Source organism: Ranitomeya variabilis, chromosome 3 (assembly GCF_051348905.1).
Source record: "Ranitomeya variabilis isolate aRanVar5 chromosome 3, aRanVar5.hap1, whole genome shotgun sequence".
In the NCBI taxonomy this organism is placed as follows: domain Eukaryota; kingdom Metazoa; phylum Chordata; class Amphibia; order Anura; family Dendrobatidae; genus Ranitomeya; species Ranitomeya variabilis.
Genome location: NC_135234.1, coordinates 378,020,931 through 378,165,109, shown reverse-complemented (window position 1 = coordinate 378,165,109; position 144,179 = coordinate 378,020,931). Strand labels below are relative to the sequence as shown.

Sequence of the window (144,179 nt, the reverse complement as noted above, 5' to 3'; positions counted from 1 at the left end):
TTTAGTTAGGTGTGGAGATTTTTGTATTCTCTGTGGTGGATTTTTGTAGTATTTTAATACTGACCGCACAGTACTCTGTCCTGTCTTTTCTTTCTAGGTAGCGTGGCCTCCTTTGCTAAATTCTGTTTTCAGTCTGCGTTTGTAATTTCCCTCTCCTCTCACAGTCAATATTTGTGGGGGGCTGTCTTTCCTTTGGGGATTTTCTCTGAGGCAAGATAGTTTTCCTGTATCTTTCTTTAGGGGTAATTAGTCCTCGGGCTGTGACGAGGTGTCGAGGGAGTGACAGGAACATCCCACGGCTACTTATAGTTTTATACATTACCAAAAGGTCCAGTAATCTACTTATAGTTGCGGTGTTAAGTTCAGGGTCTGCGGTCAGTATAGAGGCCACCTACTCCAGAGCTCGTCCATGCTGCTCCTAGGCCACCAGATCATAACAGTACAACTGGCCAACAATGAGTTAACCGCATCTCAAAAGAAGGGAAAGAAAGTGCTGAGCCATTTTTTTTTCTGTACTCTGTTGTGTTTTTTTTTTCCCACTTCACCTCCGGGTGGCTCAAGAGTTAGGCGCTGACATGGATGTTCAGGGACTTGCTTCTCGGGTGAATCAACTTGCTGCTAGAGTACAGGGTATTTCTGATTATATCGTGCAGACTCCTGTTTTAGAGCCTAGAATTCCTACCCCCGATCTGTTTTTTGGGGACAGGTCCAAATTTTTGACCTTTAAAAATAACTGTAAACTGTTTTTTGCTCTGAAGCCCCGTTCCTCTGGTGATCCCATCCAGCAGGTAAAAATTGTCATTTCTCTGTTGCGTGGCGACCCGCAGGATTGGGCATTTTCCCTGGAATCTGGGAATCCGGCCTTGCTTAATGTAGACACCTTTTTTCAGGCACTTGGGTTATTGTATGATGAACCTAATTCTGTGGATCATGCTGAGAAAACCTTGTTGGCCCTGTGTCAGGGTCAAGAAGCGGCAGAATCATATTGCCAGAAATTTAGAAAATGGTCTGTGCTTACTAAGTGGAATGAGGATGCTTTGGCGGCAATTTTCAGAAAGGGTCTTTCTGAATCTGTTAAAGATGTTATGGTGGGCTTCCCCACGCCTGCAGGTCTGAGTGCTTCTATGTCTCTGGCCATTCAAATTGATCGGCGCTTGCGTGAGCGCAGAGTTGTGCACACTATGGCATTGTCTTCCGAGCGGAGTCCTGAGCCAATGCAGTGTGATAGGATTGTGTCTAGAGCTGAACGCCAAGGATTCAGACATCAGAATAGGTTGTGATTTTACTGCGGCGATTCTGCTCATGTTATTTCTGATTGCCCTAAGCGTGCCAAGAGAATCGCTAATTCCGTTACCATCAGTACTGTACAACCTAAATTTCTGTTATCTGTGACCCTGATCTGCTCATTATCGTCATTCTCTGTCATGGCATTTGTGGATTCAGGCGCCGCTTTAAATTTGATGGACTTAGAATTTGCCAGACGTTGTGGTTTTCCCTTACAGCCTTTGCGGAGTCCTATCCCTTTGAGGGGTATTGATGCTACACCATTGGCTAAAAATAAACCTCAGTTTTGGACACAGTTAACCATGTGCATGGCGCCAGCCCATCAGGAAGATTGTCGTTTCCTGGTGTTGCATAATTTGCATGATGCTATTGTGCTGGGGTTTCCATGGTTACAGGTACATAATCCGGTGTTGGATTGGAAATCTATGTCTGTGACTAGTTGGGGTTGTCAGGGGGTTCATGATGACGTTCCTCTGATGTCAATTTCCTCCTCCCCCTCTTCTGAAATTCCTGAGTTTTTGTCAGATTTCCAGGATGTTTTCGATGAGCCCAAGTCCAGTTCCCTTCCACCGCATAGGGACTGTGATTGTGCTATTGACTTGATTCCAGGCTCTAAGTTTCCTAAGGGCCGACTTTTCAACCTGTCTGTGCCTGAACATGCCGCCATGCGGAGCTATGTAAAGGAGTCTTTGGAGAAGGGGCATATTTGGACATCTTCTTCTCCATTGGGAGCAGGTTTTATTTTTGCTGCCAAGAAGGATGGCTCCTTGAGACCCTGTATTGATTATCGCCTCTTGAATAAGATCACGGTCAAATTCCAACACCCTTTGCCTTTGCTTTCTGATTTGTTTGCCAGGATTAAGGGGGCTAGTTGGTTTACTAAGATTGACCTTCGAGGGGCATATAATCTTGTTCGTATTAAGCAGGGTGACCAATGGAAAACTGCGTTTAATACGCCCGAGGGCTATTTTGAATATCTTGTGGTGCCATTCGGACTCTCTAATGCCCCATCTGTGTTTCAGTCCTTCATGCATGATATTTTTCGGAATTATCTTGATAAATTCATGATTGTATATTTGGATGATATTTTGATTTTTTCAGATGATTGGGAGTCTCATGTGAAACAAGTCAGGATGGTATTTCAGGTCCTTCGTGATAATGCCTTGTTTGTGAAGGGGTCTAAGTGCCTCTTTGGAGTACAGAAGGTTTCTTTTTTGGGCTTCATTTTTTCTCCATCATCTATAGAAATGGATCCGGTTAAGGTTGAGGCCATTCATGATTGGATCCAGCCCACATCCGTGAAGAGCCTTCAGAAATTTTTGGGCTTTGCTAATTTTTATCGCCGTTTCATTGCCAACTTCTCCAGTGTGTTTAAACCCCTGACCGATTTGACGAGGAAGGGCGCTGATGTAGCTAATTGGTCCTCTGAGGCTGTTTCTGCCTTTCAGGAGCTTAAGCGCAGATTTACTTCTGCCCCTCTGTTGCGTCAGCCAGATGTTTCTCTTCCTTTTCAGGTTGAGGTTGACGCTTCTGAGATTGGGGCAGGGGCCGTTTTGTCTCAGAGGAATTCTGATGGTTCCTTGATGAAACCGTGTGCCTTCTTTTCTCGAAAGTTTTCGCCTGCGGAACGCAATTATGATGTCGGCAATCGTGAGTTGTTGGCTATGAAGTGGGCATTTGAGGAGTGGCGACATTGGCTTTAGGGGGCCAAGCACCGTATTGTGGTTTTGACCGATCATAAGAATCTGATTTACCTCGAGTCTGCCAAACGGCTGAATCCTAGACAGGCCCGATGGTCCCTGTTTTTCTCCCGTTTTGATTTTTTTGTCTCATATCTTCCGGGTTCTAAGAATGTTAAGGCTGATGCCCTCTCTAGGAGTTTTTTGCCTGATTCCCCTGGGATTCTTGAGCCGGTTGGTATTCTGAAGGAGGGGGTGATTCTTTCTGCCATCTCCCCTGATTTGCGATGGGTTCTTCAGGAGTTTCAGGCTGATAAACCTGATCGCTGTCCAGCGGGGAAACTGTTTGTTCCTGACAGATGGACTAGTAAAGTGTTTTCTGAGGTTCACTGTTCTGTGTTGGCTGGCCATCCTGGGATTTTTGGTACCAGAGATTTGGTTAATAGGTCCTTTTGGTGGCCTTCTTTGTCACGGGATGTGCGTTCTTTTGTGCAGTCCTGTGGGACTTGAGCGCGGGCCAAACCTTGCTGCTCCCGCGCCAGTGGGTTGCTTTTGCCTTTGCCGGTCCCTGAGAGGCCTTGGACGCATATTTCTATGGATTTTATTTCGGATCTTCCTGTTTCCCAGAGGATGTCTGTTATCTGGGTGGTCTGTGACCGGTTTTCTAAGATGGTTCATTTGATACCTTTGCCTAAATTGCCTTCCTCTTCTGAGTTGGTTCCGTTGTTTTTTCAGCATGTGGTTCGTTTGCATGGCATTCCGGAGAATATTGTGTCCGATAGAGGTTCCCAGTTTGTTTCTAGGTTTTGGCGGTCCTTTTGTGCTAAGCTGGGCATTGATTTGTCTTTTTCTTCCGCATTTCATCCTCAGACAAACGGCCAAACTGAGCGAACTAACCAGACTTTGGAAACTTATTTGAGATGCTTTGTGTCTGCCGATCAGGATGATTGGGTGGCTTTCTTGCCATTGGCCGAGTTTGCCCTTAATAATCGGGCTAGTTCTGCTACCTTGGTTTCACCATTCTTTTGTAATTCTGGGTTTCATCCTCGTTTTTCTTCAGGGCAGGTTGAGTCTTCTGATTGTCCTGGGGTGGACTCTGTGGTTGACAGGTTGCAGCAGATTTGGGCTCATGTTGTGGACAATTTGGTGTTGTCTCAGGAGGAGGCTCAGCGTTTTGCCAACCGTCGTCGGCGTGTGGGTTCCCGGCTTCGGGTTGGGGATTTGGTCTGGTTGTCTTCTCGTCATGTTCCTATGAAGGTTTCTTCCCCGAAGTTCAAGCCTCGGTTTATTGGTCCTTATAGGATTTCTGAGATTATCAATCCAGTGTCTTTTCGTTTGGCCCTTCCAGCCTCTTTTTCCATCCATAATGTTTTTCATAGATCTTTGTTGCGGAAATATGTGGTGCCCGTGGTTCCCTCTGTTGATCCTCCTGCCCCGGTGTTGATTGATGGGGAGTTGGAGTATGTTGTGGAGAAGATCTTGGATTCTCGTTTTTCAAGACGGAGGCTTCAGTATCTTGTCAAGTGGAAGGGTTATGGCCAGGAGGATAATTCTTGGGTTGTTGCCTCCGATGTTCATGCTGACGATTTGGTTTGTGCCTTCCATTTGGCTCGTCCAGATCGGCCTGGGGGCTCTGGTGAGGGTTCGGTGACCCCTCCTCAAGGGAGGGGTACTGTTGTGAATTCTGTTGTGGGTTCTGCTCTTGGGCTCCCTCCGGTGGTTATAAGTGGTAGTGCTGCTTTGTCCTTCACAGCAGTCATCAGGTGCTTCCACTTTGGACGGGGCTATTTAGTCGGGCTTCACCCTTTAGTGAGTGCCAGTTGTCCATTGTTTTCTTGAGGATTCACATCTCTGCTTGGTTTCTCCTGCTGGATTGTCCAAATCATCAAAGATAAGTCCTGGCTTTATTTTTGCAGTCCACATGCGGTGGACTTTATAGTTCAGTGAATTGCTATGTTTTTCTTGTCCAGCTTTGTCTGTGTAAGGATTTCTTCAGCCAAGCTGGAAGCTCTGGAGTCGCAGAGTTACCCTCCATGCCTTTAGTTAGGTGTGGAGATTTTTGTATTCTCTGTGGTGGATTTTTGTAGTATTTTAATACTGACCGCACAGTACTCTGTCCTGTCTTTTCTTTCTAGGTAGCGTGGCCTCCTTTGCTAAATTCTGTTTTCAGTCTGCGTTTGTAATTTCCCTCTCCTCTCACAGTCAATATTTGTGGGGGGCTGTCTTTCCTTTGGGGATTTTCTCTGAGGCAACATAGTTTTCCTGTATCTTTCTTTAGGGGTAATTAGTCCTCCGGCTGTGACGAGGTGTCGAGGGAGTGACAGGAACATCCCACGGCTACTTATAGTTGCGGTGTTAAGTTCAGGGTCTGCGGTCAGTATAGAGGCCACCTACTCCAGAGCTCGTCCATGCTGCTCCTAGGCCACCAGATCATAACACTAGACAGCCTGAATACATGTGGGGGTTGCCTGGTCCACAAAAACTAACAAATACTCGGAGACCACTCACATCGGCCACAACATCCATTACCAAGAGTGGGCAGTGATGCAAGAAACTAATGAGTACCTGCAACGCTGCCCCCTGATGACATTCTGTTCCAGGAGGGGTGATGGACGCTGCAGGGAGTGCGGCCCCAGCCTCCTGTGATGTCATGTTTGTGACTCCTTTCAATGAAACATCACAGAAAGTACAGTTAAAAAAACATATTTAGACATTAGGTAGATATTGAGACGTGTAGGGTGTTGTGTAATAAATCAAACTACAAAAGTGGTTAGGGTGTAAAGATAGTTGGAAAATTCATTTTATTGTCTGGGTCACCCCTTTAAGTTTTTGTTAAGGAGCCTTTCTGTGACAACTTGGTAAGGATGTCTGTCACGAGCTGAAAGGAGGTGATATACCTGCAGCTTCACATTAGATGGTCACAACTGGCAAATGCCAGATGAGCTGGTCTGGTCGTGGGCCACATCAATTGCTACTTTGTTAACGGTATCTGTATCCTCAGGACACTGGTACTGTTATAAGCTGTAGCAGAGCACAGATCTTCCGCTCCAAGCTCTGTCAATTACTTGGGATGCTTTCGAACCACGGCCTGCTGGAGACCGGCGCCACATTGGTGGCATGATGAAGTCCCTCCAAGGGGCCACCGGCCTTCACTGTAATACGTGATAGAACAGAAAGCAGCAGTTGCGGTGGACATAGAGGCTGGATTAGGTGATTATAAAGTTTTTTGTGAGCTGTGGTACCCATAATACTTTGAGGGGCTCATCATACAGAATTGGGCTCCGAGGGGACAGTCATGCTCTAAAGGGGGTTATCATACTATATGGGGGCTTTACTCGACCAAACTTTTTTGGGGATGTGAGGGTCCTCCTCATACTATTTGAGGCACTCTGAGGGACCAATATACTGCATTGGGGCTGTGAGAGGGACACTCGTACTATATATGGGGGACCATCATAATGTACAGTGGGTACGGAAAGTATTCATACCCCTTTAAATTTTTCACTCTTTGTTTCACTGCAGCCATTTGGTAAATTCAAAAAAGTTAATTTTTTTCTCATTAATGTACACTCTGCACCCCATCTTGACTGAAAAAAACAGAAATGTAGTAATTTTTGCAAATTTATTAAAAAAGAAAAACATGAAATATCACATGGTTATAAGTATTAAGACCCTTTGCTCAGTATTGAGTAGAAGCACCCTTTTGAGCTAGTACAGCCATGAGTCTTCTTGGGAATGATGCAACTAATTTTTGACACCTGGATTTGGGGATCCTCTGCCATTCTTCCTTCCAGATCCTCTCTAGTTCCGTCAGGTTGGATGTTGAACATTGGTGGACAGCCATTTTCAGGTCTCTCCAGAGATGCTCAATTGGGTTTAGGTCAGGGCTCTGGCTGGGCCAGTCAAAAATGGTCACATAGTTGTTCTGATGCCACTTTTTTGTTATTTTAGCTGTGTGCTTAGGGTCATTGTCTTGTTGGAAGGTAAACCTTTGGCTAAGTCTGAGGTCCAGAGCACTCTGGAAGAGGTTTTCATCCAGGATATCTCTGTACTTGGCCACATTCACGTTTCCTTCAATGACAACCAGTCATCTTGTCCCTGCAGTGGAAAAACACCCCCATAGCATCATTCTGCCACCACCATGTTTCACTGTTGGGATTGTATTGGGCAGGTGATGAACAGTGCCAGGTTTTCTCCACACTTTCTGCTTAAAATTATCGCCAAAAAGGTCTATTTTTGTCTCATCAGACCACAGAATCTTATTTCTGATAATCTGGGAGTCCTTCATGTGTTTTTAGTAAACTCTGTGCAGGCTTTCATATGTCTTGCACTGAGGAGAGGCTTCCGTCGGGCCACTCTCCCATAAATGCCCGACTGGTGGAGGGCTGCAGTGATAGTTGACTTTGTAGAACTTTCTCCCATCTCCCTACTGCATCTCTGGAGCTCAGCCATTTTGATCTTGGGGTTCCTCCTTACCTCTCTCACCAAGGCGCTTCTCCCACGATTGCTCAGTTTGGCTGATTGGCCAGGTCTTGGAAGATTTCTGGTGGTCCCAAACTTCTTCCATTTAAGGATTATGGAGGCCACTGTGCTCTTAGGAACCTTGAGTACTGCAGAAATTCTGTTGTAACCTTGGCCATATCTGTGCCTTGCCACAATTTTGTCTCTGAGCTCCTTGGCCAGTTCCTTTGACCTCATGATTCTCATTTGGTCTGACATGCACTGTGATGTCTTATATAGAGAGATGTGTGCCTTTCCAAATTATTATTATTATTATTATTTATTGTTATAGCGCCATTTATTCCATGGCGCTTTACAAGTGAGGAGGGGTATACATAATAAAAACAAGTACAATAATCTTAAACAATACAAGTCATAACTGGTACAGGAGGAGTGAGGACCCTGCCCGCGAAGGCTCACAATCTACAAGGGATGGGTGAGAATACAGTAGGTGAGGATAGTCCTATTAGTTTAATTAAACACAGCTGGACTCCAATGAAGGAGTTAAACCCAAAAGGATAAGACTAGACGCATTTCCCCTCCTCCGAAGTTCATCAGGAGTATAATCATGGAGTACTTAGCTTGTAGTTGTCCGTGTTCTGAGATGGTGCAATGGCCAGATAATGACAGATGTCTCGGGTGAATGCCCTCTGCTGTGATGCCAAATTACAGGGATAGGTACCTCCTTGTGGTATCTTCATCTAATTTTTTCAATGGTGATGTGTGTTTTCATGTTTTGTGTATATTTGAAATTTTATTGAGTAATAAAAGTTATATTTTAATCTTAAACAGTACAGAGTCTTTAGGTGAAATAGAATAATTAACAAAAAAACACCTGCAAAGGCTTCCTAAGCGTTTCAAAAGATCCCTAGTCTGTGTCAGTAGGCTTCACAATTATGGCGAAGACTGCTGACTTGACAGATGTCCAGAAGGCAGTCACTAACACTCTCCACAAGGAGGGTAAACCACAAAAGGTCATTGCTTAAGAAGCTAGCTGTTCACGGACTGTTGTATCCAAGCATATTAATGAACAATTGAGTGGAAGGAAAAAGTGTGGTAGAAAAAGGTGCACGAACAACTGGGACAACCGCAGCTTTGAAAGGATTATTAAGAAAAGGCCATTCAAAAATTTGGGGGAGATTGACAAGGAGTGGACTGCTGCTGGAGTCATTACTTCAAGAGCCATCACACACAGACGTATCCAGGACATGGGCTACAAGAGTCGCATTCCTTGTGTCAAGCCACTCGTGACCAATAGACAACGCCAGAAGTGTCTTACCTGGGTCAAGGACGAAAAGAACTGGACTGTTACTCAGTGATCCAAGGTGTTGTTTTCAGATGAAAGTATATTTTGCATTTCATTTGGAAATCAAGGTCCCAGAGTCGGGAGGAAGAGTGGAGAGGCACACAATCCAAGCTGCTTGAGGTCTAGTGTGAAGTTTCCACAATCAGTGATGATTTGGGGAGCCATGTCATCTGTTGGTATAGGTCCACTGTGTTTTATCAAGACCAATATCAGCACAGCCGTCTGCCAGGAAATTTTAGAGCACTTCATGCTTTCCTCTGCCAAAAAGCTGTTTGGAGACGGAAATGTAATTCTCCAGCAGGACTTGGCACCTGTCCACACTGTCAAAAGTACCAATACCTGGTTTAAAAACAACAGTATAGGCCCCGTCTCACATAGCGAGATCGCTAGCGATATCGCTGCTGAGTCACAAGTTTTGTGACGCAACAGCGACCTCCATAGCGATCTCGCTATGTGTGACACGTACCAGCGATCAGGCCCCTGCTGCGAGATCGCTGGTCGTGTCGGAATGGCCTGGACCTTTTTTTGGTCGTTGAGGCCCCGCTGACATCGCTGAATCGGTGTGTGTGACACCGATCCAGCGATGTCTTCACTGGTAACCAGGGTAAACATCGGGTTACTAAGCGCAGGGCCGCGCTTAGTAACCCGATGTTTACCCTGGTTACCAGCGTAAATGTAAAAAAAAACAAACAATACATACTCGCCTTCTGATGTCCGTCAGGTCCCTCGCCGTCTGCTTCCTGCTCTCACTGACTCCCGGCCGTACAGTGAGAAGTGAGAGCACAGCAGTGACGTCACCGCTGCGCTCTGCTCTCAGTGTACGGCGGCTCAGTCAGTCAGAGCAGGAAGCAGACGGCAAGGGACCTGGACACCGAAAGGCGAGTATGTACTGTTTGTTTTTTTTGGTAACCAGGGTAAACATCGGGTTACTAAGCGCGGCCCTGCGCTTAGTAACCCGATGTTTACCCTGGTTACCCGGGTGCTGCAGGGGGACTTCGGCATCGTTGAAGACAGTTTCAACGATGCCGAAGTCGTTCCCCTGATCGTTGGTCGCTGGGGAGAGCGGTCTGTGTGACAGCTCCCCAGCGACCACACAGCGACTTACCAACGATCACGGCCAGGTCATATCGCTGGTCGTGATCGTTGGTAAATCGCTAAGTGAGACGGGGCCTTATCACTGTGCTTGATTGGCTAGCAAACTCACCTGACCTTAACCCCATAAAAAATCTATGGGGTATTGTCAAGAGGAAGACACCAAACCCAACAATGCAGACGAGCTGAAGGCTGCTATCAAAGTAACCTGGGCTTCCATAACACCTCAGCAGTGACACAGGCTTATCGCCTCCATGCCACGCCGCATTGATGCAGTAATTGAGTGCATTTACTGAACATACATTTCAGGAGGCCAACATTTCGGATTTTAAAATCATTTTTCAAGCTGGTGTTATAAAGTATTCTAATTTACTGAGATAATTACATTTTGGGTTTTCATTGTCTGTCAACCATAATCATCAACATTAACAGAAATAAATACTTGAAATAGATTACTCTGTTTGTAATGACTCTATATAATATATGAGTTTCACTTGCTGTATTGAAGAACTGAAATAAATTAACTTTTTGATGATATTCTAATTTTGTGAGAAGAACCTGTACATAGAGGCAAAAATAGTATAAAACTAAAAGGATAAAATATAGATACATTTTACGAATTGGATACGTGAGCACTTGTGGTGGGAAATACAAACTCTGCAATGCTCATCGATTCTCCTGGGGTCTGACCCTGATATTCGGTAGATGAGAGGTTTTTCACAGCACATGTGAAAGAGACTTGGGTATACTAATAGATCAAAAACCACATACGATAAAGCAGAATCCTAGAACACAAAAAAACCTAAACAAACAAGGATCCCTAAAATATAACTTTTAATGGAAATAAGTTAAAAAGATCTATTTTCATTAGAGCAATATAATTAAGGAAAACAAGGTATGTACCTGTTACACCCTAGAGGGTCGCTATTCTTCGCCCTGCCTGGCAGTGGAGGTTGGCACCCTAATTTTGTACGGTAGGCGCCCCCACTCCTCGACGGCTTACCCTCAAAGTCCCTAGAAATCCCTGCGATACAGGAATCCTGGTTGAGCCTCAAAAAATCCCTATAGGAAAATCTGCCTGGCAGTGGAGGTAGGCACTCTAATTATAAGCGGTAGGCGCCCCCACTCAACGACGGCTTACCCTAGGGTCCCTCAAAATTCTCTACAATGGAGATAGAAAATATAGAAAATGTCCCAATACACCCTGGCTCCCGTAGAGATGAAAAACACACACGAAAACAATGAATAGTGCGCTAATCAGCAATCTCCCCAAACGATGCCCGACGCGTTTCCCCCCCATGGGAATGACGGGGTTTGGGGAGATTGCTGATTAGCGCCCTATTCATTGTTTAAATTCCTACATTTGTGTCTCCTGGGCAATAGGATGAAATACCGCAGTAAACAGATGAGTATCGATATTAGTGGTGCTACATTGTTTCTATGCTTGAAGAGACGGCTGTGTCTCTATACCAGTGATGGGCAACCTTTTGAGCTCGGTGTGTCAAAATTCGCCAAAAAACCGAGCATAACTTGGGTGGTGTGTCACCTTGATAAAAAAACATAATTTTGCGACATGTATAGTTTAAATAACAAATATGTATAATTAGAATTAACTTACCTGCTTAGTGACTTCTTTGTTCATCTGTCAGTTGGTTTCTTTTGTTGGTCTTGCTATTATTTAACTTGTGTGGGGTGCCGTGAACTAAGATAAGTGAGGGGGAGGGGGAATTCTTCCAGTGATGGCGAACCTGTGGCACTCCAGCTGTTGCAAAACTACAATTCCCATCATGTCTTTACAGCCAAAGCCTTTGCTTTGAATGGCCAGCCATGATGGGAATTGTAGTTTTGCAACAGCTGGACTGCCACAGGTTCGCCATCACTGATGCCTCCCTCTCACTTATCTCAGTAATGGCCAATGACACCCCACAGTTCACTGGATGATGGTTGCTGTAGTAGTCACAGGGCCTGAGTCCAGACAGCAATCACAGGGCCTGAGTCCAGACAGCAATCACAGGGCCTGAGTCCAGACAGCTATCACAGGGCCTGAGTCCAGACAGCAATCACAGGGCCTGAGTCCAGACAGCAATCACAGGGCCTGAATCCAGACAGCAATCACAGGGCCTGAGTCCAGACAGCAATCACAGGGCCTGAGTCCAGACAGCAATCACAGGGCCTGAGTCCAGACAGCAATCACAGGGCCTGAGTCCAGACAGCAATCACAGGGCCTGAGTCCAGACAGCAATCACAGGGCCTGAGTCCAGACAGCAATCACAGGGCCTGAGTCCAGACAGCTATCACAGGGCCTGAGTCCAGACAGCTATCACAGGGCCTGAGTCCAGACAGCTATCACAGGGCCTGAGTCCAGACAGCTATCACAGGGCCTGAGTCCAGACAGCAATCACAGGGCCTGAGTCCAGACAGCTATCACAGGGCCTGAGTCCAGACAGCAATCACAGGGCCTGAGTCCAGACAGCAATCACAGGGCCTCCAGACAGCTATCACAGGGCCTGAGTCCAGACAGCTATCACAGGGCCTGAGTCCAGACAGCTATCACAGGGCCTGAGTCCAGACAGCAATCACAGGGCCTGAGTCCAGACAGCAATCACAGGGCCTGAGTCCAGACAGCAATCACAGGGCCTGAGTCCAGACAGCAATCACAGGGCCTGAGTCCAGACAGCTATCACAGGGCCTGAGTCCAGACAGCTATCACAGGGCCTGAGTCCAGACAGCAATCACAGGGCCTGAGTCCAGACAGCTATCACAGGGCCTGAGTCCAGACAGCAATCACAGGGCCTGAGTCCAGACAGCAATCACAGGGCCTGAGTCCAGACAGCTATCACAGGGCCTGAGTCCAGACAGCTATCACAGGGCCTGAGTCCAGACAGCTATCACAGGGCCTGAGTCCAGACAGCTATCACAGGGCCTCCAGACAGCTATCACAGGGCCTGAGTCCAGACAGCTATCTCCTCAGGCCTCAGAAGTGCAGCCTGGGACTTCTGGTCGGTGCAGCCTGGGACTTCTGGTCGGCGCAGCAGGGAGCAGCGCAATGTCGCCCAAACAACACAGATCCGACGCAGAGGCCTGGGACTTCCGGGAGCTGCGCCTGGCCTACCGGAAGTCCCAGGCCTAGACGCTCTGCACCGGAGCTCTGTTGTTTGGACCCACAGACCCTCCTGCATGGCATCCGATCCGATAAAAAATCGGATCGGATGCCATTGTTTAGTATTCCGATACCGCAAGTATCGGGTATCGGCCGATATTTGCTGTATCGGAATTCCGATACCGAGATCCGATACTTTTGTGGTATCGGGTATCGGTATCGAAACAACATTAATGTGTGTAAAATAAAGAATTAAAATAAAAAATATTGCTATACTCACCTGTCCGACGCAGCCTGGACGTCCGCGAGGGAACCGGCAGCGTTGTTTGCTTAAAAATCGCGGTTTTCCTTCCTTACTTGAAGTCCCGGCTTGTGATTGGTTGCGTGCCGCCCATGTGACCGAGACGCGACCAATCACAGCAAGCCGTGACGTAATTTTAGGTCCTTCAGGATTTTAAAATTACGTTCCGGCGTTGTGATTGGTTGCGTGCGGTCACATGGGCGACGCAACCAATCACAACGCCGGAACGTAATTTTAAAATCCTGAAGGACCTAAAATTACGTCACGGCTTGCTGTGATTGGTCGCGTCTCGGTCACATGGGCGGCACGCAACCAATCACAAGCCGGGACTTCAAGGAAGGAAGGAAAACCGCGATTTTTAAGCAAACAACGCTGCCGGTTCCCTCGCGGACGTCCAGGCTGCGTCGGACAGGTGAGTATAGCAATATTTTTTATTTTAATTCTTTATTTTACATATTAATATGGTTCCCAGGGCCTGAAGGAGAGTTTCCTCTCCTTCAGACCCTGGGAAAGAAGCAATTTCTATGGGGCCGCGGCCGGCGTGTCACTGAAAATGACTACGCGTGTCAGCACTGACACGCGTGTCATAGGTTCGCCATCACTGCTCTATACTATGAGTACAGATATTTAAAGTGTTGCATTATTTTTGTTTGAGGAGACGACTCATATTGCACTATGCACTTTAATACTGTGGTATTATTTATCAAGTAATTTTTTGTGTCTGGGAAACCCTGTATGGTTATTAACGTTTGGACAATATCTGATTTATTGCACCCTGTCTACCTGTATATAATAATTTCTTTGGGGCATATTATGTTTGGTCTATGTATGCCTAGTGTGTCATCAGTTTATTGTGATGACAACTACTGATTAAGCAACATCTGACATTACTGAGACATTTTGTCTTTTTGATTTTTATGTCTTATATATTTGTTCAATTTTTTTCGTGTGCATTTTTCATCTCTACGAGTGCCAGGGTGTATTGGGACATTTTCTATATTTTCTATCTCCATTGTAGGGAATTTTGAGGGACCCTAGGGTCAGCCATCGTTGAGTGGGGGCGCCTACCGCTTAAAATTAGGGTGCCTACCTCCACTGCCAGGCAGATTTTCCTATAGGGATTTTTTGAGGCTCAACCAGGATTCCTGTTTCGCAGGGATTTCTAGGGACTTTGAGGGTGAGCCGTCGAGGAGTGGGGGTGCCTACCGTACAAAATTAGGGTGCCAACCTCCACTGCCAGGTAGGGCGAAGTATAGCGAACCTCTAGGGTCTAACAGGTACATAACGTGTTTTCCTTAATTATATCGCTCTAATGAAAATAGATCTTTTTAACTTATTTCCATTAAAAGTTATATTTTAGGGATCCTTGTTTGTTTAGTTTTTTTTTATACTAATAGATCACAGACTGAACATGAGTCAACAGTGTGATGCAGCAGCAAAAATAGGCAAATACAATTCTGGGATTTATTAACAGAAGCATACAGTCTAGATCATGTGAAGTCATTATTGACTCCACTTTAATCAGACCTCATTTGGAATACTGTGTCCAGTTTTGGGCACCACATTTTAAAAAAGACATCAACAAACTGGAGCAAGTTCAGAGAAAAGCGACCAGAATGCTGATTGGACTGCAAACCATGTCCTATGAGGAACGGTTACAGGATTTGGGAATGTTTAGCTTGCAAAAAAGAAGACTGGGAGGAGGCTTAATAGCTGTCTACAAATATCTCAAGGGCTGTCAACATTGTAGAAGGATGATCGGTAATAACGTTCGGCTTTGTTGTTTTTCTACGAGGTGTTTCTGGCTGGTAAATATTACAGACAGCAGAAAATGGCTTAAAACTAAATTAGACTGGAATGTAATCAGCCGTCCCCTTTTTACTTCAGCTGAGGGAGGAGTGAGGGATCTGGTAGACCCCTCTATCATAGAATCATAGAATGGTACAGTTAGAAAGGACCTCCTGGGTCATCTGGTCCAACCCCCTGCTCAAAGCAGGATTCACTAAATCATCCCAGACAGATCTCTGTCCAGCCTTTGTTTGAACGTTTCTCCTTATGGAGAGTGACATACCAGCTGGCTTGTCAAGGTAAGGAGGCTTATTTGCCGTACAATGCTCCTCAGGGAATTTAAATATGCAAATTGCCTCTTCTGAGAAAGAGGATTTAACTCTATAGCGCCACCTGTTGGAAGTAGCGATCCTACAAGTCACAATCAACCCTTTAACGAGTCGTGCAATATGACTTAGGATAAAAGCCAAATCAGTATCTCAATTCGCAGACACGGTGTTTCCCAGAGGAGCATTGCACTGCGAATAAGCCTCCTTACCTTGACAAGCCAGCTGGTATGTCACTCTCCATAAGGAGAAACGTTACCCCTTAGACCCTATGATATATGAATAATTCAGGGAGATATTTTGTTCCTGTGGGTTGTCAGCTACCAAAACTTTTGCAACTTTACCCACAGATGTGAATATGCTTTACGATCCTGGATATATATCCATGGATTATGTCAAACTCGGACTTTATAGATATGGCAAGGAAAATATTGCCATCTAAAGTCTCTGATATGGAACTGTACTGTCTGCCTTAGGGCAGGTATCTTCACCTTCCACTGATTAGCACATCTTTGGTAATAAGGATGCACAAAGTCAAAGTTTGCCCTTCCTTTGTTATTCTTGCAATATTTTATTAATAATAGATACAATAATGCATTGCAATTATCTGTACCTCATGTTGTAACTGATAATAACGAATGCAAATGTGTGTATTATATGATTTATTCTGAAATTAATAAACAATTTTTTTTTTTTTAAAGTTTGCCCTTCCAACCGCTGTCAGCTACTGGTTAATTACTCTGTATGCACACTCCATGTTTGCTCTCCATCAGATAACCTGCTTCAATTACAACTTCATAGTAGGGGCGAGGAGATGTTGCAGTCAGTGATCAAATGCCCTCAGTCTTTGATCTGTATAACTTAATTTATAACAAACATTTATATTTTCCAATAAAATAGGTTTGATAAAAAAGTCCAATCAGAACAACCTTTTTCCATATGCTTTTAAGGAGACACATCCCTTCACTCAACTAAAATAATGCAGTTATTATTATTATTTATTGTAATAGCGCCATTTATTCTATGGCGCTTTACATGTAAGGAGGGGTATACATAATAAAAACAAGTACAATAATCTTAAACAATACAAGTCATAACTGGTACAGGAGGAGAGAGGACCCTGCCCGCGAAGGCTCACAATCTACAAGGGATGGGTGAGAGTACAGTAGGCGAGGTTGAATAAGTGTGAACACCTTCTTATAATTTGGGATGTAGTCATGTTCAGAATTAGCCAGTCACAATTCGGGTTCGCTAACACTAGTGTATAAATTGGACAAGTGCAATGAGAGAAAAAAAAAATTGGATTGCACTCAGACCAATTTTATTCAATGAGGCAATGCAGATCTTCATATTTTTTCTCCGTTGCATTCTTCATGAGAAAAAAAATTCCAGCATGCTGTGATTTTCCTCCGAAATCAGACAGTGCGAGAAAAAAAAACAGCGCATGTCATATAAACCATCAGTGTGGCATCCGATTCTTACGGACGCATTACAATGTTTTAGTGTGAAGGAGAAAATGTCTAATGAAATCAATTATTAAACCTTATATAAGTCAGTTCAGATACGGTGTAGCAAGATGGAGTCTATTTCCTGATCAGCAGCACACTGGAAGGCACTTCTGGAATGTGAAGACGTTACTGAATATTGGACAAAGAAACTGAATACCATATATGGAAGTGAAGTTGAAAATGAAGCTTGGAATGAACCAATCAGAGTGACACTAACTATTCTGAAGTTGTGCGACCTCCCACATTTCCTGTATTTAGTATCTTCCTTTGTTCAGAATAAAGCAGTTGTGAGTGAGCCATCGCTGAGAGAGGCTGTGTGTGTATTGTCTCTGTGAATTTGATACATTCTGGGCTTCTAAGCTAGCACTCAGCTTATATTTGGTCAGGTACAAGCAATCATATTGATCTCACTTTAAGAGATCACCCTCACATTTTGGCGCTCAACGTGCGGCCCATTGAGGATGTACACTCCCCAGACATTGACACCCGGAATGGATCGAGGAAGAGCGTCCAGAGTGGTTCGACTAGGAGACTGATCACCTCCATAAAAACACGGTAAGTCTGCTGATTCCTTTATGAATCTGTAGTACTTGCCTGTGTTTCTCGAACCATTCTGTGTGTTCTGTACTCGTGTTTGCCGAGTATCTGTGCCGCCCTAACACAGTGGGTGTGGGATACGTACACCTGGTGGCCCTAAAAGAACCCACGGCTACTGGCTGTGAGGAACACAAACCGTGATTGATTGCTTCTAACCTGTTGCATGTTTTGTCTTGAATGTGCCAGCACTGTTCTGGGGTATTGAGTCTGCTGCCTGTGTGTAGCAGGCAGGGGGATAGGAGGTTGTCTATGATACGGTGAGCGCAAAGTTTCTCCTAGAAGTCTCGGGTGCGGAGCATGGTGTGATAGAATCACGGGTGGTCGAACCACGAAGTGCAAAAAACGGTAGAAACCTCTTTGAACCCTAACATTGTGCACAAGGTCTGAGATAGAAATCCCAGTTACAGAGGACGGTCAGTTTTTGTGTTTGTCCGTCCGTCTGGTTATGTGTGTGTCTGAGAGTGTTGTCCCTCTTCCAGAATTAGGCTGGTTTCACATTTGCGTTTTTTGCCGCTGCGTTTTAGCGCAAAAAAAGCATGCGTTTTTTTCCTATATTTAACATTAAAAACGCATGCTTCTTTTGTATGCGTTTTGCCGTGTTTGACGACGCATGCGTCATTTCTATGCTTGCGTTTGGTTGCAGAAATGCAACATGTAGTAATTTCTAGAGGCGTTTTTTTGCGGCAAAAAAATGCATGCGTTTTTTTGCCGCAAAAAAACGTATTGCTGTCTATGTAAACGCATGCGTTTTTAAGCACATGCATTTGGTTGCGTTTTAATAGAAAAAAACAAGAATACACACTGATAAGCCACCCCCAACCATCAAGGTGATAAATGGATCCAAACCCTAACTCTAACCCTAACCCTACCCCTAACCCTAACTTTAACCCTAACCCTGATAAGCCACCCCCCACCATCAAGGTGATAAAGGGATCCAAACCCTAACCCTACCCCTAACCCTGATAAGCCACCCCCCACCATCAAGGTGATAAAGGGATCCAAACCCTAACCCTAAGGGTACTGTCACACAGTGCCATTTTCATCGCTACGACGGTACGATTCGTGACGTTCTAGCGATATCGTTACGATATCGCAGTGTCTGACACGCAGCAGCGATCAGGGACCCTGCTGAGAATCGTACGTTGTAGCAGATCGTTTGGAACTTTCTTTCGTCGCTTGATCACCCGCTGACATCGCTGGATCGTTGTGTGTGACAGCGATCCAGCGATGTGTTCGCTTGTAACCAGGGTAAACATCGGGTAACTAAGCGCAGGGCCGCGCTTAGTAACCCGATGTTTACCCTGGTTACCAGCGTAAATGTAAAAAAAACAAACAGTACATACTCACATTCCGGTGTCTGTCCTCCGGCGTCTCAGCTTCTCTGCCGGGGGACAGACACCGGAATGTAAGTATGTACTGTTTGTTTTTTTTACGTTTACGCTGGTAACCAGGGTAAACATCGGGTTACTAAGCGCGGCCCTGCGCTTAGTAACCCGATGTTTACCCTGGTTACCCAGGGACTTCGGCATCGCTCCAGCGCCGTGATTGCAACGTGTGACCGCAGTCTATGACGCTGGAGCGATAATCATACGATGCTGCGACGTCACGGATCGTGCCGTCGTAGCGATCAAAATTGCACTGTGTGACAGTACCCTAACCCTACCCCTAACCCTGATAAGCCACCCCCCACCATCAAGGTGATAAAGGGATCCAAACCCTAACCCTAGGGATCCTAACCCTAACTCTAACCCTAACCCTACCCCTACCCCTAACCCTAGGGATCCTAACCCTAACCCTAACCCTAGGGATCCTGCCTGTAAGGCTCGAGGTCATATGAGGATATCCAGCAGAGGGCGCATCACCGCGAATGAAGGTAACTACAGGTCATTGACCTACATTACCTTCATTCCCCGGGGTTTTACAGGCACGAGCACAGCTGCATTATAGCAGAGCTCCTGCCTGTAAAATATTTTAACCCCTTCAGATGGATTTACATCGTGGGACGTTACAGATCTACGGAAGGTATGCATATTGTTGGTTTATTATTTTTAATTTGTTACAGAACATGGGTCTTCAGCTGGATTAAGAGAATAATAAAATATTACAACAACCTGTGTGTTTATTTCATTAAAATACTTTGCAATATTGTGTGTGTTTTTTATAACCATTTCATACAATTGGATTAATAATGGATAGGTGTCATAATTGATGCCTCTCCATTAATAATCTGGCTTATTGTCACCTTACAATAGCAAGGTGACATTAACCCTTCATTACCCCATATCCCACCGCTACATGGAAGTGGGAAGAGAGTGGCCAAGTGCCAGAATAGGCGCATCTTCCAGATGTGCCTTTTCTGGGGTGGCTGGGGGCAGATGTTTTTAGCCAGGGGGGGGTCAATTACCGTGGACCCTCTCCAGGCTATTAATATCTGCCCTCAGTCACTGGCTTTACCACTCTGGCAGAGAAAATTGCGCGGGAGCCCACGCAAATTTGTTCTGCGATTTAACCCTTAAATTTAATAGCTACAGCGCCGAAATTTTGCACATACACACTACTACATTAGTAGTGTGGAATATGCAAAAAAAAGGGGGATATGACATGGTACTGTATGTAAACCATGTCTCATATCATGTCGGGTTTAGGCAGGAGAAATGAAAAGCCGGCAATTGAATTACCGGCTTTTCTGCTATATCGCGCTGAAGTAAATATAAATATATTTATATATATATGTGTCTCAATGACATATATATATATATATATATATATATATATATACACGAAACCCGACTTTGGAGCGAAGATCGCCGACCGCTGACCCCATCCCGAGATCGGGTCGGGTTTCACGAAACCCGACTTTGCCAAAAATCGGCGACTTTTGAAATTGGCCGATCTGTTTTGCTCAACCCTAATCCTAACCCTAACCCTAGGGATCCTAACCCTACCCCTAACCCTAACCCTACCCCTAACCCAACCCCTAACCCTAGGGATCCTAACCCTACCCCTAACCCTAACCCCAACCCTAGCTATTTCTATTTATAGTGGGTTTTCTTGTTGATTTTGATGATTGGCAGCTGTCACACACTTCTCAGCATGCGTTTCAAAAACGCAAACGCAGGAAAAAACGCATGTAAACGCGTCAAAACGCCACGTTTTTTTACCACATGCGTCTAAAAAACGCAGCGTTTTGCCGCGCTTACATGAGTTTTTTTCACCACCTGCGTTTGCGTTTTAAATGCTGCATTTTTAAACGCAAATGTGAAACTAGCCTTAGCCATCCTGTCTCTGACCGCACGTGAGATACGGCGATATTTGTGTTGGTGCTGGGGTGTGCGCAAATTCTGTGTGGTACCAGGTAACTCGGCACGGTCCGAGGGGAGACACAGCGTACAGCAAACACGACTCATTCTCTGTGTGGTTCATAGATTTGGGCTGGGACTTCAGGTGACTGGATAACAACTCCGTCTTTTTGTTTGTCTAAAGCCAGCAGAAAATTGAGACATTTTTGCAGTTCCGTAAAAGAGGAGGGAATGTGATGATGGCAGATAAGACTGCTGTATGATAGTGTTTGCCAGAGGGGGGAAGAAGTGTATCTATAGAATATGAGGTGATTTGATGAAAATATGTGTATTCCCCGAGAAAGGCAGATTACAGTAGTTAGAATGGCAGGGAGTTATTAAAGGAAAGAAAGGAAGTTAGAAGATGAGGAATTGCTGCAAGTAAGTTTAGCATGGTGCAGAACAGAAAATCTGTCTGTCTAAGGAAAGTTGGGTGACTGACTTAATGAGGGTTTTCTGGAAATGTATTGAAGTAAAAAAGAGGATCTTTAAATGATGCTGGCTTGTTAGATCAGGCTGAGATATTATGGAAAAACCTGTGCAATTAGAGGTGATGTGCAGGAAGAAAAACATGGTGATAAGTTTTATTATAAGAAAGTATGAAACAAGATGGTGCTGAACGCCATGCTGCTCCCAGTTTGTCTCCACCCCTTACATTGTGTATTTAGGAACTAGAATTTAGTTTGGGTGGAGACCTGTCCTGTATGTGGTGCCCCCTGTTGACACATAGGAACTATTAAACCTATTTCTAAGCTAGGATTGTATCCCTTGTTATGCCCCCCACCATACATGTGCATAGTGTGCCTCTTGTCCAGTGCCCCAAATGCTACGCCCCCATAAGTTTTGGCCATGCCCTCAATGAGTATTATACCTGCACTGGATGGCACCAGCACCCCCTTCAGGCCCTGCCCTCTAGTTCTTTTCTTGATAAAATCCAAATGGATGCAGCAGTTACTAACATGTCTGTCTTTTGCTGCCATCTGAGACTCACTAGGACGATTACTCAGCCAGGGTGGGCAGCCCACCTCAACCCCCTTCTGTTCTTTTGCAGTGCTTATCTGGGTTCTAGCCACCAGACCTTACATCTCAGCCTAGGGGATCAGTTATGGTGGAGCCCCAGGAGAGTGTATGGCATCCCTGGGATCCTAGTGAAATGCTGGCCATAATGAGTAGAATGAAAGACCCTGGAATATTTCCCATGTCATTTGTTACAGAGGATAAAAAAAAAAGAGAGAAAAAAAAAATGGTAATGCTTTCTGCTGTTGCTGGTGAGATTTAGAGGAACAGATTACCTCCAGGATAGTCATCCTTCATGATATCCAACAGGATTCTACTGAATCAGGAGAAAATATTATACCCGGCTCTGGCAAAGTTAAAGGGAACCTGTCACCACGTTTTTGGAAGATGGGATAAAAATAGCGTTAAATAGGGGCAGAGGTGGGCGTTACATTAGAGTGTTTGTTATGCGTTTATTACCCACCTAAGTTGCCGAAATACCTTTGCAAAGTCTCCGTTTTCGCCTGTCAATCAGGCTAGTCTGGTCAGATGGGCGTTGTCTTCCCCCAGATCTTGTTTAGTTTTCTGTTGGTGGCGTAGTGGTGTGCGCATGCCCAAGGTCCCGAATCCTCTGCCAGGGGATTTCAAAGAGCGCGGTGTCCGTTATTGCATTGGTGATCGGTGGGCGCGGCCATCTTCCTTTGGCCGTGCGTGCGCAGAAGCGGCGCTCTGCTTGCCGCGGCGCTCTGCTGGCCGCGGCTTCAGGAAAATGGCCGCCGCGATATCCATCTGCGCACGCGCGGCATCCCGCGGCCATTTTCCTGATGCCGCGGCCAGCAGAGCGCCGCTTCTGCGCACGCGCGGCCAAAGGAAGATGGCCGCGCCCACCGATCACCAATGCAATAACGGACACCGCGCTCTTTGAAATCCCCTGGCAGAGGATTCGGGACCTTGGGCATGCGCACACCACTACGCCACCAACGGAAAACTACGCAAAATCTGGGGGAAGACAACGCCCATCTGACCAGACTAGCCTGATTGACAGGCGAAAACGGAGACTTTGCAAAGGTATTTCGGCAACTTAGGTGGGTAATAAACGCATAACAAACACTCTAATGTAACGCCCACCTCTGCCCCTATTTAACGCTATTTTTATCCCATCTTCCAAAAACGTGGTGACAGGTTCCCTTTAAAGGTTTAAAGTCTGTGAGTGTAGAGCCACTAATAGGCCGGAGACACACTGGTGCGAGATACGGCCGAGTCTCGCTGGTTAAAAGCAAGCTGTGGCGCCGGCACTCCGGAGCGGAGCTGTGCAGCTCCATGTATTGCTATGCAACTGCACGCTCCGCTCCGGAGTGCAGGTGCCACAGCTTGCTTTTAACCAGCGAGACTCGGCCGTATCTCGCACCAGTGTGTCTCCGGCCATAATGTCCCACTTAGAGTATTAAAGTCATATTCCCAGCTCTGATAATTAGTGTTGAGCATTCCGATACCGCAAGTATCGGGTATCGGCCGATACTTGCAGGTATCGGAATTCCGATACCGAGATCCGATACTTTTGTGGTATCGGTATCGAAACAACATTAATGTGTAAAAGAAAGAATTAAAATAAAAAATATTGCTATACTCACCTCTCCGACGCAGCCTGGACCTTACCGAGGGAACCGGCAGCGTTCTTTGCTTAAAATGCGCTTAAAAGTGCTTAAGAACGCTGCCGGTTCCCTCGGTAAGGTCCAGGCTGCGTCGGAGAGGTGAGTATAGCAATATTTTTTATTTTAATTCTTTCTTTTACACATTAATATGGATCCCAGGGCCTGAAGGAGAGTTTCCTCTCCTTCAGACCCTGGGAACCATCAGGGATACCGTCCGATACTTGAGTCCCATTGACTTGTATTGGTATCGGGTATCGGTATCGGATTAGATCCGATACTTTGCCGGTATCGGCCGATACTTTCCGATACCGATACTTTCAAGTATCGGACGGTATCGCTCAACACTACTGATAATGCAAAAACCTGGTCCAGAACCCTTCTTACATAGACCAGGCAAGGGCAAAGAAATTTAATGTGTAAAGTAGAAAAATATGTAGAACTGACAGTCCTCAGTGGTTGATATATATCTTTCCTATATGTGTAAAGTATGCACACAGACGCTGTGCAGGGGGATAGCCCCCTCCTTCTCCCCTCTTCAGTCTCTTAGGGTATGTGCACACGTCTGGATTTCTTGCAGAAATTTCCTGAAGAAAACCGGAAATTTTCTGCAAGAAATCCGCATTTTTTTTTTTGCGTTTTTTTTCCGTTTTTTTCGCGTTTTTTTTTAGCATTCTGCAAGCGTAATTAGCTTGCAGAATGCTAAAGTTTTCCAAGCGATCTGTAGCATCGCTTGGAAAACTGACTGACAGGTTGGTCACACTTGTCAAACATACTGTTTGACAAGTGTGACCAACTTTTTACTATAGATGCAGCCTATGCAGCATCAATAGTAAAAGATAAAATGTTTAAAAATAATAAAAAAAATAAAAAAAATGCTTATACTCACCTAGACGATCTCCTCAGCGGCGTCCGTTCCTCTTCCTATAGCTGGTGTGTGCGCGCAGGACCTTCCATGACGTCGCGGTCATGTGAGCGGTCACGTGAGCGGTCACATGACCGCTCACGACCAATCACAAGACAGTGACGTCATCACAGGTCCTTCACCGCACACCAGCTATGAGAACCGAAGCGGCAGCATGCAGCGGTGAGGCGGGAACACTGCGGGGGACATCGAAGGTGAGTATAGGACTATTTTTTATTTTAATTCTTTTATTTTTGGCCAATTATATGGTGCCCAGTGCGTGGAGGAGAGTCTCCTCTCCTGGAGGAGGAGAGTCTCCTCTCCTCCACCCTGGGTACCAACCGCACATAATCTGCTTATTTCCCGCATGGTGTGCACAGCCCCGTGCGGGAAGTAAGCAGATCAATGGACTCCTAGGTGTGCGGAATCCCCGCAATTCCGCATTTTTAATGAACATGTTGCTTTTTTTTCCGCGATGCGATATTTTTGCGGAAAAAATCGCAACATTTGCACAAAAAATGCGGAATACACTGTAAATAATAGGAGGCATATGTTAGCGTTTTTTTCGCGTTTTAATCACGTTTTTATAGCGAAAAAACGCTAAAAATCCTGAACGTGTGCACATGGCCTTAGGGTACTGTCACACAGTGGCACTTTGATCGCTCTGACGGCACGATCCGTGACGTTGCAGCGTCGCTTGATTATCGCTCCAGCGTCGTAGACTGCGGTCACACTTTGCAATGCACGGCGCTGGAGCGATAATTTCATGACGTATTTGCGATGTAGAAGTCATACGGGACATTGGGAATATCATGCACACCTTTGTTACACGCTGTGATCATGCCGCCACAGCGGGACACTTGACGACGAAATAAAGTTTCAAACGACCTGCTACGACGTACGATTCTCAGCGGGGTCCCTGATCGCAGTAGCGTGTCAGACACAGCGATATCGTAACTATATCGCTGGAACGTCACGGATCGTGCCGTTGTAGCGACCAAAGTGCCACTGTGTGACAGTACCCTTAGGGTACTGTCACACAGTGGCACTTTGGTCGCTACGACGGTACGATCCGTGACGTTCCAGCGATATCCATACGATATCGCTGTGTCTGACACGCAGCAGCGATCAGGGACCCTGCTGGGAATCGTACGTCGTAGCAGATCGTTTGGAACTTTCTTTCGTCGCTGGATCTCCCGCTGTCATCGCTGGATCGTTGTGTGTGACAGCGATCCAGCGATGCGTTCGCTTGTAACCAGGGTAAACATCGGGTTACTAAGCGCAGGGCCGCGCTTAGTAACCCGATGTTTACTGTGGTTACCAGCGTAAAAGTAAAAAAAACCAAACCGTACATACTCACATTCCGGTGTCCTTCAGGTCCCTTGCCGTCTGCTTCCCGCTCTGACTGACTGCCGGCCGGAGCAGAGCACAGCGGTGATGTCACCGCTGTGCTCTGCTTTCACTTTACGGCGGCACTCAGTCAGAGCGGGAAGCAGACGGCAAGGGACCTGAAGGACACCGGAATGTGAGTATGTACGGTTTGTTTTTTTTTACTTTTACACTGGTAACCACGGTAAACATCGGGTTACTAAGCGCGGCCCTGCGCTTAGTAACCCGATGTTTACCCTGGTTACCCGGGACCTCGGCATCGTTGGTCGCTGGAGAGCGGTCTGTGTGACAGCTCTCTTATGGGAAAGGTCGGGGTCATGAAGCTGTGCTGCTGGGATAGCCCCCTCCCTCTCTCCCCCTTCTCTCAGTGCTGCTGAGATCTCAAGTTTCACTGTGTCTGATAACATCAGCATTCATGGCACACTACTGATTTCAGCCATCCTGCTCCCTCTGGGGGAAGAGGAGGGAAGTGGGTGGTAGTGGAACCTGGCTGACCTGCTAGTTGAACTATAACAGGACCATGACTGTGTACAGATAATGTCCCACAGGGGGGGGTTCAGTCATGGTGCCGATGTCCCACTAGATTACCCAGTCCATGAGCTCTTTGTGGATGGATTGCAGTATTGTGTGGATGACCAGTTCTACACCGAATATGCTATTGGTCCATGAAACCATAAATGTGGAACCGTTGCCCCCACACGGCGGTCCAGGAAGAGTACTCTGACGTGACGCACTAACATGACTGCATAGATGAGTCAGGAAACAGTGGGTTTTACACATGTCCATGATAAACCTGTTCCTAATGCAGATTTTGAGTTTTTTTCTTGTAGATGGCTCCAGATACCACCAGGATGGGCGATTCTACATTGGATATGCAGTAGTATCCTCACATGAGGTAATCTGCGCTGAACCACTCCCTCCTCACATGTCGGTGCAGGAGGCAGAGTTGAAGGCACTCACTGAGACGTGTAGAGCCGCTGCAGGTAAAGTCGCTAATATTTACACAGATTCGAGTTATGGATGGGGAATATCCCATGATTATGGCCCTATCTGGAGAAGCAGAGTGTTTCTTACATCAGCCGGTAAGCCCATTAACAATGTAGAGCTGGTGGAACAATTAATGGAGGCATTGATGTTACCAGTCCAGGTTGGCATAATCAAGGTGAAAGCACACACAAACGGTGACTCCGTGAAGGTAGAGGGCAACAGAAGGGCGGACGAGGCTGCTAAAGTAGCAGCAAGGCGGCCTAGGGAGCAGTGGACGGTGGCGGGGAGTCAGCGTATTCCAGCCACACCGAGCCTAGATGTCCTGAAATCCCTCCAGCTGCCCAAACAGAGAAGGAACACGGGAGAGAATGGGAGCTGAGCTGAACTCAAATGAGTATGGGAGAATAAGGATAAATTGTATATACCAAGGTCCCTGTTCCTAATTATGGCGCAAGTAACATATGGCCCCACTCACACCTCAAAATGTCACATGTGTACCATGGTAAATGCCTTCTGGATCGCTCCTGGTTTCAGTTACGTAGCGGCGAAACTCGTACATTCATGCCTCATCTGTGCACAGCACAACCTAGGTAAAACTGTAAAAAATAAAAAAAATAAAAAAATCCCTAAGAAAGCGACACTCAGGCCTCTCTACCCGTTTCAGAGACTGCAGACTGACTACATACAGCTACCCAAGGTAGGAGTGTGTGAATATGTCCTAGTATGTGTAGATCTCTTCTCTGGTTGGCCGGAAGCCCATCCAGTAAAATGTGCTAATTAATGCTAAAATAACACTTAAACTAAAAAATTCAGAAGGCCATGACAGACACATGAAAGAATTAAAGAATTGGGTAGAGCATTTGTCTCTTGCACTCTCTTCAGTCAGACACAATCCAAATAGAAAGACAGGCTTATCTCCTTCTGAAGTCCTGCTTGGTAGAGCCCCAAAGACTGGTCTGTACTTCCCATAAGTACTACAGCCTATGTCCAGGCCTTGCAGAAAAAGACTTAATGTGGTGCATAAACCTGTATTGTCATCCATTCCAGATCCTAATGAAAGTGCAGACGTGCATCAGCTGAATCCATCCACCCTACTTCCTCTTTCCAGGGGGGATTCAGTGGACCTCGACCATCCATGGCCAGAAACCACCAACCCTCCAAATGACCTTTTACCAGATGAACTAGGTCCCTTCAATCATGACTGTCTGGAGCACATGCTATCAGAGACTCAACATTTACCTAGGGTATCGGAAACACCGCTACCAGGAGCCGACCTTGTGGTGTATACAGATGGGTCCAGATATGCTGATGATATTGCACGATTTCACACCGGATGGGCTGTAGTGATCCAAGAAGAACTTATTTCAGCTGGATCCTTGCTACCTTCAATGTCAGCACAGGAAGCCGAACTCAAAGCTGCAACTGAAGCCTTGCAGGATTGCAGAGGGGAAGGTGGTTAACATATACACAGACTCCAGATATGTTTTTGGAGTTGCCCATGATTTTGGACTGTGGGCCACTAGAGGGTTCCAAACCTCAGTTGGGACCCCTGTGAAGAATGCTGAAGCAATTCGCCAGTTAATGGAGGCTCTGACGCTCCCAAAGACAGTAGCAGTTGTTAAGACCAAGGCTCATGGCAAGTTGGGCTCTGCAGAAGCAAAAGGAAACTACTTTGCAGATCAGATGGCAAAACAGGCAGCCCTGTGGGAACCAGGGAAAGAGGAAGTAGGGGTGTATGTGGTTACAAGAAGTAAAAACAAAGCTATGAAAATGAAGAACCACAGCTACCTCCCGTGACCAAACTAAAGATACATCAGGACCAAATGGAGCCTGAGGAAATAGACCAATGGATCAGCAAGAAGGCACTGAAAGGTCAAGATGGATTATGGCAAATAGATCCTGACCAAGACGAGTCTACCCACAGTTTGCAACACGGGGACTTCGTCCTGGTTAAAAGGTTCACTAGAAAATCACCTCCTGAGACCAGATACGAGGGTCCGTACCAAGTTCTCCTGACAACGCCTACCTCAGTGAAACTCGAAGGGAGATCAACATGGATCCACGCTTCACATTGCAAAAAAAGTGGACCAACCACCCGAGTAATACATATCCTTGCCATCATCTACCTAATGTTGTTATGTATAGAAAATGGGTAACAGGTAGCTGTAACTAAAGAAAAGGGAATTATTACTTTCTGGTACAATTCCTCGAGTACAGTGGTGGCTACATATGGGTTTGATGCTTGTGACATAATACAGGGAAGTGGGTGTGGGGAGTCAGGAGCGTCAAGACTCTCGGGAAAGACAGAACAGTTTGTATTCTTTATTTGTGGTAATTGGGAATGAAGAAATAAAAACTGTGGTTCTTGGACATCTGTAGGATGGGATACAAGTGATAAAGGGTGGGGATATAAACCGACCCCTGCCTTCAAACAAAAGAGTAATAAAGGGAAGGCCTTACTTACGCGGAAGGCCATCATGCCTTTTCATTTTATCCCTGAAAGTTCGCTTTTGACTAATCAGAAACAGCCCCAACATATTAAAGGGTAATTGCCCCCAAAGAAAGCTTTGACCCTCATGTGTATATTGATGCTATGGGGGTACCAAGGGGGGTCCCTGATGAGTTTAAAGCAAGGGACCAGGTTTAAACAGGATTTCAGTCTATAATCCCTATTGTAACTGTCAATAAAAACGTAGATTGGATTAACTACATATATTATAACCAACAAAGATTCATAAATTATACTAAGAATGCATTAAAGGGGATAGCTGAACAGTTAGAAGCTACATCTGCTATGGCTTTCCAAAATCGGATGGCTTTGGATATGTTACTAGCAGAGAAAGGAGGGGTATGTAAAATGATTGGAGAAACTTGTTGTAACTTTATCCCCGATAACACAGGTCTGAATGGAAAGGTTACCTTAGCCTTAAAAGCTTGAATCCCTATCTGAGGAACTTAAGAAAAATTCAGGAATTGGTGATCTTTAGGATACTTGGTTTGGGTGGATGGCAGGATGGCAAAAATCGTTGACACAGATTGGTGCAATTATTATGGTAATCCTTATTTTCATGTCTGTGGTTTCTTGTTGTATATTTCCTTGTGTTAAACAGATGGTTACCAAGAGCATGGACAGCCAACCCCTATGCTGGTTTTCCAAGAAGATGGTGATGGCCATGATTCTACTATAAAACCCCTGAAGACCAATTCGATTTATTAAACAGGGATAAATATATATATATCTGATTTCCACATGAATAAAGACTGTATCAAGAGGGGTAAAAGCTTAACATTGTCGTCTAATGGACAGCTCAGATGTCATGATCCATGTACTGTTTTCTATTTGTTCTTTTTGTGTTTGTCACTGTCCCCTGTGTGTATTATTTGCAGTGGTGAGGCTATCGTCCCTTGCTGGCCAGTGCACTAGTCAGGTTAGAGTTAGGTAACAGTGAGGGACGAGGTTCCTGGCGGCGGTGGGGGGAAGGACCCACTTAGGGCGTTAGGGCAGTGCAGGGACAGGTTCAGATTAAATTCAGGTGGTGACCATTCCCCATTTCCCTATTGGTAAGGCCTTCCTTTCCCCATTTTCCATCTCTTTTTCTGTGTGTTGTGAATTCATTGACTGACCACCTATTGGATCATATTACATTGTGACATCAGGTTAACCCCTTCCCGACATCTGACGTAATAGTACGTCAGATGTCGGGTCCCCTGCTTTGATGTGCGCTCCGGCGGTGAGCGCACATCAAAGTCGCGACATGTCAGCTGTTTTTTACAGCTGACATGTGCGCGCAATAGCGGCGGGTGAAATCGCGATCACCCGCCGCTATTAACTAGTTAAATGCCGCTGTCAAACGCAGACAGCGGCATTTAACTACCGCATCCGGCCGTGCGGCCGGATATGAGCGCATCGCCGACCCCCGTCACATGATCGGGGGTCGGCGATGCTTGTACATTGTAACCATAGAGGTCCTGGAGACCTCTATGGTTACTGATCGCCGGTGGCTGTGAGCGCCACCCTGTGGTCGGCGCTCACAGCACACCTGATTTTCTGCTGCATAGCAGCGATCTGATGATCGCTGTTATGTAGCAGAGCCGATCGCGTTGTGCCTGCTTCTAGCCTCCCATGGAGGCTATAGAAGCATGGCAAAAGTAAAAAAAAAAAGTTAAAAAAAATGTGAAAAAAATAAAAAAAATATAAAAGTTTAAATCACCCCCCTTTCGCCCCAATCAAAATAAATCAATAAAAAAAAAACCCAACCTACACATATTTGGTATCGCCGCGTTCAGAATCGCCCGATCTATCAATAAAAAAAAAGCATTAACCTGATCGCTAAACGGCGTAATGAGAAAAAAAATCGAAACGCCAGATTTACGTTTTTTTGGTCGCCACGACATTGCATTCAAATGCAATAACGGGCGATCAAAAGAACGTATCTGCACCAAAATGCTATCATTAAAAATGCCAGCTCGGCACGCGAAAAATAAGCCCTCACCTGACCCCAGATCACGAAAAATGGAGACGCTACGAGTATCGGAAAATGGCGCAATTTTGTTTTGTTTTTTGCAAAGTTTGGAATTTTTTTTCACCACTTAGGTGAAAAATAACCTAGTCATGTTAGGTGTCTATGAACTCGTACTGACCTGGAGAATCATAATGGCAGGTCAGTTTTAGCATTTAGTGAACCTAGCAAAATAGGCAAGCAAAAAAACAAGTGTGGGATTGCACTTTTTTTGCAATTTCACTGCACTTGGAATTTTTTTCCCGTTTTCTAGTACACGACATGGTAAAACCAATGATGTCGTTCAAAAGTACAACTCGTCCCGCAAAAAATAAGCCCTCACATGGCCAAATTGACGGAAAAATAAAAAAGTTATGGCTCTGGGAAGGAGGGGAGCGAAAAACGAAAACGGAAAAAGCTCCGGGGGTGAAGGGGTTAATAATTCAGTCCCCCCTGACTGAAGGAGAAAATGTCTAATGAAATCAATTATTAAACCTTATATAAGTCAGTTCAGATACGGTGTAGCAAGATGGAGTCTATTTCCTGATCAGCAGCACACTGGAAGGAACTTCTGGAATGTGAAGACGTTACTGAATATTGGACAAAGAAACTGAATACCATATATGGAAGTGAAATTGAAAATGAAGCTTGGAATGAACCAATCAGAGTGACACTAACTATTCTGAAGTTGTGTGACCTCCCCCATTTCCTGTATTTAGTATCTTCCTTTGTTCAGAATAAAGCAGTTGTGAGTGAGCCATCCCTGAGAGAGGCTGTGTGTGTATCGTCTCTGTGAATCTGATACATTCTGGGCCTCTAAGCTAGCACTCAGCTTATATTTGGTCAGGTACAAGCAATCATATTGATCTCACTTTAAGAGATCACCCTCACATTCGCATAGGAAACTGTAAATGGCCTTGTAAAAAAGTTAATAGCTGCTTAGTAAAGAAATGGATTGCATGTAGACTGCACTGATGATGAGTGAGAAAAAAATCATCCCACTCTCCTGGATGAGAATGGAACTGCCCGGCGCTAGCGTCGATCGTGGGCCTTCAACCCCTCTGATGCCACTGTCAGTAGTGACAGCGACATAGAGCGGCATCGCGCAGGGATGGGGGCTCCCTGCGCTCTCCCACCGGAACAACGCAATGCGATCGCATTGTTCCGGAAGGAGTCCCCAGATCCAAAATGGCCGCGGGGCTCCTTCCGGGTCCTGAAGTGAGGTGGCTTCCCGGTGCCTGCTGAGAACAGGTGCCGGAAAGCCTCCTGCACTGTCATATCGCTGATCTGAGACAGTGCTATGCAAAGTGTCAGATCAGCAATCTGATGTAATATAGTGATGTCCCACCCTGGGACAATATTATAAAGTAAAAAAAAAAATCCCCAAATAAAGAAAAAAATAAATAAATATTTTCCAATAAATCCATTTATTTATGTAAATTAAAAAAAAAAAAAAAACAATAAAAGTACACATATTTGGTATCGCCGCGTCCGTAACGACCCGCTCTATAAAACTATCCCACTAGTTAACCCCTTCAGTGAACACCGGAAAAAAAAACAAAAAAACCGAGGCAAACAAAACAATGCTTTATCATCATACTGCCGAACAAAAAGTGCAATAAAATTTGATCAAAAAGACGGATATAAACAAGGTACCGCTGAAAACGTCATCTTGTCCTGCAAAAAAAAAGCCGCCATGCAGCGTCATCAGCAGAAAAATAAAAAAGTTATAGCTCTCAGAATAAAGCGATGCAAAAACAATTATTTTTTATATACCGTATTTTTTGGCATATAAGACGCACTTTTTCCCCCTAAAAAATTGTGAGGAAAATGGGGGGTGCGTCTTATATTCGGAACGCAGGCTTACCGGCATTGTGGCGGCGACAGAGGTGCGGGCATGATGTGACACGGTGAGCTGTATGGCGTGAGCAGGTCCCATCCATATTTGAGGTGAATCCGCGGCCCGGTATTGATGGAGAGCAGCAGCGCTGGTGAGTTACGGTATTTTCCGGTGGCGGCGGCCATCTTGCTGAGGCCGCGCGTGCGCAGATTCACTACTCTGCGTCCCAGGGCCCTGAAGCCGAGATCTCAATCTGCGAACTCGGCTTCAGGAAAATGGCCGCCGCGATCTCCATCTGCGCACGCGCGGCCTCCCGCGGCCATTTTCCTGAAGCCCTGCTCTTCTGCTCTCCATCAATACCGGGCCGCGGATTCACCTCAAATATGGATGGGACCTGCTCACGCCATACAGCTCACCGTGCCACATCATGCCCGCACCTCTGTCGCCGCCACAATGCCGGTAAGCCCGCGTTCCGAATATAAGACGCACCCCCCATTTTCCTCCGGGCCGGTAAGCCCGCCGCCACCAGGAAAACCACCCAGCTCTGCTGCTCTCCTTCACTACTGCTGTGGCGTCACCGCAAATGTGGAAGGGACCCTGGCCGCTGCCACCTGAGGAAGTGACCGCACGTCTGCCACCGCCACAGCAACCTCCCCATGGACACCAGGCCATGGCGTCGCCCACCTAAGCAGGATGGGACCCTGCTCAGGTGCACGCCGTTCCGCCCACCGCACCTCAGCATCACCTCACCTCTGCCACCATCATGCCTCCTGTGACCCTGCTCTGCCACTGCCTGCCCTCAGGTAAGAGATCTTAAATTCGGACAATAAGACGGACCCCCATCTTATAAAAAAATCTTTTTTTCTGCATTTTTCACCCCAAATTTGGGGTGCGTCTTATAGTACGGTGCGACTTATATGCCAAAAATACGGTAATAGTTTTTATTGTGTAAAACCGCCAAAACATGAAAAAAATATAAATGAGGTATCGCTGTAATCGCACTAACCCGAAGAATAAAGCTGCTTTATCAATTTCACCACACGCGGAACGGTATAAATGCCCCCCCCCCCCCCTAAGAGAAATTCAGGAATTGCTGGTTTTTGTTCATTCTGCCTCCCAAAAATCGGAATAAAAAGCGATCAAAAAATGTCATGTGCCCGAAAATGGTACCAATAAAAATGTCAACTCGTCCCGCAAGAAACAAGACCTCACATGACTCTGTGGGCCAAAATATGGATAAATTATAGCTTTCAAAATGTGGTGATGCAAAAACTTTTTTTTGCAATAAAAAGCGTCTCTTAGCGTGTGACAGCTGCCAAACAAAAAACCCGCTATAAATAGTAAATCAAACCCACCTTCATCACCCCCTTAGAGAAAAATAATAAAAATAAAAAAAATGTATTTATTTCCATTTTCCCATTAGGGTTAGAGTTGGGGTTAATGTTAGGGTAGGGGTTGGTGCTAAAGGTAGGGTTAGGTTTGGGACTAAAGTTAGGGTTTGGATTATGTTTATGGTTGGGGTTAGAGTTGGGATTAGGGGTGTGTCAGGGTTATGGTTGAGATTAGGGCTGGTATTAGGGTTAGGAATGTGTTGGGGTTAGGGGTGTGGTCAGGGTTATGGTTGGGATTAGGGTTAGGGGTGTGTTCAGGTTAGGGGTGTGGTTAGGGTCATGGTTGGGATTAGGTTTAAGGGTGCGTTGGGGTTGGAATTGGGGGGTTTCCACTGTTTAGGCACATCAGGGGCTTTCCAAAAGCAACATGGCGTCCGATCTCAATTCCAGCCAATTCTGCGTTGAAAAAGTAAAATGGTGCTCCTTCCCTTTTGAGCTCTGCCGTGCGCCCAAACAGTGGTTCCCCCCCCCACATATGTGGTATCAGCGTACTCAGGACAAATTGGACAACAACTTTTGCAGTCCAATTTCTCCTGTTATCCTTGTGAAAATAAAAATTTGGGGGCTAAAATATCATTTTCATGGAAAAAAATATATTTTTTATTTTCACGGCTCTGCGATATAAACTTTAGCGAAACACTTGGGGGTTCAAAGTTCTCACAACACATATAGACAAATTCCTTGGGGGGTCTAGTTTCCACTATGGGGTCACTTGTGGGGGTTTCTACTGCTTAGGTACATCATCTGCAAACACAACGTGACACCCGCAGACCATTCCATCAAAGTCTGCATTCCAAAACAGCGCTCCTTCCATTCCGAGCTCTGCCATGCACCCAAAGGGTGGTTCCCCCCCCACATATGGGGTGTCACCGTACTCAGGACAAATTGGACAACAACTTTTGGGGTCCAATTTCTCCTGTTACTCTTGGGAAAATAAAAAATTGTGGGCTAAAAGATAATTTTGTGGAAAAAAAATGATTTTTTAATTTTCACGGCTCTACATTCTAAACTTTAGTGAAACAATTGGGGGTTCAAAGTGCTCACCACACATCTAGATAAGTTCCTTAGGGGGTCTAATTTCCAAAATGGGGTCACTTGTGGGGGGGTCTCCACTGTTTAGACACATCAGGGGCTCTACAAACGCAACATGGTGTCCGATTTAAATTCCAGCCAATTTTGCATTGAAAAGTCAAATGGCGCTACTTTCCTTCCAAGCTCTGCCCTGTGCCCAAACAATGGTTTACCCCCACATATGGGGTATCGGCATACTCAGGACAAATTTTACAATGACTTTTGTGGTCCAATTTCTCCGGTTACCCTTGGTAAAATAAAACAAATTGGATCTGAAGTAAAAATTTTGTGAAAAAAAAGTTAAAATGTTCCATTTTTTTTAAACATTTCAAAAATTCCTGTGAAGCACCTGAAGGGTTAATAAACTTCTTGAATGTGGTTTTGAGTACCTTGAGGGGTGCAGTTTTTAGAATGGTGTCACTTTTGGGCATTTTCTGTCATATAGGCCCCTCAAAGTCACTTTAAGTGTGAGGTGGTCCCTAAATAAAATGGTTTTACAAATTTTGTTGTAAAAATGAGAAATCGCTGGTCAACTTTTAACCCTTATAACTTCCTGACAAAAAAAAATTATGTTTCCAAAATTGTGCTAATGTAAAGCAGACATGTGGGTAATGTTATTTATTAACTATTTTTGTATGATATGACTCTCTAATTTAAGGGCATAAAAACTAAAAGTTTAACCCCTTCCCGACCCATGACGCCACGTAGGCGTCATGAAAACCCGTGCCAATCCGACCCATGACGCCTATGTGGCGTCATGGAATGATCGCGTCCCTGCAGATCGGGTGAAGGGGTTAACTCCTATTTTACCCGATCTGCAGGGAGAGGGGGAGTGGTACTTCAGCCCAGGGGGGGTGGCTTCACCCCCCCGTGGCTACGATCGCTCTGATTGGCTGTTGAAAGTGAAACTGCCAATCAGAGCGATTTGTAATATTTCACCTAAAAAAATGGTGAAATATTACAATCCAGCCATGGCCGATGCTGCAATATCATCGGCCATGGCTGGAAATACTGAAGTACCCCCCCCCACGCCCACCGATCGCCCCCCCCGTCCTCTGTTATGGGGTCCGGTCCCCTCCGTCCGCCTGCCGGCTCCCCCGTCCTCCTGTCCGCTCCCTCCTTGCCCAGACCCACCCCCCCTGTGCTCCGTTCCCCCCCCCCGTGCTCCGATCCACCCCCCCACCACCCCTTCATACTTACCGATCCTCCCGGTGTCCGTCCGTCTCCTCGCTGGGCGCCGCCATGTTGGAAAATGGCGGGCGCATGCTCAGTGCGCCCGCCGAATCTGCCAGTCGGCAGATTCCTTACAGGTACATTTTGATCGCTGTGGTAGGTTCTATCACAGCGATCAAAATAAAAAAATAATAAATAACCCCCCCCCCCCTTTATCACCCCCATAGGGACAATAATAAAATAAAGAATTTTTTTTTTTTTTTTTTTTTTCCTCTAGGGTTAGGATTAGAACTAGGGTTAGAACTAGAGGTAGGGTTAGGGTTACGGGTAGGGTAATTAGGGGTAGGGTTATGGCATGTGCACACAGAGCGGATCGGCCGTGGATCCGCAGCGGATCGGCCGCGGATCGGCAGCGGATCGGACGCGGATCGGACGCGGATCCGCAGCGGATCGGCCGCGGATCCGCAGCGGATTGGCAGCGGATCCGCAGCGGATTGGCAGCGGATCCGCAGCGGATGGGCCGCGGATCGGCAGCGGATCCGCAGCGGATCCGCAGCGGATCGGCCGTGGATCGGCAGCGGATTGGCAGCGGATCCGCAGCGGATCGGCCGCGGATCCGCAGCGGATCGGCAGCGGATCGGCAGCGGATCCGCAGCGGATCGGCCGCGGATCCGCAGCGGATCGGCAGCGGATCCGCAGCGGATTGGCAGCGGATCCGCAGCGGATGGGCCGTGGATCGGCAGCGGATTGGCAGCGGATCCGCAGCGGATCGGCCGCGGATCCGCAGCGGATCGGCAGCGGATTGGCAGCGGATCCGCAGCGGATCGGCCGCGGATCCGCAGCGGATCGGCAGCGGATCCGCAGCGGATTGGCAGCGGATCCGCAGCGGATGGGCCGCGGATCGGCAGCGGATCCGCAGCGGATTGGCAGCGGATCCGCAGCGGATTGGCAGCGGATCCGCAGCGGATTGGCAGCGGATCCGCAGCGGATTGGCCGCGGATCCGCAGCGGATTGGCCGCGGATCCGCAGCGGATTGGCCGCTGCGAATTCGAAGCAGTTTTCCATCAGGTTTACAGTACCATGTACACCTAAGGAAAACCAAATCCGCTGTGCCCATGGTGCGGAAAATTCCGTGCAGAAACGCTGCGTTGTATTTTCCGCAGCATGTCAATTCTTTGTGCGGATTCCGCAACGTTTTACACCTGTTCCTCAATAGGAATCCGCAGGTGAAATCCGCACAAAAAAACACTGGAAATCTGCTGTAAATCCGCAGGTAAAACGCAGTGCCTTTTACCTGCAGATTTTTCAAAAATCGTGCGGAAAAATCTCACACGAATTCGCAACGTGGGCACATAGCCTTAGGGTTAGGGTTGGAATTAGAGTTAGGGTTGGAATTAGGGCTAGGGTTTGAAATAGGGTTAAGATTAGGCTTGTGGTTAGGGTTACGGATAGGGTTAGGGGTGTGTTGGGGTTACAGTTGTGGTTAGGGTTGGGATTAGGGCTACGGTTGGGATTAGGGTTAGGATTAGGGTTGGAATTAGGGTTACGGGTGTGTTGCGGTTAGGGTTGTGGTTAGGGGTGTGTTGGGGTTAGGTTTGTGATTAGGGTTATGGCTACAGTTGGGATTAGGATTAGGGGTGTGTTGGGGTTAGTGTTGAAGTTAGAATTGAGGGGTTTCCACTGTTTAGGCACATCAGGGGTCTCCAAACGCAACATGGCGCCACCATTGATTCCAGCCAATCTTGCATTCAAAAAGTCAAATGGTGCTCCCTCCCTTCCAAGCCCCGACGTGCGCCCAAACAGTGGTTTACCCCCACATTTGGGATACCAGCGTACTCAGGACAAACTGGGCAACAACTGTTGGGGTCCAATTTCTCCTGTTACCCTTGCAAAAATAAAAAATTACTTGCTAAAACATAATTTTTGAGGAAAGAACAATTATTTTTTATTTTCACGGCTCTGCGTTATAAACTTCTGTGAAGCACTTGGGGGTTGAAAGTGCTCACCACACATCTAGATAAGTTCCTTCGGGGGTCTAGTTTCCAAAATGGGGTCACTTGTGGGGTGTTTCTACTGTTTAGGCACATCAGGGGCTCTGCAAATGCAATGTGACGCCCGCAGACCATTCCATCAAAGTCTGCATTTCAAATGTCACTACTTCCCTTCCGAGCCCTGACGTGCGCCCAAACAGTGGTTTACCCCCACATATGGGGTATCAGCATACTCACAACAAACTGGGCAACAAATATTGGGGTCCAAATTCTCCTGTTACCCTTGTGAAAATAAAAAATTGCTTGCTAAAACATCTTTTTTGAGGAAAGAAAAATGATTTTTTATTTTCACGGCTCTGCGTTGTAAACTTCTGTGAAGCACTTGGGGGTTGAACGTGCTCACCACACATCTAGATAAGTTCCTTCGGGGGTCTAGTTTCCAAAATGGGGTCACTTGTGGGGTGTTTCTACTGTTTAGGCACATCAGGGGCTCTGCAAATGCAATGTGACGCCCGCAGACCATTCCATCAAAGTCTGCATTTCAAATGTCACTACTTCCCTTCCGAGCCCTGACGTGCGCCCAAACAGTGGTTTACCCCCACATATGGGGTATCAGCATACTCACAACAAACTGGGCAACAAATATTGGGGTCCAAATTCTCCTGTTACCCTTGTGAAAATAAAAAATTGCTTGCTAAAACATCTTTTTTGAGGAAAGAAAAATGATTTTTTATTTTCACGGCTCTGCGTTGTAAACTTCTGTGAAGCACTTGGGGGTTGAACGTGCTCACCACACATCTAGATAAGTTCCTTGGGGCGTCTAGTTTCCAAAATGGGGTCACTTGTGGGGGGTTTCTACTGTTTAGGCATATCAGGGGCTCTGCAAACGTAACATGATGCCCGCAGACCATTCCATCAAAGTCTGCATTCCAAAACGTCACTACTTCCCTTCCGAGCCCCGGCATGTGCCCAAACAGTGGTTTACCCCCACATATGGGGTATCAGCGTACTCAGGAGAAACTGGACAACAACTTTTGGGGTCCAATTTCTCCTGTTAGTCTTGCAAAAATAAAAAATTCTGGGCTAAAAAAATATTTTTGAGGAAAGGAAACACATTTATTATTTTCACGGCTCTGCGTTATAAACTTCTGTGAAGCATTTGGGGGTTCAAAGTGCTCACCACACATCTAGATAAGTTCCCTTGGGGGTCTAGTTTCCAAAATGGAGTCACTTGTGGGGAGTTCCTACTGTTTAGGCACATCAGGGGCTCTGCAAACGCAACCTGATGCCCGCAGAGCATTCCATCAAAGTCTGCATTTCAAAACGTCACTACTTCCCTTCCGAACCCCGACGTGTGCCAAAACAGTGGTTTACCCCCACATATGGGGTATCAGCGTACTCAGGAGAAACTGGTCAACAACTTTTGGGGTCCAATTTCTCCTGTTACTCTTGCAAAAATAAAAAAATTCTGGGCTAAAAAATATTTTTGAGGAAAGGAAACACATTTTTTATTTTCACGGCTCTGCGTTATAAACTTCTGTGAAGCACTTGGGGGTTCAAAGTGCTCACCACACATCTAGATTAGTTCCTTGGGAGGTCTAGTTTCCAAAATGGGGTCACTTGTGCGGGAGCTCCAATGTTTAGGCATACAGGGGCTCTCCAAACGCGACATGGTGTCCGCTAATGATTGGAGCTAATTTTCCATTCAAAAAGCCAAATGGCGTGCCTTCCCTTCCGAGCCCTGCCGTGCGCCCAAACAGTGGTTTACCCCCACATATGGGGTATCACCGTACTCAGGACAAACTGGACAACAAAATTTGGGGTCCAATTTCTCCTATTACCCTTGGGAAAATAAAAAATTCTGGGCTAAAAATCATTTTTGAGGAAAGAAAAATTATTTTTTTATTTTCACGGCTCTGCGTTATAAACTTCTGTGAAGCACCTGGGGGTTCTAAGTGCTCACTATGCATCTAGATAAGTTCCTTGGGGGGTCTAGTTTCCAAAATGGGGTCACTTGTAGGGGAGCTCCAATGTTTAGGCACACAGGGGCTCTCCAAACGCGACATGGTGTCCGCTAACGATTGGAGCTAATTTTCCATTCAAAAAGTCAAATGGCACGCCTCCCCTTCCGAGCCTTGCCATGCACCCAAACAGTGGTTTACCCCCACATATGAGGTATCGGCATACTCAGGAGAAATTGCCCAACAAATTTTAGGATCCATTTTATCCTGTTGCCCATGTGAAAATGAAAGAATTGAGGCTAAAAGAAATTTTGTGTGAAAAAAAAGTACTTTTTCATTTTTGCGGATCAATTTGTGAAGCACCTGGGGGTTTAAAGTGCTCACTATGCCTCTAGATGAGTTCCTTGGGGGGTCTAGTTTCCAAAATGGGGTCACTTGTGGAGGAGCTCCAATGTTTAGGCACACAGGGGCTTTCCAAACGCGACATGGTGTCCGCTAACGATGGAGATAATTTTTCATTCAAAAAGTCAAATGGCGCTCCTTCCCTTCCGAGCCTTACCATGTGCCCAAACAGTGGTTTACCCCCACATGTGAGGTATTTGTGTACTCAGGAGAAATTGCCCAACAAAATTTAGGATCCATTTTATCCTGTTGCCCATGTGAAAATGAAAAAATTGAGGCTAAAATAATTTTTTTGTGAAAAAAAAGTACTTTTTCATTTTTACGGATCAATTTGTGAAGCACCTGGGGGTTTAAAGTGCTCACTATGCTTCTAGATAAGTTCCTTGGGGGGTCTAGTTTCCAAAATGGGGTCACTTGTGGGGGAGCTCCAATGTTTAGGCACACGGGGGCTCTCCAAACATGACATGGTGTCCGCTAAAGATTGGAGCCAATTTTTCATTCAAAAAGTCAAATGGCGCTCCTTCCCTTCCAAGCCCTGCCGTGCGCCCAAACAGTGGTTTACCCCCACATATGAGGTATCAGCGTACTCAGGACAAATTGGACAACAACGTTCGTGGTCCAGTTTCTCCTTTTACCGCTGGGAAAATAAAAAAATTGTTGCTAAAAGATCATTTTTGTGACTAAAAAGTTAAATGTTCATTTTTTACTTCCATGTTGCTTCTGCTGCTGTGAAACACCTGAAGGGTTAATAAACTTCTTGAATGTGGTTTTGAGCACCTTGAGGGGTGCAGTTTTTAGAATGGTGTCACTTTTGGGTATTTTCAGCCATATAGAACCCTCAAAATGACTTCAAATGTGAGGTGGTCCCTAAAAAAAATGGTTTTGTAAATTTTGTTGTAAAAATGAGAAATCACTGGTCAAATTTTAACCCTTATAACTTCCTAGCAAAAAAAAAAATTGTTTCCAAAATTGTGCTGATGTAAAGTAGACATGTGGGAAACGTTATTTATTAACTATTTTGTGTCACATAACTCTCTGGTTTAACAGAATAAAAATTCAAAATGTGAAAATTGCGAAATTTTCAAATTTTTTGCCAAATTTCCGTTTTTTTCACAAATAAACTCAGAAATTATCGACCTAAATTTACCACTAACATGAAGCCCAATATGTCACGAAAAAACAATCTCAGAATCGCTAGGATCCGTTGAAGCGTTCCTGAGTTATTACCTCATAAAGGGACACTGGTCAGAATTTCAAAAAACGGCAAGGTCATTAAGGCCAAAATAGGCTGGGTCATGAAGGGGTTAAAAATTGCAAAATTTTCGCCAAATTTGTTTTTTTCACAAATAAACGCAAGTCATATCGAAGAAATTTTACCACTATCATAAATCACAATATGTCACGAGAAAACAAACTCAGAATCACCAGGATTCGTTGAAGCGTTTCATAGTTATGACCTCATAAATTAACAGTGGTCAGAACTGAAAAAAATTACCCTGGTCAGGAAGTTGCTGTTTTTTGCTCCTTTGAATCATACCTTGAGAGATCAAATTTGGTAGCTACATCCTGGAGATTTGGTAAACGCTTTCCCTACATATACTTGTTACATTCCTGTGCCATTGGGGTCCAACAGACCTGATAACACCCATTCTGGCAAGGATCTGACACTCTCAACTGCTTTCCTATTCTTAACAAACGTATTCAATTTTGCAAACATTTTTATTCAAAACAATCCCACTTCTGACACCACTTTGTTTTGTTAGGGATTCATTTTTGTTTACTCAATTTTCGTGTGAGCACTTATTATTCATCACAATCCTTGAATCCCTAACAAAACAGAAGTATTTCTTGTGTTGGACAATGCCTAGTTTGGAGAGTTTTGTATCAGAAGTTGCTTCAAAGAAGTGACGCGTTTTTTTTTCTCACCAGGGGTTTTCATAATCTGAAGCAGAAAAAAAAATGCTCAAAAGACAACATATGAACAGCCATCTGATATTACAGTACAAATAAGCAAGAAGAGTCTTACAAGCAGTTTCTCAGTCATTTTTAGCTGCTCTGTGCTATAAAACTTCAGGTGCACATACTCTGATGAGATGAAGATTAGTGATGAGTGAGCATGCTCAAGCAATATCAGAGTATCCTCGGTGTGCTCAAATAATATGTTCGAGTCCCCGTGGCTGCATGTCTGGCAGCTGTTAGACGGCCGCAACACATGCATGGACTGCCTAACAAACAAGCAATCCCTGCATATGTTGTGGCTATTACAGTCATGAATCATGCAGCTGTGGGGACTCAAACATATTACTCGAGCACACTAATGATACTCTGATATCACACGAGCATGCTCTGGTAACACCATACCAGAGCACGCTCACTCATCACTAATCAACTGATAACATTCTGTGAGATGTTCGCTCCTTAGTCGACAGACCTCTTTACAAAAGTCAGCTCAATTCCGAGGCATAGCTAGGGTTTTGGTTCTGGGGGGGGTGAAGCTTCTGAGTGGGCCCCTAACCAGAGTAACCTTGATTATAACTCGGTGACGCACCCTAATAATGGATGACCTCAGCAGATGAAAGCGCTGTTACTGAAGATAATCTCTATACAAAGACCAACATGGATATTACCGCCATATGGTCAGTGGTAGATACCAGTCCTACAGAACATATAAGAGATCACAGTACAATTACAGATAATGACTTACTGCTGACGTTCTTTATGATGGAATTGTTCATTTTTCCCGTCTTTTCCATCTGGCCCAGACCGACATGACAACTTCTTCCAGCCAGGACACGGCGGCAGAGAATACAACAAAGACACATTTCACTTCTCACATTACAGCCATCACCATCTATTCCCAACCTGCACAAACTCCTCATCCTGCTGATACCCCAATACTGCTGCCGTATGTGACACTATTACTGCACCTGCTGTGTGATTCTCTGTGCCTTCTAAATTCTAAAGCAACCCTCTATAATATAGTAATGCCGGGTGCAAGTGCCCTAGAAAACAGTGCCTATATTTTGCCCCTAGAAAGTAATAATGCCCTCTGTGTGCCCCTTTGATAGTCACCGTAACCTGAGTTTCCCTATAACAATAAGTGCCCACTTTACATAAAATAGTGTCCTGAGTCTCCCCCCGTACAGCTCCTCTATACACAGTATGATGCTCTCTTATACACAGTATAATGCCCCTCACTGTATAGTACCACCCACACAGTATACTGACCCCTTAGTAGCCCCCAAACTGTTTCATGGCTCCAACACTGTAACATGACCCCCTCACTGTAATCTCCACACTGTATGATGGCCCACTAGATAGTCCTCAATATAGTATAATGCACTCTCCATAGGCCTCCATATAGTATAATGCACCCCCCATAGGCCTCCATATAGTATAATGCACTCCCCATAGGCCTACACTATATTGTATAATGCACCATAGGCAGACTCTATAGCATAAGGCAGCCGCCATACGCAGACTCTATAGCACAAGGCAGCAACCATAGGCTGAGTCTATAGCACAAGGCAGCACCCATAGGCTGACTCTGTAGTATAAGGCAGCCACCATACAGGCTCTATAGCATAAGGCAGCCCCCATAGGCGGACTCTATAGCACAAGGTAGCCTCCATAGGCAGACTCTATAGCACAAGGCAGCAACCATAGGTTGAGTCTATAGCACAAGGCAGCACCCAGAGGCAGACTCTGCAGTATAAGGCAGCACCCCATAGGCAGACTCTGTAGTATAACGTAGCCCCCATAGGCAGACTCTGTAGTATAACGCAGCTCCCATAGGCAGTCTCTGTAGTATAAGGAAGCCCCCATAGGCAGACTCTGTAGTATAAGGCAGCCCCCATAGGCAGACTCTGTAGTATAAGGCAGCCCCCATAGGCAGACTCTGTAGTATAAGGCAGCCTGTTATGACCTGGTGGGTACGGAGCGGTACTGAGATGACCTGGTGGGCAAAACCAATCATGGACTCACTACGGAGCAGCACTGAAATGACCTGGTGGGTAAAACAAAAATAGGACTAGCTCTGAGGAGGTGGTAACTTTACTGACCGCAATCCCTACTCCTAACACCAACACTAGAAATAGCCGTGGAGCGTACCTAACTCTGCCTAGACGCCTCTGCACAGCCTAAGAACTAGCTACCCCTAAAGATGGAAATGGAAAGCTATCTCGCCTCAGAGAAACCCCCAAAGGAAGATAGCCCCCCCCAAATATTGACAGTGAGTAGAGAGGGAAATGACAAACTCAGAAATGAAACTAGATTTTTTAGCAAAGAAGGCCAACACTATCTAAATAGACAGAGATAGGATAGGTTGCTGTGCGGTCAGTATAAAAACTAAAAGTCCACGCAGAGTTTACAAAAATAACCACCACACCGACTCACGGTGTGGAGGGGCAAATCTGCGACCCCAGAGCTTCCAACTAGCCGGAATATTTCATAATGACAAGCTGGACAAAAGAGACATAAATTGAACTGAACAGAAGGTCATAAGCAGGGAAACACCCAAAAAGTAGCAGACTTATCTTAAGCTGAAAATGGACTGGCCAACAGAGAACTTCCAGGAAAGGACTGAATCCACAGGAAATACATTGACAGCTGGCATCCACTAAAGCCAAAAGCCCAGTTAAATAACAAGGCCAGGAAACCGATTAGTGAACGCAGCTGCTAAGTTCCACTTGAAACCACCAGAGGGAGCCCAAGAGCAGAACTCCCAAAAATACCATTCGCAACCACAGGATGGAGCCCAAGAACGGAATTCACAACAGCAGCCCCCCATAGGCAGACTCTGTAATAAGGCAGCCCTCATAGGCAGACTCTGTAATAAGGCAGCCCTCAAAGGCAGACTCTGTAATAAGGCAGCCCCCCCATAGGCAAACTCTGTAGTATAAGGCAGCCCCCCATAGGCAGACCCTGTAGTATAAGGCAGCACCCATAAAATAAACACTCACCTCTCTTCTTCCGGGTTCCTCCACTCTGAGCGCCCGCACATCTTCGGACAGCTGGTGCCGGGTAGTGACATCACGCCCGCTGTCAATGTCTGAGTCAGACGCTGACAGGGGAATGATGAAAGATGGAGCATAACGCTCCTTCTCTCATCAATGCGGTCAGCTGTATTGGCATCCAGCCGATACAGTTGAACCTGCGATGACCGGCGGGGGGCTCACTGCTGGCACCGGGCCCCCCCGCCTACCCAGGGTCCCCACAGCGGCCGGGCGGCAGAGCAGGGAGATCGATTCTGCCGCGGTGCCCACGCCGATAGTTACAGTAGCATAGCTCCGGGTGGGCCCCCTCAGAGCGCGGGCCCCGGGGCGATGGCCCCCTCAGCCCCCCGGTAGCTACGCTACTGCAGCTCATGCAAAGATGAGCTGAAAATCTGATGCTACCAAGGCCAAAAGATTCTTACATGGCCAAAATGCACATTATACAGCACTTATTGAACTCACACCTCAATAATACTCAAAACAAGTGCACCAAGTAAGCGAGAGAGACTTATGTGAATGCTCCATCTAGCATCATAACAGGAATCTGTCATGTCCAGAATCACCAGTTACCTGCATATATAGTGGCAATCTGCAGGTAAATAGCATTTAAATCCTGTTTACTAGAGTAGCGGCTCCAGGAAGAAAATGAAGGCTCATTTACTCCAGCCTTGATGAGGGGGGTGCTGGAGTCAGAGGCTCCTGATTCATTAAGAACCATTATTATTATTTATCTACATAGCACCATTAATTCCATGGTGCTGTACATGAGAAAGGGGTTACAGACAGAGTTATAGATACTTTTTACAGTAAACAACTTTACAATGACAGACAGGTACAGATGGTAGAGAGGACCCTCTCCTTGTGGACTTACATTCTACGGGATAATAATAATAATCTTTATTTATATAGCGCCAACATATTCCGCAGCGCTTTACAGTTTAACAGTTTCAAACACAACAGTCATAAGTAACAATGCTAACAATACAATAATTAAAGCAAAATAAGATGACCTTGCTCGTGAGAGCTTACAATCTACAATGAGGTGGAGGAGGTACAAGGTACAGGTGTGTATTTACAATGATGTATTTACAATGATGGTCCAGCCATTTTCAGGGGGTGGGGGATAGATGGAAGTAGTGAATGGGCTATACACACACACACACACACACAAACATAATGGGGTATGGGGAAGAGACAGAAGGTCGGGGGTGCAGCAGCTCGGGTGGCGGTGAGGCGGCAGAATTGTTATTGCAGCCTGTAGGCTTTCCTGAATAGATGGGTTTTCAGGTTCTGTCTGAAGGATACGAGGGTGGTGGATAATCGGACGTGTTGAGGCACAGAATTACAGAGGATGGGGGATATTCAGGAGAAATCTTGGAGGCGGTTGCGTGAGGAACGAATAAAGTGTGGAGGAGAGTAGGTGGTCTTGGGAGGATCGAAGATTGTGTGAGGGAAGATACTAGGAGATTAGTTCAGATATATAGGAAGGGGACAGGTTGTAGATGGCTTTGTAGATCAGTGTTAGTAGTTTGTACTGGATTCGTTGGGGAATTGGGAGCCAGTGGAGGGATTTGAACCATTCACCTCCTAATGAATCAGGAGCATCTGACAGGCGACATGCACCTTGCCACAAATCTTAACCCAGTCAGGGACTGTAGTAAGATCTCTGGTGTAAGGCCGGGGTCACACTTGCGAGTGTGATGTAAGAAACGAGCGCGAGTCTCTTGCATCAATACCCGGCGCTGCCGCCGGCGGTTTCTATGCAGCCTCACACTCCGGTCCCGAGTGCCGGCGGATATTGATGCGAGAGACTCGCATCACACTCGCAAGTGTGACCCCGGCCTAAGGCACCCAGCAGCTCATCATGATTTAGATAAACTGTGGCTTCTCCAATAATGGCAAAGCGAAGACAAAATGTCAGGAAAACATGAAATTGCAGCGTCACAATGCATAAAAATGTAGCAACTTTTTTAAAGTGAATTTTCTGGTGTAATCATTTAAATGAATCAGGGCCTAAGTTTTATTCTCCCTTAAGCTACTTGCTCCCAGTCATTGCAGGTCAATTAGTTTCTCCAAACTGAAAATTGGAACATTGCGAGAAGCAGGAAAAGAAGTTAGTTGGCACATGACCACAGGAAGTAAATCGCACGAGTCGTCAAGCTATAATCACCTGAGCTGGTAAGCAGAGCAGAATACTAATAGTGTCTGTTTGAGTTGGTGCTAATCGATTTGCAAGACCTGCTCCATCAGTAGTCTGTGGCCACTAGACAGCAACCATGGCTCATTTTGGTCAGGGGCGACGTCATGTGTGCATCATGCTGCGCTGATTACATCACAACAGGTCGGCTAATTTAAAGAAAAGATGGGAATGCCGTCAGGTAATTGGTGCTTCTCAGGGCTCCTATTCAGTGGCCACAGATTATTCAGATTATTGCCGCGGCCAATGAATTGGGTCCTGCTACTCCTATTCAGCGACCACAGACTACTGATGTGGCCAATGGACTGGTTCCTACTGCTCCTATCCAGAGGCCACAGACTACGGACATGGCTGATCAACGGAGTCCTGTTGCTGCTATCCAGAGGCCACTGACTACGATGTGGCCAATGGAATGGGTCCTGCTGCTCCTATTCAGGGACCACAGACTACCGACATTCAGTGGACTGAGTCCTGCTGCTAATATCTAGAGGCCACAGACTACTGACGTGGTCATTGGATTGGGTCCTGCTGCTCCTATCCAGAGACCACAGACTACTGACGTGGCCAATGGACTGAGTCCTGCTGCTCGACGTGGCCAATGGACTGAGTCCTGCTGCTCCTACCCAGAGGCCACAGACTACCGACGTGGCCAATGGACTGAGTCCTGCTGCTCCTACCCAGAGGCCACAGGCTACCGACGTGGCCAATGGACTGAGTCCTGCTGCTCCTACCCAGAGGCCACAGACTACCGACGTGGCCAATGGACTGAGTCCTGCTGCTCCTACCCAGAGGCCACAGACTACCGACGTGGCCAATGGACTGAGTCCTGCTGCTCCTACCCAGAGGCCACAGACTACTGACGTGGCCAATGGACTGAGTCCTGCTGCTCCTACCCAGAGGCCACAGACTACCATCGTGGCCAATGGACTGAATCCTACTGCTCCTACCCAGAGGCCACAGACTACCGACGTGGCCAATGAACTGAGTCCTGCTGCTCCTACCCAGAGGCCACAGACTACCGACGTGGCCAATGGACTGAGTCCTGCTGCTCCTACCCAGAGGCCACAGACTACCGACGTGGCCAATGGACTGAATCCTACTGCTCCTACCCAGAGGCCACAGACTACCGACATGGCCAATGGACTGAATCCTACTGCTCCTACCCAGAGGCCACAGACTACTGACGTGGCCAATGGATGGAGTCCTGCTGCTCCTATCCAGAGACCACAGACTACTGACGTGGCCAATGGACTGAGTCCTACTGCTCCTACCCAGAGGCCACAGACTACTGATGTGGCAAATGGATGGAGTCCTGCTGCTCCTATCCAGATTCCACACACACCTGATGTGGCCAGTGAACTGAGTCCTGCTGCTCCTATCCAGAGGCCACAGACTACTGACGTTGCTGAAGGACTGGGTCCTGCAAATTGATTTGCACAACTCTAGTCCATATTACACACTTAGGAGTTGTCATGACAACTGCACTCCCAAAGTTGGGGTCTGGCCCAGAAAACCGCTTTGAATGAGCGATTTGCTACCCACATTTTTAACAGGAACATTATCTTATATTGCTAGTGTGTGATGAAGAGCCTGGATAAAACGTCAGCGATCGGTGACTTTCCAGTGATGATTACACTACCACTTCTTCCATCAGGTCAGAGCCCACCAGGTACAGCTGGCGGCAGACCATGGGCTCCGGGTGACATTTGGGCTTTGTTCACCTCAGAGTTTCCCAATGCCAATGTTCTGCTCCACCACAGGACAACAATGTCTGTCAGATGGCGCTACCAGCCGTGCCGCTGGCCCCCATTCACCACACCGAGGTCAGTCAGAAGCATGCCTCCAGATGTGAACAGGGCCTTACAGCAGACTATGAAGCAGGAGGTCTGTACATGGCACAGTATGAGGAGACCGTGTGCCCAGCGCCAGCACATACCCGACGTCTGCACCCCATAGAGAGGATGGCGCATATCCTGGGGTTTCTGTACTGTGCCAGCAGCGCAGCTCCCGGGTCACCCCATGCCTTTCGCACAGGCATGCCACTCCTCCGGGTGTCCGCACACCCCCCCTTAGGCGCGGCCCCTTTAAGACAGTCTCAGCCCTCGGGCGTCGTCACGTGACGGGTCTTTGTCCGAACATTCGGGCGACGGAAACAACACCGGAGAAATCAAAAGCGGGTGAGGAGAGCGGAGGCGGCCGAACACCCGAGAGGGGGTGGTGTCTGAGGTGCGTATGTCTGTGGTGCGGGGAGGCTGCAGCCAGAACAGTGCACTGACTCAGGTGACCCGGGGGCGGGCGGGGTGTGCATGTCAGCGCTATTCCCGGCAGGACGAGCGCAGCATCACACTGCCGCCAAGCGCGGGCTCCACAAACCACCGCCGACACGTGGACCGGTGACCGTGGTATTCGGGTCACCGACACCGGCAGATGGAAAAAAGGTAACGGACACATATTAGATGCAGCACACAATGGGTGGACGGTGGGCAACGTTTGGCGTAATATACCGGCACCGAATCTCCCGGTAAGGGTGTGGCATACGGCGGGCAGCATTGGCTTCCAATTACGTTTCTACGGTGTTAACATTTCTCCTCTCCATGATTGACAGCTGGCGGAGCGAATGGAAATGCCCGCCTTTACCGGCGAGGATGATAGCCAATAGGAGAAGCAGTTATAGCCTGGGTGCTGCTGTGATTGACACGTAACTCCGCCAATAGGCGTCCTGGTTTAGAGAGTTCATTTTGCGTGTGTGACAGCTATTGTAGAGTGTCAGTGCTGTATAGGAGGAGACGGCTGGTTATGGGGAGCTCGTTATAGCGCTCTATCCTGCTACCTGGGGTAGTGCTGGCGGGGCCCGTGTCCTGTGTGTCACCGACATTGCAATGCCATTAGCTATACCTTTATTCTGGTGGCTACAGAGGGCCCCATCCTGTTTAGTAGCTGTCCCTTTAAGGATCAGCACTTTAATAATGGGTGTCATACTATAAGGACACTTTGAGCTCAAGTGGGCTGTTACCAGGGCAACAGCTAATGCTCACATATTGCACCATGGCACGCAAACATTTGGATTGCATTTACATGCGTGAGTTCAGACCACTAGTGTCGATTGCATTTGTTTTCCGGCCTCTTAAGGCTACGTTCCCACGATCCAGAAGTAGCAGCGCTTTGGATACACCGTTATGTTCACTGCGTGCAAAGTGCTGCTGTCTATTGAACGCAGGTAAATCCGTATGTGATCACTGAGCCGTGCGGAATCCAATACATTCTATTGGTGAAATTTCTCTCGTGGAGTCTAGCGTCTCTGAAATAGACATGCTGCGGTCTGGAAAGATGTGCTACATGTCAGTCTCCACAGGTGATCCACAGGTGTACATACATGCAGAGTGGACATGGGATTTCTTGAAATACCATCCACTATGCTGTAACAGCTGGCCACTGTGCTTTTGACGCTGCAAAAATATGCAGCGTCAAACATGCAGCAATTCGTGATCGTGGGCACATACCCTAACACAGGCTGTGGAGGAATGATGGGCACAGAATGATCACTAGGAGATCAATTTACAACATGTTATCAGCAGCATATCTGCAGTTTACAGCAGACCATGTGTAAACTACAGTCCTGAAGTGCACAACTAAATAATAAACTGCATGTTACATATGTTTATACATATACACCACCATCATTGCCCATCACCTCCATCATTGCCTCCCCACCACCATCATTGCCCATCACCATCATTGTCTCCCCCCACCACCATCATTGCCCATCACCTCCATCATTGTCTCCCCACCACCACCATCATTGTCCATCACCTCTATCATTGTCTCTTCCCCACCACCATCATTGCCCATCACCTCCATCATTGTCTCTTCCCCACCACCATCATTGCCCATCACCTCCATCATTGTCTCTTCCCCACCACCATCATTGCCCATCACCTCCATTGCCTATCACCTCCATCATTGCCCATCACCTTCATCGTCTCCCCACCACCATCCTCATTGCCCATCACCTCCATCATTGTCTCTTCCCCACCAATATCATTGTCCTTCACTACCCCACACACACCTCACCGCAGCAACAGCTCATCACACACACGCAGGCACGCAGGGACACAGCACAGCTCACCTCCCTGCAGCAGCAGCTCATCCCAGCAGCCCTATAGCACAGCTTTCTATGGTACAGCTATGGGGCAATAATGAACGGTGCAGAGCACTATATGGCACAGCTATGGGGCAATAATGAACGGTGCAGAGCACTATATGGCACAGCTTTCTATGGTACAGCTATGGGGCAATAATGAACGGTGCAGAGCACTATATGGCACAGCTATGGGGCCATAATGAACGGTATGGAGCATCTATTTTTATTTTTGAAATTCACCGGTAGCTGCTGCATTTTCCACCCTAGGCTTATACTCGAGTCAATAAGTTTTCCCAGTTTTTTGAGGCAAAATTAGGGGGGTCGGCTTATACTCGAGTATATACGGTAACTGTTTATCACTCACATAATGGTAGTTCTGCTTCACGTCACCTGTCTTATCTATGGCATTTTTCTGTGCTGTGTTGTGCATAAATATGTGATTCTTCAGAATTTCTATTAGTCTATGCCTGATGAAGGGAGCGGAGTAGTCTCGAAAGCTTGCAATTTGTTACCATCTTTTCAGTTAGCCATTAAAAGGTATCAACCACTGAGGACTCTCAATTCTAAATATTTTTCTATCCACTGGCTAACACGGTACCAAGATGTATATCTTTCCTGTATCCTCCTGTTTGAGCATTCTTTATACTGCAGCCAGCTTGCTAAATATCCTGAAGTGGATGCTCATGTGCTGTTTCTCAGTTGCAGACTGATCCCTGCTGTTGTGAGCAGGCAGCCACTAAATCTGCAGCATCTTCCCTGCTTGTCAGAGGAGATGCTGAGCAAGCGCAATGGCATTTTCCTTTTGTGACACACCAAGAGTGATCCGCAACGGCATTATTAGCTTGCCAGAGTAGCAGGGAGACTTTCTTGTGTGCAGCTTGGGGGAGGGATACTATTTTGGCATCATGTTTGTCACGTGGTACAGCTCTCCATCCTTCCCACGCTCATGTTTCCCATTTCCTAGGAGCCTTATTTTATGACAGCAGGTCCTTTTCACACGATCTGGAGTTTATGTTCAGAAACATAGAATGTTAGAAGGAAGGTATCTCAAGGGTCATCGTGTCCAACACTGCGCTCAATGCAGGATTCACTAAACCATCTCAGACAGATGTCTGTCTATCCTCTGTTTGAAGACTTCCAATGAAGTACTCGCCACCTCTCTTGGCAGCCTGTTCCACTCATTGATCACCCTCACTGTCAAAAAGTTTTTTTCTAATATCTAATCAGTATCATCTCCATTTCAGTTTCATTCCATTGCTTCTCGTGTTGCAATGGTCAAATGAGAAAAAGGACGATCCTTCTACATTGTGAAATCCATTCAGATATTTGTAGACAGCTATTAAGTCTCTTCTTAGCCTTCTTTTTTGCAAGCTAAACATTCCCAGATCCTTTAACCATTCCTCGTAGGCCATAGTTTGCAGTCTGCTCACTATCCTGGTCGCTCTTCTCTGAACTTGCTCCAGTTTTTCAATGTTTTTGTTAAATATGGTGCCCAGAACTGGACACATTATTCCATATGAGACCTGACCGAGGAAGAGAGAAAGAGTAGAGGGGAATAATTACTTCACGTGAGCTACACTCTATGCTTCTCTTAATACATTCTAGAACAGTCTTTGCCTTTTTGCTGCTGCGTCACACTGCTGACTCATGTGAAGTCTGTGATCTATTAGTATACCCAAGTCTTTTTCACACGTGCTGTTGCTTAGTTCTGTTCCTCCCAATCTGTAGATGTAATTTTCATTTTTCTTGCCCAGATGTAGAATCTTGCATTTCTCCGTTAAATAAATGCCATTTGCTTAGTCCGCTGCCCATTGTTCAAGCTTCATCTAGATCTTTCTGAATCCTTTCTATGTCATCTCTAGTGTGAGCTATCCCTTCTTTTGGTTTGGAAATTGCAGATTGGAAGGAGTGGGATGCAGCTGAAGCCGGTTTTCCCACTCTGTCAACAGAGTGAGATTCCAAATATGCAAGTTAGGGCTCATGCAGATGAGTGTATAAATTGGGATGTCCAATTTTTGATCGTATAGCACACCATTGTTTAATTGTGACATATTGTACTTCATGATAGTGGTAAAATTTCTTTGATATGTGTTGCGTTTATTTGTGAAAAAAAAAAACAAATTTGGCAGAACTTTTGAAAATTTTGCAATATTCCATCTTAGAATCTTCATGCCCTTAAATCACAGAGATATGTCACACAAAATACTTAATAAGTAACATTTCCCACATGTCTACTTTACATCCGCACCAATTTTTTTTTATTTTCCCAAGGGTAATGGGAAATTGGACCCCAAAAAGTTGTTTTGCAATTTGTACTGGGTACGCTGATACCCTATATGTGGGGTTAAACCACTGTTTGGGCACATGGCAGAGCTCGGAAGGGAAGGAGCGCCGTTTGACTTTTTCAACGCAAAATTGGCTGGATCGGATGCCATGTTGCGTTTGGCTCCCCTGATGTGCCTAAACATTGGAAACCCCCCCACAAGTGACCCCATTTTGGAAACTAGACCCCCAATGAACTTATCTGGATGTGTGGTGAGTAGTAATGAGCGAATATACTCGTTACTCGAGATTTCCCGAGTATGCTCGGGTGACCTCCGAGTATTTTTTAGTGCTTGGAGATTTAGTTTTCATCGCCGCAGCTGAATGATTTACATCTGTTAGCCAGCATAAGTACATGTGGAGGTTGCCTGGTTGCTAGGGAATCCCCACATGTAATCAAGCTGGCTAAGAGATGTAAATCATTCAGCTGAGGTGAGGAAAACTAAATTTCCGGGCACTAAAAAATACTCGGAGGTCACCCGAGTGCGCTCGGGAAATCTCGAGTAAGGCCGGCGTCACACTGGCGTTTTAAACAGCCGAGTGCAATGCGATAAAAAGTCACTGACTGCACTCTGACCATTGTCAGCTATGGGGCAGCTCCCACCAGCCGACTTTTTGTCGGCCGTTTTCCTCGGTCCGAGACAATCGCAGCATGTTGCGATTGTCTCGGACCGAGGAAAACTCTCGGCTCACTCGCACCCATATAAGCCTATGGGTGCGAGTGAGACAGCGCACACCACTCGGATATCATCCGAGTGCTGTGCGTTATAAGCGGACCCCAGCAATGGAGGAGATGGAGAAATTAATTTCTCCGCCTCCTCCGCAGCTGTGCTCCGATCCTCCCTGTGCAAGAGAATCGGAGCACAGACTCTGCTGCGAGCAGGAGCCGAGTGTCATTAGCATATCGCATCCGATGATCTCGCATCGGATGCAATACGCCAGTGTGACGCCGGCCTAACGGGTATATTTGCTCATCACTAGTGGTGAGCATTTTGAACCCCCAGGTGCTTCATAGAAGCTTATAATGTCGAGGTGTGAAAATAATAAAATCACATTTTTGCTCACAAAAATGTTATTTTAGTCCCATATTTTTCATTTTCATAAGGGTAACGAGAAATTTCACCATACAATATGTGGGGGAATACTACTTTTGAGGCACAGTGCAAAGCTCAGAAGGGAAGAGACACCATATTGGAGTTCAGATTTTGCTGGAATGGTTTGAGGGTACCATGTCACATTTGCTGAGCCCCTGAGGTGCCAGAACAACAGAACACCCCCCCCCCCCCATATGTGAATTCATTTTACAAACTACACTCCCCAATTAATTAACCTAGAGGTGCAGTGATCATACTGACACCACATGTGCCTCACGATATTTTATACCATTGAGCGGTGAAGAAAAAATAAATTACGTTTTAACCACTAAAATTTTGTTTTAGCCCCAAGTTTTTAATTTTTCTAAGGGCTAATAGGAATTTTTTTTTTTCTTTACAACAAACTAAGGACCATTTTTTCCTGAGTGCGCCAATACCCTACATGTAATCGGGAAATATTTTTCAGGCACAATGCAAAGCTCAGAAGACAAGGAGCTCCAGATTTTACTGTTATGGTTTGCAGGTGCCATGACTAACTGGGAGAGCCCATGACGTTCCAGAACAGCAGAACCTCCCATAAATGAATCCATTTTACAAACTACACCTCTCAATGAATTCATCTAGGGGTGCAGTGATCATATTGACATCAGTGTCACAGAATTTTATACCATTGGGCAGTGAAGACAAAATACCTATATTTTTATCACCAAAATGTAGTTTTAGCCAAAGATTTTACATTTTCGCACAAGAAGTGGGTAAAAATGGCACCAAAAGTTGTCCTACAAATTCTACTGAATGTGGCAATATCCCATGTGTGGCTGTACAGTACTACTTAGCCATGCGGAGAGACTCGGGAAGAACGGAGCGCTATTTGCCTCCTGGAGCGCAAAAATTCCTAGAATAGTTTGCGGACTCCATGTACAGAGCCCCTAATTGCTAGAAGAGCAGAATCCCCCCTCAAGTGACCCCATTTGGAAATTATACCCCTTGGGGAATTTATCTACAGGTGTAGTGACTATTTTGACTTCCAGAAACAAGCAGCAATGAATGTTGCCGAGTGAAAATTGCAAACTGCCGTTGTAGTGACCAGTATGCTGTAGTGACCAGTACGTTGCAGTCACCACTACGTTATGCCCAAACCATGTTTTTCTGGAGGCATGCACCCGTAAGTTAGGCAAGCTCTCATCACTTCAGAAATGCCAAACATGGACGCAATATGTGGTTTAGTGATAAGCAAGTATGCTCGCAACTCGAGTTTCTCCGAGCATGCTCGGGTGGTCTGCAAGTATTTCGGCATGCTTGGCGATTTAGTGTATGTTGATGCAGCTGCATGATTTGCGGCTGCTAGACAGCTTGAATACATGTGGGGATTGCCTGTTTGTTACTCAATCCCCACATGTATTCAAGCTGTCTAGCAGCCGCAAATCATGCAGCTGCGTCGACATAAACTAAATCTCCGAGCAATGTGTTCCCAGCAGACTGTGCATGTTTTCAGTAATTGACACTAAGGACGAATTTGGACGTTTGGTATATTGTGGTCCCGATACAGACTGCAATTTATGGACTGGACTCAGGTCTTTTGACATAAACTTGAGCTTCATATATGTCTATGAGGCTGTGAAGTTTAGTTCAGGAGACAAGCGGCCAGTCCTTGCATTGTCGATCAAGCATAGTCACCTTAAAGGTTGTCCGGCTTTCTGATATTATATATATCAGTGAGGGTTGGACACCCGGCACACTCAGCGATCAACTGTTTTCAGCTTAGACAATCGGATAGGAACAGTGAACACCTCTGAACAAATGAATAAGAGCTGAGCTTCAGGCCTCGGCAATATCCAGACAGCCTGTTTAAGTTTATTAAGTGGATTTCTTTTAATTAATAAAATCTGTATTTCTTCCATGAGTTGTTTTTCGCTCACTAGCCTTTTCCTCTACTACACAGTGCACTGGGAAGGATGGATTTCTCCTCTCATCATATTCGACTCCTGCAGCTGTTGGATGAACAGAGAAAGAAAGACCTGTTTTGTGACTGTCACATCATGGTAGAAGGCCAAATGTTCACGGCTCATAGAAATGTGCTGTTTGCCAGCAGTGGGTATTTTAAAATGCTGTTGTCCCAAAGCTCGAAGGATGTGAGTAAGCCCACAACCGCTACCTTTGATGTTTTTTCTGCCGACACTTTCACTGCCATCCTAGATTATGTGTATTCTGGCAAATTACCCCTTTCTGGGCAGAATGTCATTGAAGTTATGTCAGCAGCTAGTTATTTGCAAATGACTGATGTCATCAGCGTATGCAAAATGTTTATCAAATCCTCCCTGGACATTAATGAAAAAGATAGGGATGGCTTCTTTAGCTTGTCCGACAAAGACAATGGCAGCAACGGCACTGGATTTTATGCAGCTGGGTGGAGGACTGAAAACAGCCCAACACACACTCATGAAACAGCAGAACATAGTCGTTTTATCGCCGGCTACAACTACCCTCCTCCTATCAACCCACGTTTGCATCGCCCTTTCTCTAAACATTCCCGTAAACCAGAGCATGTCCGTAAGCACCGCAGGCGGTTAACGACTGAAACCCTGAACTCTGCATGCCTTACGTCAGTTCCGTTAGGCGACCTTGTGGGTGGTTCTGCAGAATGCATAGTCCACGATGAAGAGAATACAATGCAGGATGAAGAACCACAATCTCACGAAGAATTGGTGTGCTCAAAGCCTGAAGAAGATGACGAAGGGGACACAGCTCAAAGCTGGCCAGAGTCACCGCAGCATGTAGATTCTGGAGACCAGGACATGGCTCCTCGTATCTCCAAGGCAGATGAGTTGTACAAAGCAATGCCTACCATCTTGGGTGTTATGTCTGGTTGGAGTGAAGGTAAGAGTTCTGTATGTTTTATACTTGATCCCTGGTCATGAAAATAGGTCTGTATTTTACCTAATCACTGACTTCCATGTATTACATGGAATGTAATGTCTGAAACATGGGAATTGTATTGTTAATGGTCGTATCCTAATAGGAATGCCTGCTTTATTAAAAAACATCTATAACCAGATTTCACAATAGCACTACTAGAGCACTTTAAAATACATGTCAGAATGAATTGCAAAAAGGAGGAATGCAGCAGCACTCTGTAGAGACCAATATATTTGCTGCTGCTGCGTTCCTCCTTTTTGCAAGTTATGTATTCATTGCAGTAAACATCTGTTCACACTATATGGAGGTGCTGGTCAGGGTTTTTGTTCGATGTCAAAATGACTGTATAGTCCTTTATTTAATGTAAATACACCTGCCCCATCAGTTTGTACCTGAAAGCTGGTAAAATACAAATACGAATTCCTTTTCCTTTATTACATCCATCAGAAACAGACGGCACATGAATGAGAAACGGCAGACAATCTCTGATCCCCATGGCCCTGCAGATGTACAGTGCATGAGCCGGTGAGTTCAGTGATTGACTGCAGCGCTGTTGACATGACGTTGATCGGCTACAACCAATCAACAAAGACTGGAGGAGCAGCAAGAGGCAGCGCTGATCCCCATGAGAATGACAAAAAATTGTCGGTTGTTTTTTTTCATCTGAGTCTATGGAGTAATCTTTGCAACGAGACAATCCCTTTAACTGTAATCTTTAGAAGCTACTAAAGAACATTTTTAAAGTCCTAAAAAAAATTGTATTAAGTGACTGTTTCGATTATGTAATTAAAAAAAAGGCTTTAAGTGAAGTTATACAATATGTATCAATTAGTAGGTTTTAAAAATCTCAGCTGGCTATTATTCATTGGCTCATAAGCAGTGCAGTGTACTTAGCTGATTAACTTGTTAGAAGACCTAAGGAGTTGGGTTGCATTTATGCAGCCTGACCTGTGGTCGTTTAACATCCACGATTGGCGGTAGTTAAATAACCTTTTTAGACAGGTAGTCCGAACTTCCATGAGCACAAAATGATTGTTAATACAATCGTTCTGTGTGCATAGAACATCATTGCTCTTGGCAAGACATATCCTGTTTACTCTGGGCAAATAAAAGCTGTTTTGGAGAAAGTAGAAGACTCATAACTAGTAATATATCTAAAAAATACATAAAGCATTCTTTGGAAGATGGAGGATGTTAACCCCTTCCTGACATCTGACGTACTATCCCGTCGAGGTGGGGTGGGCCCGTATGACCACCGACGGGATAGTACGTCATACGCGATCGGCCGCGCTCATGGGGGGAGCGCGGCCGATCGCGGCCGGGTGTCAGCTGCATATCGCAGCTGACATCCGGCACTATGTGCCAGGAGCGGTCACGGACCGCCCCCGGCACATTAACCCCGGCACACAGCGATCAAACATGATCGCGGTGTACCGGCGGTATAGGGAAGCATCGCGCAGGGAGGGGGCTCCCTGCGGGCTTCCCTGAGACCCCCGGAGCAACGCGATGTGATCGCGTTGCTCCGAGGGTCTCCTACCTCCCTCCTCGTCGCAGGTCCCGGATCCAAGATGGCCGCGGCATCCGGGTCCTGCAGGGAGAGAGGTGGCTTACCGAGTGTCTGCTCAGAGCAGACACTTGGTAAGCCTGCAGCCCTGCACAGCAGATCGCAGATCTGGCAGAGTGCTGTGCACACTGCCAGATCAATGATCTGTGATGTCCCCCCCTGGGACAAAGTAAAAAAGTAAAAAAAAAATTCCCCACATGTGTAAAAAAATAAATAAAAAAAATATCCTAAATAAATAAAAAAAAAAATATATATTATTCCCATAAATACATTTCTTTTGCTAAATAAAATAAAAAAAACAATAAAAGTACACATATTTAGTATCGCCGCGTCCGTAACGACCCAACCTATAAAACTGCCCCACTAGTTAACCCCTTCAGTAAACACCGTAAGAAAAAAAAAAAAAAAACGAGGCAAAAAACAACGCTTTATTATCATACCGCCGAACAGAAAGTGGAATAACACGCGATCAAAAAGACTGATATAAATAACCATGGTACCGCTGAAAACATCATCTTGTCCCGCAAAAAACGAGCCGCCATACAGCATCATCAGCAAAAAAATAAAAAAGTTATAGTCCTGAGAATAAAGCGATACCAAAATAATTATTTTTTCTATAAAATAGTTTTTATCGTATAAAAGCGCCAAAACATAAAAAAATGATATAAATGAGATATCGCTGTAATCGTACTGACCCGACGAATAAAACTGCTTTATCTATTTTACCAAACGCGGAACGGTATAAACTCCTCCCCCAAAAGAAATTCATGAATAGCTGGTTTTTGATCACTCTGCCTCACAAAAATCGGAATAAAAAGCGATCAAAAAATGTCACGTGTCCGAAAATGTTACCAATAAAAACGTCAACTCGTCCCACAAAAAACAAGATCTCGAATGACTCTGTGGACTCAAATATGGAAAAATTACAGCTCTCAAAATGTGGTAACGCAAAAAATATTTTTTGCAATGAAAAGCGTCTTTCAGTGTGTGACGGCTGCCAATCATAAAAATCCGCTAAAAAATCCGCTATAAAAGTAAATCAAACCCCCCTTCATCACCCCCTTAGTTAGGGAAAAATTAAAAAATTAAAAAATGTATTTATTTCCATTTTCCCATTAGGGTTAGGACTAGAGTTAGGACTAGAGTTAGGACTAGGGTTAGAGCTAGGGTTAGGGCTAGGGTTAGGGCTAGGGTTAGGGTTGGGGCTAGGGTTGGGGCTAGGGTTGGGGCTAGGGTTGGGGCTAGGGTTGGGGCTAGGGTTGGGGCTAGGGTTGGGGCTAGGGTTGGGGCTAGGGTTAGGGCTAGTGTTACGGCTAGTGTTAGGGCTAGTGATAGGGCTAGGGTTATTGCTCGGGTTAGGGCTTGGGTTAGGGCTAGGGTTGGGGCTAGGGTTGGGGCTACAGTTAGGGTTGGGGCTAAAGATAGGGTTAGGGTTTGGATTACATTTACGGTTGGGAATAGGGTTGGGTGTGTCTGGGTTAGAGGAGTGGTTAGGGTTACTGTTGGGATTAGGGTAAGGGGTGTGTTTGGATTAGGGTTTCAGTTATAATTGGGGGGTTTCCACTGTTTAGGCACATCAGGGGCTCTCCAAACGGGACATGGCATCCGATCTGAATTCCAGCCAATTCTGCGTTGAAAAAGGAAAACAGTGCTCCTTCCCTTCAGAGCTCTCCCGTGTGCCCAAACAGGGGTTTACCCCAACATATTGGGTATCAGCGTACTCAGGACAAATTGGACATCATCTTTTGGGGTCCAAGTTCTCCTGCTACCCTTGGGAAAATACAAAACTGGGGGCCAAAAAATAAGTTTTGTGGGAAAAAAAAGATTTTTTATTTTCACGGCTCTGCGTTGTAAACTGTAGTGAAACACTTGGGGGTTCAAAGTTCTCACAACACATCTAGATAAGTTCCTTGGGGGGTCTAGTTTCCGATATGGGGTCACTTGTGGGGGGTTTGTACTGTTTGGGTACATCAGGGGCTCTGCAAATGCAACGTGACGCCTGCAGACCAATCCATTTAAGTCTGCATTCCAAATGGCGCTCCTTCCCTTCCGAGCTCTGTCATGCGCCCAAACAGTGGTTCCCCCCCACATATGGGGTATCAGCGTACTCAGGACAAACTGGACAACAACTTTTGGGGTCCAATTTATCCTGATACCCTTGTGAAAATACAAAACTGGGGGCTAAAAATCATTTTTGTGAAAAAAAAAAAAAAAGAATTTTTATTTTCACGGCTCTGCGTTATAAACTGTAGTGAAACACTTGGGGGTTCAAAGCTCTCAAAACACATCTAGATAAGTTCCTTAGGGGGTCTACTTTCCAAAATGGTGTCACTTGTGGGGGGTTTTAATGTTTAGGCACATCAGGGGCTCTCCAAACGCAACATGGCATCCCATCTCAATTCCAGTCAATTTTGCATTGAAAAGTCAAATGGCGCTCCTTCCCTTCCGAGCTCTGCCCTGCGCCCAAACAATGGTTTACACCCACATATGGGGTATCAGCGTACTCAGGACAAATTGCACAACAATTTTTCGGGTCCAATTTCTTCTCTTACCCTTGGGAAAATAAAAAATTGGGGGCGAAAAGATCATTTTTGTGAAAAAATATGATTTTTTATTTTTACGGCTCTGCATTATAAACTTCTGTGAAGCACTTGTTGGGTCAAAGTGCTCACCACACATCTAGATAAGATCCTTAGGGGGTCTACTTTCCAAAATGGTGTCACTTGTGGGGGGTTTCAATGTTTAGGCACATCAGGGGCTCTCCAAATGCAACATGGCGTCCCATCTCAATTCCAGTCAATTTTGCATTGAAAAGTCAAATGGCGCTCCTTTCCTTCCGAGCTCTGCCATGCGCCCAAACAGTGGTTTACCCCCACATATGGGGTATCAGCGTACTCAGGACAAATTGTACAACAAATTTTGGGGTCTATTTTCTCCTGTTACCCTTGGTAAAATAAAACAAATTGGAGCTGAAATAAATTTTGTGTGAAAAAAAAGTTAAATGTTTATTTTTATTTAAACATTCCAAAAATTCCTGTGAAACACCTGAAGGGTTAATAAACTTTTTGAAAGTGGTTTTGAGTACCTTGAGGGGTGCAGTTTTTAGAATGGTGTCACACTTGGGTATTTTCTATCATATAGACCCCTCAAAATTACTTCAAATGAGATGTGGTCCCTAAAAAAAAATGGTGTTGTAAAAATGAGAAATTGCTGGTCAACTTTTAACCCTTATAACTCCGTCACAAAAAAAAATTTTGGTTCCAAAATTGTGCTGATGTAAAGTAGACATGTGGGAAATGTTACTTATTAAGTATTTTGCGTGACATATGTCTGTGATTTAAGGGCATAAAAATTCAAAGTTGGAAAATTGCGAAATTTTCAAAATTTTCGCCAAATATTCGTTTTTTTCACAAATAAACGCAAGTTATATCGAAGAAATTTTACCATTATCATGAAGTACAATATGTCACGAGAAAACATATGTCTGAATCGCCAAGATCCGTTGAAGCGTTCCAGAGTTATAACCTCATAAAGGGACAGTGGTCAGAATTGTAAAAATTGGCCCGGTCATTAACGTGCAAACCACCCTTGGGGGTGAAGGGGTTAAACCTTTACACAAGGTGGTTTAGACACACAACATAAGTATACACACTGACCAACAGGAATAACAGTTTAAAGTGCAAGTGCTCAAAACAACCAGTGCTCATATAAAAAAGTTTGGTCTCAACAATGTTACATGATGAACCTCAGTCATTCATACAGGAAAGTAGGAGCAAATTATATTAGAGACTTAATCTATCACACCCTGTCGTGCCTTCCTACTGGTTTATTTCTGGCTACGGCCTGCTTTCTGTCGGCAGCACCAGACACTGAGCTGTGGTTCACTGAGGCCAAGGACATTTTTTTTGGAAACCTTTTCTCCCCAGAAAAAGTATACACTTACATATAAGGCAGCAATTAGGGACCTTACGAAGGTCTACAAAGAACATGTTGCTTCCTGGTGGGAAATATAAATCCTAGATAATTATATCAAGAACAGTATAGTCCCAAGGGATTTACCCATCACCTTGCTACCAGCACTGCGTTGCAGAAACCCTCAACTGATGATCAATTGGGAAAAGGAAGCCACTGACAGTTCCCTGAGATTGATGCAGCTTTTCTTAGCAGATGAGAAATCTAACTTTGAATTGTTAAATGACAAAATAAAGGAACAGATAGAAGTCACTAAAATACCAAAGAGTCATTTACAAAACAGTGTTGAGAAATTTCAATATCTTAAATAAAGGTAGCAAAAGCAATATCAGGGATCTTCAGGATTTCAAAGACCACAAAATATCAGGTACTGGGGGATCGGTTTGAGCGTGGTGAACGAGAGACAGAATTGTCATCCACAGAAGCAGAACATTTTGATACCCGACAGAAAACATCACAGGGGTGCCAGAGGGGCAGGAATAGGAGTTATCCAAGGAGTGAACGCAATACATCGTCGTTGACTAGAACTAGTTTTTTAGACCGAGCCTACCCCCTGCGAAGTCCCACCCCTTTCAACTGGGATTAGACCTGCAGGTTGTTAATTTTTTACAAAAGAACCCTTGATGATATAGAAATGTCCAGGGGCATTCATTTGTGCCTACAAGCAACTTCTCTGTTTTCGAGCGTATCAAGGACATCAATTTATTTGTCAGGAAATTGAGGTGGCATAAGTTTTATGTGCAAAAAGACAAGGATTTGTGCCATTCTCAACATTCCAGTAGAATTTCTATCTGATGCTCAATTATCGGCCAGACTAGGTCAGCCAGTTTTTTTTTTTTCATCCACGGGTCAAGGTCCATTCACATCACTTAAAAACCCCAGCTCTAAAATGCCCCCACCGACAAGTTACCGATCAGCTCTAGATATATTTGTAAACTTGGTTGCTAGGGAAATCAAGAATTTGGGCACTACTGGGGAGATGCATAATCTGTCCAAAAACAGATGGCAGCTCTCTGCATCCTTGAAAAAGACTCTACAATTGTGATAAAGCCTTCTGACAAGGGGGTTAATATTGTTATTCTGGACACTGATCAATACAAAAAAGATGTCTCTCCTTATTAGATGATCGTACTACTTAAGCCTTAATCACTAGAAACCCAATACAGGAGTCAATCGATAAGTTGAAGGGCATCCATGAAAGAGCCAACAGTGAGGGACTGATTATCCAGGAAGAATTGACCTTCATCCTCCCTCAGCACCCGATTATGGCCACTTTTTATGCTTTACCAAAGCTACATAAAGGCCTTCCACCCCTTAAGGGGAGTACAAAATCCAACCAAGAAGAAGAAGAAAAAAGTGGCACTCTGTGATCAAGTAGAAAATTCTTCTTTAATGTAGAAAATCAGTGCATGGATACAGGGGAGCAGGTACAGCAGTGGATGACGGCTGGTTCGCGTAAATCGGACGCTTCAACAGGGCCAAGAATGGGACCATTCTTGGACCTGTTGAAGTGTCCGACCACTGTGAAACAGCTGTTGTCTTCTGCTGTACCTGCTCCTTTGTTTCCATTCACTCATTTTCTACATTAAAGAAGAATTTTCTACATGATCGATGCCACCTTTTTCTTCTCTTTGTTTGGATTGTGTATGACGCTGTTCGTTAGTTGTGTATCACCTGTGATCGTGAAGCCTACAATCTGGTTCGCTGAAAAGCTACTCGAGGTATGCAATATGTTGTTTGGTGCTGGTTCCCTCACACTTCAGCAACCCCTTAGGCTAGGTTCACATTGCGTTAGTGGGTGATCGCTAACGGACAGCGTTGCACGGCGAAAATGTCGCAATTAACGCCGTGCAACGGGTCCGTTAGCGCACCCATTGACAGCAATGTAAATTTCGCCTGCAGCGCATCGCTTGCGCGTGCCTTTTTCGGCTCGCGCTAGCGATGTGCCGTTCTTTTGTAGCGCGCCTCGGACGCTGCTTGCAGCGTCTGCGGCGCGCCCGAGGTCCATTCCCCGCTCTCGCAGATCAGGGGATCTGCGAGAGCGGGGACGTTAGCGCGACCCCTACAAAAACATTGCGTTAGCGCAATCCGCTAGCGCTAAACGGATTGCCCTAACGCAATGTGAACCTAGCCTTAGAGGGAGACCTATAGTGTCTCTGATTAAATAGTGTGGGCCATAATGGGGGGGGGTATATCTTGACATCTTGAGACATTAACATCGTATATTAGGGATACGATGGACTTTCTGCGTAGACTTGGGGGAATGCATATTGACCAGAGTGTCTTGCTGGCTAGCCTAGGCATTGAAGCCTTGTACTCCTCAATCCCCCATGACCAAGGTCTGAAAGGTGTGGAATATTTTTTAACTGCTAGGGGTTGTCAATTCATACCTCATAATACATTTGTGTTAACCCTGCTTGGTTTTGTCCTTGCCAACAATTAATTCATTTTTGACTACAACATAAACTACCAGCTCAGGTGCATTGCTATGGGCAGCTATACCAACTTGTTCCTGGGCTGGTGGGAGGACACCAGGGTATTTACAGAAACCATGGCAGGTTTTACCAGACTCCTAGAATGAAGGGGAAGATGTATTGATGACGTCTTTATCTTATGGAGTGGTACAAGGGAAATATTCATGCCCTTTGTCACTCATTGAGAATGATATTGGAATCCGATTTACATATGAGATTCATAATACAAATCTACCATTTTTTGACATCATGACTGCCAAATCAGAGAAAGGGACAATAAATACCACCATATTCCGTAAACCCATATCCACCAACGCACTATTGAGGTGGGATGGTCATCACCAATACCCCCCCAAAAAAGGGCATACCGAAAGGTCCGTATCTCAGACTGACCAGCGATTATCCTGAGACAAAAGACTTTATAAACAAATCTGATGACCTAAGAGGTTTCTTACCAAGAGTTGCCCTAATCACGTGCTGAGGGAAGCATTCTCAAAATGAATGAGGATATTGCTGGCGCTATTGGAGCATCACCTACCATCGCGTCCCGCAAAAGTAGATCTATAGGCGTCTGTGTTGTCCACAGCCACTATACACTAATGTCAATTAACATGTGGTTATAGGCTAAACCAAATGGTTCTTTTTAAATGTGGTGCATGTGTAGCTTGTGATTCTATCCAAAGAGGTATACAGTTCCACAACGACCACACTGGTGTGCAATTTCGGCTATAGGACTTTTATTAATTGTAAAACTAATGGCATCGTATATAAGGCTACTTATTCTTGCAGGAAGGTCTATATGGGCAAATCAATCCAGCAGTTCAGGAGACTGGTGGGAGAACATTTGTGAGATATCACAAATAAACGGGACACACCCCTGGCTAGACATGAGAATTGTGAGCATCAGGGCAACACTAAAGACATGAAGTCAGGGCACTTCCGCTATCTGAATGTCACATGAGTGTACCAAAGATAGGAAGCCATGGCGTCTATGCAGTGTGATGACCGCGAATAAGGGCACTTCCGCTATCTGAATGTCACATGAGTGTTCCAAAGATAGGAAGCCATGGCGTCTATGCAGTGTGATGACCGCGAATAAGGGCACTTCCGCTATCTGAATGTCACATGAGCGTTCCAAAGATAGGAAGCCATGGCGTCTATGCAGTGTGATGACCACGAATAAGGACACTTCCGCTATCTGAATGTCACATGAGCGTTCCAAAGATAGGAAGCCATGGCGTCTATGCAGTGTGATGACCGCGAATACGTCAGACGCCGTGTGATTAAAGGCTTTGGGTGCATAGCTATTTATAGGCAGCATTGTCTGCTGTTTAGTACCTGACCACTTCATTCTATTTAGGTTCTTGACATGACCGGTTGGACGAATTTTTAGAGTTGCCTGTCATTGCAGGAACTCTTGTTCAACTACTCTTTATTTTCACACTTACGGTTCACACCCCCCTGTGAATCCTCTGGATAGAGGAGGAAACACATAGGTAGGGATACTATTCATTCTTGGGGTTTATTTAGGAGGTACCACACTTGGGTACTGCTCTTGTCAGCGCAGAAGAAACACATGTGACATGACAGGGTGTGGTAGATTAAGTTCCTGATATAATTTGCTCCAACTTTACTGCATGGATGACTGAGGTTGATCATACAACATTGTGAGAACAAACTTTTTTATATGAGCACTGGTTGTTTTGAGCACTTGCACTTTAAACTGTTATTCCCAGTGGTCTATGTGTATACTTATTTGATCTAGGTGTTTTACATATATTATTAAAAATGATGTTTTAGTATGTATCTTTCTCCTTGCTGACTAAAAACATCACTAGACAGTAGCCCAAAAAAACACCACCACTGACTGCATCCGCGATTCATTTTATGACTAGCTTGCCTGGCGCGACATCATCTTTGCGGTGTGACGCACATGTGATGTCATGCAAGGCCTGCTGATCAAAGGTAGCAGATGCCATCATGTAAGAGACAGTTCTCATGACTATGTTCTAGTAGCCACAGAATATGGACATGGCCAATGGACCTGCGAATCGATTTGCACTAATTTTACTACTAACAGGTCACAAAGCAGTTGGGGGAGTCGCTAAATCAGCTGTGCTTAGAGCTCAGAGAAAATGTAAAGTGCTTGTGGGAAATGTGGTTTTTAGTGGTCACACGATCAGCACAAAAAGGACCCCTATTTCACACTGAGCAGAGACCTGGAGCCAGAGCAAAAAGTGGACAATTAGTCTGTTAGTATCTGTAGGCATAGTTGGATTACTTTAGAAATGTTAAGACCCCCATACACATTAGACTAAAACTGGCTAAACTCAACGATACTGGCAGGTCTCCACACTCTTCCCCCGAATTTCAAAAGCCAATACATTTGTTCTCACTCTGAATAAGCTGCTACCAGAGGCTCTCTGAGAACATAGTAAAGCTTGTTAAAAAAAAAATTGCGCTATTTGTCGATACCCGTAGCATCTCAATTTTTCTGGGGCTTGGTCAGGGCTTTTTTTGGTTTTGCATGCCGAGCTGACTTTTTTTAATATGATCTTTTGATCGCTTGTTATTGCATTTTAATGCAATGTTGCGGCAACCAAAAATGTAATTGTAATGTCACGTCCTCATTGCATCTTCAGGTTGCTGCCCCCTGCAGTCCCCGGACCTCGCATGTTGTGACGTGGTGATGCCGTGACTTTCGGTGCTTGGGGAGAACTCTCCCAAGCTCCTTCAAAGCTGGAAGATTCGGCCCAGCATAAGAGGTCCGGGGATTTCAGCACGAGCGGTGGGGATAAATCCCCCGCCGCATCTTCAGGATAGGTGAGCGGAAATGTGAGTATAAGGATTTTTTTCTTTTTTTTTAACATTTTGATGGGGTTTATGGTTTAGAAAATTGGTGGCTAGTAACCACTATTTTGCTGAATCCATGTGTAAACTAATTGCAAAAAAAAATCCGCATTTTGACCAATTTAGAATTTTTGTAAAATTCAATTCCACTCATTTTATTGCTTGTCTCTAGCAGTAAGCCCTCCTTTGTCCCAAGGAAAGCCACCACACCGCTTTTACTTAAACTATTGTTTTAAATATGTCGTAAACCAATAGTACACATGAAAATAAGCCAATTTGTGATATTTCTTTCCAAAATAATTTGCTTCTTTCTTTCCCCAAATTGATCAAACATTATCAAAATTCTCAATTGAGGTAAAATCTGTATTCATTGAAGACAGACTTTCCCATTAATGATAGGAGATGGCTGCTGCTACTGATAAGATTCAGTAATGGGGAAGTCTGTCTTCAATTAATAAAAATTTTACTTCAGTATTGAGAATTTTGATAACTGATCAATTTTAGCAGAGAAAAGCAAAACATTTTTTGGTAAGAAATATTACAAAGTTGCTTATTTTCACGTGTACTAGGAGAAGTGAGGAGCAAATACTGGTACCACTGAACTAAATGTCTGTAAATAGCACCAGCTGGTGGCAGCTGCAGGCAGAAGAAAAGAGACAATGTAGTGTGTTTATATAAAGTTCTAATATTGATGTGGGTACCAATAATCTTAAAAAATCCTCTCTCCTAGGAAGAGATAGAAAATCAACGCATAGGAGTGCCACGTGGAGCACACTCACATACTTGCTTCATGCAGCCTGGTGCCTTGATTTAAGAAAACATTGACCTTGTGTAACTATTGTACTTTACCAGGTTTTGGGGATTAGATTTACTAAAGGTGAACCAACATGTAGTCATCACAAGAAAAGTGTGCAACATAAAGTACACACAAGTTAAAGCCGCTGCAGAATTGCTACTTGTCAGTGGAAACCGCCTCCTCTTGTATTCTCATGATATAACTTTTTCTGTTGCTAGATGATCTGAGTCCGGTGAGGTTTAAATGTCCGTTCTGCACCCACACTGTCAAACGCAAAGCTGATCTTAAGCGTCATCTGCGCTGTCACACAGGAGAGCGGCCATACCCTTGTGAGGCCTGTGGAAAGAGGTTCACACGTTTGGAGCATCTCCGGAACCATTTTCAAACTGTATGTAATGAACATTTCAGCAAAAATACGAATTTATGTATTCTGTTTTGTGGGTACGTTTTGCAACATCTTTTCAGCCTAAAATAAAAAACTGCAAATACTCTGCCCCCTGCTTCCTACTACTGGGCACCATATATGCATACAGAGCTGGTCAGTCATAGTTACACACAGCATGTCATCTATACCTGTGGAGACAGCCGGGATGTATTTTATCACAGTACTGAGCTCTGAACTTGCAGCTCCACAAGCTAGCATGTGCACTAAATTGGTCCCTACTACTGAGCACCATATATGCACACAGAGCTAGTCAGTCATATTTACACATAGCATGTCATCTATATCTAGATAACAATAGTACACAGGAAAATAAGCAACTTTGTAATAACGTATCGGAGAAATCTTTCTGGACTGATCTATCCTGTCGTTGCTAGAGGCAGTCACAAAGATTCTGCTGCAGGTTCTCTTCAGAGGATCATTTGTGCACACAGCCTATCTGCATTTTTGCTGTATTTTTTTTCAATGCAGACTTGTCACAAAACCTTAAAGGTTTCCAGATTCCAGCAAAGTGAATGAGAATCCTGAAGTCTCATGCACAGGTAGCTTGTGACTTGCAGATTTAGGGTAAGTTCACGCGGGACATTTTTGCTGCGTTTTTTTCGCTGTTTTTTTATGCTAATTTTCAGCTGCTTTTTACAGTACCAGCAAAGCCTATGAGACTTCAGAAGTCTCATGCACACACATTGGGTTTTTGTGTGATCAGTATTTTGTGCTTTGCAGCTTTTTTTTTTTACATAGAGCATGTCACGTCTTTCAGCGTTTTTCCGGCGTTAATAAGACACCTATCCATTACTGATCCTATAATAATTAAAGGGTTAAATAAACACACACACACACAAAAGTATTTTAATAAAATAAAACACCACAGAGTTTTGATCATATTTTTATTGTTCTGCCATTCCAAAGTGAAGCCCTCGATCTTCTGTAATAAAAATAAAATAAAAAAGCAAAAGTATACTCCCTGATCCGTCGTAGTCCAATATAACGAGTGTCCAACACGGAATCTGGGGGAGATGCTAATGCGACCTCTCCCGTCTGTAAGCGACTGGGGAATGAATGAGACGGAGCAGGCGCGGGCTCAGTAACTAGTGGTGACATCACTGAGCCTGCGCTCCCTCACTGCCTGACCTGAAGTAACCTCTACACCGTGGGAAAATGCCAGGGAAGAGGATACCGCAGGTAATGTATCTATTCATTCTATCCATCTACAGGAAGTTTTTTTTTCTCTGTGTGCACTCAACTTTATTGGCATGCACAAAGAGGAAAAGAATCCGCCAGAAAAAAAACACACCAAAAACGCCGCAAAAAATGCACCTTAAACTGCGTTTGTGGCGCAGCTGCTTTCCTGCCAAGATGATCAGGTTTAGCTGCAAAAAAAACCTCAGCAAAAAGGCCCTGTGTGAACTTAAAGCTGCCACCTGTCAATTCAGGGTTTTTTTTGCTGCAGACTTCACCCATATTAATGAGTGGGGAAAAATCTGCTCCAAAAATGCAGAAAAAATGCTGTTTTTGCTGCTGCATTTTTTTTTTCTGTCAAGAGATGCAGAAATTTCTGCACCAAATACTTAAAACGTGTGCACATCTCAAACTTTCAAGCACAAATATATCTCCTATTTCAGTAATGAGAAAATCTGTAGTCACAGAAGACAGATTTTACCCGTGAAATGAGAATGAATGCTCATTCTAGGCAGCACAGTGGTTGGCACTGTTGTTTTCCAGCGCTGGGGTCCTGGGTTCAAATCCCACCAAGGACAACATCTGCAAGGAGTTTTTTATGTTCTCCCAAGTTTGGGTGAGTTTCCTACCACATTCCAATATACAAAATGAAAGGTACTTTAGTTTGTGAGCCCCAATAGGGACAGCGATGTTGAGGTCTGAAAAGCTCTATGGAATTAATTACACTATAAAGTGAATAAAATAAATAGTACTGGGGGGAGAAAAAGGCAGATTTTTCTAAACCGTTATTACAAAGTCTTATTTTAATGTGTACTATTGATTTATGGAAAAAATAAAAGGAGTTATTTTTTAACCCCTGAGATATAAGAGAATAGCCTCCCCATACAGGTGACAATCCAGCAGCTGTTGGCTGGACACTATAGCTGACAACTTGCTGCATCAGCCACGATCAGTGTTTGCACCTTCCATATCTTTTTAACCCCTTAGATGCTGCTGTCAATAGTGACTACATCAATATAAATGGTTAACAGCATGTAGGGGCTACCTCTTTATCCCAATTGGTGCCGTCAGATCATAATTTTGTGGTCCAGATGTTTGTCATAGCAATTCATGACCAAATAGCGGCCTTAAGAGTCTGATGGCTGTTGTAACCTGTTCAGAAGTTAGAGACATTTAGGTGGTAAAAATACACATTTTCATTTCTGTTATACCACTTTGCATTAATTCCTGAAAAGCACCTAAAGGGTTAATAAACTACCTGACAGCAGTTTTCAATATGTTAGGGGGTGCCGTTTTTAAAATGGTATCACTTTTGGGGGTTTCCCAATATATGGGACCCCTAAAGTCACTTCAAACATGGATAAGTCCCTAAAAAAATAAATTTTGTAAATTTCCTTGAAAAAAATGAAAAATTACTGCTACGTTTTTAAACCTCCTAAAATGCTTACAAAATAAAATGTTACAAACGGTGCTGATGTAAAGCAGACATGTGGGAAATATTTATTAATGTTTTGCTGTGGTATGACTATCTGGATTAAAGAGAAAATCATTCAAACTTTGAAAATTGCTAATTTTTTAACATTTTTCTCAAATTTCTGATATTTTTTATAAATAAACACAAAACATATCAACCTAAATTTACCATTATCATAAAGCATAATGTGCCACGAAAAAACGGTCTCAAAATCACTGGGATTTGTTGAAACGTTCCAGAGTTATTACTACATAAAGGGATACTGGTCAGATTTTAAAAATTTGGCTCCGTCACTAAGGGGTTAAACATACAAATACCGTACTTAAAGTACAATTTTAGAAGTTCAGAGGTATGGATTAATACTTGATCACCATCAACCCTCACTGTTTAATTTCATCTCACCTATGTTACATCTTTACATTTTCCCCCCCCCCTCCCCCCAAGTTGGGTCACATGATTCCTAGTCTGACTACCTTACATGCGCTAATGTGTAGTCAGGATGTCTGTCTCTGACTTCCTGTGATCTATAGGATGACGTCACCTATGAAATCCTTCCTGGTAACTCTCAGACACCTTCCCTAGCAGTGATGCCCTCCTTGTCCTTCTCTGTCCTCCCATGCAGCAGTACTGTAGATATGTGAAGATTTTTGAAACTGTCTAAAAGAAAACCATCTCTGCTGTTCAAAGCAATCATTGAGCAACTCCTTTTGTATTCTGGTCTGGAAGAAATGAAAACTAAGCTGTGATTGGTGCCAAAGACTTTTTTTTTTTCTTCTTAAACCCCTTTCTGACCTCTGACGGGATAGTACGTCCGAGGTCAAAACCCCCACTTTGATGCGGGCTCCAGCGGTGAGCCCACATCAAAGCCGGGACATGTCAGCTGTTTTGTACAGCTGACATGTGCCCGCAATAGTGGCGGGTGGAATCGCGATCCACCCGCTGCTATTAACTAGTTAAATGCCACTGTCAAACGCTGACAGTGGCATTTAACTAGTGCTTCCGTCCATGGGGCCGGAAATGTGCGCATCGCCGACCCCCGTCACATGATCGGGGGGTCAGCGATGCGTCGGCATGACAACCAGACGTCTATTGAAGACCTCTATGGTTGTTGATGCCGGATTGCTTTGAGCACCACTCTGTAAAATGCAATAACGGGCGATCAAAAGAACATATCTGCACCAAAATGGTATAATTAAAAACGTCAGCTTGGCACACAAAAAAATAAGCCCTCACCTGACCCCAGATCACAAAAAATGGAGACGCTACGGGTATTCGAAAATTGCGCAATTTTTTTTTTAAAGCAAAGTTTGGAATATACCACTTAGATAAAAAATAACCTAGACATGTTTGGTGTCTATGAACTCGTAGTGAAGGAACAGATGATTGGCCTCGGGGAGACCAAAACATCCAACACCGCGGAGACACCATCACGTGTTTCTCAACGCAGTGATCCAGAACACTGCCCCCATCCCTTATGGGAAATATGCAAATGCATGTAGGATAGCTGCGGAGACACCATCACGTGTTTCTCAACGCAAGCAGTGAATAGCCAGACCTTTCCCCGGGAAGGAACAACCACGGGAAGGGCAGCATCCAATAAAGGAAAACATGGGGGCAGTGTTCTGGATCACTGCGTTGAGAAACACGTGATGGTGTCTCCGCGGTGTTGGATGTTTTGGTCTCCCCAAGGCCAATCATCTGTTCCTTCACAGCCTTTTACTAGGCACTGCTCCTAATAGCCAGATTCCTACTCCACACTGATGAGGGGCAAACACCCCGAAACAGCTGTCTGTGGATGGATACCATGCTTGGCATAGGTGGTTTTCCTGTATTGGATGTTTTCCTTTATTGGATGCTGCCCTTCCCGTGGTTGTTCCTTCCCGGGGAAAGGTCTGGCTATTCACTGCTTGCATATGAACTCGTAGTGACCTGGAGAATCATAATGGCAGATCAGTTTTAGCATTTAGTGAACCTAGCAAAAAAGCCAAACAAAAAAGTGTGGGATTGCACTTTTTTTGCAATTTCACCACACTTGAAATTTTTTTTTCCCGTTTTCTAGTACACGACATGGTAAAACCAATGGTGTCATTCAAAAGTACAACTCGTCCCGCAAAAAATAAGCCCTTGCATAGCCATATTTACTGGGAAGGAGGGGAGTGAAAATCGAAAACGCAAAACCGTAAAAAGCTGGGGTCATGAAGGGGTTAAGCATCCAGTCAGATGGCCGTATAGATGACTGCGATAGTAACCGACTGTCCAGCAGCTCTCCTAAGTGTGACCGCTTCATTTTATTTCAATATCGATAGCGTTGGGCCGTGACGAGTCTCTAGCGTCTGTGCTAATGTTGGACTTTAACCCCTTAACGACCGCCGATATGCCTTTTAACGGCGGCAGTTAAGGGTACTTAAACCACAGCGCTGTTAATTAACAGCACTGTGGAAAAAGTGAATAGCGCCCACCAGAGTCAGATTTTCTCGGGGGTCTCGGTTGCCGGGGGTAGAGAACATGATTTGGGGGGTTTTTAACGACCCCCGAGTTGCGATTGCCGGTAATTAACCGTTTACCGGCTGTCGCAACAAAAAAAAAAAAAAACACGATTTGCCATTTTAATTTCTCTGTCCTCTGATGTGATCGCACATCGGAGGACAGAAATGGGGTCCCCGATCGCCCCCCGATACTTACCCATCTCCCCCGGTGCTCCCGATGGGCGCCGCCATCTTTCTCCGGGAAAAAAATGGCAGGCGCATGCGCACTGCACCCGCCGCCCGGAAGATCTTTGGGGTCTCGGCTGCCGGGGGTAGCCGAGACCCCAAAGAACATTATCGGGGTCGGTTTTTACCGACCCCTGTTTTGCGATCGCCGGTAATTAACTGTTTACCGGCGACCGCAAAAAAAAAAAAAAAAAGCGATGTCATTCTCTGTCCTCTGATGTGATCGCACATCAGAGGACAGAGAAATAGGGGGATCGGGGACCCTGTTATACTTACCGGTGTCCCTGGGTCCTCCTGCTGGCCGCCGGCTTCTTGCTCCGGTAAGAAAATTATGATCTGCCGGCCGGCAGAGGAAGATTCTTCCTCTTGTTTTATTTTGGTCACTGTGAGATCCTATCACAGTGATCAAAATAAAAAAAATAGTAAATAACCCCCCCCTCCCCCCTTTATTACCCCCTTAGTAAGGAAAAAATAGAAATACATACTTTTTTTTATTTTATTTTCCAGTTAGGGGTAGGGTTAGGATATGTGCACACGTAGAATGGTTCTCTGTGGATTTTTCCGCAGCGGATTTAATAAATCCGCAGGGCCAAAACGCTGCATTTTTCCTGCGGATTTATTGCAGATGTACCGCGATTTTTGTGCCGATTCCCCTGCGGTTTTACAACTGCGGTTTTCTATTATGGAGCAGGTGTAAAACAGCTGCGGAATCTGCAGAAAGAATTGACATGCTGCGTAATGTAAACCGCTGAATTTCCGCGTGGTTTTTTTCCGCAGCATGGGCACAGCGTTTTATGTTTCCCATAGGTTTACATTGTACTGTAAACTCATGGGAAACTGCTGCGGATCCGCAGCAAAATCCGCAACGTGTGCACATAGCCTTAGGGTTAGGGCTAGGGTTAGAGCTAGGGTCAGGGTTGGGGCTAGGTTTAGGGCTAAAGTTAGGGTTTGGGCTAAAGTTAGGGTTAGAGTTGGGATTAGGGTTTGGATTAGGGTTGGCATTGGGGTTACATTTGGGATTAGGGTTAAGGTTAGGGTTGGGATTAGGGTTAGGTTTTGAGGATAGGGTTGAGATTAGGATTAGGGGTGTGTTGAGTTTAGGGTTATGGTTAGCTTTGGTATTAGGGTTAGGGGTGTTTTGGGGATTAGGATTATGGATCAGGTTGGGATTAGGGTTAGGGGTGTGTTGGGGTTAGGGTTGGAGTTAGAATTGGGGGGTTTCCACTGTTTAGGTACATCAGGGGGTCTCAACGCCACAGCCAATTTTGCGCTTAAAAAGTCAAATGGTGCTCCCTCCCTTCTGAGCTCTGCCGTGCACCCAAACAGTGGTTTACCCCCACATGTGGGGCATCAGCGTACTCGGGATAAATTGGACAACAACTTTTGGGGTCCAATTTCTCCTGTTACCCTTGTGAAAATAAAAACTTGGGGGCTAAAAAATCTTTTTTGTGGAAAAAAAATTTTTTTTTTATTTTCACGACTGCATTATAAACTTCTGTGAAGCACTTGGGCATTCAGAGTTCTCACCACACATCTAGATAAGTTCCTTGGGGGGGGTCTAGTTTCCAAAATGGGGTCACTTGTGGGGGGTTTCTACTGTTTAGGCCTCTTTCACACTTCAGTCTTTTGGCGTCAGTTTGAATCCGCCGTTTTTATCAAATAGCGGATCCGCCATTTTTTTTTTGGCGGATCCGCTATTTTCCCATAGACTTGCATTAGCGACGGATTGTGACGGATGGTCGTCCGTTCCATCCGCCATGTGATGGATCCGTCGAGATTTGGCGGACGTCATCTAGACATATAATGTCCGTCTAACGTTTTTTGTCTGCGCCGAAATGGCGGTTCGCAACGGATCCATCGCATCCGCCATTCCATAGAATGGCCGCCTATGGGCGACGGATCAGTCGCGACCGTCATTTCGGCGGATCCAACGCCCCAATCCGCTTTTTCAATTGCGCATGCTCCAAAAAGTAGATACTTTTCCCAGACAACCCCCAAGTAACGGATCCGTCAAAAAAACGGATCCATTAGAACCGTTTTCTCAACAATTGTGATGGATCCCTCACTATGTCGGAGCAGACTGACGCCAAACAACTGAAGTGTGAAAGAAGCCTAAGGTACATCGGGGGCTCTGCAAACGCAACATAACGCCCGCAGACCATTCTATCAAAGTCTGCATTCCAAAACGGCGCTCCTTCCCTTCCGAGCTCTGCCATGCGCCCAAACAGTGGTTTACCCACACATATGGGGTATCAGCCTACTCAGCATAAATTGCACAATAAATTTTGGGGTCCAATTTCTCCTGTTACCCTTGTGAAATTAAAAATTTGGGGGTGAAAAGGTCATTTTTGTGGAAAAAATGATTTTTTTATTTTCATGGCTCTACGTTATAAACTTCTGTGAAGCAGTTGGGGGTTCATAGTGCTCACCACACATCTAGATAAGCTCTTTGGGGGGTCTAATTTCCAAAATGGGGTCACTTGTGGGGGGTTTCTACTGTTTAGGTACATCAGGAGCTCTGCAAATGCAACATGATGCCCGCAGACCATCCCATCAAAGTCTGCATTCCAAGCAGCGCTCCTTCCCTTCCGAGCCCTGATGGGTGCCCAAACAGTGCCCCCCCCCCACCCATATGGGGTATCAGTGTACTCAGGACAAACTGGTCAACAGATTTTGGGGTCCAATGTCTCCTGTTACCCTTGAGAAAATAAAAAATTGCAGGCTAAAAAAATCATTTTTGAGGAAAAAAAAAGTTTTTTATTTTCACGGCTCTACGTTATAAATTTCTGTGAAGCACTTGGGGGTTTAAAGTGCTCACCACACATCTAGTTAAGTTCCTTAAGTGGTCTAGTTTCCAAAATGGTGTCATTTGTGGGGGGATTCCACTGTTTAGGCACATCAGGGGCTCTCCAAACGCGACATGGCGTCCGATCTCAATTCCAGCCAATTCTACATTGAAAAAGTAAAACGGCACTACTTCTCTTCCAAGCTCTGCAGTGCGCCCACACAATGGTTTACGCCCACATATGGGGTATCTGCATATTCAGGAGAAATTGCACAACAAAATGTATGGTTAAATTTCTGTTTTTACACTTGTGAAAATAAAAAAAAAAAAAAAGGTTCTGAATTAAAATGTTTGCAAAAAAAAAGTTAAATGTTCATTTTTTCCTTTCACATTATTTCAGTTCCTGTGAAGCACGTAAAGGGTTAATAAACTTCTTGAATGTGGTTTTGAGCACCTTGAGGGGTGCAGTTTTTAGAATGGTGTCAAACTTGGTTATTTTCTATCATATAGACCCCTCAAAATGACTTCAAATGTGATGTGGTCCCTAAAAAAAAAAAAATGGTGTTGTAAAATGAGAAATTGCTGGTCAACTTTTAATCCTTATAACTCCCTAAAAAAAATGTTTCCAAAATTGTGCTGATGTAAATCAGACATGTGGGAAATGTTAATTAACTATTTTGCGTGACATCTCTCTGATTTAAGGGCATAAAAATACAAATTTTGAAAATTGCAAAATTTTAAAAATTTGCCATATTTCCATTTTTTCAGAAATAATCGCAAGTACCGTATTTTCCGGCGTACAAGACGACTTTTTAACCCCTGGAAATCTTCTTAAAAGTCGGGGGTCGTCTTGTACGCCGGGAATCGCCTTGTACGCCGGGTGTATATGGTGGTGGGGGGGGGGGGTGGGGGGGGGGAAGAGTGGTCCTGATGACGACGAGGGGGCGTCTCACAGGAAAGTGAGTATCCCCCATTACCTTATCATAGCGCTGCAGCGTGGGGTCTCTGTGCTGGGAGCGGCGGCTGCTGTGCTGTGGTGCGGCGGCTCCTCTTCTGCAGTGTGGGGCCTCTGGTGCTGCGGGGCGGTGGCGTATCTTCATGCAGTCGGGGCTCCTCCGGCATCTCAAAGCCTGGAAGCCCCGCCGGCAACTCCATCGGTACAATGCGGTGGCCTCCGGGAAAATGGCCGCTGCTTAGATTCAGATCTCGTGTCCCGAGATTTCGGGACGAGATCTGAATCTGAGCATGCGCAGCCCCCAGCGGCCGGGCCACCGCATCGCACCTATTGAGCTGCCTCCGGGAAAATGGCCGCTGCTCAGATTCAGATCTAGTCTCCCGAGATCTCGGGACGAGATCTGAATCTGAGCAGCGGCCATTTTCCCGGAGGCCACCGCATTGTACCGATGGAGTTGCCGGCGGGGCCTCCAGGCTTTAGTGAGATGCCGGAGGAGCCCCGACTGCATGAAGATACGCCGCCGCCACCGCCCCACAGCACCAGAGTACCCACACTGCAGAAGAGGAGCCGCCGCAGCACAGCAGCCGCCGCTCCCAGCACAGAGACCCCACGCTGCAGCGCTATGATAAGGTAATGGGGGATACTCACTTTCCTGTGAAACGCCCCCTCGTCGTCATCAGGATCACTCCCCCCCCCCCCCCCCCCGAAAGGCACATATTCACCATATCATATCATAAGACGACATAGGGTGTATAAGAAGACCCCCGACTTTTAAGAAGATTTTATTTTTTAACTGGTAAAGTTGGGGGGTCGTCTTATACGCCGGAAAATACGGTAATATCGAAGAAATGTTACCACTAACATGAAGTACAATATGTCACGAAAAAACAGTCTCAGAATCAGTGGCATCTGTTAAAGCGTTCCAGAGTTATCTAATATATAAAGCTGAATGTGTGTATGTGTGTATGTATGTATGTGTGTATGTCCGGGATTAGCATCTGAACCGTCGCAGCTACAGCCACAAAATTTTGCACAGTCACACGTCTGGACCCCGAGAGCGTCATAGGCTATGTTGTGAGGTGAAATTTTAACCCCGCGCTTTCAAATTCACCAAACAATTTTGCCCCTATCTACATAATGGGGAAAAAATGAAAGGAAAAGTGTTGGAGGCAAATTAACAGCTGCCAGATGTGAACAAGGGGGACTTAAAGAATGAGAGCGATGGCGCCAAAGAGTATATACTGTAAAGTTGCTAAGGTGGGGCCCCGACATGGGATAATCACCACACCACCACGGGGATATGAACACACACAAAATGCGCCACACACTACCACGTGCTCGAACACATATACCACCCTCAGCGCACATTTCACCACACATACACCAACCTCGCCACATAAAAGTCGAAACACAAAAGTTGCCGCTCAAAACTCGCCACGCGCAAAACTCTCCACATGCAAAACTCGCCACACGTGCAAAACTCACCTCATGGAAAACTCGCCACACGCAAAACTTGCACACGCGGAAAAATTGCCACATGCACAAAAGTTGCAACACATGCAAAAGTTGCCTCACACAAAACGTGCACATACTCAAAAGGCGCCACGCGCAAAACTCGCCACGCGCAAAACTCGCCATGCGCAAAACTTGCTACACTAACCTGTCACATGCAACTCGACACACAAAAAGTTGCTACATGCATGTCGCCACACAAAACTCATCTCACAAAAGTCGCTACATGCATGTCGCCACACGCAACTCAACACACACACAACTTGACACACGAAACGCACCCTAAAACACACACAAGTCTGGTATTATCCTTCAAAAATAAAAATCTGATTAATAAGCAGACAAACTACAAGAGCAACAAATGTACCATATAGGAATCCGGCAGCTGTCAGTCACATGACCAGTCTATTATGTGTATGTGTGAGCTAATATATACTGCCAGGGGGTGGGCTTACTGTTGGCTGGGGATTTATCAGGCTGCCAATTTAGCTTACAAATACTGAGGTAAAAATACTAACCAAATAACGTGTGAACGAGGTCTAATACAGGAGGAGATGACATACAGATATATACTATATACAGGAGGAGATGACACACAGGTATATACTATTTACAGGGGAGAGGACACACAGGTATATACTATATACAGGAGGAGATGACACACATATATACTATATACAGGAGAGATGACACAGGTATATACTATATAGAGGAGATGACATACAGGTACATACAGGAGATGACATACAGGTATATACAGGAGGAGATGACAGATATATACTATATATAGGTGAGATGACACACGTATATACTATATACAGGAGGAGATTACATACAGGTATATACTATATATAGGAGGAGATGACACAGGTATATACTATATACAGGGGGAGATGACACAGCAGGTATATACTATATACAGGGGAGATGACATACAGGTATACTATATACAGGAGATGACATACAGGTGTATACTATATATAAGGGAGATGACAAACATGTATATACTGAGGTGAAAATGAGAGGTGTGAGGTGAAAATGAAAAGGTGTGAGTGCAAAATGAGGAGTGAGGGGGAAAATAAGAGGAGTGAGGGGGAAAATGAGAGGTGTAAGGGAGAAAATGAGAGGTGTAAGGGAGAAAATGAGAGATGTGAGGGGGAAAATGAAAGATGTGATGGGGAAAATGAGAGGCGTGATGGGAAAATAAGAGAAGTGAGGTGCTATAACTAACCACAGATATTTACTATGCCCAGGCAACGCCGGGCTCTTCAGCTAGTAACCTCATAAAGTGACAGTGGTCAGAATTGTAAAAATTGGCTCGGTCATTAAGTACCAAATTGGCTCTGTCACTAAGGGGTTAATTAATCCTCTAAAGTAAGGGGTAATGTGTGCCTGTGAGGAGAGTGGTTAATAATCGCATATGAAGGGAGATTACTCCTCCAATATTATTATTACTCCTCTGTCTCTACCCGTCTGGGGTAGAGGAGCTTCATATATGAGCAGTTCACTATGACTGAATGACACTAGTCAACTGTAGTGCACTATATGGCGGCTTACATCTAAATATATAAAATTGTATGTAAACATCACACACACACACACACGTGTCCACTGATGACAATATTTAATATACGCTTTATTAGGCAGTGCTTCAGTGTGAGTCATATCAGTACTCTCCTTGAAATTAATGGTACACGGTCTATCAGTGATACCTGTATTATAGGGCAAAGTGCAATTATTGATGGATTTCTACATGCAGGATATAATCCCTGAATATGTTAAGTCCGACTATAGGGCTCATTTAAAATATCAAATATACTCCATAATATTAGGGCAAAGTGCAATTATTATTATTGCTCTTTATGCCTCTGGGATAGTTTCCTGTTGATATAGTGGGGGAAGTTTATGCTGTTGTATTCCTTTAAAGGATAGAATATTGGGCTCTCCCATCCCTGACATTTTGGGGTCTAATTTTTATTACACTATATTAGTGTCCGTTACCCCGACATTGTCATCCTCAGGGTTTAATGGGCAGACTGCACACAATCCGGTATTAATAATTTTGAGTTACTTATTAAGTTGTTTTATTTTTGTTCCACCTCAGTCAGTGATTTTTTTTATTTCAATGTAGCAGTCACGCTTGGGTTGGGAGTGCTGTCGGCCAGTCCGTGCACTGTGTTCTGATCTTGGGCCCATTTATTTGGCCGTCTGACTGCGCCCTTAAAGGGAACCTGTCAACCCCAAAATCGAAGATGAGCTAAGCCCACCAGCATCAGGGGCTTATCTACAGCATTCTGAAAGATGAGAAAAAGAGGTTAGATTATACTCACCCAGGGGCGGTCCCGCTGCGGTCTGGTCCGATGGGCGTCACTGTCCGGTCCCTCCCATCTTCATAGGATGATGTCCTCTTGTCTTCACGCTGTGGCTCTGGCGCAGGCGTACTTCTGTACCCTGTTGAGGGCAGAGCAAAGTACTGCAGTGCGCAGGCGCTGGGCCTCTCTGACCTTTCCCTGCGCACTGCAGTACTTTGCTCTGCCCTCAACAGGACAGACAAAGTACTCCTGCGCCGCAACATGAAGTCAAGAAGAGGACTTCATCGTAAAAAGATGGGAGGCCCTGGACCGCGACACCTATCGGACCAGACCGCAGCGGGACCGCCCCTGGGTGAGTATGATCTAACCTCTTTCTCATCTTTCAGGATACATCGGGGGGGCTTATCTACAGCATTCCAGAATGCTGTAGATAAGCCCCTGATGCCGGTGGGCTTAGCTCATTTTTTTTTTTTTTTATCGCATAGCTCTCGTCCATCTTATACGGTAGAGTGACTCCGGCCTAAGACAGGTGCCTTCTCTGGCTATGAACCAGTTGTAATAGAGACGTTGGCTGGTTCAACTACTGAAATGAGCTAGTCAGTGTATAGCCCGTCACTGACACAGGGAGAATGAGGAAGCCTTCCCGTGCTGTCCCAATATAAGGGCACAGTCAGACCGCTGTATTATTTGCGCGAGGATCGCATTGCAATCCTAGGACTGGCAGTAGTCTCTCACTGAACTGCATGTGACAACTTCATAGAAATATATGCTGTCATGTTCCGGTCAGGAGAGCAGACTGCCAATCCGAGGGTTGTGATGTGCAGTCAACTGTATTTACATGTCTGTAAACAATAGGTATGCAGTGCTTGTAGGAATGCTACAGACCATTCCTTGTGTTGATTGGTTCAACTCAAGAAACCAGAACAATCACTGGAATATTATAAAACATCTATAGGATAATATTTCGATACCCACCGTTAACACTTTCTGCTGGTACAAATTATGTTTTTGACATTTATACTAGTAAATAAAAAAAATAAAAAAAATCATACCTCAGACTGACACCTGGCAGATAGTGAAAATGCCAACCAGCAGTTTGGAATCATGGGACAGTCATCATGCCCTTGTTACTCATTGTTTAGTAGAGAGATGAAACAAAAAAATCCTCTAAATGTAAGGGCAAAATAATTCTGCTGTGGTTAAAGGGGTGATGACGTAAACATTTTTGTACTCAAATAGAAACAAAATTTTATCGACAGTATGTTTTGTGGGGTGAACATGACTATTACATTGAGAGCTGAAGTTATACTTCATTTACACCTTTTTGTTCCAACAGGTTGAGATGTTATTTTGTGCCAAGAATGGTGTTCTGTCTTGCCACATGAAAGGGTTTTTCCCTTTTAAAATCAGTTGATAAAATTTTAGGGACAAAATAGACAAAAGGTGTGTACTAAGACTTTGGAATTTGCCACATCCCACGCTATACTATGTACAAATTATCTGTAGTCAGTGATAATTATTAGTATCCAATAAACTAGCTTTCTCCTATCCCTTCAACCTAGATCCATGAAGCTGGCAAACTCATCTGCAGACGTTGCAAACTACCAGTCACAGAAATCACAGGTCGAGTAATCCAAGATGGTACAAGAAGGTACCGTCTATGTCATCCGTGTTTATCAGAAGCTGGTTTGGATAATGTAAACTTTGATTTGGGGGATGACCAACCCCTCGTGCTACCACCTGAAAATGAGCGAGAGCAAAGTTGGAACTTCAAAGATGATATTAAGGAAGAGAACAGTGGCGATCGCCCAGAATCAGAACTTGTTATCCAAGAAGTAGAGGATAGTGAAGAGGAGGATTCCAAATCTCGAATAAAGTGAAGGAGCAAAAAAAAAAAAAAAAAAAAAAGGACTTCAAGAGAACTTCTATTGTTATCCTCATCCTCCCTCACAAACTTGGCTATGATGTTGACACCTACTTAGTGTTGTAATTTTGTGTCAATGGTTTTTATTGAGTTGCTGTATTGTGCACCACTCCTTTTAGTAGCAGAAGCATCATATCTTAAGGAATGACACTATTAAAGTCTGGATCCCAGTTTTCCTCATGAATGTTAGTTTAACAATGACCAACTTTTCCTTTCTTGTAAATATCTGGTATAAACCCCTTCCCCTATGTGAAATATATTTCTCAACATTTTACTGTTTCACTAAAACACAAATCCTCAATACCCATGTGTAGCAGATAATACCACACCACAAAAATACCAGAGGTTTACAGGATGCAAAACGTTAAATAAAAATAGTTTTATTTCAGCTCTTCAGTGCAAACAGCAAATGGTTTTAACACTTGCTACAACTACAGTCCATTTTTCAGTGCAGATCAAATTGCTGCCCCAATTTTTTTTTCAGTTATGTTATAAAAGGGCTCAGTCCAGAAGGTAAGGCATCTCCATGGTCATTCAATAAAATATTTTAAGAGGAGTATGAATAATTCTAGCAAACTTCAAATGTCAATTATGACAAAAACCTCAGGCTTCTCTTCTTCATGGATCTGCATAGCTGAATATGTAATAGCTTTAACTTCTGTGCCCTGGTAGAAGAAAAGGCAAGACAGCATGAGGACATAACATTGGGTAAGGCAAACCCTATTTCATATTCAGGACCAAACTGACACCTTTGTGTTAAACTAGAACACATAATAGCAGTGTGTTACTAATACATGCATTTAAACAAAATCTGTACTTACCAGAGCTATTTAAGGGGTTATCTGGCCTTAGGCTACAAGTCTGCAGTCACTGTGACTGCATGCTGTGAGGATTCTCTGGTGTCAGTGCCTGCAAGTATGCCATGTGCATACTCCTCGCCAGAAACCAATTACACTGTTTCCGGGGCAAATGTATTGCACGATGCCAGAAACAATCAGGTTGGATTCTGGCTGGGAGTATGTATAGCGCATATTTGTGGTCAGGTCACTGCTGTTCTTTGCACTCACACTAGAAAATCTTCAGTGTGCACAGCATGTGGTGTGAGGATTAGATAAGCCTTTAAGCAAAAAAATATCCATACCTACATAACTTTCACCTGACTACACTTCTGGTATTTTAACATCCAGTTTACAAAACCTATACATCAATCATCAAAGGTGCACTGATCTTGGCATCTACACAGGCAAGTAAACCGCATTACAACGCTGCCCAGCCTCTTTACTGAAAGTGTAGGTACGGGGGGGGGGGGGGGGGGGGAGAATTAACAGCTTTCAATTACACAGGTCACGGCCCGAGCGGCGGTATGCCGTGTCACTGCCAGACACGCCGGCACATCTCCTAGGGCTTCCCACTTATATTGGACACACCAACGTGGACATTATACCTTGCTACAAGCATTTACTGCTATTGTGACGCTGATACTCCATTACGTTCATGAAAACGCTCCTTTGTCCCTGAAGTTATTGTTACTGAAGAAGGCCGTGTATTTGGGCCGAAACGTTTATTTGATGACTACAATAAATTGCAAAAACTACATATAAGATGAGTGCCTTAGTTTCTCTCTCACTATTTGGTTTTGGACCCTACTTTGGCACCACCCCTGGTAGCGCATACGTTTTTTCTTAGTATACTAAATATAACAAGTATGACTAGGACACGATACTAATTATTCACTTATCATTAACTCATGCTATGTGTCCCCCCCGGATTACCGGACCTATCATCAGATGACTATAAGATAACAAAAAAAAAAAAAAGATGATCAGAAGGTCAATTTCATCAAAAAGTCTATATAAATTTTATTAAACAACAAACTACAAAATTTAAAACACATATCGCCATATTAGGAAAAGGTAAAAATACAGCGACATGCACACATTGTGTAATACATAGTAAGCGACGCTCGTGTCTGAACCCACGGTTTACATATATGTGCTCTTTAGCCGCAATTAGTAATAATTCAAACGAAGTAGAGGAGAGGTCCGAAACGGGCGTCGGGGCGGATGCGCTTGCCTGACCCTGGTTTATGTCCCCATATATCCGGTGATCATCATAAGGTAAAAACTATATGATTGATCCTTAGGGCCCCTGTTGGGCATGGTACTCTATCCCTGACAGTGGTTATTATGATGGTAACATGTAGCCGGGGGTATTTATTGATATAGGGGTATGGGACACCTATCTATGCATTAGCTGTGCGTTGTTGAGATAGCATACTATGTGGCAATGAATTTTGGCTATGCATCTGTGACATTATAGTGATAGGTTACACTTCATTTGAATTATTACTAATTGCGGCTAAAGAGCACATATATGTAAACCGTGGGTTCAGACATGAGCGTCGCTTACTATGTATTACACAATGTGTGCATGTCGCTCTATTTTCACCTTCTTTTCCTAATATGGCAGTATGTGTTTTAAATTTTGTATTTTGTTGTTTAATAACATTTATATAGACTTTTTGATGAAATTGACCTTCTGATCATCATTTTTTTGTTGTGATCTTAGTATACTGTCAGCAGCAACAGGTGACTGACAGCTTGCTCTGCCAAGCTGGCCTTTGATTAAAGTATTGAGGCGTGCTTATAGTCACTGATAACAGTAGTGTGTGGCGACTTTAGCTGCTTTGTGCACAGTCCCTATGCCTGAAAGCAGACAGCTCTTGGGAAATAAGTTACGGTAATTTTCTCTTGACAGCTGCACTTTCCGTAAGGAGGCTGGGCAGCATTGTAATACTACTTACCTGCAGGTAAATAGCGTGTCCCGAGGTGACAGGTGGTTACGTTCAACTGAATGTAAATGTGCCAGCCAGCCCCCTTCACACACAGCACTCAATTTGCTAACAAAGACCTCTTCCCCAAGTCAAAGGCATGTCAGAAGTGGAGTGGAGGAGACCAGCGCGTGTATCTCAAGTATACTAGTATGTTGTACAAATTCCTATTTTAAGCATTCAAGCCTATTTTCTTTTAGCTGGACAAATGTCCTACTACGTGCCACTTTAGCAGCATCTTTAATAATGTACAGCGGTCATGCCTACCAACAGGTTCCTGGCAATACATTTAATAGGGTGAGAGCTTACATCCTCTTCCTCTGTGGTTTCCAGTGTTCTACTAATATTTATTCCTATGTAAATATTAAAAGATTATTGTGTGAGAAAAGTAGGTCTCTTGCTACCCAACATCTGAAAAACAATAACTGGTTTGTCTTTGGGTTTCCTACCAAATCATTTACTTAAAGGGGTTGTCCGGTCTTAGACGAGTCTGTGGCAACTTTATGTGGCAAAAATTGTAGCGGTCTGCGATGCGCACAACTGTCACTCATCCCCTTTATTCCACATGCAGGTGGGCAGTCGCATGACCACAAGAATGCAATTTGCATATCTCTGGTCATACTGAATGTGGCTTCCCTTAATTGTCTTCTATTGCGAGAAAACAGATGATACTAGATGGCACGTGATTGCAAGTGTGCAAATTGCTTTTCTTCTGAGACAGCACAACCCCTTTGTCAAATTTTTTAAACCACCAGTAGTTATGACCTGTGGCAATTAACAGTGCTCTTACATGCAGTCTAGTAGGAAAGAATACTGCTATCACCGTTTTATATGTACTCTAAGGCCGGCGTCACACTGGCGTTTTCAACGGCCGAGTGCAATGCGATTAAAAAAAAAAATCGCATTGCACTCGGACCAATGTTCAGCTATGGGGCAGCTCCCACCAGCCGACTTTTTGTCGGCCGTTTTCCTCGGTCCGAGACAATCGCAGCATGCTGCGATTGTCTCGGACCGAGGAAAACTCTCGGCTCACTCGCACCCATATAAGCCTATGGGTGCGAGTGAGACAGCGCACACCACTCTGATATCATCCGAGTGCTGTGCGTTATAAGCGGACCCCAGCAATGGAGGAGATGGAGAAATTCAGTTCTCCGCCTCCTCCGCAGCTGTGCTCCGATCCTCCCTGTGCGAGAGAATCGGAGCACAGACGCATGACACTCGGCTCCTGCTCTGCTGCGAGCAGGAGCCGAGTGTCATTAGCATATCGCATCCGATGATCTCGCATCGGATGCAATACGCCAGTGTGACACCGGCCTAAATAGGGCAATCTTCAGTGTATAACATATCTTCAAAAAGGGCAGGGCTTCAAATCTCATACCTACCTCATAAAAGTTCTTATGCCAAAGAAGCCATGGCACTGATTAGCTAGAGATGGCACTGTGCAGAGAAAACTCTGAAGGCCAGTGCCACCCTTAGGCTGCCGTCACACTAGCAGTATTTGATCAGTATTTTACATCAGTATTTGTAAGCCAAAACCAGGAGTGGAACAATTAGAGGAAAAGTATAACAGAAACATATGCACCACTTCTGCATTTATCACCCACTCCTGGTTTTGGCTTACAAATACTGATGTAAAATACTGACCAAATACTGCTAGTGTGATGGCAGCCTTAGTCTTTCATTTGGACCACTAACGATCAGCAATGTATATCATGGCTTAGCTTTATGCCATAGGCTAAAGGGAAAACTAAGTTATAACTAGAGATGGGTGAATCTGTTCGGGTCCCTCCTTATTTGGCAAGCTATAGCACTTACCGATAAGCTGCAGACGGAACCCGGATCTCTCCTGCTAATCAGCTCCGCAGCTGCATGTGTCGTGGCTGTGTGACAGTCACAACACACAGGCTCTCCATGCATGTGCTGTGACAGTGAAACAGCAGCGACACATGCAGCTGCGGAGCAAGACATCTGATAAGCAGGAGCAATGCAGGAAGCCGGGTTCCCTCTGCAGCTTATCGGTAAGCACTATAGCTTGCCAAATAAGGAGGGACCCGAACAGATTCACTCATCTCTATCAGACACCTCTGACATCTGCTTATCTCTAGCAAGAGATTCAGGTGTTTAAAAGTCAAACTGCCCGATCATTATGTCTCCTAACAATCTATATTTAGGAGAGCCTGGAGGACCCCTTACATATTAAAATGGCTAATTTAGCAGACTTCTGTACACGAGGGCCTTTAGTGCCATCTAAGGCTACTTTCACACTAGCGTCGGGCACTGCACGTTGCAATGCGTCGTTGTGGAGAAAAAACGCATCCTGCAAAGTTGCCCGCAGGATGCGTTTTTTTTCCATAGACTTTTATTGGTGACGCAGTGCCACACGTTGCAACCGTCGTGCGACGGTTGCGTCGTGTTTTGAGGGACCGCCGCCACAAAAAAAACATTACATGTAACGTTTTTTTTGTGAGTCGAGACTGCCATTTTCGACCGCGCATGCGCGGCCGGAACTCCGCCCCCTTCTCCCCGGACCTTGCAATGGGGCAGCGGAAGCGTCGCAAGACTGCTTCCGCTGCCCACATCGGGCAATTTTTGCACAGTATGCGTCGGTACGACGCAGCGCGACGGCCCCGTACCGACGCTAGTGTGAAAGCAGCCTTATACGAAACATCTGTATTCACGTGTATGTTAAACTGTAACTACATTGTCTAGTAAAACTACACTCATGAAATAATTAAGAATTTACCTGTGGGTGCTTCGATAAACTAAATTCTTCTCCCCACCTGTAAGGAAAAAAAATTATATTAAAATCCATGTATCATGCACTAAACATAACCCAATGCATTATATTTATAATCTACAAAAACCCTCTAACATGACTCAAACACCAAACTGCAAGAAAAAAAACCTTTGAAGTGTGTAGAATCAATAAATAGTAAATTAATAATTATTAAATACACAAAAAAGCACACTTTTCATTTCAAGGAACTTTTCAGAATATGATGTGTGTGTACATGAGGATCTAACAGGTAAGGTTTCTCCTTGTGGAGAGTGACAGGCCAAATCTGGCACACCAGTATGAGGAGACTTAAATGCCTTGCATGCTTCCCTGGGAAATGAAATCTACTATATAATTGTCTAAGGGGTACTTCCGTCTTTCTGTCTGTCTGTCACGGATATTCATTGGTCGCGGCCTCTGTCTGTCACGGAAATCCAACTCGCTGATTGGTTACGGCAAAACAGCCACGACCAATTATATATTATATTATATACTCACCTTCTGCCACCTTTCCCGCTCCTCGCGACGCTCCGGTGACCGCTCCATGCAAGCGGCAGGTTCCGGTGCCAAGGATGGTATGCAAGAAGGACCTGCCATGACGTCACGGTCATGTAACCGCAACGTCATAACAGGTCCTGCGCTCATACCAGCCCTGGGACTGGAAGCTGCCGCGTGCACCGCACACAGGGCCAGGACTTCAATGGGCCTTCGGAAGGTGAGTATATGTTTATTTTTTTATTTTAAGACTGTATACTACGTGGCTCTGTGCTGTATACTCCGTCGCTGTGCAATATACTACGTGGCTGGGCAATATACTACGTGGACATGCATATTCTAGAATACCCGATGAGTTAGAATCGGGCCACCATCTAGTACCATATATACTCGTGTATAAGCAGAGTTTTTCTGCACCTTGTCTTGCTGAAAAAGACCCCCTTCCTCGGCTTATACACGAGTCACGGTCCCACTTACTGTACCTGTTCTCCGATGCAGTGCGGAGGTCCCCGGATCGCTCCCCTGCTGCCTCGGTAAGTATTCTGGTGGCTGCTGACAGGGCCGGCGGTCGACGTTGGCATCGGGACAAATGCCAGGGTTCTGAGCAGGCGGGGACACAGATGCGCTATGGGGGCCAGGTGCCTGTGCCGCTGCTTGCTCAGGCCCCCGGCACTTGCAATACTCACCTGTCCCCGTTCCACCGCCGCACGGTATCTTCCGTGTCCTCTGGCTGTGACGTTCAGGTCAGAGGGCGCGATGACGCCTGAACAATCACTGCAGGGAGCCGGCGACGCTGAGGAGCACCAGCCAGTGACGAGAGGTGAGTGTCTTTTTCTTTTATTGCTGCGGCAGCAGCAATATAGGGTATATGATCAGTATAAACTGCATTATATTAGCATCTAATGGGGCCCATCATCAACTTTATGGAGCATTATATGGGGCATATTTTTGTATGGAGCATCTTATGGGGCTCATCACCATTTTTTATGCAGCATTATATGGGGCATATTTTTGTATGGCGCCATCATCAACTTTATGGAGCATTATATGGGATGTATTTTGTATTTTTGAAATTTACCAGTAGCTGCTGCATTTCACACTCTAGGCTTATACTCGAGTAGATTCAATAAGTTTTCCCAGTTTTTTTGTGGTAAAATTAGGTGCCTCTGCTTATACTCGGGTTGGCTTATATTCGAGTATATATGGTATGCAAATTGTCTCTTCAGGGTGGAATAACTTGTAGGATTGCTACTTCCAATGCACATGAGAAATAACACCATTTCTAGCTAGCGACTTTTACCCAGCCATTTGCACCAATTTTCCCCTCTGCAGGATCGCTATATTTCAGCTCTCTGAGCTATTGGGTAGAGAATAGCAGCTATAATGTTTTGGGCAGCATATACAGTGGGGGAAATAAGTATTTGATCCCTTGCTGATTTTGGAAGTATGAACACTATAATTTTAAGGGTAGGTTAATTTTAACATTGAAAGATAGAATATCAAAAATAAAATCCAGAAAAATCACATTATATAAATTTTCATTTTGCAGTGAGAAATAAGTATTTGATCCCGTACCAACCATTAAGAGTTCTGGCTCCTATAGACCAGTTAGATGCTCCTAATCAACTCGTTACCTGCATTAAAGACAGCTGTCTTACATAGGAGTTCTTTTATGAAGGTGACTGTCCACAGACTCAATTCATCAGTCAGACTCTAACCTCTACAACATGGGCAAGACCAAAGAGCTTTATACCGATGTTAGGGACAAGATCATAGACTTGCACAAAGCTGGAATTGACTACAAAACCGTAAGTAAGACGCTGGGTGAGAAGGAGACAACAGTTGGTGCAATAGTAAGAAAATGGAAGAAATACAAAATGACTGTGAATCGACATCAATCTGGGGAACCATGCAAAATCTCACCTCGTGGGGGTAACCTTGAGCATGAGGAAGGTGAGAAATCAGCATAAAACTGCACGGGGGAACTTGTTAATGATCTCAAGGCAGCTGGGACCACAGTCACCCAGAAAACCATTGGTAACACATTACGCTGTAAAAGTTTAAAATCCTGCAGTGCCCGCAAGGTTCCCCTGCTCAAGAAGGCACATGTGCAGGCTCATCTGAAGTTTGCCAATAAACACCTGGATGATTATGTGAGTGATTTGGGAGCTGCCGTGGTCAGATGAGACAAAAATTGAGGTCTTTGGCATTAACTCAACTCGCCGTGTTTGAAAGAAGAGAAATGCTGCTTATGACCCAAAGAACACCGTCCCCACTGTCAAGCATGGAGGTGGAAACATTATGTTTTGGGGGTGTTTCTCTGCTAAGGGCACAGGACTAATTCACCGCATCAATGGGAGAATGGATGGAGCCATGTACCGTAAAATACTGAGTGACAACCTCCTTCCCTACGTCAGGACATTAAAAATGGGTCATGGCTGGGTCTTCCAGGAAGATAATGACCCAAAACATACAGCCAAGGCAACAAAGGAATGGCTAAAAAAGAAGCACATTGAGGTCATGGAGTGGCCTAGCCAGTCTCCAGACCTTAATCCCATAGAAAACTTATGGGGGGAGTTGAAGCTCCGAGTTGCCAAGCGACAGCCTCATAATCTTAATAATTTAGAGATGATCTGCAAAAAGCATTGGACTAAGATTCCTCCTGACATGTGCGCAAACCTCATCATCAACTACAAAAAACATCAAACTGCTGTGCTTGCCAACAAGGGTTTTGCCACCAAGTATTAAGTCTTGTTTGCCAGAGGGATCAAATACTTATTTCTCACTGCAAAATGCAAATTTATACAATTCTGTAATTAAATGGTTGTCACCTGCGCTGAGGATTGTTACTCCTACAGAGGAGTGTATAGGTAAATACCAGACTGACACCTGTACTGGGGAAAGAAAATTCAATTCAGGGGGTTGAGTGCAGAGCTGACACTTGCTTAGAGGCCGTATTAATGTGTGTGGTGCTAATAGCCGGGATTAGTATCCTCCGATGCAAGAACAGTTACGTACACTATGTTCCAAATTATTATGCAAATGACATTTTTCTCGGATTTTCCTAAATGGTCTGTGCAAATGACAGTCAGTCTAATAAAATTCATCACCCATTAGAGTATACATTGAATTTTATTGTAGAAACCTCCCAATGATAACAGTATAATCTCCAAAATGAATAAAAACTCAAAATGCACTGTTCCAAATTATTAGGCACAGTAGAATTTCTAACCATTTGATATGTTTTAAAGAACTGAAACTGCTCCTTTGTGGAATTTGCAGCATTAGGTGGTCACATTCACTGAACAAAAAAGCTATATAACTCCAAAATATCCTAACAGGCCAAGTTACATGTTAACATAGGAACCCTTCTTTGATATCACCTTCACAAGTCTTGCATCCATTGAACTTGTGAGTTTTTGGAGAGTTTCTGCTTGTATTTCTTTGCATGAAGTCAGAATAGCCTCCCAGAGCTGCGGTTTTGATGTGAACTGCCTCCCACCCTCATAGATCTTTTGCTTGATGATACTCCAAAGGTTCTCTATAGGGTTGAGGTCAGGGGAAGATGGTGGCCACACCATGAGTTTATCTCCTTTTATGCCCATAGCAGCCAATGACTCAGAGCTATTCTTTGCAGCATGAGATGGTGCATTGTCATGCATGAAGAGGATTTTGCTCCTGAAGGCACGTTTCTCCTTTTTATACCATAGAAGAAAGTTGTCAGTCAGAAACTCTACTTACTTTGCAGAGGTCATTTTCACACCTTCAGGAACCTTAAAGAGCCCTACCAGTTGTTTCCCCATGATTCAGGCCCAAAACATGACTCCTCCACCTCCTTGCTGACGTCGCAGCCTTGTTGGGACATGGTGGCGATCCACCAACCATCCACTACTTCATCCATCTGGACCATCCAGGGTTGCTCGACACTCATCAGTAAACAAGACTGTTTGAAAATTAGTCTTCATGTATGTCTGGGCCCACTGCAACCGTTTCTGCTTGTGAACACTGTTTAGGGGTGGCCGAATAGTAGGTATATGCACCACAGTAAGCCTTTGAAGGATCCTACACCTTGAGGTTCGAGGGACTCCAGATGCACCAGCAGCTTCAAATAACTGTTTGCTGCTTTGTATTGGTATTTTGGCAGTTGCTCTCCTAATCCAATGAATTTGTCTGGTAGAAACCTTCCTCATTATGCCTTTATCTGCATGAACTCTGTCTGTGCTGTTTCAGTCACAAATCTCTTCATAGTATCATGATCACTCCTACGTTTTCATGAAATATCTAATGTTTTCATACCTTGTCCAATGCATTACACTATTTAACGCTTTTCAGCAGCAGAGATCCTTTTTATTTCCCATATTGCTTGAAACCTGTGGCCTGCTTAATAATGTGGAACATAATTTTTAAGTAGTTTTCCTTTAATTACAATCACCTGGAAAGCTAATTATCTCATGTGTTTAAGAATGATTTCAGTGATCCATTGAGCCCTGAGACACAATACCATCCACGAGTTTATTTGAAAAACAAAACAATTAAATCTTTATGACACTTAAATCCAATTTGCATAATAATTTGGAACACAGTGTATATGTAATCATGCACTTACTACTTGTGAAGACGATGATGAGTGTGGAGGGGGCGTGGCAGGTAATATAACGTCACAGCTAATGGGCGGGCGCGTGTGTGACCAACCAATCCAACAAGTTTCGAAGGATACGATCCTTCTTCGTCAGGGCTAGGGTTCCCTATGACGCCCATCCTTAACCCCTTCATGACCCAGCCTATTTTGGCCTTAATGACCTTGCCGTTTTTTGCAATTCTGACCAGTGTCCCTTTATGAGGTAATAACTCAGGAACGCTTCAACGGATCCTAGCGATTCTGAGATTGTTTTTTCGTGACATATTGGGCTTCATGTTAGTGGTAAATTTAGGTCGATAATTTCTGAGTTTATTTGTGAAAAAAATGGAAATTTGGCGAACATTTTGAAAATTTCGCAATTTTCACATTTTGAATTTTTATTGTTAAACCAGAGAGTTATGTGACACAAAATAGTTCATAAATAACATTTCCCACATGTCTACTTTACATCAGCACAATTTTGGAAACAAATTTTTTTTTTGCTAGGAAGTTATAAGGGTTAAAATTTGACCAGTGATTTCTCATTTTTACACCAAAATTTACAAAACCATTTTTTTTAGGGACCACCTCACATTTGAAGTCAGTTTAAGGGTTCTATATGGCTGAAAATACCCAAAAGTGACACCATTCTAAAAACTGCACCCCTCAAGGTGCTCAAAACCACATTCAAGAAGTTTATTAACCCTTCAGGTGTTTCACAGCAGCAGAAGCAACATGGAAGTAAAAAATGAACATTTAACTTTTTAGTCACAAAAATGATCTTTTAGCAACAATTTTTTTATTTTCCCAAGGGTAAAAGGAGAAACTGGACCACGAACGTTGTTGTCCAATTTGTCCTGAGTACGCCGATACCTCATATGTGGGGGTAAACCACTGTTTGGGCGCACGACAGGGCTCGGAAGGGAAGGAGCGCCATTTGACTTTTTGAATGAAAAATTGGCTCCAATCTTTAGCGGACACCATGTCGCGTTTGGAGAGCCCCCGTGTGCCTAAACATTGGAGCTCCCCCAGAAGTGACCCCATTTTGGAAACTAGACCCCCCAAGGAACTTATCTAGAAGCATAGTGAGCATTTTAAACCCCCAGGTGCTTCACAAATTGATCCGTAAAAATGAAACAGTACTTTATTTTCACAAAAAAATTATTTTAGCCTCAATTTTTTTCATTTTCACATGGGCAACAGGATAAAATGGATCCTAAGATTTGTTGGACAATTTCTCCTGAGTACACCGATACCTCACATGTGGGGGTAAACCACTGTTTGGGCACATGGTAAGGCTCGGAAGGGGAGGCGTGCCATTTGACTTTTTGAATGGAAAATTAGCTCCAATCGTTAGCGGACACCATGTCGCGTTTGGAGAGCCCCTGTGTGCCTAAACATTGGAGCTCCCCTACAAGTGACCCCATTTTGGAAACTAGACCCCCCAAGGAACTTATCTAGATGCATAGTTAGCACTTATAACCCCCAGGTGCTTCACAGAAGTTTATAACGCAGAGCCGTGAAAATAAAAAATAATTTTTCTTTCCTCAAAAATGATTTTTAGCCCAGAATTTTTTATTTTCCCAAGGGTAATAGGAGAAATTGGACCCCAAATGTTGTTGTCCAGTTTGTCCTGAGTACGCTGATACCCCATATGTGGGGGTAAACCACTGTTTGGGCACATGCCGGGGTTCGGAAGGGAAGTAGTGACATTTGAAATGCAGACTATGATGGAATGGTCTGCGGGCATCATGTTACGTTTGCAGAGCCCCTGATGTGCCTAAACAGTAGAAACCCCCCACAAGTGACCCCATTTTGGAAACTAGACCCCCCCAAGGAACTTATCTAGATGTGTGGTGAGCACGTTCAACCCCCCAAGTGCTTCACAGAAGTTTACAACGCAGAGCCGTGAAAATAAAAAATCATTTTTCTTTCCTCAAAAATTATGTTTTAGCAAGTAATTTTTTTTATTTTCACAAGGGTAACAGGAGAAATTGGACCCCAACAGTTGTTGCCCAGTTTGTCCTGAGTACGCTGGTACCCCATATGTGGGGGTAAACCACTGTTTGGGCGCACGTCGGGGCTTGGAAGGGAGGGAGCACCATTTGACTTTTTGAACGCAAGATTGGCTGGAATCAATGGTGGCGCCATGTTGCGTTGGAGACCCCTGATGTGCCTAAACAGTGGAAACCCCTCAATTCTAACTTCAATACTAACCCCAACACACCCCTAATCCTAATCTCAACTGTAGCCATAACCCTAATCACAACCCTAACCCCAACACACCCCTAACCACAACCCTAACCCCAACACACCCGTAACCCTAATTCCAACCCTAACCCTAATCCCAACCCTAACCCTAATCCCAACCCTAACCACAACTGTAACCCCAACACACCCCTAACCCTATCCGTAACCCTAACCACAAGCCTAATCTTAACCCTATTTCCAACCCTAGCCCTAATTCCAACCCTAACCCTAAGGCTATGTGCCCACGTTGCGGATTCGTGTGAGATTTTTCCGCACGATTTTTGAAAAATCTGCAGGTAAAAGGCACTGCGTTTTACCTGTGGATTTACAGCGGATTTCCAGTGGTTTTTTTGTGCGGATTTCACCTGCGGATTCCTATTGAGGAACAGGTGTAAAACGCTGCGGAATCCGCACAAAGAATTGACATGCTGCGGAAAATACAACGCAGCGTTTCTGCACGGAATTTTCTGCACCATGGGCACAGCGGATTTGGTTTTCCATAAGTGTACATGGTACTGTAAACCTGATGGAAAACTGCTACGAATTCGCAGCGGCCAATCCGCTGCGGATCCGCGGCCAATCCGCTGCGGATCCGCGGCCAGATCCGCACTGTGTGCACATGCCCTAACCCTACCCCTAGTTCTAACCCTAGTTCTAACCCTAACCCTAGTGGAAAAAGAAAGAAAAATATTTTCTTTATTTTATTATTGTCCCTACCTATGGGGGTGATAAAGGGGGGGGGGGGTTATTTATTATTTTTTTATTTTGATCGCTGTGATAGAACCTATCACAGCGATCAAAATGTACTTGTAACGAATCTGCCGGCAGATTCGGCGGGCGCACTGCGCATGCGCCCGCCATTTTGGAAGATGGCGGCGCCCATGGAGAAGACGCACGGACACCGGGAGCCTCGGTAAGTATAAGGGGGTGGAGATCGGGGCACGGGGGGGGCGTCGGAGCACGGGGGGTGGCATAGGAGCACGGGGGGAGCGGACAGGAGGACGGGGGAGCGGAGCACAAGACAGAGGGGAGCGGAGCACAGATCGGTGGCTTGGGGGGGGGCGAGTCACATAAGTGTTTCCAGCCATGGCCGATGATATTGCAGCATCGGCCATGGCTGGATTGTAATATTTCACCAGTTTTTTAGGTGAAATATTACAAATCGCTCTGATTGGCAGTTTCACTTTCAACAGCCAATCAGAGCGATCGTAGCCACGGGGGGGTGAAGCCACCCCCCCTGGGCTGAAGTACCACTCCCCCTGTCCCTGCAGATCGGGTGAAATTGGAGTTAACCCTTTCACCCGATCTGCAGGGACGCGATCATTCCATGACGCCACATAGGCGTCATGGGTCGGATTGGCACGGGTTTTCATGACGCCTACGTGGCGTCAAAGGTCGGGAAGGGGTTAAATAGCCCTGACGAAGAAGGATCGTATCCTTCGAAACTTGTTGCGTGCTACGGAGCCCACTACACCTAACTATCCTTGAAGAGGACTAACACATCCTGCCATTCCGGGGTATCATCGTCTTCACAAGTAGTAAGTGCATGATTACATATACGTAACTGTTCTTGCATCGGAGGATACTAATCCCGGCTATTAGCACCGCACACATTAATACGGCCTCTAAGCAAGTGTCAGCTCTGCACTCAACCCTCTGAATTGAATTTTCTTTCCCCAGTACAGGTGTCAATCTGGTATTTACCTATACACTCCTCTGTAGGAGTAACAATCCTCTGCGCAGGTGACAACCATTTAATTACACATTTGCACTTTATAGACAGGGTGTTACACAGACCATGCCATCACACCAGCAGCTGAATCCTTATTTTTAACCTATTTTTACCTCCAGCTCCCTCTCCCTAGTGCAATCTTTTAATCTACCCTCTTTTTTATCCAGTGAAGCGGTAGTGTGTACCCACTTATACATTTAACTAATTTATACAATTCATACAATGTGATTTTCCGGATTTTAATTTTCGATATTCTATCTCTCAATGTTAAAATTAACCTGCCCTTAAAATTATAGACTGTTCATGTCTGTCAGTGGGGAAACTTACAAAATCAAATACTGATTTTCCCCACTGTATCTGGCACTACCTACATGATTGCAGCCAGGTATGTTTGGCTCTGAAACAATTTAACGCTTCAAAGAAAAACATACTTTAACCCCTTTCCGACATTGGGCATAATAGTTACGCCCACATCGGACTCCCTCCCTGTAGTGTGGGCTCCGGCGGTGAGCCCACATCTTTCCCAGCACATTTTAGCCATTTTGAACAGCTGACATGTGCCCGGAACAGCTGCGGGTGGAATCGATCCACCCACGGCTATTAACCCGTTAAATGCCGACGTCAACCGCTGATAGCGGCATTTAACATGGATTTCTGTCAATCGCGCTGGAAATCTGCCCATCGGTGACACCCCCCCCCCCCCATCACGTGATCGCGGGTCACCGATGGGTTGGCATGACAACCAGAGGTCTCCTGGAGAGCTTTACGGTTGTCACTGCCGGACAGCTATGAGCGCCACCTGGTGGTCAGCGTTCATAGTACGTGAGGTATTCTGCTACATGCAGGCGATCTGATGATTGCCTGCATGTAGCAGAGCCGATCGGGTTATGGCAGCTTCTAATCTCCCATGGAGCCTATTGAAGCATGCCAAAAGTAAAAAAAAAAAAAAAGTTTTTAAAAATATAAAAGTCCAAACACCCCCCTTTCGCCCCATTCAAAATAAAAAAGCAAAAATATACATATTTGGTATTGCCACTTTTCAGAATTGCCCAATCAATAAAGAGAAAGTATTAACCTGATCGCTAAATAACGTAGCGAGAAAAAAAAAAAAAAAAAAAAGTCAAAACGCCAGAATTTTTTTAGGTTGCCGAGACATTGCATTAAAATGCAATAACGGGCGATAAAAAGATTGTATCTGCACCAAATTAGTATAATTAAAAACATCAGCTCGGCGTGCAAAAAAAAAAAAAAAAAAAAGCTCCACCCAACCCGAGATCACGGAAAAAGGAGATGCTATGAGTATCGGGAAAATGGCGCAATTTTTTTTTTTGTTTAACAAAGTTTGGAATTTTTTTTCACCACTTAAGATAAAAAAGAACCTAGACATGTTTGGTGCCTATGAACTCGTAATGACTGGAGAACTATAATGGAAGGTCAGTTTTAGCATTTAGTGAACATAGTAAAAAAGCAAAACAAAACAAACAACTGTGGAATTGCACTTTTTTTGGCAATTTCACCGCACTTGGAATTTTTTCCAATTTTCCAGGTCACGATATGTTAAAACCAATGGTTTTGTTCAAAAGTACAACTCATCACGCAAAAAAGTAAGCCCTCATGGCCATATTGACGGAAAAATAAAAAAAGTTATGGCTCTGGGAAGAAGGGGAGCAAAAAACGAAAATGCAAAACCAAAAATACCTCCGGTCATGAAGGGGTTAAAAACTGCTAGGGACCAAGCTGCATGGGAGACTAGTCAGACAGGTAGCTCCCCAGCTTCTTCCCCTCACCCGCTCCCCTTGAGTATAGAATCTCTCCCTGCGTGCCTGTATAGTTAGTGTAAGCGGGCGAGAAGTAGTCATTGGTACCTGTCTGACTAGACTCCCTCATGGTCAGTCCTCAGCGGCTTTTATAGTGTGCTTTTTCTGAATCGCTTTCCGAGTCAAACATATATGGCTGAAATCATGCAACCAGCGTCTATTGCCTGCCCCAAACCACGGGCAGCATGTATCACCTGTCAGGTTCCTTTTAACCCAACATCTCACTATGCTGGCACTCTGTGCTACTTTGACAGAAGTATTTGAGCTCACCACAGTTGTTTATGGGTTCAAATAGCTTAGGGAGGAGAAGGAAAAACAAATTCCTAAAATATAGTACAAAGGTTTCTTACATTTGCTTGATCTGTTGATTTATGCAGTTTGTTAAAATGGCAGTACCAATTAACAATCAGTAGGATAACCAGAAATACTAACATTAGACATTCGCAAGACAACAGAAATTCTAAGTATTGTATTTTTTGGACCAAGACATCTTTTTCCCAAAAAAATCTGAAAGGAAAATAGCCCTGGGCTGGGAGAAGGGGGTGTCCAGGTCGTGCGAGGCAGGGGACATTGATCTCTAGGCGGTGGGCTTAAAAAAAAAGAAAAAAATGGCGCAGTGTTGGCACATGTGTAAATTGTTATCTCGACTCAATGATGAGCAGAGATCTCAATCGGTGCATGCGCCGCCTTCAGCGCCTGTTACCTGAAGGCCTCTCTGTGTCTAATCAGAGGCCTCAATGGCTGATGACTGCAGCATAAGTGGGGTTAAACTAGCTATGATTGCACATTAACAAGGTGCTAGCAATGTAACACAGCCGGCAGTGTATGAAGCAGCTCCTAAGCCCGCTCCATACATCTGTGCACATTTGCAGTACATGTAGAGAAATTCACTAATCTACTCTCTTGACACGTGGGAGTGATTTGGGTAATATAGGAATAATAAGAAAAATGTTATCATAGGCTTGTTTAATACATAGTAATGACAACAAGTTTGTTGAATGCTCTACAATCAAGCAGATCATCGTTCTCCATTAGATTAAGGAATTACTTACCCTATAGAACGGATTTTAAAATTCATTCTGTCTATGTGTAACACTTTCACCTCCTAAATGAAAAAGAAAGTGTCACTCTCTAGTACAATCTACACAGTGGCTAGCGAGTTACATCATTATGAAATGCTCACCCGAGGTATGAAGTACTGATCAGCGCTGAACTTATAGAGCCACTCGTCCAGGAAGTTATACAGCAAAGAGAGCATATCATTGCCTAAGAAAAAAAAAAAAAAAAAGATATCGAGAATCAGACATCTGCAGTTTTTTCCCCCACAGATAATTATAGAAAGTCAACATATACCCTTACAGTACACAATGCTTTACTTACCGTATTTGGCCGGCGTTTCATTATTAATAGTGTTTGGGCACATATGGAGATTAAAGAATAATTGATGATGTAGAGAGAACAAGTGTAAATTTCCATTACTCACAAGGCTGCAGTGGAATTAAGGACTTCATTCTCCAAAAACAACCAAAAAAGAAAAGCAGAAATGGGAGCCCTAAAAAATCTTACTAAATAGATCTAACATGGCTCTTGGCCATTGCCTCTGTAACTTTATTGTATCAATCCATTAACTCATTTTGTCGCAATCTGTAGCTTTACACCCTGGTTGCATGTGGCACTGGCTTAAATGGCAGACACAGCACATTACACAGCATCAGTCAAAGTCCCCGGATAAAACAGGGAGCTGAATAATCAGCCCTTCACGAAAACCACTGAGTGCTGTGATCAAAGTGAGCACTGCGTTTAGTAACAGGGTCTGAATGTAGGAAGTTGCCCTTCCTCATCTGGGCTGTTGCCACTGAAATCTATGACTTCACAATTACGTCACAGGGTTCTTATTACACCATCAAGACAGCCACATAAATCGGACCGAGGCCGGACTGGCCATGGCTCTCCCGACCACGACAAAGCCTGGTGCCCTTGTAATAACAAGTCCATATTTCACAAGTCTACATAAAAATATGTACATGTTTTTGTTTATTAAGCCTCACTCTGTCGGCTCTTAATACCCAAAATAAATGCTTTTCCTTGTACAGATGCATGATGTGCCTATTCAACCATTAATAATGGGGATCTATCAAAACAACTTATATTTTGCGAGAAGTGCCCATAGTTAATATCGCTATACACATCTTGGTTCAAACTGCCATTGAAATCATCAGGACAGTAACGTGCACAAGTTGTGGATGTGAATGGGCCCTTGTGCAGGGGTGTGCACTCCTCCACATGGCAGACGGTTTCAGGAGTTTCCTGCCATTACACGTACCATTTTCAGCTGTAGAACAGGTGAAATTGTGTATGTTGTGATTCTTTTCTGTCTGGGGAAAATCACTAGTGTGCACTAGCAGATAAACCCCTCATGGATCAGAGGTAGCTTATTCTGAACACAGACTGAAAACACATTTGTCTGAAATAGAGTAGGAGAATTATACTTTCCAATAAAGTTTTTGTTAAATGGAACCCGTCATGTCCTTTTTAGCAGTAAACTGTCCCCAATGCGTTGTGAGTGATGCAATGTGCAGCGCTAACTTTTTTTTCCATTAAAAACGGCAGTCTACACCGAGTCCATATCTAAGAGATCCATTAGATTGCGTTTACATATGGTGACATCAGCACGCTGTTTGATTGCCCGGCACTGGAAGCAGACCTCTCCACCTTCCCAACTAGGAAGGAGATCAGGAATTTTGAGTACTGGGCAGCCCTTAAAGGGAATCTGTCACCTGAATTTGGCGGGCTATGTAAATGCCCTGTTTTCGGTCCGATGGGCAGGGTTTCTTATTTTTCCTCCACCCCATCCTTCTCCGCTGTCCGCAATATTTTCCGGAATTGGAGTAGGTGTCCTCCATAGTTCGTGCGTGTGCAATGCAATTTGTCTCGCGCACGCGCAGTATGCTTTGTCCATCTGCGGGCAAAGCCGAAAAGCATTACTGCGCATGCACCAGCGCACTATGTTCTGGAAGTATTTCTCTGTGTTCCGGGACTTAGTGCACCGGAACATGCGCACTAATGCTTTTCTGCTTTGCCCGCAGTTGGGCAAAGCATACTGCGTGTGCACGAGACAAGATTGCATTGCGCACACGCGAACTATGGGGGACACCTACTCCAATTCCGGAAAATATTGCGGACGGCGGGGAAGGATGGGGTGGAGGCAAAAACAAGAAACACCGCCCATCGGACCGAAAACAGGGCATTTACATAGTCCGCAAAATTCAGGTGACAGATTCCCTTCAATGACAATATTGTCGAGAGATTTAACCTTATTTGGCCTCCTTGGGATTTCTTTTGGGTTAGGGCCATGTTAAATATATGACTTATATGAGATGGATATTAATAGGTCACAACTAGGGTTGAGCGACCTTTAGTTTTTTAGGGTCGAGTCGGGTTTTGTGAAACCCGACTGTCTTAAAAGTCGAGTGTAATCGGCCGACCACCATGAAAAGTCGGGTTTCGGCCGAAACACGAAACCCAATGAAGAATTTTTTTTTTTTATATTAAATCTGTCTCTCATTTTTTTTTAAATATTATTTTTTAAAAATCTCTCTCTCTCTCTCTCTCTCTTTTACGTCAGCACTCTACCGCTCCTTCATTGGCTGCAAAAAAATGGCGCTAAACGCGTCATACGAAACGCGACTTTCGCGCCTAGATCACGTACCGCATGGCCGACCCCACACAGGGATCGGGTCGGGTTTCATGAGACGCCGACTTTGCCAAAAGTCGGCGACTTATGAAAATGAACGACCCGTTTCGCTCAACCCTAGTCACAACATTTTGTATCATACCCCCTCCTCCTTTTCCTTTTGTCTGAGTTTGTTCATTCATGAGCTTTGTATCACTTTGTATACTTGAAAATGCTTAACCAAAAGTCAAAATATTATTATAGAATAATATTGGTTGACAACCTATAAATGATAATGACAAATTTAAAATGGCTAAATTTCTCTTTTCCTGTAAGGCTACGTTCACATTTGCGTTGTTGTGTGCTGCGTCGGCGACGCAACGCACGCAAAAACGCATGCAAGACGCGTTTTGTGACGCATGCGTTCATTTTTTTAGCGCAAAAAAAAATGCAACATGCTGCGTCCTCTGCGCCCTGACGCTTGCGCCAAAAAAACGCATGCGTCACAAAACGCAACACAACGCATGTCCATGCGCCCACCTTGTTAAATATAGGGGCGCATGACGCATGCGTCGCCGCGGCTGCGCCCAACGCAAATGTGAACGTAGCCTAAAAACTGAAAGAATATTAAAATTACAATAAAAAAAAAAAAAAAAAAAAAACAACAACGGCGGTCTAATCTACCTGCTCATTTAGTCATAGGGGTGAGCTTCATTTTACTCAGTCACGGTTGTCGCTGCAATTTGAATTACGTTCCCTGGGTTGCGCTGACGTCACTCAAATCTGCTTTGAAAAATCCTGTGCTTGCGCAGTGTTGATCAGGGAGCCGTTCATGTGCCGTAAAGCTGTGTGTAATACCCGGCTTTACTGACTGTGCTGCCTGAGCCGCTTGTCACAGTGCATGTTGATTGACAACCGGCTTCATACAGTTAGGCAGCAGAGAGCCAGCTGTCAATCATCATGATGTCGACAGACACCTGTCAACAAAGCAGAGCGGAAGAGAAGCCACTGCTCTAAAAACATCATGTTAGTGGAAGCCGTTGAATCACCGGCAGGAGCCATCTGTGTCAGCAGAGATCGGCCCCGGGCTAAAAATGCAGGTCACGCAAGTATCACGCCGGTAGAGTTCCTGACCTCAATGGGAAACTACTTTTCCTACCTACCGTATGTACCCTGCCTTTTTAGAACTGGACAGCATCATAGAAGGACAAAAGTCCATGATGACAGAGCTGAATAACATTAAATGCTCAGTTGAATGAAAAAAAAAAATTAACACTTTAGGTGTCAATTTTGGCTCCCTGTACCTCCACAACTGAGTGGAGAAAAGATAAAAAGGAACATTTTATGCATATTGGTGCTACTATGTGCAGGAAAGTAGTTTATAATACAAAAATATTAGTGAAGGGTCTTCTGTAAAGGGAGACTGTCACCAATGACAAGCAAACTGAATTAAACAGTCATGTAGCTCACTTAGGGTATGTGCACACGTCCGGATTTCTTGCAGAAATTTCCTGAAGAAAACCGGAAATTTTCTGCAAGAAATCCGCATTTTTTTTTTTGCGTTTTTTTTCCGGTTTTTCGCGGTTTTTTTTAGCATTCTGCAAGCATAATTAGCTTGCAGAATGCTAAAGTTTTCCAGCGATCTGTAGCATCGCTTGGAAAACTGACTGACAAGTTGGTCACACTTGTCAAACATACTGTTTGACAAGTGTGACCAACTTTTTACTATAGATGCAGCTTATGCAGCATCTATAGTAAAAGATAGAATGTGTAAAAATAATAAAAAAAATAAAAAAAATGCTTATACTCACCCAGACATCTCATCAGCGGCGTCCGTTCGTCTTCCTATAGCTGGTCTGTGCGCACAGGACCTTCCGTGACGTCACGGTCACGTGAGCGGTCACGTGACCGCTCACGACCAATCACAGGACAGTGACGTCATCGGCAAGGTCCTTCGCCGCACATCAGCTACAGGAACCGAAGCGACAGCGTGCAGTGGAGGCGGGAAGACATCGAGGGTGAGTATATCGCTATTTTTTATTTTAATTCTTATTTTTTGACCACTTATATGGTGCCCAGTGCGTGGAGGAGAGTCTCCTCTCCTCCACCCTGGGTACCAACCGCACATAATCTGCTTACTTCCCGCATGGTGGGCACAGCCCCGTGCAGGAAGTAAGCAGATCAATGGACCCCTAGGTGTGCGGAATCCCCTGCAATTCCGCATTTTAATGAACATGTTGCTTTTTTTTCCGCGATGCGATTTTTTCGCGGAAAAAAAGGCTACATTTGCACAAAAAATGCGGAATACACTTAAAATAATGGGAGGCATATGTAAGCGTTTTTTTTCGCGTTTTTATCACGTTTTTATAGCGAAAAAACGCGAAAAAAACGCGAAAAATACTTAACGTGTGCACATGGCCTAATACTGATGATTTTGGCATACAACTCCTGATAACCCAAAAAACCTGTCTCAATAAATTAGCATATCAAGAAAAGGTTCTCTAAACGACCTATTACCCTAATCTTCTGAATCAACTAATTAACTCAAAACACATGCAAAAGATACCTGAGGCTTTTAAAAACTCCCTGCCTGGTTCATTACTCAAAACCCCCATCATGGGTAAGACTAGCGACCTGACAGATGTCAAAAAGGCCATCATTGACACCCTCAAGCAAGAGGGTCAGGGTGGATAAAAATCAATGTTTTTTTAAAAAAATCAAAAAAAATCGGATTTTTTTGATTTAAATCGGATTTTTTTGATTTAAATCGGATTTTTTTCAATAAACTGCTTTTTGAGGAAAATATTTTACCATCCAAAGGTTCTTCCATCATGAGATAAAGCTGAGTTGTTTAACTCAGTAGAATAAAGGCTGTATATGTGTAACATTCACAATGCCATGCTCTTCCAGAGGTTTCTGTAGGATGCTGACTATCCAACAAGTTTGGGCATGTCAACTGAATGGAAAAAGAAACTAAACCAAAAGTGAAACCAAGCTAGAAGTGTGGAATTAAAGGGGCAGTATGAACAAAATGTGGAGGCTATTAATAGTTTATACAATTAAGACATGCTGCTTTTAAACACCTACCTATTGCCATATAGTAAAACAAAAAAGATTTTTACTTACTTTGGGGTCCCCCCCTCACCCTGGCGTTAGATCGTTGCCCCTAGTTTCGTCCGTGTAACTATGGGCGCACATGCGCACTGCTCTCACTTCTCATTTTAATCGTGATTTATATTAAAAAAAACCTTTTGATTTAAATCAGTGATTTAAATCATGATTAAAATCATGATTTAAATCGGCGTGATTTAAATCAATCCACCCTGAAGAGGGTAAGACCCAGAAAGAAATTTCTCAACAAATAGGCTGTTCCCAGAGTGCTGTATCAAGGCACTATCAAGGCTTATGCAGCATCTATAGTAAAAGATAGAATGTTTAAAAATAATAACAAAAATAAAAAAATGGTTATACTCACCCTCTGCAGACAGCCAATCTCCTCAGCGGCGTCCGTTCCTATAGATGCCGGTGTGGTTCAGGACCTTCAATGACGTCGCGGCTTGTGATTGGTCGCGTGAGTCACATGAACGGTCACGCGACCAATCACAAGACAGCGACGTCATAACAGGTCCTGGACCACACCATCTATAGGAACGGAAGAGAGAGCATGCACCGGAGAGGCGGGAACACTTCGGGGGCCATCAGAGGGTGAGTATATCACTATTTTTTATTTTAATTCTTTTTTTTTTACCAATTATATGGTGCCCAGTCCGTGGAGGAGAGTCTCCTCTCCTCCACCCTGGGTACCAACCGCACATAATCTGCTTACTTCCCGCATGGTGTGCACAGCCCCGTGCGGGAAGTAAGCAGATGAATGCACTCCTAGGTGTGCGGAATCCCCGCAATTCCGCATTTTTAATGAACATGTTGCTTTTTTTTCCGCAATGCGATTTTTTCGTGGAAAAAAATGCAACATTTGCACAAAAAATGCGGAATACCCTGAAAATAATGGGAGGCATATGTAAGCGTTTTTTTAGCGAAAAAAACGCGAAAAATCCTGAACGTGTGCACATGGCCTTAGCCCCTATAAAAATCATATTAGCAGTACACATTTCTCTGATATAATTGGTTTGAAAACTCTGTACATTGCATATGCAAATAACGAGGTTTTGGTGCAGCATTGGTGTGGCCAAGAGCTTGTTGCACCCCTAATACTCCCTTAATTTGCATACTGAGCAATTCCCTGCACTCACTTGGCAGAGCAGGCGCTGCTTGAACCCCGTGTTGCTGCATGTGCACACTGACTATGCAGAAGTCAGCAGCGCACACATAGTATGAGGGCGGGTCTACCTGTCATGGCATCGCCTACACCCAGATATGTAGTGAGCAGCTTTAGACCGAGGAGGGATCAGTTTCGTGCTCCTCCTGTCTACAATGCGTCACAGAATAGGTCTGCACTAAGGACAGGAAGAGCACATAACTAATCCTCGCTGAAGCAGCTCACTACACTTCTGGGTGTAGAAGCAGCGGTGCAGTGACAGGCAGGGCTGTGGAGTCAGTAACCCTAACCTCTGACTCCCAACTCCCCTGCACTGCCTCACTACTGAGCATGTACAGAAAGTGCAGCACAGATTCATCTCAACTAAAGGCCGACATCCTTACATCAGGAACAGAAGACATTTATGGGACAGTTCAGAACTTTCCCAAATGCTCATTAAAACATTTACAGCACATCCTGCATTGTACTACTGGACCAATGTATTATATATATTAGGAGTACAGGTCCTTCTCAAAAAATTAGCATATAGTGTTAAATTTCATTATTTACCATAATGTAATGATTACAATTAAACTTTCATATATTATAGATTCATTATCCACCAACTGAAATTTGTCAGGTCTTTTATTGTTTTAATACTGATGATTTTGGCATACAAGTCCTGATAACCCAAAAAACCTGTCTCAATAAATTAGCATATTTCACCCGACCAATCAAATAAAAGTGTTTTTTAATTAACAAACAAAAAAAGGAGATTTGTGTGTACTCACCGTAAAATCTCTTTCTCTTAGCCTCTAATTGGGGGACACAGGACCATGGGTGTTATGCTGCTGTCCACTAGGAGGCGACACTATGCATAATCTGAAAAAGATTAACTGTGGCTCCTCCTGTGCAGTATACACCCCTGGACGGCATCAGCCTTCTCCAGTTTTGTGCCAAAGCAGTAGGAGGAACGTAACATGAATAACATAATTATGCCTGTAAGAAGGCAACTATGTACGAGCTCAAGAAACAATATGAGAACTCAACAGTTACAACAGCCCGGAAAGGGCAACAGGGTGGGAGCTGTGTCCCCCAATTAGAGGCTAAGAGAAAGAGATTTTACGGTGAGTACACAAAAATCTCCTTTACTCTGTCGCCTCATTGGGGGACACAGGCCCATGGGACGTCCTAAAGCAGTCCCTGGGTGGGAAGCAATGGACGAATATTGTGCAGACAGGCCCGTACACTTAGGGCACCGCCGCCTGCAGGACACATCTACCCAGGCTCGCTGAGGACTGGGTATGAACCCTGTAGTGTTTAGTAAATGTGTGTAAGCTAGTCCAAGTGGCCGCCTTACACACTTGTTGTGCCGAAGCCTGGTGCCGAATGGCCCAGGAGGCCTCTACCGCCCGTGTAGAGTGTGCCGTAATACCGGCTGGAAGAGGAGGATTCTTAAGGCGGTACGCCTCTTGTATGGTGGATTTGATCCACCTGGCAAGAGTAGCTTTTGGAAGCTGGCCTACCCTTGTGGCCGCCTTCCGGAAGGAGGAAAGGAGAATCAGACCTCCGGAAGGACGCAGTCCTAGACACGTATATACGCAAAGGCCTGACAAGGTCAAGCGTATGCAGAGCCTTCTCCACTCTATGAACCGGAACCGGACAAAGGGATGGTAGTGAAATTTTCTCATGGAGGTGGAAGTCTGACACAACCTTCGGAAGGAAGGATGGGACCGTATGAAGAACTACCTTGGCCTGGTGACAAGCCAGGAAAGGCCGTCTGCATGAGAGTGCTGTCGGTTCAGACACCTTGCGTAGCGAGGTGAGTGCCACCAGGAAAAAAACCACCTTCTGGGAAAGAAGGCGGAGCGGGACCTCCTTAAGGGGTTCGAAGGGTGGTTCCTGCAATGCTGTCAGGACCAGGATGAGGTCCCACGTTTCTAGTGGTCGTCTGTAGGGGGGAACCAATCGGGGAACCCCCTGAAGGAAAAGGCCTTACTTGCGGCTTGGTAGCAATGCGCTTTTGGAAAAAGCACTGAGAGGGCTGACACTTGGCTTTAGGCGAGCCCAATGACAGACTGGCTTCCAGACCCGCTTGGAGAAAACCAAGAGCTTTGGGTAGGGAATAAGGGAGTGGAACCTAGCCACGAGATTCGCACCAGGTAAAGAAAACTTTCCAGGTACGGTAATACATCTTGGCAGAGGCTGATTTCCGTGCTCTGATCATGGTTGCAACGACCTCTGTCGAGAACCCTGCCTGGGTTAGAACCCAGGTCTCAAGGGCCACGCCATCAAGTTGAGAGCCCTTGAGTTCTGGTGGTAGAACGGCTCTTGTGATAGAAGATCGTGGCGGTCGGGGAGACGCCAGGGGGCGTCTGCTGTGAGTTGTACGATGTCGGCGTACCATGTGCGTCTGGGCCAGTCCGGTGCAATGAGGATAGTTGAAACTCCCTCTTGTTTGATCTTCCTCACCCTCTGGATATCAGGGGGAGAGGTGGAAAAAATATACAGAAGCTGGAACTGAGTCCAGTCCTGAACCAGAGCGACTGCTCCGAGCGACCGCGGATCGTGAGTTCAGGCAATGAAGTTGGAGACCTTGGCATTGAAATGGGATGCCATTAGGTCCACATCCGGGGTCCCCCAGCGGAGACAGATCTGATGAAAAATTTCGGGATAGAGAGACCACTCTCCCGAGTCTATTCCTTGTCGGCTGAGGAAGTCTGCTTCCCAGTTGTCCACACCCGAACGTGGACCGCCGAAGGACCGACCCTGTGTCCTCCGCCCAGCGGAGGACATATGACACTTCCCGCGTCGCTTGGGTACTGCGGGTCCCCCCTTGATGAGTCACATATGCCACAGTCGTGGTATTGTCCGACTGTATCCTGATGTAAGAGGCTGCCAGTAAGTGATGGAAAGCCCTCAATGCCAGAAGGATGGCACGAATTTTCAGGATGTTGATGGGCATGGACGCTTCCGCTGAGGACCACTTGCCCAACAGGAGCCCACAGCTGAGCCGGGGTCCCTGGATGCAGGCGCAGTGTGCTGGCCTATTGCTTGGAGGTGTAGGATGCTGCCTGTACAGGCCCTACCTGAGGTGTCTCAACCTATACCCCCAGAGAGGGAAAGGGAAGGTGCTATTGTCACCTTCAGGGGCCTTTATCCTCGCCTCGACCTCAACCCAGAAACCAAAAGGAATTGGGGAAGGGAGTCTCGACTTCGAACCAGCACCCGAGGGACTGGGGAAGGAGCAGCATGGGGAATAGCCATCTCAACTTCAACTGGGCACCCCATAATAGGGGGCCGAGGAAGGAGCCATGCCGGGAGTCTCACAAGAGACCCTCTTTTCTTCATCTGCTAGTCGAAGGGCCAGTGCCTTGTCCTTGGGAAGGAGCACTAGACCCCTGGAAGTGTTGAATAACATTCCCAGGAAGGTCAGGGACTGACTCGGAGTTGGTGATGACTTTGTAGGTTGATTAACCAGCCCATACGACTGAGAGTATCGGTTGTGATTGAGACGCTGAGCTCGCAAACCTTGAAGGTGGGAGCCTTGATGAGTAGATCGTCCAGGTATGGAACGACTACTATGCCTCTGGAATGCAGGACGTCCATGGTTGCTGCCATGACCTTGGTGACACTCTGGGAGCCGTGGCGAGTCCAAAGGGGAGAGCCACGAATTGGTAGTGGTCCTGGCCTATTGCGAACCTGAGAAACCTCTGATGGGCAGGTGCAATGGGTATATGCAGGTATGCGTCTTGTATGTCTATGGAGGCGAGATATTCTCCCTTCTCCATGAACGCAGTGATGGACCGAAGGAACTCCATGCGAAAGTGACGGACCCGCACAAATTTGTTGAGCTGTTTTAGGTCTAGTATGGGCCGTACGCTGCCTCCTTTCTTGGGAACTACGAACAGATTGGAGTAGAACCCTCGGAAGCGGTCGGTCGTGGGTACCGGTACTATGACTCCTGATTAATAAAGCGAGGAGACCGCTTGGTGGTAGGCTCGAGCCTTGGCTGGCAGTTTTGGGGGGACAGAGAGGAAGAACCTGTCCGGTGGGTTGGAGGTGAAGTCTATTTTGTATCCGGAAGACACTAGTTCCATGACCCACCTGTCTTCTGTAATAGGCAGCCATACTTGATGAAAGAACAAAAGTCGGCCGCCTACCGGTGTGGTGTCTTCCGGAGTCCGTAAGTCATGAGGAAGAGAAAGTCTGAGATTTTCCTCCTCTGGGCTTAGACTGGCCTGCTTTTGACTGCCAGGTCTTGTCCGACCTTTGCGTCGATCGTGAGTTGTCCCTGCGTGGGGAACGGTTACGATTTTGTACTGGACGTGAGACGGACCAGCCGGAGGAATTCCGAAAGGATCGGAATCGAGTTTGGTTACGCTTCTGGTAAGTGCGTTTAGGTTTCAGTTGGGGAAGAGAAGTACTCTTACCCCCTGTGGCGTTGGATATCATAGTATCCAACTGTTCACCGAAAAGTCTCCCACTGAGGTAGGGGAGGTGCGTGAGGGACTTCTTTGAGGCTGCGTCCGCTTTCCATTCCCGCAGCCAGAGGATACGCCTGATGGGGTTTGATGCTATCCCCGCGACTCCCCTTGCTGAAACCAGAGCTGCATGGAGCATGTAATCTGCTACAACTGCAATTGAACCGCTTGGTCCGACAGTTGAGGAGCGGATGCTTGGAAGGCTTGTAGATTCTTTGCCCAGGCCAGGATGGCCTTGGCAGCCCAAGCTGAAGCGAACGCAGGAGCCATGGATGCCCTTGCTGCCTTGAAAATTGAACGAGCCATGCGTTCTACCTGCCAGTCTGCTGCGTCCCTGAGGGTTGAGCTATCTGGCGGTGTAAGGAGGGTCTGTGCTGCCAGCCTAGAGACTGGGGGATCCACTTCAGGTGGATCTGTCCATTCCTTGGTGTCCTTCTGTGGGAAGGGGCACCTCGCCTCCAGATATTTGCGATTAGCGAATTTTTTCTCAGGCTGTGAGAGCTGTTTTTTTTTTTTTTTTTAAGGATCGCCTTAAACTCTGGTGGTTAGAGAAAACCTTAGGCGGCTTCAGAGTTCCTTCAAAGGAAGTCTGATGTTCCGGGGCCTCTGATGGCGGATCAGAAATGACCAGCACCCGATGGATGGACGATATTATGTCCTCAACTAGCGCTGTATTGCTAGGAGGGATTGGGATCAGGGACCCCTCCGTTTCTCTGTCTGAGTCAGAGACGCAGATGCCTTCTGAATCCTTTGTATCACTGAGGCGTCCCCTGCTAGGTGAGCAGGGGAGGAGACCTTCTCTGGTTGGGGATTGCGGAGATCTGCATTGTCTGTCCCTGGAATGGGACGGTCTAGATGACCTGGAGCAACGGTGTCTCTCCCTAGAGGGGGATGACCGTGTGCTATGGGATGACGCAGATGGACTTGATGTATGGATCCGCTTGCGTCGTGACCTAGACGTGGATGTGCCAGGGGCATCTTGTTCCTGAGTCAAGCTCTCCCTTTGCTGGGTAACGTTCATAGCCGGGGCATGACCCTGCAGAGCCTGAAGCAATGTGGAAGTTAGGTTATCTATAGACTGCGTCATAGATTGCGATATCTGAGTAGCCCATTCCGGTGTGGCATTAGACACCGAGGCATTGGCAGGGGCTTCTTGTATACAGTTCTGACAATGCGGGTACGTGCTGCTACTGGGGAGAGCGGTCCCGCAGGCTGTGCAGAATGCATAATAGCAGTTCTGCCTGGTTCTCTTAGACCTTGAGCCCGGCATAGTGCACAGAGTGCAGAAGTGCTGCCAGCAGATGGACCTTACAGGGGTGGAGAACCTACAGGGGAGCCTTATAGGTAATATGGATTCACAGCTGAGTAAAGATAACCCAGCTGTGATCTTACCCCACCAGTGTACCCCTAGGTCCAGCGCCGAAAATCCACAGTCCTGTGCCCCCCGGAGACTGGCTGCCTGGTCCTGGTCCTGCAGACCGGGAGATGCAGGGTTAATCTGCAGCCGAAAATGGCTGCAGAGACAGAGGAGAGAGGAGGAGAAGGGGGCGGAGAGCTGGAAAAAGGCGGCAAGGCTATAAAAAACCCGCCCTTTCTGTCTCGATCCGCCCCTTGTATGACACTGTAGAGTGTCATATTTGTCATCCGGGGGGCGGGCCGGGGGGCGGAGAGGAGGCTGCTGCTTCAGCTAGGCCGAAGCCGGGGCCTAAATTAGATGCCTGAGGCCCAGAAGGGCTCCAGGCCGGCGCGAAAGTCCGGGAGGGGGTCGGATCTGAACCGGACCCCTCCGGATTTGAAGGCAGGATGGCGGTGGGGCTATAAGCGGAAGGGGGAGCCCGGCTGGGGTCCCCCTGAGGCAGTATAGAGCTGGTGCTGCCGCAGAGACAGGGACGCAGGGAGCCCTGTGTCTGTATGTGCCATGCCTGCCTGCACTCCCCCCGGCCCCAACAGGAGCCCGCAGCTGGGCTGGGGTCCCTGGATGCAGGCGCAGTATGCTGGCCCATTGCTGGGAGCTGTAGGATGCTGCCTGTACAGGCCCTACCTGAGGTGTCTCAACCTAATACCCCCAGAGGGGGATAGGGAGGGTGCTTTTGTCACACCTTCAGGGGCCTTTATCCTCGCCTCGACCTCAACCCAGAAACCAAAAGGAATTGGGGAAGGAGGGGGGTCTCGACTTCGAACCAACACCCGAGAGGTTGGGGAAGGAGCAGCATGGGGAATAGCCATCTCAACTTCAACTGGGCACCCCATAATAGGGGGCCGAGGAAGGAGCCATGCCGGGAGTCTCACAGGAGACCCTCTTTTCTTCATCTGTAATCCCATCGGAAAACGGGAAAAGGAGTAAAAACGGAGTAAAAATCTTTAGGTGTGCCTCCTTTGCGACACTAAGCAAAAACTGGAGAAGGCTGATGCCATCCAGGGGTGTATACTGCACAGGAGGAGCCACAGTTAATCTTTTTCAGATTATGCATAGTGTCGCCTCCTAGTGGACAGCAGCATAACACCCATGGTCCTGTGTCCCCCAATGAGGCGACAGAGTAAACCATCAAATAATAATGTTCAGTTATGCACTCAATACTTGGTCGGGAATCCTTTGGCAGAAATGACCGCTTCAATGCGGCGTGGCATGGAGGCAATCAGCCTGTGACACTGCTGAGATGTTATGGAGGCCCAGGATGCTTCAATAGCGGCCTTAAGCTCATCCAGAGTGTTGGGTCTTGCGTCTCTCAACTTTCTCTTCACAATATCCCACAGATTCTCTATGGGGTTCAGGTCAGGAGAGTTGGCAGGCCAATTGAGCACAGTAATACCATGGTCAGTAAACCATTTACCAGTGGTTTTGGCACTGTGAGCAGGTGCCAGGTCGTGCTGAAAAACGAAATCTTCATCTCCATAAAGCATTTCAGCCGATGGAAGCATGAAGTGCTCCAAAATCTCCTGATAGCTAGCTGCATTGACCCTGCCCTTGATGAAACACAGTGGACCAACACCAGCAGCTGACATGGCACCCCACACCATCACTGACTGTGGGTACTTGACACTGGACTTCAGGCATTTTGGCATTTCCTTCTCCCCAGTCTTCCTCCAGACTCTGGCACCTTGATTTCCGAATGACATGCAAAATTTGCTTTCATCAGAAAAAAGTACTTGGGACCACTTAGCAACAGTCCAGTGCTGCTTCTCTGTAGCCCAGGTCAGGCGCTTCTGCCGCTGTTTATGGTTCAAAAGTGGCTTTACCTGGGGAATGCGGCACCTGTAGCCCATTTCCTGCACACGCCTGTGCACGGTGGCTCTGGATGTTTCCACACCAGACTCAGTCCACTGCTTCCTCAGGTTCCCCAAGGTCTGGAATCGGTCCTTCTCCACAATCTTCCTCAGGGTCCGGTCACCTCTTCTCGTTGTACAGCGTTTTCTGCCACATTGTTTCCTTCCAACAGACTTACCATTGAGGTGCCTTGATACAGCACTCTGGGAACAGCCTATTTGTTGAGAAATTTCTTTCTGGGTCTTACCCTCTTGCTTGAGGGTGTCAATGATGGCCTTCTTGACATCTGTCAGGTCGCTAGTCTTACCCATGATGGGGGTTTTGAGTAATGAACCAGGCAGGGAGTTTTTAAAAGCCTCAGGTATCTTTTGCATGTGTTTTGAGTTAATTAGTTGATTCAGAAGATTAGGGTAATAGGTCGTTTAGAGAACCTTTTCTTGATATGCTAATTTATTGAGACAGGTTTTTTGGGTTATCAGGAGTTGTATGCCAAAATCATCAGTATTAGGCCATGTGCACACGTTAAGTATTTTTCGCGTTTTTTTCGCGTTTTTTCGCTATAAAAACGTGATAAAAACGCGAAAAAAAACGCTTACATATGCCTCCCATTATTTTAAGTGTATTCCGCATTTTTTGTGCAAATGTAGCCTTTTTTTCCGCGAAAAAATCGCATCGCGGAAAAAAAAGCAACATGTTCATTAAAATGCGGAATTGCAGGGGATTCCGCACACCTAGGGGTCCATTGATCTGCTTACTTCCCGCACGGGGCTGTGCCCACCATGCGGGAAGTAAGCAGATTATGTGCGGTTGGTACCCAGGGTGGAGGAGAGGAGACTCTCCTCCACGCACTGGGCACCATATAAGTGGTCAAAAAATAAGAATTAAAATAAAAAATAGCGATATACTCACCCTCGATGTCTTCCCGCCTCCACTGCACGCTGTCGCTTCGGTTCCTGTAGCTGATGTGCGGCGAAGGACCTTGCCGATGACGTCACTGTCCTGTGATTGGTCGTGAGCGTGACGTCACGGAAGGTCCTGTGCGCACAGACCAGCTATAGGAAGACGAACGGACGCCGCTGATGAGATGTCTGGGTGAGTATAAGCATTTTTTTATTTTTTTTATTATTTTTACACATTCTATCTTTTACTATAGATGCTGCATAAGCTGCATCTATAGTAAAAAGTTGGTCACACTTGTCAAACAGTATGTTTGACAAGTGTGACCAACTTGTCAGTCAGTTTTCCAAGCGATGCTACAGATCGCTTGGAAAACTTTAGCATTCTGCAAGCTAATTACGCTTGCAGAATGCTAAAAAAACGCGAAAAAAACGCAAAAAAAAAAATGCGGATTTCTTGCAGAAAATTTCCGGTTTTCTTCAGGAAATTTCTGCAAGAAATCCGCAACGTGTGCACATACCCTTAAAACAATAAAAGCCTTGACAAATTTCAGTTGGTGGATAATGAATCTATAATATATGAAAGTTTAATTGTAATCATTACATTATGTAAATAATGAAATTTAACACTATATGCTAATTTTTTGAGAAGGACCTGTAAGGGTACCGTCACACAGTGAAATTTCCATTGCTGCGACGGCACGATTCGTGACGTCGCAGCGTCGTATGAATATCGCTCCAGCGTCGTAGACTGCGGTCACACTTTGCAATCACGGCGCTGGAGCGATGCCAAAGTCCCCGGGTAACCAGGGTAAACATCGGGTTACTAAGCGCAGGGCCGCGCTTAGTAACCCGATGTTTACCCTGGTTACCAGCGTTAACGTAAAAAAAACAAACAGTACATACTTACATTCCGGTGTCTGTCCTCCGGCGTTCTGCTTCTCTCCACTGTGTAAGCGCCATAGCCGGAAAGCAGAGCGGTGACGTCACCGCGTTACCGCTGTGCTCGCTTTCCGGCCGGCAGGCGCTCACACAGTGCAGAGAAGCTGAGACGCCGGAGGACAGACACCGGAATGTAAGTATGTACTGTTTGTTTTTTTTACGTTAACGCTGGTAACCAGGGTAAACATCGGGTTACTAAGCGCGGCCCTGCGCTTAGTTACCCGATGTTTACCCTGGTTACAAGCGAACACATCGCTGGATCGCTGTCACACACAACGATCCAGCGATGTCAGCGGGTGATCAAGCGACGAAAGAAAGTTTCAAACGATCTGCTACAACGTACGATTCTCAGCAGGGTCCCTGATCGCTGCTGCGTGTCAGACACTGCGATATCGTAACGATATCGCTAGAATGTCACGAATCGTACCGTCGTAGCTGTGGAAATTTCACTGTGTGACGGTACCCTAAGAGTCAGTCCATTTTATACCGACTCCACAGCCCTGGTGACAGCTCTACTCTGTTCATGCTATTGGTTCCTGCATAGTTAGTGTGCATAAAGCACCACAGTTAGGATTCTACATAGTTTAAAGAGAGTTTTCAAACTAATTACAACAGTGAAATGTATACTGTAAATATAATTGTTATAGGGGTAAATCTGGTATATAACTGTTTAATTAGTTCAATCTTTGTTTGGGGAGTCAGAGACTCCCTTTAACAAAAATCGTTATGTAGACAACAGGGACCTGGAATAAGGAGACTGCGGTCCCTATGTTAGAATATAGAATTCAGTTTATCAGAGTGAAGTGACGCATACATGTGTGTCTGTTATAATATAGCCTGGGCCACCCCACCAAAAAATCCCCAGTGAACTGGTCATCTTAATAAATTAACCCTCTGGTTTTACATCATTTGAAAATAACAGAGTCTCAGACTGCCCGCAATACACAGTGTATCTGGTAGCCTAAGAAGCGCTGTGGCAAAAGAGAGGTCTGTGCATTAAATCTTACAAACATAACTCTGGAAAAAAAAAAAAAGAGCTATACCTTACTTATTCAGAATCATTCTCACCTTCAATCTGCACCTCCACTGTGTCTATAGGCTCTACAGTCTCTATATCCGTCATGTAACCAAACATCGCCATGGCACACTGTTCAAAGGCTTCCTCCAGTGTATCCCCCCACGCATGGAGCCTGCAGAAAAGGCACAACGTGCCACCTATTAGTCAGACGTTCTGGAATAAGTTCCCTGAAATAAGGCCACGTTCACTATTTGGTCAGTATTTTACATCAGTATTTTTAAGTCAAAACCAGGAGTGGAACAATTAGAGGAAAAGTATAATAGAAACATATGCACCACTTCTGGATTTATCACCCACTCCTGGTTTTGGCTTACAAATGCTGATGTAAAATACTGACCAAATACTGCTAGTGTGACGGCAGCCTTAGGGTACTGTCACACAGTCACACTTTGATCGCTACGACGGTACGATCCGTGACGTTCCAGCGATATCCATACGATATCGCTGTGTCTGACACGCAGCAGCGATCAGGGACCCTGCTGAGAATCGTACGTCGTAGCAGATCGTTTGGAACTTTCTTTCGTCGCTTGATCACCCGCTGTCATCGCTGGATCGTTGTGTGTGACAGCGATCCAGCGATGTGTTCGCTTGTAACCAGGGTAAACATCGGGTTACTAAGCGCAGGGCCGCGCTTACCCTGGTAAACCATGTTTACCCTGGTTACCCGGGGACTTCGGCATCGCTCCAGCGCCGTGATTGCAACGTGTGACCGCAGTCTACGACGCTGGAGCGATACTCATACGACGCTGCGACGTCACGGATCGTGCCGTCGTAGCGTCCAAAGTGTGACTGTGTGACAGTACACTTACACTTACCTGCCTCTCCCACCTGCACTTGATTGACAGGTCTCTCTCATATGTGTCAATCATTGGGACAAGGCAGAGAGGATCCCTCAGTGACCTGTCACCAAACTAATCAGATCTCTCCACATTGTCCCTGACTCACTTTCTGTAACACGCTGCAGTGACTCCGCCATGCCTGCATACAATCATACAGCCAGGGGGATTGGTTTTGCCCGTGGATAAGGGAACGTGAGCCTAGTGACAAATCCCACCCCTGGAAGCAGCAGGGAGATTTCAGAACATGGGGCAGCCACCCTCCAGAGATACCCTGGGCACCTAGTGGGTGACTAGCACCTAACCCTGCCCGCACCCTGCTCCTCACTAGTGGAGCCAATATGGCGAGCAGGGCCCAGGGAAGAAGCGGCTGCTCACTGAAGGCTCCGACGTGCAATGTTACCTAGAAACAGACATTAAATACCGTCACCGAGCACCGCAAAAGGGAACATACTGTACGTCCGCGGTGTGGTCCAAATCTGAAAGACACAAGGTGGCGGATTACTGGGGCACAGTGGCGTGAGCGCGCACTATCTTCTAGGGACAGAGCCCCGCACCTACATTCATGTTTCTTCACCACCGCCGGGTACTTGGCCTTCACGGCAGCCTGCCCCTCCGTCACCGTGTAGTAGCGCTCGTCCATTAGCTCACACAGCACAGCAGCACACTTCCGGGTGACTGCCGCTTCCCGTCACGTGACCTGGCTCTGTGAGCTGAGCCCTGACAGCAGGTGTACTTGGCATGGGGACAGTCTGCCCAAAATGGCATTTTATTACATGTAATCCACTGCTCTGCAGTTTAGTTGTGGATTTACCACAGGTGCCACCCTTGTGGCTGTGTGCCCACGATCAGGAAATAGCAGTTTTGGATGCAGTGTATTTTCTCTGCCCCCAAAATGCTGCGCTCTAATCACGTTGGTAAATCTCTATGTGTTCAGTGAACCATGCAGATTTACCACATGTAGGCTGGCTTTTTAAGAAAGTGGTGATTTAGCACGCGAAACGCGTGTTGGGGTACTGCCACCCTGTCCAGGGTCCCACTCCAACCCTGGTTAGCGCCATTCCTTGATGTGATTTGTACTTATAAGTAGTGATGAGTGAGTATACTCGTTACTCTGGTTTTTCCGAGTATGCTCGGGGGGTTTCCAGTCTTTGTTAGTGTTCAGGTAACCTTGATTACAACTCGGTGACGCCCCCTAATAGTGGAGGAGAATCTCAGCAGATGACCGCGCTGTTACTGAAGATAATCTCTATATAAAGACCAACATAGATATTACCGTCATACGGTCAATGGTAGATACCAGCCCTACAGAACATATAAGAGATCACAGCACAGTTACCGCTGACGTTCTTTCTGATGGAATCGTTCATTTTTCCCATCTGGCCCAGACTGACATGACAACTTCTCCAGCCAGGACTCGGCTGCAGAGAATACAAAAACACCATAAGAGGAAAAACCTCCACTAACTTCTAGAAAAACAACCAGTACACAGGTAAAGGTTCTTACCTGTTGCGGCCTCCAAACAAATGCACTATCAAGGTGCAGCGGACCCAAGTTAAGATGGAAACTACATAGGTGCAATAATACCGATGAGGCAGCCAGCCTACAACCAGGGATTGGCCGCTTGGCACACCAGTGCAGACAAATAAACTGTATGTGGCATGTTCACACAGAAATGCAGAACATCTGACTCAAAGCCTATTAGTGACGCCATATGGCGGGCTTAACCAGTGCTGACTAATGCATCCTGTGTGAACAGCGGCCACAGTATACAGAGCCAACTAGGGTCCAACTGCACCCCGAAATCTATAAAGTGCACAAAAACATAATAATGTATGCAAGGTATTGGTTTATATTATGGCCACAATACTTAAGCCGGCAACCCGCGTCAAAGGTCCTTGTATCTTGCCGGTCCTACTCTAAAACAAATAGTGCATTTGTTTGGAGGCCGCAACAGGTAAGCACCTTTACCTGTGTACTGTTTTTTTTTTTTTGCAGAGAATACAACAAAGACACATTTCACTTCTCATATTCCAGCCATCACCATCTATAACCAACCTGCACAAACTCCTCATCCTGCTGATACCCCAATACTGAGCCGCTGCTGCCATGTGTCCCTATTACTGCCCCTGATACCCCAATACTGAGCCGCTGCTGCCGTATGTGTCCCTATTACTGCACCTGCTGTGTGGTTCTGTGTGCCCTCTAAATTCTAAAGCAACTCTCTATAATATAGTAATGCTGGGCACAAGTGCCCTAGAAAACAGAGCCAATATTTTGTCCCCTAGAAACTAATATTGCCATGTGTACTCCTTTGATAGTCACAGTAACCTGAGTTCCCCTATAACAATAAGTGCCCACTTTACATTTAATACTCCCCCTGTACAGCTCCCCTATACACAGTATGATGCTCTCTTATACACAGTATAATGTCCCCTCACTAGGGTTGAGCGAAACGGATCGGACAAATTCAAAAATCGCCGACTTTTGGCAAAGTCGGGTTTCATGAAACCCGACCCGATCCTAGTGTGGGATCGGCCATGAGGTCACTGATCTGCGCGCAAAAGTCGTGTTTCATATGACGCTTTCAGCGCCATTTTTCAGGCAATGAAGGAGGACGCAGAGTGTGGGCAGCGTGATGACATAGGTCTCGGTCCCCACCATCTTAGAGAAGGGCATGACAGTGATGGGCTTGCTTTCTGCGGCGTCACAGGGGCTATAAAGGGGCGTGCACGCCGACCGCTATCTTACTTCTGCCGATCTTAGCATAGGGAGAGGTTGCTGCAGCTTCATCAGAAGAAGGGATATAGTTAGGGAGGAAAGATTAACCACCTTTTTTTGCAGGGACAGTGGAGGCTATATCTTTGTGCATCAGCTCTGTAGCTTATTAGGCTGCCTTATAAGGCTCCCTGATAGCTGCATTGCTGTTTGCACCGCTGCTGTGCAAACCAACTGCTTTTTTAAAAGCAAAAATCCTGTTGCTCCTTTCTGCACAGTTATCTTGTTTATTTGTCCACACTTTTATGTGCAGCAGTCCTTTGTATTGCTGCCATACTTGTCCTGAGATCATTGTAGGGAGATTGAAATTGTACTACAGTCCTTGTATTTTTTCATATATCTTCCAGCCACTTACATTGTGCTGTGTTATACACTGGGCCTGAGTTTTGGTTCAGTCTCCAAAAAAAAAAAGTGAGATTCAAATTCTCACAAAGTGGATATACGTCAGTCCTGTTAGTTTGTCGTATGTCAGCCAGCCACTTTCTGCCACTTAAATTGCGTTGTTATATACACTGGGCCTGAGTTTTGGTTCAGTCTCCCCCCAAAAAAAAAGAGATTTAAATTCTCAAAGTGGATATACTTCAGTCCTGTTTGTCGTATATCAGCCAGCCACTTTCTGCCTCTTACATTGTGTTGTCTTATGCACAGGGCCTGAGTTTTGGTTCAGTCTCCCCCCAAAAAAGATTTAAATTCTTAACAAGTTTATATACAACTTCTACCTTGTTTTACAGTACCATTTAACAGTTGTTATTTTGGTTAGATTTTCTAAAAAGGAGGCAGGAGGTGTTGAGCCAGCGTCATCGTCTGGCTACACAAGGCCTCGAAGGCTCCCTTATCTGGGAGTAGGAAAACAGCTTTTAAAGCCGGAGAAGCAGGAAAAAGTTTTGTCTTTCCTTGCTGACTCAGCCTCTAGCTCTTTTGCCTCCTCTTCAGAAAATTCCAAATATAAAAGCAGCGAGTTGTCAGCGGATGCTCCCGGTCAGGAACAAGACGTTTCCTTGTGTCCTTCACCCAAACCAAAAGTGAAGGATGCGTCAGGCGACACTACAGGTTACTCCATGGAGCTCTTTACACATACCGTGCCTGGGTTAGAAAGGGAAATTGTTAACTGCCCATTACAAGATGAATCGGACATGGAGTGCACTGATGCACAGCCAAAGCTAGATTATTATGCTGTTCCATTGACTCAGATCACTACATTGCCCTCGCAGTGTACTGAGCCAGAATCTGACCCTGATGAGACTATGGTGCCCCGTCCCGAATGCTATAGCGCCTTACACGGTGACACAGAGGAAGGTGCACATGACATTGAAGAGGAGGTGATAGATGACCCAGTTGTTGACCCAGATTGGCAGCCATTGGGGGAAGAGGGTGCTGCTGCCAGTAGCCCAGAAGCGGAGGAGGATGATCCGCAGCAGCCATCTACATCGCAACAGCTGTCATCTGGCAGGCCCGTATCAGGCCAAAAACGTTTGTCAAAAACAACAACAGTTTTAGGACAGCGTGGCCATCCGGTTAAAGTAGCACAGCGTGCAATGCCTGAAAAGGTATTCGATAGTAGGAAAAGTGTAGTGTGGCAATTTTTTAACCAAGATCCGAATGATCAGTCAAAAGTTATCTGTAAGAAATGCTCAAAGACCTTTAGCAGAGGGAAGAATCTTCAAAATTTAAATACAACGTGCATGCTTAGACATTTAACCAGCATGCACTTGCAAGCCTGGACTAAATACCAAACGTCCCGTACCGTTGGTGCACCTGCTCAGAATGAAGGTAGTCAGCAACGCTACATTGCTTCCCTCACTGTAAGCCCACCGGTTAGGACACCACCAGCAGCAAATGTGGAGGTATCGTCGCAAGGCCAAAGCAGTCAGGGAATCACAAGGTTATTGGTAGGAAACACTGTATGTAGGCCAACATCAAGAATACCATCACCAACCCTCTCTCAATCCGCCATGTCCACCACCATATGCAGCTCTCCAGTCCAGCTCACCCTACAAGAGACTCTCGTTAGGAAAAGAAAGTACTCATCCGCTCATCCGCGTACGCAGGGTTTGAACACCCACATTGCTAGACTAATCTCGTTAGAGATGATGCCCTACCGGTTGGTTGAAAGCGAAGCTTTCAAAGACCTGATGGCCTATGCAGTACCTCGCTATGACCTACCCAGTCGGCACTTCTTTGCGAGAAAAGCCATCCCAGCCCTCCACCAGCATGTCAAAGACCGCATTGTCCATGCACTGAGGCAATCAGTCAGTGGAAAGGTGCACCTCACAACAGATGCATGGACCAGTAGGCATGGCCAGGGACGTTACGTGTCCATCACGGCGCACTGGGTTAATGTGGTGGATGCAGGGTCCACAGGGGACAGCCATAGTGGGACAGTTCTGCCTAGCCCACGGTCTAGGAAACAGTTGGCTGTAGGCGTTCGCCACCCCTCCTCCTCCTCCGGAAGCGAAAGCTCGTCCACAGAGCGCAGTCGCATGACCACTCCATCCGCAGCTGCCAGTCTTGCACACGAGGTGTCCCATTATCGAACAGCTAGTGGTAAGCGTCAGCAGGCTGTGTTACAAATGAAGTGTTTGGGCGACAACAGACACACCGCGGAAGTACTGGCCTAGTACTTGCAGCAACAAACTCAGTCATGGCTGGGCAGTGTACATCTTGAGGCAGGCAAGGTAGTCAGTGATAACGGAAGGAATTTTATGGCTGCCATAGCCCTTTCAGAACTGAAACACATACCTTGCCTGGCTCACACCTTGAACCTGGTGGTGCTGTGCTTCCTCAAAGATTATCCGGAGTTACCAGCCCTGCTCCTGAAGGTGCGAAGACTTTGCTCGCACATCCGCCGGTCGCCCGTACACTCCAGCCGTATGCTGAACCATCAGCGATCGCTGAATCTTCCCCAGTACCGCCTGCCTAATAATCGACGTTGCAACAAGGTGGAACTCCACACTGCACATGGTTCAGAGGCTGTGCAAACAGAGGCGTGCTGTAATTAATTTGTGGGAGGATACACATAAACGGGCAGGCACTTGGATGGCAGACATGGAGTTGTCTGGTGTGCAGTGGTCGAAGCTACAAGACCTCTGTCAAGTCCTTCAGTGTTTTGAGGAATGCACACGGTAGGTAAGTGCAGACGACGCCATCATAAGCATGAGCATCCCACTAATGCGTCTTCTGATGCAAAGTTTGACGCACATTAAGGAGCAGGCGTCTGCAGCCGAGGAGGAGGGAAGCCTTGATGACAGCCATTGTCTGCTCAGGGAACTCTCCTGGACGAGGTGACGGACGAAGAGGAGGAGGATGATGATGGGGATGAATATTTATGGGAGGAGGATGCTTCTCAGGGGGTAATAGAAACTGGTGGCGTTGCAAGGTCAGGTACAGGGTTTTTGCGGGACACAAGTGATGTTGATTTGCAAGAAAGTGCTCCTCAACCCAGCACAATAAGCACAAAGTGCTCCTCAACCCAGCAGTGAATTGACACCGGGAACATTGGCCCACATGGCTGAGTATGCCTTGCATTGCGTATCCTAAAAAGGGACCCCCGCATTATCAAAATGATGACCGATGACGATTACTGGTTGGCCTGCCTCCTGGATCCACGATATAAAGGAAAATTACAAAATGACCTGCCACATGAGAACCTTGAGCAAATATTGGCTACCAAACAAGCAACTCTTGTAGACCGTTTGGTTCAGGCATTCCCAGCACACAGCGGCGGTGATGGTTCTCACACGAGCCGTAGGGGACAACATGGCAGAGGTGTAAGAGGTGCACAAATCCGAAGTGGCGTTGGACAGAGGGGTTTTATGACCAGGGTGTTGAGTGATTTCGCAGTGACCACTGACACGACAGGTACTGCTGCATCGATTCAAAGTGACAGGAGACAGCATTTGTCCAGTATGGTTACGAACTACTTTTCCTCCCTTATCGATGTTCTCCCTCACAGGTCATTCCCCTTTGATTACTGGGCATCTAAAATAGACACCTGGACTGAATTGGCAGAATATGCATTACAGGAGCTCGCTTGCCCTGCTGCTAGTGTGCTATCAGAAAGAGTCTTCAGTGCTGCTGGTTCAATACTGACCGAAAAAAGGACACGTCTGGCTACCCAAAATGTTAATGATCTAACCTTCATTAAAATTAACCAATCATGGATTTCAAATTATTTTGCCCCACCTTCCCCTGCTGACATAATACATACAGCCCAATATGGACCAAAAAGGATACGATCTCCTCCACACGCTCATAGCAGTGTGTTATACGTAAAAAAAGAGATCGTATCACCAACCTATAACAAGGACACTTCTACAAGCATAGATAAATACCATCAAAAATAGAGTACACGTCCAAACCTTTTTGTAAAAAGGATATAAATACACTTTTTATTGAACCAAATCCGTACATATATAACAACAAGGAAAAAACAATTCAGTAAGGGAACAAATAGAAGCACTGAAAGAACAGTGATGGCCCCCAGGTACAACCGCAGTTATTTTATACGTAAAGTGCAAAATAGTGCATGTCACAGATCAGAGGGAAGAAGGGGAGAACGGGTGTCTATCATATACCCTATAGTAGGACCAACATCATGATAGCAATCAGGTATCGTGCACTAGATACCCCCACCCAAATCCTCCAGTCTTACCCATCATGCAGAGTACCAGGGGTCACCGTCCACGCCCCAACGCGCGTTTCGCGTTAGGCTTCGTCAGGGTCATGTAGCTTGCCTGAAAAATGTCTTGCTTTTGGCCTCCTCTTACTGACTTCTCCAATTCCTCCATTTGCAGCTGCTGAATGTCCACCATAGGCCATTTTTATACCTCCCTAAATGGGCTGACTCCCCCCACAGGGCCGTGGTCACCACCTGGCGCAAGCACCTGTGTGAGTGCCGTTTACCTGGACAGGTGGGTGTGCCCACTCTTGGGCGACGGCACTGGCACCGGCACAGGGTCCCTCATAGTACAATGAAGTGTCTCTGACGGTGGTGGTGCACAACCAACGTCAGACACCATCGTAATATAAGGGGCCCTGTGCCAGTACCGCCGCCCACGAGAGAGTGTTCCCCCCCCAGCTCGAACAGTGCTCTACCACTTGCAATACTTACCTCTCCCTGCTCCACCACTGTGTAGTCTGTGCTGCCAAATCCTTCAGTGGCACTGCCAATACAAATTTGTTCAAATGATAGATGATAGTTAAAATATACAGGGGCCCTGGCCTCCATTTAGACCAGTTAATACTTTGCGCCTACTACCACTGTCTGCTACTCAGCAGAGGAGCCCACCCCTGTATCTAGCTATGCCACCTGTTTATTTATGAACAATTTTTTGGCAAACATTTAGCCCACTTTATTATTTGGGCCTACTAACTTAGTCTGCTACTCATTACAATTTTCCGACACTGAGCAAAGCAATGTCGCCTGTTTATTTATGAACAATTTTTTGGCAGACATTTAGCCCCCTTTTTTTATTTGGGCCTACTAACCGTGTCTGCCACTCATTACAGATTTCCTCCACTGAACAAAGCAATGCCGCTTGTTTAGTCCTGTTGCCACATTTGAACTGCATTTAGCCTACTTTATTATTTGGGCCTATATCTGTGTTTCCTCCTGCCCATTGCCCAGCCACTGCTAGATGAGTCTGCTGGTACATTGACCCAGACCACTACATTCCCCTTGCACTCTACACAGCCAGAATCTGACCCTGCTGAAAGTCAGGTTCCCCTTCCCGCATACTATACCACCTTACATGGGGACAAAGAGGAATGTGCAGATGAAAGTGCAGGTTCCTTCATCAGGTGGGGGGCATACTCGTTGGCGACATCACTGGCACAGGGCCCCTCATAGTACGCAAAAGTGTCTCTGCCTGTGGGAGGCGCCACCCGCCGTCAAACACACCACCGTACTGTGAGTGGCCCTGTGCCAGTGCCAATGCCAAGGAGTGGGCCCCCACTGCTTGCTCAGGATCACAGCACTTGCAAAGTTGAAATACTTACCTCTCCCTGCTCCACCGCCGTGACGTATTCCGCATTTCCTGGGCCCACGAAAATCTTGAGCCAGCCCTACCCCCCCACAACTTTAGCCAAATGACCCCCAGTTTTCAATGCCTAACTATTATTATAAAGTAAATTAAGATTGACAAGCTTAAGTAATAAGAATTGATGTTTTGGGCACTAAAATGGGCACTGTAGGTGTTTTCCTGTCCTCCACTCACTGCCGACTTTGATTCCCCATTGACTTGCATTGGGTTTCGTGTTTCAGTCGGCCTCTGACTTTTCGCAATAATCGGCCTGATTTCACCCGACCCGACTTTTGACAAAGTCGGGTTTCGCGAAACCCAACTCGATCCGAAAAAAGTAAAAGTCGCTCAGCTCTACCCCTCACTGTATAGTACCACCCACTCAGTATACTGACCCCTTAGTAGCCTCCAAACTGTTTGATGGCTCCAACACTGTAATCCCCACACTGTATGCCCCTCCAGATAGTCCTCAATATAGTATAATGCACCAGATAGTCCTCAGTATAGTATAATGCACTCCCCATAGGCCTACTCTATATTGTATAATTCACTCCCCATAGGCAGACTCTGTAGTATAAGGCAGCACCCCATAGGCAGACCCTTAAGTATAAGGTAGCACCCCGCAGGCAGACCCTGTAGTATAAAGCAGCACCCCTATAGGCAGACCCTGTAGTATAAGACAGCACCCCTATAGGCAGATCCTGTAGTATAAGGTAGCACCCCTATAGGCAGACCCTGTAGTATAAGGCAGCACCCCCATGGGCAGACCCTGTACTATAAGGCAGCATCCCCCATAGACAGACCTGGTACGCGTGCCGATACAGTTACCGTAGCGTAGCTCCGGGTGGGCCCCCTCTGAGCACCGGGCCCGGGGCGCCGGCACCCTCTGCCCCCCCGGTAGCTACGCTACTGGTTCAGAGATTTAGTTTATGTCAACACAGCTGCATGATGTATGGCTGCTAGACAGCTTGAATACAAGTGGGGATTTCCTAACAAACAGGCAATCCCCACATGTACTCAAGCTGACTAGCAGCCACAAATCAGGCAGCTGCGTCGACCTAAAATAAATCCCCGAGCACGCTGAAATACTCGAGTCCCCCCCGAGAATGCTAGGGAAAACCCGAGCAACGAGTATACTCACTCATCACTACTTATAATCTAATTTCCATTTTTCATATTGTGACTTTTCTGGGATAGCCCTTGCCAGGGTTCACTTTCTGACCCATTAGCACTTTAAACTTTAGATTGCTGGATGCATAGCTCATGTGTAATTGCTGCATTTTGGAGTGGTGACCTTGGTGCTTCTGTTTTATTTCTGTAATACGTCACGTTACACTGTTATTTCTATCTTTTAATCTTTCTCAAATAAAATCTATTTTTTAACCGTATTCACCAGACTACTCCTGATTCTCCTATTTTCACATGATCATCTCTGGAGTTGGTGTGTTGCTCTATTTAGGGTGGGTTACTACTTAGTACCACCAGCCTGCATCTAGTATGCAGCTAGGGCTTTTGTTTGCAATACTGTGAAGGTTGTGGCTGGTCCAAAAGTAACAAGGAATTTAGCTCCGGTGTGGGATTTCCCAAAGGCCTCGTTCACACGTTCAGTATTTGGTCAGTATATTCCATCAGTATCTGTAAGCCAAAACCAGGAGTGGAACAATCAGAGAAAAGTATAATAGAAACATATGCACCACTTCTGCATTTATCACCCACTCCTGGTTTTGGCTTACACATACTGAGGTAAAATACTGAGCGTGGCCTAAGGGTTTGTGCACACAACATCTTTTTCAGTCGGCCTCTGTTCCAAAACCCACTTGGAAAAGCGCCATCTAAACACTAAAAGACACAGATTTCTATGTAAAAACAACTCGCTGTTCACATGCTCAGTCTTTTGAGGGTATTTTAACCTCAAGCAGTTAAAGGAAGTGAGCGGACCATTCCTGGGACATTTTCTGTTCAACAGACACCCCATACATTACAATACAAGGCAATGGGAAGGCTCAAAAGATGCCTACACAACTTTTTGAGCGTTTCGGCAGCATTGGTGTCCTCATTCTTTAATGCAGCGTGCACCATACTGTGAGGACTCTCTGGTGACAAGAATGGGCAGTTACATGACAGGAAGTAATTTACAAGTGAGCGAGGCCACGCACATCTAGTTGAGACGTTACCACATGTATGCATATCACGCACTTGCGGTCACTTGACTGCCGGCTTCCGACTCCAGAGAATCCGAAGACTACCTTCACACGAAGCGACGCTGCAGCGATAGCGACAACGATGTCGATCGCTGCAGCGTCGCTGTTTGGTCGCTGGAGAGCTGTCACACAGACCGCTCTCCAGCGATCAACTATGCCGAGGTCCCCTGGTAACCAGGGTAAACATCGGGTAACTAAGCGCAGGGCCGCGCTTAGTAACCCGATGTTTACCCTGGTTACCAGCGTAAAATCTAAAAAAAACAAACAGCACATACTTACATTCACGTCCCCCTGCGTCCACTTCCTGACTGACTGAGCGCCGTACAGTGAGAGCAGAGCGGTGACGTCACCGCTGTGCTGCTTTCACTTTCACTTTGCGGCGCTGAGTCAGAGGAGGAAGCAGACTGCAGGGGACGCAATGTGAGTATGTGCTGTTTGTTTTTTTTACATTTTACGCTAGTAACCAGGGTAAACATCGGGTAACTAAGCGCGGCCCTGCGCTTAGTAACCCGATGTTTACCCTGGTTACCAGTGTAAAATATCGCTGGTATCGTTGCTTTTGCTTTCAAACACAACGATACACGGCGATCGGACGACCAAATAAGTTCTGGACTTTATTCAGCGACCAGCGACATCACAGCAGGATCCTGATCGCTGCTGCGTGTCAAACAAAACGATATCGCTAGCGAGGACGCTGCAACGTCACGGATTGCTAGCGATATCGTTATAATGTCGTTTCGTGTGAAGGTACCTTAACAGCGTACTGTGCACGCACTGAGAATTCAAAGGTCTGCGTCACATAGACTGACTGCAGACGTTCATAACAAACCTGTAGATAACCTCTTCAAGACATGTTTCTACAGCCGTATTGTCACCAAAAATCTTTGCTCAATCATCTATACCAGAGGTGTCAAACTGCATTCCTCGAGGGCCGCCAACAGGTCATGTTTTCAGGATGTCCTTGTATTGCACAGGTGATAATTTAATCACCTGCACAGAATGATTCCAGCACCTTGTGGAATGCTAAGGAAATCCTGAAAACATGACCTGTTGGTGGCCCTCGAGGAATGCAGTTTGACACCTCTGATCTATACAGTAAAAAATGCCCTGTAATCTAAACACTGGAATAAATGTGCGCAATGCTAGGGTGGCGCAAGTTTTCTTCACAGACAAATCTGCCGCTGAATCTGTAGATTTGTCACATAAGGCCTCTTTCACACTTCAGTCTTTTGGCGTCAGTTTGAAACCGCCATTTTCGTCAAATAGCGGATCCGCCTTTTTTTTTTGCGGATCCGCTATTTTCCCATAGACATGCATTAGCGACGGATTGTAGCGGATGGTCGTCCGTTCCATCCGAAATGTGACGGATCCATCGAGATTTGGCGGACGTCATCTAGACATTGACGGACATTATAACGTTTTTTGTGTGCGCCGAAATGGCGGTTCGCGACGGATCCGTCGCGTCCGCCATTCCATAGAATGGCCGCCTATGGGCGACGGATCCGTCGCGACCGTCATTTCGGCGGATCCGTCCCCGCAATCCGCTTTTTCAATTGCGCATGCTCCAAAAAGTACCGGTAGATACTTTTCCCAGACAACCCCCAAGTAACGGATCCGTCAAAAAAACGGATCCGTTAGAACCGTTTTCTCAACAATTGTGACGGATCCGTCACTATGTCGGAGCAGACTGACGCCAAACAACTGAAGTGTGAAAGAAGCCTTACCAGTGCACATTTCACCCTGAGATTCACAGAAGTGACCACATCTGAATCCACCATTTAAAATCCAGCATTCAGTACAAATACTGATGTAAAATACTGAACATGTCAAAATGACCTAAGGCTACGGTCACAAACTGTAGATTCTCTCAGTGCGAAAGAATCGGATGGATTATGTTAGGCCATGTTCACATGTCATCCAAGTGTAGTCCGGTTTGCAGAGCAACTCGCTGCATGGTAACATAAGAAAAAAAACGTGCATCAGCACTGCCCCATAGAATAACATTGGTGCGAATGCTATCCAATAAACCATCGGAGAGCACTCGTCCGATGTACAGTACGTATATGATCATGTGAGCGAGCCCTAAGAGAAACTATCTGATGAAACGCTGATGGTGAAAACGACCCCCTGACCACTGATGGAAATCAGGCTGTTTTATGCGTACAAGAAAAATCACTGAAGTCTGAATGAGGCCAAAATAGCAGAAGGAGATAACTGTCAAGTCAATCAGTGAGCTCACCTAACGACAGAATCTGGAAAACTTCTTCTAAATGATCTTTTTTAGGCCATATTCACATATTTAGTATTTGGTCAGTATTTTACATCAGTATGTGTAAGCCAAAACCAGGAGTGGGTGATAAATCCAGAAGTGGTACATATGTTTCTATTATACTTTTCCTCTGATTGTTCCACTCCTGGTTTTGGCTTCCAAATCCTGATGTAATATACTGACCAAATACTGAAAGTGTGAACATGGCCTAACACATACTCTGTGGGTTTGTGTGCTGTCCTATACAAAAAAAAAAATTCAAACAGCTCACAGATATTCACACTCCTGTATGAATGCACCTTTATTGACAGTTTTCTTCCTCGGCAAAGTAAGGCTACGTTCACACAACCGTGTCTACTTTTGTATCTGAAAAAAACAAATTGGTAAAATAATGGACAGCACATAAGTTGCCAACAGGGAGCATGCTATTTTGTGCTCACATTTTCATAACAGTGAATGGCCCAGAACAGAAGCACATACAAGTGCATCTTACAAAATTAGAATATCATCAAAAAGTTAATTATTTCAGTTCTTCAATACAAAAAGTGAAACTCATATATTATATAGTCATTACAAACAGAGTGATCTATTTCAAGTGTTTATTCTGTTAATGTTGATGATTATGGCTTACAGGCAATGACAACCCAAAAGTCATTATCTCAGTAAGTAAGAATACTTTATAACATGGGATTGAAAAATTATTTTAAAATGTGAAATGTTGGCCTACTGAAACGTATGTTCAGTAAATGCACTCAATACTTGGTCGGGGCTCCTTTTGCATCAATTACTGCATCAATGCAACGTGGCATGGAGGCGATCAGCCTGTGGCACTCATGAGGTGTTATGGAAGCCCAGGTTGCTTTGATAGCAGCCTTCAGCTCATCTGCATTGTTGGGTCTGGTGTCTCTCACCTTCCTCTTTACAATACCCCATAGATTCTCTATAGGGTTAAGGTCAAGGTGAGTTTGCTGGCCAATCAAGCACAGTGATACTGTTGTTCATAATCCAAGTATTGGTACTTTTTAAATCAAACAAAGTCCAGCTCACCATAATTGACATACTTGGAAGCTCAGAGCACGGGACCGCTGTGTCAGGGCGTGGAGGAATCAAAAGAATGATGAGGAATCCAGCTGAAGTAATGACTTAGGCTAGGTTCAGATTGCGTTAGGGCAATCCGTTTAGCGCTAAGCGCTAGCGGATTGCGCTAACGCAATGTCTTTTTCGGGGTCGCGTTAAACGTCCCCGCTAGCGCAGATCCCCGATCTGCCAGAGCGGGGAACGGACCTCGGGCGCGCCGCGGACGCTGCAAGCAGCATCCGAGGCTCGCTACAAAAGAACGGCACATCGCTAGCGCGTGCCGAAACTTGCACGCGCTAGCAATGCACTTTAACATTGCTGGCAATGGGAGCGCTAACGGACGCGTTGCACGGCGTTAATTTCGCCGTGCAACGCTGTCCGTTAGCACTCATACAAAAACGAAATGAGAACCTAGCCTAAGGGTGCTTAGTCACCAGAAACGCGTTGATATTGCATTTTATTCTTTGTTATTGCTGATGTTTTTATCCTACACCGAACAATTTTCTAAATGAATAAAGAAAAAGTTTTTTCACTATCTTGTTGAGCTGGATTCCTCATCATTCTTTTAATTGGTACTTTTGCCAGTGTGGACAGGTGCCAGGTCCTGCTGGATAATGAAATTTCCATCTCCAAAAATCTTGTTGGTAGAGAGAAGCATGAAGTGCTCTAAAATTTCCTGGTAGACGGCTGCGCTGACTTTGGTCTTGATAAAACACAGTGGACGTACACCAGCAGATGACATGGCTCCCCAAACCATCACTGATTGTGGAAACTTCACACTAGACCTTGGAAATCAAGGTCCCAGAGTCTGGAGGAACAGTGGAGAGGCACACAATCCAAGCTGTTTTAGGTCTAGTGTGAAATTTAAATAATCAGTCATGCTTCCCTCTGCCGACAAGCTTTTTGGAGATGGAAATTTCATTCTCCAGCAGGACTTGGCACCTGTCCACACTGCCAAAAGTACCAATACCTGGTTTAAAAACAACAGTATCACTGCGCTTGATTGGCCAGCAAACTTGTCTGATCTTACCCCATAGATCTCTATGGGGTATTGTAAAGAGGAAGATGAGAGACACCAGACTGTTGTGAGTTCGGTTTGTGGGCTCCCCCGGTGGTCTGTTATGGTAGTGTCTCTTATGTGCCTTCCTCCATCTCTGATTACCTGTCGCCACCCTCTTGGGGAGTTTCCTATTTAAGGCTGCTTGGCTGTTAGTCACATGCCGGCCAGCAATGTGCTAGTAGCATTCTGTTGCATTCACCCGCCTCAAGTTCCAGTTCAGCTAAGTTGTATTTTGTTTCTTGTTTTGCTATTTTTGTCCAGCTATCTGCAATGTGACTCTTCAGTGCTGGAAGCTCTTGTGGACAGAAAATTACTACTCCAGTGGCATGAGTTGTCACTGGAGTTTAAAGTAATTTCTGGATGGTGTTTTTGAATAGTGATTTTTAGGTCGACCGTGAAGTAACTCTTTCCTGTCCTTCTGCTATCTAGTAAGCGGACCTCACTGTGCTAAATCTGCTGTTCATCCTACGTATGTCATTTCCTCTGAACTCACCGTCAATATCTGTGGGGGCCTACTATCATCTTTTGGGGTTCCTCACTGGAGGTAAGGCAGGCCTGTATATTCCTCTTATAGGGGTAGTTAGATCTCCGGCTGGCGCGTGGTGTCTAGGGCATCGTAGGTACATCCCCCAGCTACTGTAAGTGTTGGGTCAGGTTCAGGTCACGGTCGACCTTAGTTTCCATCACCCGAGAGCTAGTCCGTTTTGCATTTTTTTCCCATGGTCATTGGGGTAACCATAACAGTTTGGCCGGCCAGTAAAAAATCTATGTGTTAAAATATGCACTAAAGTAGGAAGGAGAAGAAAAGGTTTTTTTTTTCTGTGTTTGAAAGTGCACCTTAGTTTGATCATTTGTATTCCTTGCTTAAACTGCAGTCTTCAGCCTTTTTTTTTCTCCTCTCCTCTTAACATCTGAATGCTTGGGTTACACCCATTTGAAACATGGATCCACAGAGTTTAGTTGCAGGTTTGAATAACCTTGCGACAAAAGTACAGAACCTACAAGATTTTGTTATACGTGCTCCAATGTCTGAACCTAAGATTCCTCTGCCTGAATACTTTACCGGAGACAGATCCCGGTTTTTGAGTTTCAGAGAAAATTGCAAATTGTTTTTGTCTCTGAGATCTCACTCTGCTGGTGATCAGACTCAACAAGTTAAAATTGTTATCTCTCTACTGCGCGGCGACCCACAAAGTTGGGCATTTGCATTATCGCCAGGGGATCCTGCGTTGTTAAATGTAGATGCGTTTTTTCAGGCTTTGGGGTTGCTTTATGAAGAACCTAATTTGGAGATTTTGGCTGAGAAAGCCTTGATAGCTCTTTCCCAAGGGCAAGATGAAGCTGAGATATACTGCCAGAAATTCCGTAAATGGTCGGTGCTTACTAAATGGAATGAGTGCGCTCTAGCAGCTAATTTCAGAGAAGGTCTCTCTGATGCCGTGAAGGATGTCATGGTGGGGTTCCCTGTGCCTACAGGTCTGAATGATGCCATGAAATTGGCTATCCAGATTGATCGGCGTTTGCGGGAGCGCAAATCTGTGCACCATATGGCGGGGTCTTCTGAGGAAGAATCTGTGCACCATATGGCGGTATCTTCTGAGCAAAAACCTGTGCACCATATGGCGGTGTCTTCTGAGCAAAGACCTGTGCACCATTTGGCGGTGACCTCTGAAAAGGCATTAGAGCATATGCAATGCGATCGTGTTTTGTCTAGAGGCGAACGTCAAAATTACAGGCGCAAAAATGGATTGTGCTTCTACTGTGGAGATCCAGCTCATGTTATATCAGCATGCTCTAAACGTATAAATAAGGTTGATAAAAAGGTTGATAAATCTTTTTCTACAGGTACCTTGCAGTCAAAATTTCTTTTGTCCGTGACATTGATTTGTACCTTATCATCTGTTACTGTGAATGCTTATGTGGATTCTGGCGCCGCTCTGAGTCTCATGGATTGGTCCTTTGCCAAGCGTTGTGGGTTTGATTTGGAGCCGTTGGAAGTTTCTATTCCCCTGAAGGGTATTGATTCTACACCTTTGGCTAGCAATAAACCACAATATTGGACACAAGTGACTATGCGTCTCACCCCAGACCATCAGGAGATTATTCGTTTCCTTGTATTATATAACCTACATGATGTCTTAGTGCTTGGATTACCATGGTTACAGATTCATAATCCCGTCTTGGACTGGAAATCTATGTCTGTGTTGAGCTGGGGATGTCAGGGTATTCATGGGGATGCACCTTTGGTTCCTATTTCTTCATCTACTCCCTCTGAGATCCCAGCATTTCTGTCAGATTTTTATGATGTCTTTCAAGAGCCTAAAGTTGATTCTCTCCCTCCCCACAGAGAGTGTGACTGCGCTATTGAATTGATCCCCGGTAGTACGTTTCCTAAGGGTCGCTTGTTTAATTTGTCTGTGCCCGAACATACTGCTATGCGGGAGTATATCAGAGAATCCTTGGAAAAGGGTCATATTCGCCCCTCGTTGTCTCCACTAGGGGCAGGATTTTTCTTTGTAGGTAAAAAGGATGGTTCATTGAGACCTTGTATCGACTATCGACTTTTGAATAAGATTACAGTTAAATACCAGTACCCGTTACCTTTACTGACTGATCTGTTTGCTCGTATAAAGGGGGCTAAGTGGTTCACTAAGATCGATCTACGTGGTGCGTATAATTTGGTGCGGATTAAGCAGGGGGATGAGTGGAAGACCGCATTTAATACGCCTGAAGGCCATTTTGAGTATTTGGTAATGCCTTTCGGTCTCGCAAATGCCCCTTCCGTTTTTCAGTCCTTTATGCACGATATTTTCCGTGAATATCTGGATAAGTTTATGATTGTGTATTTGGATGATATTCTTGTTTTTTCGGAGGACTGGGAATCTCACGTTCAACAGGTTAGGAGAGTTTTTCAGGTTTTGCGAGCTAATTCTCTTTTTGTAAAGGGCTCAAAGTGTAGTTTTGGAGTTCAGAGAATTTCCTTTTTGGGATATATTTTTTCCCCTTCATCTATGGAGATGGACCCTGTCAAGGTCCAGGCTATTTGTGATTGGATGCAACCTACTTCTTTGAAGAGTCTGCAAAAGTTCTTGGGTTTTGCTAATTTCTATCGCCGATTTATAGCGGGTTTTTCTGCCATTGCTAAACCTTTGACTGATTTGACCAAAAAGGGTGCTGATGTTGCTAATTGGTCCTCTGCGGCTGTGGAGGCCTTTCAAGAGCTTAAGCGCCGCTTTTCTTCCGCTCCTGTGTTGCGCCAACCTGATGTGTTACTTCCGTTCCAGGTTGAGGTGGATGCTTCGGAGATCGGAGCAGGTGCAGTTTTGTCGCAGAAAGATCCTGACTGCTCAGTAATGAGACCATGTGCGTTTTTCTCCCGAAAGTTTTCGCCCGCTGAGCGAAATTATGATGTGGGAAATCGGGAACTTCTGGCCATGAAGTGGGCGTTTGAGGAGTGGCGTCATTGGCTTGAGGGTGCTAGACACCAGGTGGTGGTCCTCACTGACCACAAGAATCTAATTTATCTTGAGTCGGCCAGGCGTCTGAATCCTAGACAGGCGCGCTGGTCGTTGTTTTTCTCCCGATTTAACTTTGTGGTGTCATATCTGCCTGGGTCCAAGAATGTGAGGGCGGATGCCCTCTCTAGGAGTTTTGAGCCTGACTCGCCTGGTGATTCCGAACCTACCAGCATCCTGAAGGATGGGGTGATATTGTCAGCTGTCTCCCCAGACCTGCGGCGTTCTTTGCAGGAGTTTCAGGTGGATAGGCCTGATCGCTGTCCGCCTGGTAGACTGTTTGTCCCTGATGATTGGACCAGTAGAGTTATCTCGGAGGTTCATTCTTCCGCGTTGACAGGTCATCCTGGAATTTTTGGCACCAGGGATTTGGTGTCTAGGTCCTTCTGGTGGCCTTCTTTGTCTCGAGATGTGCGCATGTTTGTGCAGTCTTGTGATGTTTGTGCTCGGGCCAAGCCCTGCTGTTCTAGGGCCAGTGGGTTGTTGTTGCCCTTGCCTATTCCTAAGAGGCCTTGGACGCACATCTCTATGGACTTTATTTCTGACCTTCCGGTTTCTCGTAGGATGTCTGTCATCTGGGTGATTTGTGACCGTTTTTCCAAGATGGTTCATTTGGTACCTTTACCCAAATTGCCCTCCTCCTCTGAGTTGGTTCCTCTATTTTTTCAGAATGTGGTGCGTTTGCATGGTATTCCTGAGAATATAGTGTCTGACAGGGGTACTCAGTTTGTGTCTAGATTTTGGCGGACGTTCTGTGCCAGGATGGGTATCGATTTGTCTTTTTCGTCTGCATTCCATCCTCAGACTAATGGCCAGACTGAGCGTACTAATCAGACCTTGGAGACTTACTTGAGGTGTTTTGTGTCCGCTGATCAGGATGATTGGCTTGACTTTTTGCCATTGGCAGAGTTTGCCCTTAACAATCGGGCTAGTTCTGCCACTTTGGTTTCTCCATTTTTTTGTAATTCAGGGTTTCACCCTCGGTTTTCGTCCGGTCAATTGGAGTCTTCGGATTGTCCTGGAGTGGATGCTGTGGTTGATAGGATGCATCAGATTTGGGGACAGGTTGTGGACAATCTGAAGTTGTCCCAGGAGAAGACTCAACAGTTCACTAATCGTCATCGGCGTATTGGTCCTCGTCTTTGTGTTGGGGACCTGGTGTGGCTGTCTTCTCGATTTGTTCCTATGAAGGTCTCGTCTCCTAAGTTTAAGCCTCGGTTTATCGGCCCTTATAGGATTCTGGAGGTTCTTAATCCTGTGTCCTTTCGTTTGGACCTCCCAGCATCTTTTAATATCCATAATGTTTTCCATCGGTCATTATTGCGGAGGTATGAGGTACCGGTTGTTCCTTCTGCTGATCCACCTGCTCCTGTGTTGGTTGAGGGTGAATTGGAGTATGTGGTGGAAAAGATCTTGGACTCCCGTGTTTCCAGACGGAAACTTCAGTATCTGGTTAAGTGGAAAGGTTATGGCCAGGAGGATAATTCTTGGGTGACAGCATCCGATGTTCATGCTCCCGATTTGGTTCGTGCATTTCATAGTGCTCATCCAGGTCGCCCTGGTGGTTCTGGTGAGGGTTCGGTGCCCCCTCCTTAAGGGGGGGGTACTGTTGTGAGTTCGGTTTGTGGGCTCCCCCGGTGGTCTGTTATGGTAGTGTCTCTTATGTGCCTTCCTCCATCTCTGATTACCTGTCGCCACCCTCTTGGGGAGTTTCCTATTTAAGGCTGCTTGGCTGTTAGTCACATGCCGGCCAGCAATGTGCTAGTAGCATTCTGTTGCATTCACCCGCCTCAAGTTCCAGTTCAGCTAAGTTGTATTTTGTTTCTTGTTTTGCTATTTTTGTCCAGCTATCTGCAATGTGACTCTTCAGTGCTGGAAGCTCTTGTGGACAGAAAATTACTACTCCAGTGGCATGAGTTGTCACTGGAGTTTAAAGTAATTTCTGGATGGTGTTTTTGAATAGTGATTTTTAGGTCGACCGTGAAGTAACTCTTTCCTGTCCTTCTGCTATCTAGTAAGCGGACCTCACTGTGCTAAATCTGCTGTTCATCCTACGTATGTCATTTCCTCTGAACTCACCGTCAATATCTGTGGGGGCCTACTATCATCTTTTGGGGTTCCTCACTGGAGGTAAGGCAGGCCTGTATATTCCTCTTATAGGGGTAGTTAGATCTCCGGCTGGCGCGTGGTGTCTAGGGCATCGTAGGTACATCCCCCAGCTACTGTAAGTGTTGGGTCAGGTTCAGGTCACGGTCGACCTTAGTTTCCATCACCCGAGAGCTAGTCCGTTTTGCATTTTTTTCCCATGGTCATTGGGGTAACCATAACACCAGACCCAACAATGCAGAGGAGCTGAAGGCTGCTATCAAAGCAACCTGGGCTTCCATAACACCACAGCAGTGCCATGCCACAGGCTGATGCCTCCATGTCACGCCACATTGATGCAGTAACTGATGCCAATGGAGCCCTGACCAAGTATTGAGTGCATTTACCTAATATACATTTCAGTAGGCCAACATTTCGAATTTTAAAATCATTTTTTCAAGGTGGTGTTATAAACTATTCTAATTTACGGAGATAATGACACAGGTGGGGTGGTAGTCAGAAATAAGATGACAATGTATAGAGTAGTGTAGAACTGATGTAGGGGCAGAAACCCTGATTCCAGCAATCTATCACTTACTTGGCTGCTTGCTGCCGTTTTGATAAAATCTGCTGCAGATCTACTAGTTCACTGATTGTTGATCTCTGTAGAATCTGCCTACATTGCCAATTGACAGCTTCCTGTGTGCACTGTGCATAGGCAGCAAGGTGCCAATCAGTCGTGGGGTTGTACAGAGCTCATGAGTATAAAGGACTACCTGGCAGTAGGTTTACTAATTCTCTAGTGATAATCTTCTACTGATAAATCAATAATTTTATCAAAACTACAGCAAGCAGCCCAATAAGTAATACATATCTGGAATAAGTGTCTCTGTCCCTACATCATGCTGCATTCAGATTAGGTGGTAACAACTTGTTGGAATCTGTCTCCCTCAAAAATGCTACTTACCTGTAAGTATAGATCATCTGCAAGTAAATAGGGCTTCGATCATGTCTGGCAGAGACATTATATTCTCAATGCTGCCGCTCGCTTCCAGTAATTGGTGCAATGCAGGAAGCTGTAACAATCACAGCTCACTATACAGTGAGGGCTTTTATCACTACCCTGCCTGCTCTGTAGCGTGTGTGCGGAGCTGGCTGTCAATCAATGTGTCGGGGAGTGGTTACAGTGAGCTCACTTCCTAGTGAGTGGTGACTTTCATTGCTGTGACAATGATGTTGCATCGGACCTACTAATCAGAAGAGCCTCCCAGGATTCCTGTAGGTAGGAGGAGGTTCACAGGGCTCTGGTCTAGTGACCATAAACTACCGACGTAGCTGTTGGACCAAGATCTTGCAAAATATTTTGATCATCTTTAGCGACACCCCTAAGAATAAGAAAAACCTGTTGTTTATGCTGCACAGTCCATGGCATTCAAATAAAAAGAAAAGATAACATCCAGCAAAAATAAACCCTATATGCCGATTATGATGACAAAAACATGTTTTATAACATGAGAAATGCACTTATCTGGTATTACTGC

The 144,179-nt window shown here is 45.5% G+C and overlaps 2 protein-coding genes across 8 annotated transcripts; one reads left to right on the top strand and one right to left on the bottom strand.

Annotated features, from left to right (window-relative positions):
* Positions 1 to 50,160: 50,160 nt before the first annotated feature.
* Positions 50,161 to 86,045, top strand: ZBTB8A (zinc finger and BTB domain containing 8A). Of its 4 annotated transcripts, none has more exons than XM_077296002.1 (4): positions 50,161 to 50,489; positions 57,763 to 58,697; positions 70,611 to 70,780; positions 85,325 to 86,045. In XM_077296002.1, the coding sequence occupies exons 2-4, from the start codon at positions 57,776 to 57,778 to the stop codon at positions 85,640 to 85,642; spliced, it is 1,410 nt and encodes a 469-aa protein (XP_077152117.1). In that variant the 5' UTR covers positions 50,161 to 50,489; positions 57,763 to 57,775; the 3' UTR covers positions 85,643 to 86,045. The 4 variants fall into 4 exon arrangements, with proteins under 4 accessions (XP_077152117.1, XP_077152118.1, XP_077152116.1 ...); XM_077296003.1 differs by having other exon boundaries at positions 50,332 to 50,440; XM_077296001.1 differs by having other exon boundaries at positions 50,459 to 50,701.
* Positions 86,046 to 86,050: 5 nt separating this feature from the next.
* ZBTB8OS (zinc finger and BTB domain containing 8 opposite strand) lies at positions 86,051 to 122,351 on the bottom strand. Of its 4 annotated transcripts, none has more exons than XM_077296004.1 (7): positions 122,195 to 122,344; positions 122,088 to 122,112; positions 120,788 to 120,909; positions 103,388 to 103,470; positions 103,257 to 103,309; positions 91,260 to 91,296; positions 86,051 to 86,351 (listed from the first exon to the last, which is right to left on the bottom strand). In XM_077296004.1, exons 1-7 carry the CDS (start codon positions 122,274 to 122,276, stop codon positions 86,265 to 86,267), a joined length of 489 nt encoding a protein of 162 aa, XP_077152119.1. In that variant the 5' UTR covers positions 122,277 to 122,344; the 3' UTR covers positions 86,051 to 86,264. The 4 variants fall into 4 exon arrangements, with proteins under 4 accessions (XP_077152119.1, XP_077152121.1, XP_077152123.1 ...); XM_077296006.1 differs by having other exon boundaries at positions 122,037 to 122,112; positions 122,195 to 122,323; XM_077296008.1 differs by having other exon boundaries at positions 122,058 to 122,112; positions 122,195 to 122,213.
* Between the last annotated feature and the right edge of the window lie 21,828 nt (positions 122,352 to 144,179).

What these genes read in the sequence shown, in the direction of transcription:
- ZBTB8A (XM_077296000.1), top strand. Translation starts at nt 50,720, where the DNA reads ATGCAGCACACAATGGGTGGACGGTGGGCAACGTTTGGCGTAATATAC. An exon ending in TACCGGCACCGAATCTCCCG is followed by an intron (nt 50,785 to 57,762) that starts GTAAGGGTGTGG and finishes TCTACTACACAG; the next exon opens with TGCACTGGGAAGGATGGATT. An exon ending in TCCGGAACCATTTTCAAACT is followed by an intron (nt 70,781 to 85,324) that starts GTATGTAATGAA and finishes CCTTCAACCTAG; the next exon opens with ATCCATGAAGCTGGCAAACT.
- ZBTB8OS (XM_077296004.1), bottom strand. Translation starts at nt 122,276, where the DNA reads ATGGACGAGCGCTACTACACGGTGACGGAGGGGCAGGCTGCCGTGAAG. An exon ending in AGTGGAGGTGCAGATTGAAG is followed by an intron (nt 103,471 to 120,787) that starts GTGAGAATGATT and finishes TTTTTTTCTTAG; the next exon opens with GCAATGATATGCTCTCTTTG. An exon ending in GTTTATCGAAGCACCCACAG is followed by an intron (nt 86,352 to 91,259) that starts GTAAATTCTTAA and finishes TTCTTCTACCAG; the next exon opens with GGCACAGAAGTTAAAGCTAT.